Source organism: Urocitellus parryii, chromosome 7 (assembly GCF_045843805.1).
Source record: "Urocitellus parryii isolate mUroPar1 chromosome 7, mUroPar1.hap1, whole genome shotgun sequence".
Classification (NCBI taxonomy): Eukaryota; Metazoa; Chordata; class Mammalia; order Rodentia; family Sciuridae; genus Urocitellus; species Urocitellus parryii.
In genome coordinates this window covers 75,120,018-75,226,733 of record NC_135537.1, presented here as the reverse complement: position 1 = coordinate 75,226,733, position 106,716 = coordinate 75,120,018, and the positions used below count along the sequence as shown (strand labels likewise).

Genomic DNA, 106,716 nt, shown 5'->3' with positions numbered 1-106,716 from the left:
TGAAGTTTTCATCTCTAAAATTTTGATTTGAGACATTTTTTAAATCTTCCGTGTCTCTACTTCACATTCACATTTTCCCTTAGTTTCTTGAACTGGTGCAATATAGTTATAATAATTTTAATGTCCCTGATTACTAATTCAAATATCTGTGTCATTTCAGGGTTAGTTTCCACTGTTTGGCTTATTTCCTCTTCATAGGGCATATATTTCTGCTTCTTTGCATGTGTGGAAATTGTTTAGTAGATGATGAATTTTACCTCACTGGCTGCTGGGATTGTTTTTATTCCTATAAATCTTGACATTTGTTCTGGATCACACTTGTTACTCACAGTTTGATCCTTCAGGGTTTTGTTTTAGGCTTCATTAGGCAGGACCAGAGCCATTTGTGGTTTATGTTTAATTTTCCCAAATACTGAGTCAAAACTTTTCTGAGTTCAAAATACCCAATGCCTGGTGAATTTTAAGTGATTCCTTTCTGGTGTTTAAAAGGGGCACTATTCTCTGCCCTTCATGAGCTCCAAGGATGGTTTCCTCTGCTGCCTGGTGGTTCTTTTCCTGGCCTTGGCTCATCTCCTCACAGCAATGCACTGATCATGCTCAGCTGGTTCTCTTGAGGACCCTCACCAGTCTATCACTCTGTGCAATTTTCCTCTTCAATACTCTGTCCTGGGAACTCTAGTTGTCTTGGCTTCTCTAGACTCCTGCTCCTTCTCCTCACCTCCAGGATAGCACTAGTCTCCCTGTGGGTCCCTCTCCCTGAGCCAGAGTTTAGAAACTTTCACTAAGCAGGAAACTAGAGTATCCATGGAGCTCACTTCATTTGGTTTTGGCCATTTGGAGATCATTGCCCTTTACTGATAATGCCCAATGAGCTAGGTGCCGTTTTTTTTTTCTTCAAATTATTAGTCAATGATTTTTTGCTGCTTAAGTTGAATAAATTAAGCCACATCATTCTCTCTTGAACAGAAGAGGAAATCTGAGTTTGTTTTGAAAGTAAGTCTAGCCAGCCATGGTAACACAAATCTGTAATCCTAGCAACTTTGTAGGCTGAGGCAGGAGTATTCCAGGTTTGAGATCAGCCTCAACAATTGAGACCCTATCTCAAAACAAAAAAAAGGGGGGGGGGGGTCTAGGGTTGTAGCCCAGTGATAAAATTTCTCTGAGTTCAGTTCCTAATACAAGAAGAGATGGAAGGATGGGAGGGAGGGAGGAAGCGAGCGAGCAAGCGAGCATCCAGTCCATCAGTCTAAGGAATAAAGTTTATGTTTTGAGAAATAGAAACAGAGAAAAATGGTTAGGTACCAATAAACTCCAATAAATAAAATAAATAAAAATAACTTTGTTATTTTTCAAATCAACACAATATTTCCTGCTTTACTTCCAGCCCAAGAAGCAAATGGCAAGTTAAGCTTTCATCTAAATGTATTCACGTTCTTTGTTCTCGGAATGACCCTTCTTTGGTCCTCCTTCAGTGTCCAACATTTTCCCATGTCATCATTATTTTTAGCTCACACTTATAAGGAAACTAGTTTCTACTAATGATATATAAAATATATATCTCGGTGCCTCTGACAATGGAAGTCCTACTTTTGTAGTTCATGTCATGATGGAAGCCTTGAAGATAAAGAATAGATGCAGAATTCTGGGATTTATAGAGTATAATATTATAAATCACGAGATGTCAAGTCAGGCACAGTGGCACACACCTGTAATCCCAGCAGCTCAGGAGGCTAAGGAAGGAGTATTGTGAGCTCAAAGCCAGCCTCAGCAACTTATCAAGGCCCCAAGCAACTGAGTGAGACCCTGTCTCTAAATAAAACACAGAAAAAGGGCTGGGATGTGGCTCAGTGGTTAAATACCCCTGAGTTCAATCACAGGTACCAAAATAAATAAATAAATAGATAAACCAAGAGATGTAAGAATTTCTGAGAAAAGGATGAAGATATGAACCAAATGCCTGAAAAAACAAATATTAAAATCTTCCCTTCTTCCCACATTTTATTAATTACTTATTAGTTATAGGACATGGATTAAATATGAATGAAGCTGAAATAAGATTGGAATATATATTATAATATGCCCAGAGGCTCGTCAATAATAACCATGGGAGTCTCTTCCTGTAACAAGTCAATGTGAAAGTAGGACACAGTCTATTATATGAATGCCATATTGTATATAGCATTATATAAATATGTTTACATATTGTGCATAACATTATATAAATATATTTGAGCCAAACCAATCTCCGTTTTCTGAAGATTTGCCTAGGAGCCTAAATAAAAAGGACCTCTTGTGAGAGTAAACACCAAGTGAAGATGGAAGGAATCAGTTAAATCAATCTTCCTAGAGAGTTTAGAATGAGCCCATGGATTGGAGACAATTTGACTATCATCAGTGTCAAAAAATAAACCTTGAGAATGGTCACAGTTAGCCAGATCAGTAGAAATGGAACAGTGCTGAAGCCATGATCCTGGGGGATGCACCATGTGTGAGCAGGAAGAGGAAAAAGAATGAAAAGGGCCCCTTGGATAGGCAGGAAAAAAATCTTACAGGAGATTGACAACACTAAAGAGAGTGTTTCAAAACAGAGGGAATGGCTCACTACATCAGATACTGCACCCATGTCAAGTCAAAGGTGAAGGGAAAAAGGTCCCAAGTATTCTGTTAATATTCAGTCACTCCTGGTTTTGGTGGCAGAATTTCCAGTGCTGTACTGTAGACAGAGAACAGTTTTATGGAAGGTTTTTTAAAGACAGAGGTTAGCGGTGATCTTTCTGCTTTACTTCTAGTCCAAGAGGTAACTGACAAGTTACATGATTAAAACAATAGTCTTTATATATGATTAAAGAGCTATTTATTTAACCTCCTTAGTATGACTTTAAATTTCCAAAACCAATCTTTTAACTTCCTTTTTTATATTTTTAAGAAACTAATATCTGTCCTGTTACCACCCTAAAACTTTATGACAGGATAACTTGTCACTACCATCAATTAAAATTATTTATTCATAGGCCAGGTTTCAGAGAATCTAGAAATGTGTTCCTTTATTCATGCAGAATTTTTTCCTGAGGCATCTGGTAACAGGGGCTTTCACCCACCATCCACCCCCAACACATGCAGTTCCTCCAATTGCCCAGTTAGCTCTGATGGTTGAAAGGGCCCTGGGTCCAGACCCCAGTGTGTACCTTCACGTCAAAGTACTATTTAAATACAGCACTCTTAAGATACCATAAAAATGAATTTTTATGCCATTTAAGTAAGGGAAGTCTGGTGTTGTTGGTAGACAGAGGAGTAATTCAGACTGCTGCATCTTGTATGTGTATATTATTGCTTTGAGAAGAGAAAATTATAATCTGGAAGGGGCAAAAGTAATTTTCATATTTGATGAATTAACCAAAAATGAAACTTGATAAAAATCAAATAATTCAACATCAAGTATTTTGATGATAATAAGATAGCATTGAATGACATTTACAAACAAAGGAGACATGCTGTCATTTAAACAGTTCCATTCATTTGTTGAATTTTAAGACTGAGAGGAGGTAGTAAGAAAAAATATTCTATCATAAATTTCTTGTAAATTGAATCTAAAAGTGACTAAGTGACAGTATCAATGTGTCAAGAGTAAGATGCTGAAAGGAAATTAAAAAGAGAATTTTAATTTATTGTAAATCTGGGGAAAATTCATTTAAACATCAGAAATAAAAACAGGTTCAACCAGTGTTATAAAAATTGGTATAAAATTTACATAGATAGGTGTTTTATGGGCAGAACTGTTCCCCTCACTCCCCATCTACTCCCAAAATCTCATAAAGTCCTTGCCTGCTAAAATGCAGAAAATAACTAAACTTGGAGGCAGAGTGTTGAAAGATGTAATTTGCTTTAAAAGACATCATTGCACTGGGTCCTGATCCAAGATGTCTGGTGTCTTTATAAAAAGAGAAGATTAGGACACAGACACTGCTGGAAATGTATGGTGCCTCCCTGTTGCCTGCAGAACAAAATCCAGACTCCCTGGTCCATCTGTCAATGTCCTCTACAGTGTATGCCCAACAGCCTACAAAGCTGGTGGCCCACTGCCTCCCTGGTGCTCCAGACCAGCTGTCCCCTCATGTTCTGCTGGGGCTGATGGGCTTTGGGATGTGTCCATCTTTTGCCTACCTCTGTCCAATACCAGGAAGGCCCTTGGGCTCTTCTCTACCCATCACACCTCATCCAGGCCCAGCCCATGAGTTGCTAAATAATCCAAACCTTAAACACCTCTATATTTTTATAGTATACTGCTATCAAAGTTTACATAGGTGCACACATACATTTATTCAACAGACATTTTGGGGGTTTTATATGTGTCAAAATATATTAGGTACTGGGAATGAGATGTCAAATAAGATATGGTCTCAACTCTTACTATTCTTCTTAAATAATTCTTATTGTCAAGAGTGTGCATACTGACATAATAGTTTTTTTTCTCTAAATACACTTTAAAAAATATTATTAGGTCTAAATTTTTATTTATTCAGCCTGCATCGTCAATGCTGCCTTCTCCTTGTCATTTTATCCTTTTAAATTATTTTCTGTACTTACAAACTGAGCATTCTCAAATATTCGGTTAACATTCAGTTACTCCTGGCAGCAAAAAATGGTCCTTGATACGGGGAAATCTTAGGCAATATGAAGGACTGTGTCCCACAGTAGCTCAAGACTATCTGACAAAAATTTATTCCTTGATAATTTGAAGAGAACAAGATGCACAAAACCAAAAAAAAATTATTTCTTAATATTCAACTTCTCTTTAAAAGAGAAATTAAATTCCATATTTAATTTTAGTCTAATGTTTCTCTTTGGGATTGGGGCAACAATAAAGAAAAGGATGAAAACACTGCTTTAGACTCAGGAAAGTCTTTCTAACTATATTAGTTTCCTAGGGTCGCCATAACAAATTCTCACAGATGTGGAGGCTTTGAAAAAAAGAAAAAAAACAGGCTGGGCGCAGTGGCGCACACCTAATCCCAGAGGTTTGGGAAGAGGAGACAGAGGATAAAAGCCAGCCTCAGCAATTTAGCAAGGCACTAAGCAACTCAGTGAGACTCTGTCTCTAAAGAAATACAAAATAGGGCTGGGGATGGGGCTCAGTGGATGAGGGCCCCTGAGCTCATTCCCTAGTACCAAAAAAAAAAAAAGGAAAAGAAATTTATTTTTTCTCAGTTCTGGAAGCAGAAGTCCAAAATCAAGTTTTGAGCAGCATCATGTTCCCTCACAAGATTTTGCAGGAGACTCTGTTTCCTACTTCTTGCAGCTTCTGAACTCTACCAGCATTCCTGAGCTTAAGACTGTTTCACTCTAATCACTGCTTACCCCATGGTCACCTTGCTCCCTCCTTTTCTTTTATGATGTCATTGTCATTGAATTAGGGCCCACATATATAACTCAAAAAGATTTCAAGATCCTTAATTTAATTACACCTGTGTTGAAGTCAGATCTTTTACTACTGTGACCAAAGGACTTAACAAGAACAACTGGAGAGGAGGAAAAGTTTATTTGGGGCTTATGGTTTCAGAGGTCTCAGTCCTTAGGCAGCCAGCTCCATTCTAAGGCAGAACATTATGGTGGAAGAGTGTGATGTGAGAAGCAACTCATATTGTAATCATGAAGCAGAAAGAGAGAGAGACAGACATTTTACTCACCAGATACAAAATATATACCCAAAAGCCACATCCTAACTGTATTCAATAACCACTCAGTTAATAATCCCTATCAGAGTATTAATTCACTGATTGGGTTAAGGCTCTCATAATGCAATCATTTCATCTCTAGACCTTCTTGCATTGTCTCACACATGAGCTTTCAGGGACTACCTGATATCTAAACCATAACAATCTGCAAAGATCATTTTCCAAGTAAGGAAACATTCATAGGTTCCAATTATTTAATGATAACATATCTTTTGGGTCCTCTGTTCAATCACTGCCCTGAAACTACAGATCTTAAAACGAGGCAAAGGGTAGGAAACAAATTATGGTTAAGCCTTGCCTGGGCTGCTGCCTGTCTCTCTGATTTTTGTTAAGAGCTCATATTTCCACCAGGATTGATTCTTAAGAGTTTATAAGTCAATACATTATAGACTGTGTCTCCCCAGCATTCATATGTTGAAGCCCTAATCCTCAATGTGACAGTATTAGGAAATGGGCCTTTCGGAGGTAATTAAGGTTAGATAAGGTCTTAGTCCATTTGCACTTAAGCTAAGTACCACAGACCTGAGGCCTCAATGTTAGGATTTGTGCCCTCATAAAAGAAAGTGAGAAAAATTGTCTGTCTCTTCTCTATCTCTATCTCTCTATCTCTGTCTTTATCTCTATATCTATATCTATCTCTCTCCCCACAAATTTGCACCACAGAAAGGTCATGCCAGGGCATACCAAGAAAGCAGCCATCTTCAACCACAAAGATGGCCCTCACAAGAACCCAATCATGTGGGTACACTGATCTCAGACTTCCAAAACTATAAGAAAATACTTTTTTATTGGTTAAGCCACCCAACCTACTGTATTTTGTAAAGGCATCCCCAGCAGACTAATTACACAATACAAACAAAGTGGTTTGTTTGGGGATTTTTTTGTTTGTTTTGGTACTAGGGATTTAACCCAGGGACGTTTTACCACTGATCCACATCCCCAGCCCTTTTTTTTTTTTTTTTCAGAGAGAGAGAGAGAGAAAGAGAATTTTTTAATATTTATTTTTTATTATTATTATTTTAGTTTTCAGTGGACACAACACCTTTATTTTCTTATTTTTATGTGGTGCTCAGGATCGAACCTAGCGCCCCAAGCATGCCAGGCAAGTGTGCTACCACTTGAGCCACATCCCCAGACCCCTTTTATTTTGAGACAGGTTCTCATTGAGTTGCTTAAGGTCTCACTAAATTTCTGAGGCTGGCTTTGAACTTGCGATCCTCCTGCCTCAATCTCCTGAGCATCTGGGATTACAGGTATGTGCCACCACAACCAGCCAAACAAAGCTTCTTAATCATACCACCAGAACAAAGTACTGTTCAATGTCATTTACAACAGAGGGAGACCAAACTCCCTATAAACGGGGACAACATGCAAGAGCAAGCATGTTTAATCCCTCTCCTTCTCATTTAGTTGGAGATGCATTTATTGAGGGTCCCAAATCCAACTGGCATTTCAATTGCCTTTGGAATTTCTTTAGAATTGCTCAGAATCAAGTTGAGGAGCACAGAGATAATCAGATATTTTCACTCAGTACAATAACAGATGCATCTAAAACTAATCTGTGTGCCTGGAAGAGAAATGCTTTGCTGCTGCCCATGAAGAGTGGTCAGGGGTCCATTAAGGACTGGCATTTGCACTAGTCCTAGACAAGTCAGGCAAATCACAGAATGGGTGAAAGTCATTCTAAGCAAAAAGAGAAAGAAGACTCTCGTATACTGCTGGGATCCCTTCCCACTTTCTAGTTTTAAGTTTACATCATTTACTTCATGGTAAATAAAATCCAGGGAATGTTCTAGCCATGAGGCCTGATCTGTATATCATCCTCCTTTGCTATTCAGCCACAGACTGGTATGATGCACAGGTTTCATGGGGGTTCCGTGAAGCACTCCTCTTTCAGAGAGGCCCAAAGGCATGGAACAAATTTAGATGGGTTCAGTGAACAGATAGAGACTGCTAAACAGCTTCCTTGGGGGTGGTGTTCTCAATATATCTATTGATGATTTTCTTAGTCCATTTTCACTTAAAGCAAAGTACCATAGACCTAGTAGCTTATAAACAACAGAAGTCTATTTTCTCAGTTCTGGAGGCTGAAAGTTCAAGACCAGGGTGCCAGCATATCCCTTAAATCATTTCCTTCCATTTTGACTTAGAATCACATTTGAATAAGGAATACATCCCTACCTACAGGGGCAGTCATAACATACCTGGACATTCACACTAAAAGGCTCTACCTGGAATAGAACAGTAAGATCTGTGGATAAGCTCCTGATCCACAAAACATAATCCTTTTACTTTGGTCAGTATAACTTTCCAGGGAGGATTCCAGTGGACTCAGAGACAGCCCAGCATGAGCCAAAAGAAGAGAAATAGGATTCTGCAGTAGTATTGGTACAGCCAGGCTACAGGATTCATGTGGGGCCTTTGCTGTCAAAACATGTCCAGGCTTTCCCAAGATAACCAAGAGTGCCTCCAGGAATATTTTTCCAGGCCATCAATGTGGCCACAATTTCTGCCCCTGTCCAGGGTGGAGAGATATAGTACAAACACTTACCAAACCACAGAAAGTGAAGAGGACCTCCGGGCTGTGCCCAATGTCAAGGTAAGATGACCTCCACAATATTGACAATACTTTCTTGACAAGGGAAAGGATCATCCAGAAAGAAGATAAAGCCAGTAAGCTTTAGTGTCATTGCTCGTAGTGTCTTCAAGATTTATGGAAAAAAATTTTGAATCAACTCCAAGGAAAAAATAGAGCCTTCATGACAATCACCTGATTTGTCCAGTTTTTGCAACCTGAACAGCTTCCCTTTACCATTATTTTTGTTTGTAAATTTGTTTTGTTTGGATTTCATTTTTATTTTTGTTTTGTTTTATTTTGTTAATGCCTGGGCTAAAACCCAGGGCCTCAGCATGCTAAGCACATGCTCTAGTACTGATCTACCCACCTAGCTGACTTTCTATTCATTTTAGGCTATCTCATTTTAAAAAGCAGAAAACCTAGACATAGATTTTTATGGATATTGATATTAGCCCTTTGAGGTTTTTCTTGAATATAAGTACTATATTTCATGTAATAATATAAGGAAAATTATAGACTGATTTCTATAAAAATTGCTACAGAAAAAACTTGATAAGCTAATATAGAAACATAAAAACATTGAGGAGTTAAGGAGTGCTGACTCTAAATGCATAATTTCCTAAGGCAAATTTCCTGAGTATTCATTTCTACTAGTGGGTAACTTCATTTTCCCAAAGAGTGACATTTTCTTGTTCAGTGTTGTGTGTATCTTTGCAGAAACCACAGTGTAAGGCTGTAAATCCTCTTAATTATTAATAGAATCATATCTTAAGAGGTTATTTGGTGTGGAGGGGGATGGGTATATGTTAGTGTCTAAGAAATCATGGGCAGAACTCAGAATGAAATGCTACAAAATCACCACATCAAACCAATCCAGATACTTCAACACTAGAAAATTATGTCATGATTTGCACCCTGATAACAATTATTATGTATTTGCAGACTATCTATTTAAGTCTCTAGGTCATTCCACTAACGTTATTTTTTAATACTTTTTTTTTCGGTATGGAAATCATACCTGTATTTTATTTATTTATTTTTATGTAGTACTGAGACAACAAGCTAGGCAAGTGCTCTACCACTGAGTACAACTCCAGCCCCAACTAATGTTATTTTAACCAATTGACACAAGCAGAAGAAAAGTTTTAAAAACAGTGATTAGGAAGCCTTTCCTAAAGAAGCTTTTGAGCTTTCAGACATTCATGAACAAATAACACATCAATTTCCACATACCCCTATTATCAACTTAATTCTGGGTCTTTGGTAACCAAAATGAAATGACCATAGTGTTCAGGAATAATTAATGAATGGGCATCTAAAAGTAGATAACACATACAAAAGATATTTCTAAAAGGTAGAACTTGGAGCTACTGTGACGAAACAGCAAGAAAAATAGCAATTACAAATACACAAAAATATATGGTTTCTAAAATGATTTTTCTAAGTATTAGTTTCTACCACTAGGTGGAAATATATAAATATTTTGTATGTGTATACTGTATATAGGCATGTGTGTTTTATATGTAAATGCATTTGTGTAGATATGTTGCTGTATGTTGTGTGTGTGTGTGTGTGTGTGTGTGATTTCAAAGTTCTAACTATTGGGGAGCAGGCTATGCTTTAAGTGGAATCAGAACCAAATGAAATGGAAAGATATTACAAATCAGCAGTAGGCTTGGGAGGTCTCTCAGTGGTAGAGTGCTTTTCTAGCATGCACAGGCCCCAGGTTCAATACCAGCACCAAATAATAATAATCATCATCATCATCATCAACATCATCAGTACACCTTCCACAGTGTCCTGGAATTCACCACATACACTGGCACTGAGTAGTCCAAGCTGCCATCCTGATTTTGTCAACCCACCTAAATAGGTTCCAGCCTACATAGGTACAGGTGAAAGTTACAGGGAGCCACCCAATTAGGATGTTACTATCCCTTTCACTCAGTTTTACCTTTTAAAAAAATCTTTTTATATTGCATCTAAACACAGAAAGAGGAGACATGTCCCTCCTTTAGTAAATATATATGTGGTATAGAATCAATTCATTTTGATTTCATTCTATTCAATTCATTGAATCCTTACTACCTGCAAAGCTTTGGGGCTAGGTGCTACAAGGAATAAAGAGAAAAAAAAAAGACATGCTCCCTCCTCTCTGTAGACTAACAATATATTGGGAATAACAACCATACTGACATATTATCAGCATAATTCAAGTCAATAATAAAGGATACCTATGTAATTACATTCTTTCAATAAATATAGCAGCAAAAATTCAACGATGTCATATAATTGATACTGTGCAAAATGACTGCAAAAGTCCTAATGAAAGAGTGAAAGGAGTGAAATTTAAGGTAAACATGAAATAATGTCTAAAAACATAGAAAAGTAAAAAATGGGAACACAAGCATACATATGCCTGGGTGTTCAGGTATCAGTAATAATAAATAAATAAATAAATAAATAAATAAATACCTCCCCAAATTCTCAAACTCAGGTGTGAACCGGATATAAAAATTAACCCAAAATGGATCATGGGCTCAAATGTATAACTATACATAGAATTAGAAAAAATTTAGGGAAATGTTTAAACTAGAGCTAGGGAAAGAGTACTCAGACATCAAAAGCATGACCCACAAAAGAATAAAAAGCAGTATTTTGAGCCTCAACTAAATTTCAAAAATTTTTCTTTACCAAAGACCCTATTGAGAGGACGGATGACAAGCTAATAGTTTTGTAAGAAAATATTTACAAATTCCATACCTACCAAAGCCCTTGAGCCTTCGATAAAGAATTCTCCATACTCAAGAGCAAAAAAACCAATCCAATTAGAATATGTGAAAAATATATGAAGAGATATTTTATCTAAGAGTATATACAGATGGTTAAAAGTACACAGAAAAGATATCCAATAACGTTAGCTACCAGGGAAAGGCAAATTAAAACCACAGTGAAATCTAACAACTACATACCTAGCAGAATGGCTAAAATGGAAAAAAAAATCACAACTATAAAATTAACTAGAATAGCCTAAATGGTGACAATAACAAATGCTGGCAGCTGTGTGGAGAAACCAATCATTCATATATAATTGGTAAGGATGTAAAGTGGTACAGACAATCTGGAAAACAATTTGCAGTTTCTTACAAAACTAAACATGCATCTTCCATATGGCCTGGCAATTTCACTATTGGACAATTATTTAATATAAATGAAAACTCATGTTCACATAAACCTCATACAACAATGTCCACAATAGCTAAAACCCAGAAACAACACAAAAGGCCTTCATGGGATGACTGTCTAAACAAACCGTGGTACATCCACACCATGAAATACTATGAAGTAACCAGAAGGAATGAATTTATTGATGCAAAACAACTTGCATAGATCTCAAGGAAACGATGGAGGGAAAGCCAATCCCAAAAAAGAACACATACTGTATAATCCCATATATATGCCATCGTTGAAATAAAATTAGAATTTTAAAACATATTAGTGGTTTCCAAAGATTAGGAATGAAGTGAAGATAGTAGACATAGCTAAAGAGGATAGTACTTTAGAGGGAGCTGTGTGATAATGGAACAATTCTGTATCTTGATGGTAGTGGAGGTTGTACAAATCTACATGTGTGATAAAATTGATATAATGAGATATATATGTGTATATATATAATGTGTGTGTGTGTGTATATATATATATATACACACACATAAGTGCATGTAATAATAAGCTCTGTGAATTGTACCAAGGTCAATAGGTCAATTTCCTGAGTTTTTTATTTGTTCTTTTTAGTTATACATGACAGTAGAATGTATTTTGACATAGTACACATACATACATAGAGTACAACCTCCCATTCTTCTGGTTGTATATGAGCATAGGAAAGTAATGAGTTTCCTGGTTTTGATATTGTACTGTAGTTATGCAGTCTCCATTGGGGAAAACTGAGTAAAGAGTACAAAAGTTGAATATGTGGATGCTAACACACAACAAGGGGGGAGGGGAAGAATAGAAGTTCAGTAGATTAGACAAAGGGGAATGAAGGGAAGGGAGGGGGACAGAAATAGGAAAGACAGTGGAATGATTCTGACATAAGTTTCCTATGTACATACATAAATACACCACCGTGAATCTCTACACCATATACAACTACAAGACTGGGATACTAGTTAGAATAAGATATACTACAAGTTTGTATAAATAAATTAAATTATACTCTACTTTCATATATAACTAAAGAGAACAAAAAATAAATAAAATTTTAAAAATAGAATTTGAGGGCCTACATGTGCATGTGTAAGCAGCCTCTATAATGGGCCTGGTGACCCCCCACCTTCTAGTATGCCCTACAGTAACTATTTCACTTTAAATGTGGACTGAACTTATTGAGTTCTTCTAATGAATATAATACAGCATGATGAGATTTCACTAAGGAGATTAGTTTATAAAAAGACTCTGGATTACATCTTTGGAACGTTCTGTGGTTCTCTCTTATATCACTGACTCTGAAGGAAGCCAGTTGTCAGTCATTGTGAAGCCCATGTGAATTTGGAAATGTGTTTCCTGAGGTCTGGGTATAACTGTGTGAATGAACTTAGACAAAAGTTTTTCCCTGTGGAGCCTTAAGATGACAGCATCTTTGCTCAATACCTAATTGAGTCAGAACCAACTACTTAAGCTATTCTCAGATTCCTGACCCAAGGAAGCCATAAGATAATAAATGTTAATTTTTTTAGCTGTCATATCTAGAGGAATTCATCACACAGCAATAGATAACTAATATCAAGCATATCAAGCCCAGAAGTTGGGAGAGACACGCTAAACAAAGTCCATCAATCCATCCTTCATTTGGTATGTCTGTCATTACCTTGACAACACAATGATAAGCTAAAAATATGTTTCTCGTGTACTGTATATCTTGAACTCCTAATAAACCATTTATCAATGATTTTTTAAATGCATGGAACCACCCTGTACATTTATTTTTGGTAACTTCCTCTGAATCTATAATTATTGCAAAAAAATGAAAAGTCAAAAAAAAAACCTCCAGAGGCAAATTAGATCAATGTTACCAACACACTGATTATTTACATTTGTTGTGGTGGTTGTTCTGGTTGTTCTTCTCATTTGGATCCTTAACCAACTTCATTAAGTAGCACTGATGTCATCAGACCTGTTTTAGAGGTGAGAAAACAAGTCTGGAAATACTGTGGGTTACATATGTGAAGTCAGCTGAGTGGAGATGTGAACCTAGTTGTTCTAATTTCAATGCTGGTATATAGACTCTGAAATTGATTTAGAAAGTAGACAATAATTGGCGATGTGGGGGGAGCATGGGAGGAATCAAGGAACTTTAGATAGGGCAAAGGGGAGGGAGGGGAAAGGAAGGGGATAGGGAGTAGGAATGATGGTGGAATGAGTTACACATCATTACCCTAAGTACATGAAGACATGAATGGTACTTTGTGTATAATCAGTGACTTGAAAAATTGTGCTGTATATGTGTAAAATGAAATGAATTGCATTCTGCCATTGTTTATAACAAATTAGAATGAATAAATAATTTTTTAAAAAAAAGAAAGTAGACAATAATTTGTGGGCTTAAATCTAGGCTTCTTAATGTATCTTTTTTCTCTTATGTATTTTGTCCCAAATATTCCAACATGGACTACTAAGTTACTATAAAATAAACTGATAACCCGCAACAAACATACATGAACACAAGCATGCACACACACTCATGCTCCTGTCTTTATTAAATTTTTTTCTCCATAAGAATTTTTGTTTCCTTTTGGGCAGAGAGTGAAAATGGGAAACAGGATGTATCCTGGGCCAGCAGTCTTCCTAGGTAGCAGATAGGAGAAAAAAAGGAGTTGTTACAGCCACCCTGGTAAGAAGTCCAGTCTCTATCTATTGATTCATATATATGTGCATGTGTTAACATTCTTTCTCAGTAATAAATGTCGTCAGAGCTTAAACAAGATTATTTTTCAGCTCATGCCAACATTGATGCCCTTATAACTGTCACCAAGTTGCCTTAGTGGTTCATAGGGTTCTCCTGTTCCAAACACATGAATCCTTGAGAGCTTATCAAAGCACTTATTTTGAGACTTTATATAGTAAAAAGAAAAGATAAAAATTTCAAGGCCCTAAAAGGCAACTACAAAAACAATAGTACCTTGTGTGATGAAACAGAGAAGAAAGGTAAAATATCTTAGTAGGAAAGTGATGGCCCTTGTGATAGCCAATACCTTAACATTAATGATTTCGGAGAAGAAAACTTTTCCATTCTGCCTCCATTTGAGAAAGGTGGAGTCCACTGAGCAGAATACAGTTGTTTCTTATCTTTCTTGAAGGTTCTCCATAGTAATTAATTCAGCACTTGAGATGTTCACAGACCTGTTTCCAAAAAGCTCATTTGGAAGCCCTGTCTTGATTCTATCCACCATAGTTGTCATGCACATGCTCATTGGCAATCTTCCAGTACCTATCCTAGGGTCTTTCCAAATGAGGCAAAGGCAGTTAGCTCAATACCCTTCAGACCCGGGGCCTTGAGTTCTCAATGACCGGTATTTATGTTGTTTTCCTTAACTGAGGACCATAAAGACAACCTTGGGAAAAGTGAGAAATGCTCTTCAGTTATTCAGTCTGTCGCTCAAATAACCTAAAACAGCCCATGTGACATGAAGAACAAAACAAGGACGTAGGAGAGAGATTGATCAAAGGGTCCAAAGTTTCAGTTAGGAGAAACAAGTTTTGCTGATCTATTGCACAGCATATTGCCTATAGTTAATAATAATGCATTGTTTACTTCAAACTTTCTGGAAGAATTTTAAACATTCTCAACATAAACATACGGTAACTAGGTGAGATGATAGATGCATATGTTAATTATCTTGATTTAATCTTTCTACTATAAGTTAATATATCACAACATTACATTGTATCTCATAAATATATATAATAATGATTGATCAATTTAAAAATAGAAAAGAGATTTTAAAAGAACAAAACCAAATAAAGAAATGCAAAGTTGAGCAATGTTTCAACGTGTCAGAAAAAACACTTGTCATCAACCCAGAGACTTTTGTAATGTAGCTAATTTAGTCAAACCCTTAACTTGATGAAGCATGTAAGATTCCAGCTAATGCCTTTCAAAATAATAAATGAAATGATGATCAATTTAAAAGTGGATAACAGGAACTGGGGATATAGCTCAGTTGGTAGAGTGCATTATCTCAAATGCAGAAGGCCCTGGGTTCAATCCCCAGCATCACAAAAACAAAAGTGAATGGCAAAAGGCAATCTCCACAATCTCTCATATTTTTTTCATAAGATTTAAGAAATGAATGTATTTTCATGAATAACAAATTCATGGGTTATATTTTACCTTGCCTGACAAAAACAGCACATAACAAATATTAAAACCTCAATGTAGGTAGTTGCAATGCTTTGGGTGTGTTCTAAAATTCATGCTTGGAAGCTTGATTCCCAGTGGTGAGAGGTGGGGCCTAATGGGAAACTATTGGATCATGAGGGTGTTGTCCTCATAGATTTGAATGATTTAGTTCATCTCCAGAGAGGGTTGAAATAAAAGCAGCCCACGTTCGCCTCCACCCTCTTGTTGGCTTCCTCCTCACCCTTTCACCCTTCCACTATGAAATGACACAGACCTCCAGGTGGCAGTGCTGTGCCTTTGGACTCCTTAGGCTCCAGAATCCTAAATCAAATAAACTTACTTTCTTCATAAATTAGCCAGTGTGTGGTCCTCTATTGTAGAAAATGGACTAAGACAGTTGCCCAGCTCAGACAATCTGTCTGATCATCTATCATGTAAGCTAGAGTACACTGGAGTAACAAAAAGCACCTAAGATATCACCAGGAGGTGAATCCTCTTGCTTATCCTCACCTTCACACTTTGAGCAGAACCAGGTCCTGAGCCAATCTAATTTCAAAGTGGTTGGGAAATGTAGAGAAACCCAAGTACCAGAAAACATTCATAGACTCCATCACACCATCTCCGCAACTCCAATTTGAACACCTATAAATTCAGTTTAAAATTCTAATTGGAACCCTGACCAAGAAAAATAGAAAGCTGTTGTGTCAATAAAGTAGTAGTATCTTATTGTGGAAAAACCCTGCTGGAAAAGTTATTAATGGACAACTCAAATGCCTACCAAAAAAGTTTAATAGTCCCTTCTTATTTGCAGAAGATACATTCTGATATCCCCAGTAGATGCCTGAAACCACAGATAGCACCAAACTGTTTCAATACTATGTTTTTTCCTTTACATGCATAACTATAGTGAAATGCAATTTATAATAAGCACAGTGATTAATAATAATAACAAATACTAAAATAATTATATCGATATATTATAATGAAAGTTGTGTGAATGTGGTCTCTTTCTCTCTTAAAATTTTGAGTCAAGATAAAAATTAATGTTTTCAGACTAGAGTTGACCATAGTACCTGAAACTACTGTAGCAAAAATTGCAGATAAGGGGGGACTACCATAAGGCATATCTCATACATCAGAAAAGAATGTGTGTATGTGTTACATCTTTTTTAAAGGTATGTATGTATATGCCTACATAAAAGAATGTATATCTGTGCTTTTCAGATATACACTTAATTGAAAAAAAAAACAGTGGAATGGCATGGATAATATCACAAGATGCCAGAGGACACAGTGTTAAGGAAGGAGAAGGGAGAAGGGATAGCAAGTGATGGCTGGGAAAACTTGCATGCAAGCACATGGACACTTCTAGACACATAGAGACTTCTAGAAAGCAATGAGAAGACTCCAAGTTAGGAATAGGAAGAATAGTTTTAGCAATCAGCTGGAGCAAGCTCAAAATATTATTTACTACTATTAGTATGACCTCTTTTTTTTATTTTTTTGCAACTTATGGATGAAGGAGATCTGAAAGTCATGTTTGGTGCCTCTCTGTCTAAAGAATATCTGGCTGACATGGGACCGTGGTTATGCTTTTAAAAGGCGGAGGGGAGAGTATCAAAGGAACTGGGAATTTAGGAGGTGTTTTTAAAATAATTGATATGTGATCTGCAACTTGCTATAAAATAGTCCATGGGAAGCCTGGCATGGTAACACACACCTCTAACCCCAGCATCTTGGGAGCCTGAGGCAGGAGGATCATGAGTTCAAAGCCAGCCTCAGCAACTTAGCAAGGCCCTAAGCAACTAAGAAAGACCTTTTTGCTTAGAGCCTTTTTAAGCAACTTAAAAAGGTCTGGGGATGTGGCTCAGTGGTTAAATGTCCCTGGATTCAATCTCTGGTACAAAAAAAAAAGAAAAAAGAAAAAAAAATCCAGGGGAGAAGAGTGAGAGAGGAGAAAGAAATAAGCAGAAATGATAATGTTATTAATTATTAAAACTGGATGATGGATATGAGAGTTCATGAGCTTAGTCATTGTGCTTTTTTATTTTGAAAATTAACATAATAATAAGATTTTTTTAAGAAACCCAAAGACTAGAACTATAATTTACCCTTTAAAATTAAATAACCAATAAACACAACTTCCCATTTTCTCTGTGTATATCACTTTGGGAGCTATCAGTGAATGTTTCTAAGCAAGCATTCTAAGGATATAGCACAATTCACCTTGACCTTTCAGAAGAATCTTTTAAAATGGGCAAAAGATTCTGTATGGAAGTTAAAAAAATATATAATGTATATTTTCATAGCAATGTTCATTTTTTTCCAAATAAATATCATTATTATTTGCAGGGGGTGGGGCGTGGGAGGAGCCACATACTGCTAAACCCTGGTCAGCCTGGGTGTTGTGGGTCTTTCTCTCTCTTTCTTTCTATAAATTTTACAACTCTCAAATTTTGAACTAATGGTTAGCAAAAAAAAAAAAAAAAAATGTATCTAAGTCTCATTTCCACCCTCCAAAATATCCCATAAAAATCATGTTGACTTCTCTGCCAAAATCAAGACAGACTTCACAAAGCCCTAATTTACTGCAAACATCTCAGAAGTTGAAAGTCTTGCCTTCTTGAAACATACAGATGTAGATTAAATTTACAGGGAACCAGAGGGTCTAAATTTGTTGTTTCAGGAGCCATCTACGACCATTCTGAATTCATGAACACAATTCAGATCAATCTCATGTTATTTAAGAGTCTATTTTAGTAACTTCTCCAGAATTGTTTTAGGACTACTGCATTTAAAATGATTGAAAAGTGGATTTTTAAGATGAATATGATATGTTGAAAGGAAAATAGTTTATGCAGTGACAATTGGAATATATTCAAATATCAACAAATGAAACCCAGATCACAGACTATCTAAGTAATTTGTTTGACATCAATTATGTCACAAATATGTTTTTCCATAAAAATATATATTGCTTATATGACTCTGAGTTCTCAACACGAAAAATTGTCAGGATTAATTTTCAAGACATAGACGATTCTAAAGACATTTATTCAAAATAAGATTGAAAGCGAACTAAGATATATAAAAATAGTCTCAACATATTTTTGTAACATCTGTTCAAATTGTTTATAACTAAAAGATAAAAAGAAACAATAGGGGCTGGAGTTGTAGCTCAGTGGTAGAGTGCTTGCCTAGCATCAGTGAGGTGCTGGGTTCATACCTAGAGATAAACCCACCCATCTTCCCCCTTTTATTCATTGTTCCTACTGCCTTATTTGGCAAAGTATTTGTAAATGGGTCCCCCCATCAACTAAAGTCTGGGGGACATGAGTGGACTGTAAAGTTTTTATGTGACCCTCTGCTCTCTTAAGTCAGGCCAGATGGACCCAGAGTGGATCATCTCATACCCAATTATGCTGTATGTGGATATTTTTCCCAATAAGTTTTCAATAAAGTATAGATATCCGTGTAAAGTTGTATAAAAAAATTGACCAAAATATGACCAAACAAAATGAAAAAGCTTGCTGGATAGAAATGCTTAAAGCATTTAATATTATCAATTGCATACAACATTTCTGCATTCTGTAATAAGTCTGCTCTTTCTCTGCTTCTGCAAGATAAATTTGAGACTTTCATCTATGATCATTTGCCCAAAAACTTGCATGTACTGAAAGATGAATTTTTGAAGTTTTCAGGTGAAGATTTTTATTACCCTCAGCACCATGCAAGAAGGACATGATCCTAATTCTATAGACACATTTGTTGCAAGACAAGTTTGTAGGACACAAAAATAAAAGCATATGGGGGCTGGGGTTGTGGCTCAGAGGTGGTGCGCTTGCCTAGCATGCGTGAGGCACTGGGTTCAATCTCAGCACCGCGTTAAAATAAAATGAAGGTATTGTGTCCACTTCCAACTAAAACATAAATATTTTAAAAATAAATAAGTAAAAGCATATGGTCAGCAAATAAAAGCAAGGTATTAATGCTTCCTTTATTCTGTTCTTGCTTGTCTTGAAAATACCTTCAAACTGACAATTTTTAACAATGTATTAGTGTCATTGTGGTCTGCAAGCTTCCTCTTTTCCAAAGCTGCAGTTTTGTACAAGAAAGTCAAGCTTCATCATTTTTTGGCCCTAGGAAGTCTAGGGCTTGGTAGCTGGTCAACACTTGAGATAAACGTGTGTAAATAAGGAAGGTGTGGAGGGTCAGAAATACCAAGTCTTTTATCTTGAATGAAACAGGGAGATAAGAAAAATTTGCCTCTCTGACTCTTTCACTTAGCCTTTACCTGAGACCCTCTCCCAACATCCTCAGACATGCCCTAGGCACCTCATTTTCTGGTCTGGTTTCTCCATTTACATTTAAAAAAAAAAAAGTTCAAATGCATATTTGGTTAGATGAAAATGAGTTAATAAATTGCTCCTACTCATTAAATCTACAGGGAATGCTCATAATGGATCCACAGCAATAAACTCCAAGTGATGTGATTTGGATCATAGGAAATCCCAGCAGGAGAGAGACTCCGGGTTTGGGGTTATTTCCAGCCCCTCCTCAGAAGTCATACTCTATCCTAGTCCAAATCCCAGCTAAGTCTGGCACTGGCTTCTTTGACAGAAGCATAGCGTTCCTGAGTCCTCTCTTAACTTCAAAATGTCCTCTTTTTCTATCCCACCAGGCTAAAGGCCAGGTTATAACTGCACGGCTCATCCATCAGCAATGTGCCATTGTGTAGATAAACGGAATCACAGGGGAAGATAAAAGAAGCTAATGCTTTTGGGATTTTGTACATTGGGGAACCAGAGAGTTTACTATGTTGTCAAATTCCTTCTGCCTGAGTCAAGATCCGGAACTCCCGCTGTTTCTTTCTTGGCATTCAGCCCACTACCTCACACCCAGAAGCAATGAACATTCCCAGTAGCCCAAGAGAAGCTGGGCTCTTCTCTCATACAGTGCGTTTTTAAAGCAGGGAGTAAAAGAATGGCGAACAGTGACACCTGGTGGAAGTGCAAGCACTGCAGGACTTCCAGCTGGTGATTACTGAAAAAACCCTTTTTACCAACTAAAGAAATTCAGTAATGTGCATCCTTTTCGTACAAACTGGCTCCAGGCAGTATGATGACATAAAGAGTAATGTCTTAGAAATCACAAGAACTGTCTTTTTTCTTTTTAATTCAAGTCAGTTGGATTTCATTTTCTGGTCTGGTTTCTCCCTTTAGGGGGAAAAAACAAGTTCAAATTCATATTAGGATAGATGAAAATGTCTATAGAAAGTCTTTATAAAATCAAGACAATATACCTCTCACACTGAATCATTGTGTTCAAAACTGGTTGTTTGAAAAATATCAGATGATGGGCTGTGAGACCCTGAGTTTGGTCCTCAACACCACATAAAAATAAATAAACAAAGATATTTTGTCTATGTATAACTAAAACAATATATATAAATTAAAAAAAGAAAAAAGAAAAACATCAGATGAGATAACATGTTTAAAAATTGTGGTAAATTCTAAGAAGGGCTCTTTTTAAAATTAGATAGGTTACTCTTTTTAATGTTTTAATTTATTATATATTTATTTATGGCAATAGTGGGGATTGAATCCAGGGCACTTTAGCAGAGCTGCATCCTCAGCCCTTGGGGGGGGGTTATTTTTGAGACAGTATCTTACTAAGTTGCTGAGGCTGGCCTCAAACCTACAATCTCCCTCGCTCAGCCCCCTAAATACCTGAGATTTGAGGCATGGGCCACTGCACCCAGTTACTTTAGTTTCTTTTTCAAATGCCTGCATTCATGAGTCCAGGATCCCATTTAGTCCTGTGCTGCCGTCCTAGGAGGTCCCTGGAACCCAATGTTCTTGGTTTGTATACAGTTTCTCTCTAATAGTTGCTAACCTAGTTATCTCTCTCCAGGAGTGGGCTTTTACTTACTGAACACTTAGTAAACCCCAGTCAATATTGATTATTCAATCAATTAGTAGATAGAAATGCATTATTTTCCTACTTCATTTCCATAGTGTGGTTGTAAAACCTTAATCAGCAATATTATTTTGTGACCCCTTCAAATTAAAATTGCTAAACTTTTCCTTCAGACAAATGCCTCATGTGTCCTGAAAGAAATTGCTAGTTATAAATCTTGAATGGTCCCCCCAAATTTGTAATCTCATGGCAGTGCCAAACTCCAGCTTCCCCCAAGAAAAACATTCCTTTTAAAACGCCAGGCAAAGCAGTCCAATTTCAGTAGCTTCCAACTCAAAGAAATCAATGACTGCTTACAAGTTCTCCTGGCAGCCAGGCCAGCAGAGAGAGACAACCAGAAAGCAAGAGGGCCCTGGATGGCCTGAGTGAGGCTTGCACAAAGCCTGGTTTATGAAGAACCACTGGAAAAGCTACAAAGCCCAGACGGCCTTCCTGAGCCCTGACACAAATTGTCCACTTTGAACAGAACAATATCTTCCTTGTTCTTGCCGTCTTGTTTGTTGATTTTTGGACTCCATCAGTGTGAAACTGGGAGATCCGGCCTGGGGACCATGGGGGAAAATGGGGTGTCCCCTTTTTCATCAAGCCTTCTCTGAGGACTATTTTAATAAACCTCTTATCTGTGAAGATTACTTGTGCCTCTGGCAGCTTCTATCCCAGTCTCCTGTCTATGGCAATTGAAGATAACATATAATGTTTAGAAAACACATCTATTAAATATCCTTTCATCATCAGAAATGTCAGACATATATAAGTTGAGAAAAACATCATGATAAAAATGCTCTGTGCCCATTACCTTGATTCAACAATTATTCGTTCCAGATCACGTCATTCCTAAGTTCTTTCATTTAACAAATATTCATTGAATAGACATTATGTCCCAGTACCGCTTAGGGTTTTGAGACACAGCTCTGAATAAGGCAAAGTCCTAATGCTCTCAGAGCTTCATTTCCAATGGAAAAAAAACAGACCATCACAATACAGAGTAGTAAGTGCTATGATTCTAGAAATCCAAGAAACAGTTTATCCCATTTAGGAAAGCTTCCCTGAGGACAGAGCATCTGAGAGGAGACTTGAAAGATGAATCAGAAGAGCAGGCTGGGCAAGGGGAGTGATCCAGCAGGGGGAATCATTGACACAAAGTTCCAGGAATGAGGATGAACAAGATATTTAGGGATCAAAGGAACATTAATACAACTGGAGCTTTGAGTACAAAGGAACAGTGAAATAAAGATGGATCAACAGTACACATCAACAGATCCCAAAAGGTCTTCCATGCAACAGGAACGAACTTGACCTTTATCTTACAGAGAAATGAGGACCCACTGAATGGCTAAAAGGAGGGAAGTAACACAATCACATTTGCCTTTCGAAGGCTCATCCATCCCCCAAACAGCGAGAGGACACAGGTGCTGTGTAAGCTTAGAGGAAGGAACTGATTAGGAAGACACCTTAATTTAATTAAAAGAACTGGGAAGTCGCAGTGGGGATGTTCATAAGTGCAGGCGTGGGGAGGCAGGTTGGCTCCAGAGCTCTCTCTCTCTCTGGGGATTCTGCTTGGCTTCTGCTGTAAGCTAAGGCCACAGTTTGGGGCTGAGGCGTGTTTGTCCCAAGAGAGGGCACTGGGGACTGATGATGTACCAGAGGGCCATGATGAACCCGAAAGTGAGTTGGTTAGAAGCCTAAAGAGCATCTTCACTAAGTTCCTCACTGTATGGATGAGAAATCCAAGATATTCAAAGTCATAAGGGAAGTTTGCGGAAGGGCTTCTGACTCTGTGCCCCTTCCTCTACTTGGAACTTTTCTGCTGTTGTGCTTTTGATAACCCTCTCTGCATTTCACTAACACCCCAGGAAAGCAGCAGAGCCTGAGAAAACTTAGGACTTAGCTGACAGAAGTATTGGGGGAAAAACACACACACACACACACACACACACACACACACACACACAGCTCAGAAAAGAGAAGACTTTTTTTTTTTTTAAGTAGCTCTATGCCTTGCATTTTCATGCTTACATTTGCTTCTACCAGCTCTTAGCATTTAATGAAAGTATTTTTCATTTCTCATAGTAATAGCAGTCTTTGAGAAGTCTTAGAATGAAATATTACATAATGAACCCTTGCTGACCTGCTTCATATTTTCCCAAGGAAAACTATATGTGAAGTAAAACAATAAATGTATGATTTACAGTCATATTAGACTAAAACTATCAAGAATTTTGTAAAGCTTTGCTATGCTAAGATTAGAATCATTCTTGCAAAAATGAATAATTAAATAGAAAATCAGGAAGTAACACAGAATTTCAACTATATTGCATTTCAGTTCAGAATAACAATGTTCTGCACTTCATGATTTTAATTTACCAAAGGTGTCTGGTGTTATATGAAGGCTCCCAGGATCTCGAATGTCGTTGGTATCTAAAATAATCTTCCCTAGTTTTAGGTAAATCTGGCTATTATAAAAGCTGTGCTATTCGTTTTAGGATCTCAGAGATCTAATCAATTTACTAAGGAAATTGGAGCATTAGCAGCTATGTGTCTAAGAGACCTAGTACTCATGGAATTGAAGTCAGCAATTAAGTCTCCAATGTTGATTTGTAAGCATAACTAGCATGGAATTTCCGTAATTTGCTGAGGGTACAAAGAATGAAAACTTGAAGTTTTGATTCAAGAGAATAAATGTCATCAAAGATATTTAATTAGACTTAGTAATGATCATAGGCATTGAGAGAATATAAATCAACAATATCATAGTCGTTGGTCATTGTCATACCACTGATCACTGTCAAACCAGGCTATATTTGATCTTTTTTTTTCTTTTGTTTTGTTTTTCTATGTAATGAACTAACAAATAAGGAAAATGAGGAAACCCGGGTAGACCTTGAAATCTTAGAACTTTGGCACATGAACCTTTCATATTCTTCCCATTTTCATGTTCTTCCCATTTAATTCATGTTTTGGATTAGAATATTCAGAATTAGAATAGCATGGTCTCACAATAGGCATAAATAATAATGACTCTGTTGGACTGTGGAATGTAGTTCAGAGGTAGAGTACTTGCCTATCATGCTCAAGACTCTGGGTTCAAACTCCAGTACTGCAAATAATAATAATATTAATAATAATGATGACTGTCTCCTAGATGTGACGTCAAGAGCCAACAATCAGGAAGCAGAAGTTGGAACCCAGCTCTGTGCCTTACTTGTCCAAACAAATCATTTAACCTTACTGGTCCATGCCTCAGCCTCCTGAGTTGCTGTGATTATAGCATCATCACACCCAGCTTCAAAATTGAATAAAATTTAAAAACTAAATTATGTATGCAAAATATAGTAAGGGGTTTTTTTGTTTTGTTTCATTTTTCCCAGAAATAGCTTGCTTGGTAGAAATATAGAGAAGTATAGATATGCTTACCATATTATCTAAACTATAAACTATACTAAAAGAAAATATTGTCATTTGGAAATAGCTTGCTTGGTAGAAATATAGAGAAGTATAGATATGCTTACCATATTATCTAAACTATAAACTATACTAAAAGAAAATATTGTCATTTGGAAATAGCTTGCTTGGTAGAAATATAGAGAAGTATAGATATGCTTACCAAATTATCTAAACTGTAAACTATACTGAAATAAAATATTGTCATTTGGACAAATGCAAATATTTTTGTGAAAAATACAATTTTTATAGAGCTAGAGATCCCAGGAAAATATCACTAAAGTTCATAAACAAGATCCTAATTTTTATTTTCAATTTTCTGATATTGTATGTAAATAATTTCCTTCCTAACTCTCTGCAGATATAGACTATTAGAAAAGCAAAGAAAAAAACCAGGCTATATTTGATCTTTTTTAAAATTTTTTTTATTTTGTTTTATTTTTCTTTTTAATGAACTAACAAATAAGGAAAATGGGGAAATCCAGGTAGACCTTGAAATCTTAGAACTTTGGCACATGAACCTTTCATATTGTTCCCGTTTAAAATGTTTTTTAGTTATTTCATATTCTGGATTCAAATATTCAGAATTAGAATAGCACAGACTTACAATAGGAAACCAATATCATGTGTGGTTCCACCACACAGGCAGGCTGGACCCCAAATTTTGTTGGTTTGTCAATTCATAAGAGTCCACACACATGAAGAGACCCTTGGAGGAGAGTGGGGCAACATTCCAAGCAAGTCCAAAAATGACTTGAAAGGGCAGAGAGAGGAATGGTCCTGGAGTTTCATGATGGGGCTGTCTTTCTTTGCAAGGAACAGGACTTGCATAGTTCGAACTTCTGGAAGGTGCTGCCAAAGGGTCTGTGCACCTGGGCTTGGATTTTCCTATGAGTTTGTCCAGATGTGGGCATCAGATGTAGGAGAGTGGTGGAGACTGCCATCACTGTCAAACATGGAAGGAGGAAAAAAACAAAAGATTCTATTACAATATGAAGAATAAAATTGTACACGATATGTGAAGTTTCCCTCCCACCCACTGCCAACCACAATCTCCCACCAGGGCAACCACTCTTCACTTTCTCAGGTGCTAGTGTCTTTCCAGAGGTAGTTTATTTATACACAAATATGTAAGTATACACACACACACACACACACACACACACACACACACACACCTCATTCCTTTTTACTAAAGATGGAAGTATAAAGGGTTAGAAACCAGATAGAACTAGATTTACTTAAATTCCTTCAAATCTGCTTTGCTATTTTCTAGATATGTTTTCTTGGTCAAGTTATTTCACCTTTCTGGGACTCTGAAATCATTACAATCTTCTATTAAATGGATAAACCTGCTTGCAGGGTTATTAAAAAAATAGATGGCAGGGCTAGGGTTGTGGCTCAGTGGCAGAGCACTTGCCTCACACAAGTGAGGCACTGGGTTCAGTCCTCAGCACCACATAAGATAAATAAATAAATAAACAAAATAAAGATATTTTTAAAAAATAGATGGCATATTATATGAATAGTGTCTGACACATAATACAGGGTTGTCCCTTTTTATTTTGTTTTCCTTCTGTTTCTTTAGCTGTTTTTTTTTGTCAGCCACATTTACAAATTTCTTCTTTTTTGACTGAAATATTGGAACTACTCTGTAGGTTTTCATGCTTGGTCTTTTCTTCCTCTCACTTGACTCATTCTCCCTGGCTAATCTTAACTATGACTGTGGCTTTGAGACAGCCTTATGAACTGTTGACTTCACTCAGTTTTAACTCATGCTATCCACACTTAAATATGCCAAGGTCTACTAAACATCTATCTAGATTTACATATATAACAGACTCTTTGAAACCAGCATCTATCTCAGTAAATAGTATCATTATCCACATGACTTTGAACTGGAAACTTGGGGGCACAATTCTTGATCTGGTTCTTGTCCTCATTTTACACTTCTGCTCAATCCCCAAATTTTCTCCACATTATTCAAAATTATCTCTTGATCTCTTCTCTTAGCTCCATTCAATTTAACACTTTTCCTAGATCAGTCATGATCATTTCTCCAAACAAACAAAAAATTGCAAAGCCTCCACTCTGGTCCCCTCTTTCCAGTCAGAATTGCTTCTAAGTAATACCAGAGGACAGAGAGATCTTTCTAAAATACAAGAATGATTGTGTTAGCTTTTTGATTAAATTTTGTCAGTGGATACCCATTTCCACCTGAATATCATTCAAGCTCTGTAATTGATACAGTTCTCTCTCTCTCTTTCTTCCCCTCCTCTCCTCCTCAGGCTGTGCTCAACCTCAAGAATTTCACCCAATTCCAATAGCTTTAAATGCCACTTTATGCTAATAGGTCCCACATTTACCTCTCCTAGACTCCTACCCAGACCTCTACCGGGAGCTCCAGGCTCTTAGAGCAGCTACTTGACATCTCCATTTGAATGACTCATATGCATCTCAAATATCTGTCTTTACCAAGATTCTTGATTTCCCAACCTCTGCCTTCCTTATTTCAGCTCAAACCAAAAAATAGAGAAATTATCTCTGACTCCATTTCTCTCAGCCTGGTCATTCAATCCACCTAAATTTCTGTTGATTCTATCTCTAAATCTAAATGTAAATCTATCAAATCAATGTCCTTATATTTTTATCCCCACCACCTGTCCAAGTCATCTTCTCTCGTCTCTCACAGTGCAAAGCCTCCTGTTTCACTATTCTTACCTTCCCCCAACCCCCTCAATTCACTCCAATTCACAGAAGCCAGAAAAGTTATAAAAAATATATATGAATGTGGTGGATAACCCTAGCAGCCTGGAGGATGAGGCAGGAGGATCACAAGTTCAAAGTCAGCTTTAGCAACTTAGCAAGGCACTAAGGAACTTAGCAGAGACTCTGTCCCTAAATAAAATACAAAAAGGGGGAAAAGGGGTGGGGATGAAACTCAGTAGTTAAGTGCCTCTGAATTCAATTCCAATTTTTATAATTTGGAGTGAACATACTTTATATACAGAGTTATGAAAAATGGTGTTGTGAATGGATAATTATGATTGTAATGCATTCCACTATTGTCGTATATGTAAGAAAGTTTTAAAAAGAATATATATATATATATATATATATATATATATATCCAATCATATCCAATCTCATACCAGTGAGACTAGGCAATGCCTAGCTTATAAACACTTTTGAGGGGTGGCAACAGAAATCAAAGCAACAGAACCCTAAAATATAGGTGTGTTGGGGCTGGGGATGTGGCTCAAGCGGTGGCGCGCTCGCCTGGCATGCGTGCGGCCCGGGTTCGATCCTCAGCACCACATACAAAAAAACAAAGATGTTGTGTCCGCCCAAAACTAAGTAATAAATTCTCTCTCTCTCTCTCTCTCTCTCTCTCTCTCTCTCTCTCTCTCTTTAAAAAAAAAAAATATATATATATATATAGGTGTGAACTCAATGACAGAATGACTAACTCAGTGTTCGTCCTCCCTGGACTTCCAGAGTCTCCTCTCAGCTTACCTCTTAAAGAGTTTGTTATTATTTGGTTGGCTGGTTGGTTGGTTTTGGTGCTGGAGAACTGAACCCAGGCCCTGTATATGCTAGACAAATCACCTTACTGCTGAGATACACTCCCAGCCCTTTATCAAGAGTTTTGAAGGAGGGCTGGGGTTGTGGCTCAGTGGTAGAGAGCACTTGCCTAGCATGTGTGAGGCACTGGGTTTGATTCTCAGCACCACGTATATATAAATAAAATAAAAGTCCATCAATAACTAATAAAAATACTTTTTAAAAAGAGTTTTGAAGGATTGTCATCATTTTAAACAGTGGCATTAATTCATTCATACTGTCCTGTACCCACCACCTCTATTTACTTATCTACTCCCAGAAAATTTTTTTAAATCTCTCAAACAGAAATTTTGTATCCATCAAGTAAAAATTTCTCAGCCCCAAGTAACCTTTATTCTAATTTCTGTTTCTATAAATCCACTTCCCAGGCCCAAGTAACCTCTAGTCTACTTTCAATTTCTATAAATTTGTCTATTCTTGTTACCTCATGTAAATGATATCTTACAATATTTGTCCTTCTGCATTTGGATTCTTACACTTAGCATAATGTTCAAGGCCCACCACCCATGTTGTAGCATGAGCCAGAATTCCATTCTTTTTTTCTTTTTTTTTTTGATTCCTTTTATTAATACATAACATTAGGATTCATTCTGAAATTATTATAAAAACATGGATTATGGTTTGCTCTAATTCATTCTTCCATTCCCTTTTACGACTGAATAGTTGAGCTTATTTTTAGTTCATTTGTCCACCAAGTTTATAGAGCATTTAGTTAAGGGTCAAGCACTGTTTGGGGTACTACCAAGATAATAATGAACAAAAGAGACAAAATTACTGCTTATTTCTTACAAATAAACATGTGAATATATAGTATGTTTGACAGTGACGTGTGCTAGGGAGAAAAACAATACGGCAAGTACAGCTGCATAGGAAGAGGAGATCTTAGAAGCAGGTGGGACCATTCATGTAGTGCCTTGTGGGCTAATGTAAGAGGTTTTACTCTGAGAGGAGAAGCCATTCAAAGTCTGCAGCTGCAGGGTGACATAATCTGACCTATGTTTTAAAAATAACCATGTTTTCAGTATTGAAACTAGACTATGAGGGGAAATAGGGCAAAGGGGAAGTAGAAAGATCAGTTAGAAACATCCCCAGAGAAATAAAACCACTTGGCTGGGAGGGGGAGTACTGGGGAGATTTTAAGGTATTGGCTCATGCATTCGTGGAAGCCGGCGAGTCCAAAATCTGTGGAACAAGTCAGCAGGTTGAAAATTCAAGTAAGAGTTGAGGTTGTAGTCTTGAATGTGAAATCTGCAGAACAGGAAACAGAATCTGTAAACTCAGGCAGGGTTTGCTTGTTGTGATCTTTTTTTTCTTTTTCTTTCTTTGTTCTTGTACCCCTGAGATAAGGTCTTACTAAATTACTGAAGGTTTCACTAATTTGCTGAGGCTGACCTCAAACTTGCAATCCTCCCATCTCAGCCTACAGTCATTGGGATTATAGGCATGCATTCCCAAGCCCTGTTCTTTGCTATAGTCTTCAGACTAAGTTCCTTTTGAGGGAGAATCTGTTCCATGCCTCTTCTTTGTGTCTGGTGCTTTGCTAACAATCGTTGGTATTCCCTGACACCTTAGGCCCAGCACCCTGATTTCTGCCTTCATGTTTATGTGTTCTCCCTATGTGTGGGAGTGTGTCTATATTTCCCCTTTCTATAAGAATACCAGTCATAGTGGAGTAAGGCCATCCTACTCTGGCATGACCTCCTTTTAACCAATTACATCTGCAACAACCCTGTTTTCCAGATAAGGTCATATTCAGAGGCACAAGGCAGTTAACATTTCAACATATAGGTTAGGAGAAGGTGCAAGTCAACTTACAACATAGGATGATAGCTGTGACTATGAGAAGACATTAGACTTGACTAATAAGTGTGAGAGTGAGTCAGGGATATACAAACATGAAGACTGTAGGAACAGAGGTTTGGGGAGGAAATCAAGGGTTTAGTTTTGAATATTGTCTTAGTCCATTTTCTGTCTCTATAACAAAAGTATCTGAGACCAGGTAATTTATAACATAAAGAATAGAGGTTTATTTAGCTCACAGTTCTGGAGGCTAAGAAGTCCAAGAATGTGGTGTGAATATCTACTTGGCATCTGGCAAAGGTCTTCTTGCTGCAGAGATCACCACATGGCAAGATAGAGCAAGTAATCCTGAGAGAGCTCACTTCTATAACACAGTCAGCCCAGAGATAACCCATCAAACCATTAATCCATAAATGAAGACAGAAGGCAAACATGGTGGTGCCTATAATCCCAATGGCTCCAGAGGCTGAGGCAGGAGGATCACAGGTTCAAAGCTAGCCTCAGCAACTTAGGGAGGCCCTAAGCAACTTATAACCTTTCTAAAAATAAAATATAAAAAGGGCTGGGGATGTGGCTTAGGGTTAAATGCCCCCCGGGGTTCAATCTCCTGTATAATAATAATAATAATAATAATAATATAATAATAAACCAAAAATGAAGACAGAAATTTCATGATCCAGTCACTTCCCAAAAGTCCTGTCTCTGAACACTGTTGCACTGGGGACCAGGTTTCTAACGTGAAATTTTGGGTCACATATTTAAACTATAGTAAATATACAAAATATTCACATAAAGCCTGATATCTTATCTTAAGCCTTCACTTGATTAGTGATGTTGATGGGGAATGCAGAGGGCCCAATTACCTCTGCAAGAACAGAGCAGAGCCTTCTGTTGCCTCTACTCAGGCTTACATGTCACCTAAGTAGCTCTCATGTCTAGTCCACTCCACTCTGGTCCCAGCCCCTCCTTCCTCATTGTGATTGCTTCCATTTTATAACATCTCTATGACCTCTCCACATAAACCTTAAGCATAAATACATTTTAAAAGTTATTAAAAGAATAGATGAAGTAAAAACTAATCATGAGCTGCAGAGATACTCTTTTTTACAGTTGTACTTTCACTAGGAACATTGAGATTATAAGTGAACCTTAATAGAAATATTTTATTAATAGTTTTGTTGTTCTCAAATTAGTAATTACTTGTGACTCTAATAACCATGTTCCATTTAGTTTATTTATTGCCACCTTCCAATCTGCATGATTTATGGTCACAACAGGCAAAGATTTGTTTTTGTAGTCTTCTATCACTGTCAGCTTGATTCTTAGATCCTGGTGAGAGAACTATGTCTCCAAATAACAGAAAATAAAAATATGCAATATAGCTAGATGACAGCAAGGGAGAAAATAGGTCATTCTATAGAATTAAATCTAATTTCAAATTCTGTCCTGATTTTTTAGCTCTAAAGGTGATCAGAACATTTTTATAAAGAAGTAGTTTGATTCTGCTGTGGGTGTTTACCTTGTGAAACGGTAGTATTCTGGTGTGAATGAAAATCTCCAATTTGCCTGTGAGAGAGGTGAGACATTTTTTATGTTAATTGGGGGGTGTCATGATTTTCTAGTTTGTACAAAGGCATTCTGGTGGCTCTTGAATCAGAGTACAATATTCCCTTAATCTTCTGGATTCCTATAGACCAATGCATTCAGGAGCACGATTTTCATGATTCCACTTTGTGGTTAATGTTACTGAAGCCCTCAGCCTGTCACTTAGAATATAGCCCCCAAAGCAGACAGAGCCAGCCCTTTGCAATGCAGTAAAGGGGAGACTGAAGGTCTTTCCTAGGATAATTTTCCTCAGATCAAATTTTGTGGTTACATTGTCACTTTGTGGCTCTATCTTTGCCAGAAGAGTCCAAGGAAGTGGATAGATTCCAGTACCCTACACCCATCATGCTTTACACCACCTCCAGTTAGAGAAGACTCCTGGCTCCACACCAGGTTTCCAGAGTTACCAGGCTGAGAGCCAGAATTGGCGGGAAGACCAGTCTAGGGAAGGGCAAATGATGCATGTCTCCAGAGAAGCTAAGGAGCCCAAACTTTATTTTTGTGGGGATCATTGAGACATTTATTCTGCCTGAACATTTCCACCACTTTCCTCACAAGGGTCTCTGTCTTAAAGCACAGGACCAAGCAAAATGCTTAATGAAGCATACAGGAGGAAGGGGCGTGCAAGTGACTTGGGAAGAAGGGTTGGGGCCAAGGAGAAAAGAGAAGGGTCAGGTTACAAGTTTTCACAAAGTCTTTTGAAAACATGCTCTGGAGACGGCCAAATTCTGGGACTCATGGAAGGCCCTTGAAGTTTTTCGGGCAATCTGATTTGGGTACCAGTTGTGGAATGTGCTGTCATCTTCTTTCAAGCTTTACCACAAGGGTTTGTTAGGAAGGTCGTAGGTTGGCAGGTCAGGCTGTAGTTCGCCAGGGACCTAAGCAGTACCCTCAATTTAACGTAGAGCTCTTTGGCCCAAGTGCCCGAAGCCGATAAGGCTCCAGAACTCAGCGAAGGGAAGACCCTGTGACTCTGGAGGTAGGAGCAGGTGCAGTGCTGACCCTCAGTCCCCAGAAGGTGCGGGTGGGGTGAGATTGCCGTCCACTTAGAATCAGCAGCCTGACATAGCCAAACGCGCTGGGCGCAGGTTAATCCCCCCACAACAATCCTCAATGGGGGGGGGGGTCTCTGACTTCCCCCGGGGCCAGATGACTCCCAGCAGCATTGTTCCTGGGCGCCAATGCGGCTCTCTGAGTTTTCCAAATCACCCATTTGCCTCTCTCAAGTGAGCTGTTGGCACTCCTCCAGAAGCCTCCCCAGCTCCCAGCTCCAGCTCCTGCCAGAAAGAGCGGGGGAGGGGAGCATGTGAATCGGGAGAATGAAAATTCTAAAAGAACGATTCCATTCTCCAGGAAAAGGTAGCGAGGGGAAGCCAAACAGTGTGAACTTAGTCGGAAATGCAAACCGAGCTCCACTGTCCCGGGCGCATACAAACGACCGAAAGACAAGTCAGCCAACGCATTCGGCGGCTTCCCAGAAAGGGCCTCATGAATGAGAATGGGTTGCTAGGTTTCCTCCCTCCCGACAATGCTTCCCACAAGACTTTCACCGCCAAAAGAAAACAGGCTGGGCCCGGTGACTGCACAGCGGGGGGGGGGGGGGGGGGGGGAACCGCGCGCCAAGCCCACGAGGCCGCCCGAGGCTGCTCCCGCCTTCAGGACCCTGGAGAGCGCCCGCCGCGCCCCTGGGACCCGAGCCCAGCAGTGCGCAGCGAGCTCCCCTACTACACTGTCACTTTTATTCGCTGCTTTCCGCCTCCACCTTCATTCTTCTTGGCAACCACCCCTCCTGGTTTTCACAGATTCAATTGTGGGGTTTTGTTGTTTTGCTTGCGGGAGGTGTTTGGATTGGCTGAGTTTGGTTCCGGTTTGTAAATACACTGAATGTTAGCACACCAAGATGCACTGAAAACGTCTCAAAGATGGGAGCCTGAATGAGGCAAGTGGTCTTCAATAAGCTCAGTTTCTTTACTTTATAAATGAAGTAGACGAACTCAAAGAATAAAGAATCATTCCCAGGGTTAGCCTTCAAGGCTGAGTCTAGAACCCTAGGCTCCTGACTTCTAAACTAATGATTTCCAAGAATCACTTTTTTTTTTTTTCACTTTCCAAGAGAGAAATAATGCTTTTTAACTTTATCGATTAGGTTTCCTAATCAACAAGTGGAAAATGTGTGTGTGTGTGGGGGGTGGAATCTGTGTTCCTGAGAATAAAATTAACAGAGTTGGGAAAGGGGGCCTATAGAGTGTGCATTTGCAGTAATACACCAACCTTGAATCTTGACTTACTCTATTATACTCAGCACATCCAAAGACAAATCAGCCAGTCCTTTCCCCACACAGCCTGAAGTAGACCTGGGATTCTGCAGCTCCTATCCAAGTATCCTCTAAACAACTATCCCAATGGAACCTGGTAGTCAAATCCAACTCTGTGCCTCTGGCAGATAGAATTCCAGTGAAAAAGGACAGTGGGACCTTCTACACATCACAGAACCACATTAAATGTGAACTCCTTGGGAATGTTAACATGAAGATTCTGATACTGTGGTTGGAATGAGGCCAGAGATTGTGCGTTTCTAAGGAGCTCATAGGTGTTGCCAACTTAGCTGGTCTACAGACCAGTGTCTTAAGTTACAAAGTTGAGGTTAGGGGGGCTAACTTGGGCCTTTCCTTTTTCTTTCATCGACTTTCTCTTGCACCCCCAAAGTACCCCCAAAGTATCCCACTGAGTGGCTGGACACAACAATAATAGTGTACTGGTGTTTTGTTTTGTTTTTCTCTCTCCCATTCCCGTCCCCTTCCCTTCCCACCACCGGTCCTGCACAGGTCTCAGACTCGCCCACTGCTCCGAAGCTGTTCAGCCTTCTTTCTAGCCCGTTCTTCAGCTTCGCGCGACTCTTCTCTCACCTTCTGCGGCGACCCCCTCCTGAGGGTCCCAGATGGCTTCCGGACTTCTTCCCTCCTCTTCCTGCCCTGCCGGCAGCCGGACCCTCACAGGGTCATCAGGAGCTGCCCTGGCGGCTCTTGCTCCTGCTTGGGGCATTGCTAGCATTGTCTGGCCGGCCCTCGGGAAGTCCCCAGCTGAAACTGACCTGCGGCAGTCTGGCTGGGCACAAAAAACCAAGCCGCCACAAAGCCTTGTAGGTTCAAACAGCAACTCTTTATTCCCCACCTCTCACCGGCACTGCACACACACTACTTGGGAACCCACTCCTTCCACCGGGCTCCGCCCTCCCCCTCTCCCCGAACCCCTGGGAGAACTGCAAGGAACTCCAAAGTAGGGAGCGCCTGGAGCCGCTCTATTCCCGGAGCTGGGTCCATATACAACTCAATCAATCCAGCATCACAGCAGTTATATACAGCTTAACTCAAAATCATCATCTCAATGGTTGGTTGGCATCACCTTTCAACCATTTCCTCTGGTAATATGCCAGGCGTCATTCTGACTCGGCTGTGGCTCTCAACACTGACCCACCACGTGTAGAAGCCCAAAGAGGACACCGGAGCCAGAGTTCACCCTTGCCGGTGAGTACTGTGGTCTACACCATACCCAATCTCCAAGCCTCACACGAGACTCCAGCCTCTCCCACTTTTCCTAACCTGGACTGACCCCCTCCACCCGGGACCAGCAGTGGAAGGATGCAAAGTCCCGGCAGTGCTGGACACTTTGGAGGAAAGGGCGCCCGCGAATCCCTGACTGTCCCCACCTTTTTCCAAGCCATTCATTTCATTTCCCCCTTAGAAGGGGGAGGGAGTCCTCGCCCTCTTTGGAAGCTGCTTTTCAAACTCTCAGCTTTAAGCTCTCCTCCCCCTCCTAGGAGCCTCCCGCAGACACGCCTCCGCTCGCTCCCCGCGCTCACTCTCCCACTCCCCTGCCCTCTCTGCAGGCAAGGGAGGAAATGACGTGATGTTATTTTTGTGTCAGGTCAGTTTCCAGCTTCAATGTAGCCCTCCAAGCTCCGGCTCGCGGGAGCACTGACCGAGCGGCTCGGTGGCGGCCCATTCCCGGGGATACACTGTGGGCTGCAAGGACACCCTGCGCTCGGCGCCCCCAGAGCTGGGTCCCCACTCCCCACGAACCCCGTAGTCCCTGGAGAGGGGAGTACGTAGGGGGGCTGCTGGCCGAGGGATTCAGCCAAATTCTGGGCCTGGGATTCGTTCTCCCTTTACTCCACCCTGCCGTGGGTCACCAAGTGCGGCCTCCAGGTCCTGGCTGGGTATGACAGGCCCCCCGTTTCTAGTGCGGGAGAACCGGACTCAGAGACTCTTCAGGGATGGGGCGGGGGCCAGGCTCTGAAGCACGGGGAAGCCGGGAGAAGGTAGGGGGCTGCCCTGCTGTGGCGGGGCAGTCCACCAGGGTGACTCTGGAGACGGAGCACTCCCTCGCCGGCGGCGCCGTCTCCCGGGCCAGCGCGCTCCTCCCTCTTCTCCACTTCATTCACCAGGTCACAGCACGCAGTCCCGCTCACTGGAGTCTCTCGCTCGGCCCCCGCACGCGGAGAGGAGGGCGTAAGAGGGGACATTTTGCAGACGCCCTCTACACTCGTCTAGCGTTTTCCCCACACTCTCAGTGTTTCCCAACCTGGGGCTGGAGGAAGGGAACTGAGGCCCGATCACGGGTCCCGCCCTGGTAGAGCCTGGAGTGGTGTCCCCAGCCCCCGTGGCGGGGAGGACGCCGCCGCCAGAGGGAGGCGTGACCTGGGATTGCCCAGCCGGGGGAGGAGGCGTGAGGGGGCGGGGAAGAGGCATTGCAGTGGAAGGAAGAGGGAGGGAGAAGAGGGCGCGCAGAGACCCGGAGCTGCAGGAAGGGGAAAGCGGAGGAAAGCCTTCGCGGGCGTAGTAAAGACAGCAGTCGGCTTTGTAATAAAGATCAGGAACACGCCGGACGCATGCGCACGGCCAAGGGAGGCGAGTCGCCGGGTGCTTCCCCTCCAACAACTCTGGTGGACGGTGGGATCGTGAGTACCCGGCTTCCTTCACCGTTTCCTTTTTCCTCTCACACTCGCCCGGAGGCCTGGGGCTGGGAAGTGGCAGAGGCCGGGCGGGGCGCGCACGCTCGGCGGGACCTGGGGCTCTTGTCGCCACGGTGGCGCGGGAGCTCGTGGGGATCGGTCCACACTTCCCAGGATCCAGCCTCCTTCGTTAGCCGGTGCCTGTGGCGGGTGGGGGGACTGGCTGAGGAGGTGTCGCTGTCTCAAGGGGGTTCACAGGCCACCACTATCAATATCTATTCGATCATTCGGAGCGTCGCGCGGTTTCATCTCTGTGGCCCCGGCTCTGCGACTGGGTGGGGGACGCGGGAGTCTGGCTCTTAAAGTCTAAAATGCATATTGACCATCCCAAGCACATTTGAGAAACTCCGGACCAGTAGAGAGGTCGGCATTCCGACTGGATGGGGAGACGGCTGTGGAGGGGGCCGGGCGCCCGAGGCGGGCAATTCGAGCGCAGGTGGGAAGGGAAAGGAGACACTCCCAGAATCTCAGTACCTTTCTTCGGAGAAATGCCATCTAGACAGCGGCGGGGAGCAGGGCCGGAAAGTGGGCGTCCGGCACCAGCACCCTGGAGGGGCCGGCTTGGTACCGGCTTTTACCGGGAGACTCTATTCACGCCCTAGAATACTTAAGGGGCAGAAGTGTCGTTTAAGGTGCGGGCGCCGCGGGGAATTTCTTTAAACAAACCCAGGTGGTTGATCTTCCGTACTCAGAGCTGCTCTAGGTAAGTTGGAACGAGTCTGGGCACCCTGGCTGCGGGAGAGGCTGGCTGCTAAGTGGGGAGGGGAGGTGGGCGGTGCAGAGGAGGGTCTGTGGCACAGCTGCCTTCCAGCGTTGAGGGACGGGGGTGGAACTGAGGCCTTAGGAAAGGGGGTCACAATGTGGGATGGCCCTTTTGGGGATCTATGAGCGCAGTGATTTCCCCACCCACTCCTACCCGGGAATGGGTAAGGGAGGGACCTTGGGAGAGGCGGCGCGCGGAGGTAGGAGTGGGCGTTTTAGGGAAGAGGTTTTTGTGCTCTAAGACTTTCCGCCAGGGGGAGGAGTAGGCGAGAGAAGGTGGGCGTTGGGAAGGGGTTGTCCACGATCTTTGCAACCTACCCACCCCACTTGCGCATTTAGAAGGGGCCTTGGGCGAAGAGGTGCGCAGGCACGGGGATAGGTCGTGAGCTTCCCGGGTTCGCCAGCATCCAAGGAAAGCCCAAGCGGCGGTCAGGGCCAGCAAGCGACACCAGCTGCAGGCAGGACGTGGCTGTGAAGAGTGTCTGGGGCCAGGCTAGGGGGATCCCGAAGGAAGCATCTGCTGCCCTCGCAGAGGACAGCATAGAGAAGTGAATGTAGTAGTACAGGTTTTCTGTCCTTAAGGAGGAGAAAGCTAGAGGGAAAAAAATCTCTTTCCTGTTCAGAATTTGGCACAGGCCAATCACTCCACGTGAATTCCCCATGCCATACCACCCTAGACGTTCGGCTGGGGTTCATGAGTTGTGGTAACTGCAGTCAGTGCCCTTAGTGCTGGAGCGACCCTCTAGACCAAAGGCTAGCAAAAGCAGTCCATTGTTTACCAGGTGCTCTGAATCGCCTTGGTAAAGTGTGGGGCGCTGGAAGCTCATCAATCAGCATCAATCAGCATCAATCACCAGTCACCCTCCTTTGGTCAGTGTCCATCCTCCTGGGCACAGGAGGCAGGGCCCTGGCTTGTCTTCATTTTACTTTTGGTGGTTCCAGACCATGGAGTTAACCAAAAAAATGTCCAAGTTAACCCAGGAGTCTGACTTCCTTCCCAGACTTGGCAGGGACATTTGTAACGGAATGACTCAGTCTGTAAGTTCTTTGACACAATCATAATTTGCAGTTTACTAGTTTTTTATTTTTTTAATAAAAAATTATTACTTAATTTTTTTGCACAAAATCTAAATTTCTATTGGGTCCCATCTTGTTTATCTTCTATTTATGAAGCAGTATCTTTTGTATTGGGTATCAGTAACACATAATACAGGGATTATTGCCTAATAGGTAATATTGCCTGGAATCTATAAACCACGGCTAAAATCCCAACCTAGATTTGTGACCTTAGACACACATCTAGACACAACCTCTCTGTGCTTTAGTTTTATCATCTGTAAAATGTGGATAAGTAAAAATCCTATCTCATGGGGTAATTGCTTCACTCAGTTAAGCTCTTAAGCCTGGCACATACAAAGTGGGATTTCTTATTACAATTAAATTGGTGCTAAATGGGCTAAGTGGACTTCAAAATATAAAAATATCAGAAGAAAAATTCATTTTTTGTATGCTGTAAAGAGTACACAATAATATAGGCATCCATCATTAAAATCAGGAAAACAGTAAATGTGTGATATCAATCTCAATATGAATATGATGCAGTTTCATATCATCTGGATCCTTTAATTTCAAATAATTATGAGGTATTTACATTCAACTTTCAAACAGCATTCTAAGAAAATTCTTTCTAACCCTCAAAAGAGTTCACTTTGTAAGACATTCATTTTTAAAAAAACACATCATCAGGATATTTACAGAAAATCCAGTATCTTCATTGAATTACTTCAATGAGTTTATTTTATTTCAAAATAAAAAACTTCATTGAGTTTTTTTTATTTTATTTTAATATTTTGGTACCAGGGACACTAAACCACTGAGCCACAGCCCTTTTTCTTTTTTATTTGGAGACAGAGTCTTGCTAAGTTGATTAGGGCCTTGCTAAGTTGCTGGGGCTGGCCTTGAACTTATGACCCTCAAGTTGCTGAGTCCATTTTATTTAAGAGATTCTAGAAACTTACTTAGAAATTAGAAGGGCTAACTTCTCTGAGATCACTGTAAACATTCTACCCACAATACGCATATCAAAAATTTAGAATGATGACATCAGATTACGTTTTTTCCCCCCTACCTCTTTTATTGTACAGATGAGGAAACATCCAGAAGGGTTATAAGGCTATTTAGGGGCCGAAACAGAATTATATCCAACTCCCTTCCCAAGGCTCTTATACACCACACTGATGATTTCTTGTATATCACAGATTCGTGAAACTATCACAAATAGGAAACCAGAAAGTTTACCTAAGGAAAACAATGTGCAAGCATGTGTTACCTCCAACACCATGAAAGACCACCAGTGATGGCATGGCTACTGTTGTCCCAAGGCTTTGTCAGGGTCGTTCCTATTGTAAGACGAGACCACATGACTTCCCTCCAGTAAGCTAACATCATTGATCAAGCTAGAGGTGGAGCCAGCTTTAGATTTTAAGGCTCCACCTTAAAAGGGTATACATTCAGGGGCATATTCTTTTCATCCCTTGAAGCAGTTTTATTTTGAAAATCATTTTTGAATTTTTCTCAAATTCTTAAAATCTCCTTTCTGACAGCTTTGAAGATATTGTCTCTCTACTTTTTAGGAGAAGATGTCAAAATTATTCAAGAGATTTTATTCTTCCAGATTTTGTGGACTAGCAAGAGAAAATGAGGGGAATTTTTTTTTTTTTTTGTCATTTGTTTGTTTAATGGTAATGGGGATTGGACCTAGGAGTGCTTAATCACTGAGCCACATCCCTAGCCTCCCCCCTTTTTTAAAAATTTTATCTTTTATTTTGAGACAGGTTCTCACTAAGTTGCTTAGGGCCTTGCTCAGTTGCTGAGGCTGGCTTTGAACTTGGGATCCTCCTGCCTCAGCCTCCTAAGTTGCTGGTACTACAGGTATCTGTTGCCGTCCCCTGCAGAGCTGTCTTGTTTTAATGCAATAGCCCAGTTAGTGGTTTTAGTTCAGGTACCTGAATATAAATTTCTAAAATCCCATTGTTCATTCATTTCTGCCTGGAACAGTCTAATGACATCCACCTTCCTTGTACTATGTAGACAGTGATTTAAAGGTCTAGCTCTTGCATAACTGGTTTAGGGATTCTATGGCAGAATCTTTCAGGTGAGCAGCTTGTCTTATATAATATTAGGAATAGTTCATTTTCCAGGGAAGGTACTTCTAGGAATGGTGCTTATGTCCTTGAGGAAGGAAACCATAGTTCTCTCCAATGTGTGAATTGAATATCTTACCCTTGACTTTATGTCTCAGTATAACTACCACATGTTCTTCTTAGACAGAAATGCAGTGCATTAAGCAGGGAGTGACTTTCTAGCATGCTCCCAAGCCAGTTCAGCAGAACTGAGTTTTGAAATCACATGTGTCAATCAGGTCCCAATATGATTATAATATGAATCACTGTCCAAATGGGAATATTTCAGATTGGTTTTCAGTGCACCACCAGGTGACTCATAATGTGAGCTTCTATTCAAATAAGTAGAGTGTCAGTCAGCAACTAATAGGGTTCACTCTGAGTCACAGCTTAGCATTCAGTACAATAAGTGTGAGTGAGTCACTGACTACCACAAGCACCATCTGAGATAGTCCCTGAATGCTACCTTGAGCTGCTAGGAGCTTAAGAGTTTAGATGATGCTGCGGGGCGTGAGTCAGTTCGTAGTACAATCTGATGGGCTCTTGTAAAGGCCATTCACAATAAAGTTTGATGCAACTGAGTGCTGAAGATATTATTACATGATTAGGAATTCAGAGAATAGATTACCTTGATTCTAATATGGCTATTTGCATGGGGGAATCATTTGTAAAAAATGAATACTATGCTCAATTGCCCAGCAGTTATATTTCACATGAATTATTTCCAGAGTTATTAAATCCAGTTGACCTTTATGGTTTCTAGTTATTAGTTTCACTCTATTGTAAAATCCAATTTGAGTCTATTTGCCCACAAGTTTGTGCTGCAGCTCTAAGGCTAGTAGTACTTGGCACTGCTTCTTCATCTTCTTCTCCTCCTCCTATGTGTGTTTGTGAGTTTTCTAACTCTGAGTTACATCCTCGGGCCTTTTAGATTTCTTAATATTTGTAAAAGTCTCATTAATAATTAGGGTGGCACACACTTGTAATTCCAGCAACTCAGGAGGCTGAGGCAGGAAGCTTGCAAGTTCAAGGCCAACCTTAGCAACTTAGTGAGGACCTATGCAAATTAATGAAACCCTGTCTCAAAAGAAAAAAGAAAAAGAACTGGGGATGTAACTCAGTGGTAAAGTACCCCTGGGCTAAATCCTCAGTACCCCCCCCCCAAAAAAAAGTAATAAGTCCCTTTTAAACTATACTTAAAAGTAAAATAAATGCTGTATCAAAAATATGATTTAAAAAAGAAGTTATTATTCTTGGAAACAAGATTGGACTGCTGTTCGAAGGTACATGTATATTTTTCTCTATTCATCTTCCTATGGTTCCAAGAGAATCCCAGATGTATTGGTTCTGACATATACTCTTATTGTATTTTTAAAAATATTTTTTTCTAGAGATAACTTGAATACTAATTCGTATATCTCTTGCTCTGTAGAAAAGTAGAGATACTTTGCATTTAATTGAAACTTTCATAAAGTCCTTCTGACTTATTGTAATTCTTGGCAAGTTCAGGTTATTAGGACACATTGATAAATTAGACTTTTTTTTTTTTGTACCAGGGATTGAACCCAGGGATACTTAACCACTGAGCCAGATCTCCAGCCTTTTAAAAATATTTTATTTAGAGACAGGGTCTTACTGAGTTGCTTAGGGCATCACTAAATTGCTGAGGCTGGCTTTGAACTCGTGATCCCCTGCCTCAGCCTCCTGAGCTGCCAGAATTATCGGCACATGCCACCGTGCCCAGCAATAAATTAGACTTTTTAAAATTGAAGCAAAGTTTCTATAAAAGTGTTATATTTCACTGAGGAACCATGAGGTACTTTGGTGAGATTCATTGCTTTGGATTGTATTTACTTGCGTTATAAATAATGTGTAGACATCATTTTTGTTCGTTTGTTTGTTTGGCATCAGGGATTGAACCTAAGGGTGCTAACAATTGAGCCACATCCCTAGCCCTTTTTATTTTCTGTTTTGAGACAGGGTCTCACTAGGTTGCTTACAGCCTCATTAGGTTACTGAGACTGGCTTCAAACCTGTGATCCTCCTGCCTCAGCCTCCTACGCCACTGGGAAGGTGTCCACATCTTAAGAATACATCTTAATAAACTTTACATGAGTGTACTGCCATCTGAGCACCATGGAGTTCAGGGTTCTCGACACCAGCATTATTGATATATCAGGTTAATTAACTCTTTTTGTGAGAGTCTGATCCACATGTTGCAGGATGTTTAGCAGACTCCTGATCTCCTACTGGGTGCCAGTAGTACCCCTCCCTAAATGGCAATCAAAAAAATATATCTAGAGATTGCCAGCTGTTTCCCAGGGGCAATTATTCCTCATAACTGATCTAGATCGAGATACAGAATATTTCAGCCTCCTTCACTCTAGGAGACCCCACCTTGCTTCCTCCCAGTCATTACCCCCACACGTGACCACTTTTATAACCTCTCTTATCATATATCAGTCATACCTGGTTTTGAACTGCATATGTATTATATAGTACAGAATCTTTGTATCTGGTATATGGCTCAGCAGTATATTCTCAAGATTCATCCACTCTTGTTGCCCATATTGTTATTTTTCAATGCTGTGCAGTGCTCCTTTTGTAAATAAAACCCAGTGCATTCCATTACTGTAGGACACTTGAGTTATTTCTGGTTTGGGGCTATTATGAGTAACATTTCCATCCTTGTCTTTTAATGAACTTAGGTCCTTTGGATATAATTGCAGGAGTAAAATTGCTGGGTGGTAGGTCCAATATATGTTTGGTTTACTAGAGTCTGTCAGACTGTTTTTATACTCCAAATCAATTTACAATCCTACCATCAAAGCATGTATTGCTTCAAATCTTCACCAGTACTTAATATTGTTCACCTATTCAATTTTCATCATTCTGGAGCTTTGAAATGGTATATTGTTGTGATTTTAATTTTTATTTTCCTGATTACTAATGATGTTGAACACCTTTTTGTATTCTTTTTGGCTATTTGTACAACTCCTTTTTTAAAAAGGTTTTGGTATCAGGGATTGAACCCAGAAGCTCTTATCCACTGAGCCACATCCCCAACCCTTTTTAAAAATTTTTTTGGAGACAGGGTCTCACTGAGTTGCTTAGGACCTCACTAAGTTGCTGAGGCTGACTTTGAACTCACACTCTTCCTGCCTCAGCCTCTTGGAGCTGCTGGGATTAGAAGTGTGAGCCACCATACCCAATTATTTGTGTAATTTCTATTGAAAAAATTGCTCCTTTAAGTCTTTGGCCCATTTTTCTATTGTATTGTCAGATGTTGATGATGGTGATGATGATGAAGAATTTGTAGGAGTTCTTTATATATTCTGAATACAGGTTTTCTGTCAAAAATGAATGTGTGTGTTTCAAATGTCTTCTCCAAGCCTGTGGCTTACCTTTAAACTCTCATTTTTAGGGCCAGGCATGTGGCTCAGAGGTAGAGTTCTTCCCTAGCATGCATAAGAGCCTGGGTTTCATACCTGGCACTGCACACAAACACACACACACACACACACACACACACACACAGAAAAGAAAAAAAGAACTCTTATTCTGTTATCTCTTGACTTCATAGTTGGAAAGTCATATTTCTTTGAATATAATTTCTTTTTTTTCTGGCTAATATAAAGTTTTTCTTTTTGCTTTTGGCTTACCAAAGTGAACATAATGTGCCTGGCTATGATTTTCTTTGTACTTCTTGTGTGTTAGATTCACTGAGCTTTTTTTTATATTTTTTTAGTTGTATTCAGACACATTTTTATTTTATTCATTTACTTTTATGTGGTGCTGAGGATCAAACCCAGCACTTCACATGTGCTAGGCGAGTGCTTCACTGCTGAGCCACAATCCCAGCCCTTCACTGAGCTTTTTGTATCTGTAGGATGATGTCTTTCATCAGCTCTGCAAAAATTTCACTAAATATCTCTTTAAATGTTGTTTTTGTCCTGTTTTTTCTTTCTCTTTTTGCTTTCAGGATTCAAATCATGGATATGTTAGACTCTTTTCCTTTTTCCTCTCATGTCTTTTATTCTTTTATTGTCTCTTACATTCACTTCTTTTTTTTTTAATCTCTCCTTCAGTTTGAATACTTTCTATTGCTCTGTGTCTCAGTTTAGCCTGTTTTCTGATGTGCATTGTTCATTGCAGAATGAGTGAATTGTTCTAAATGACTGTCCATTTGATTCTTTAAATAAATTTAATTTCTGTGATGAAATCCCTTATCTTTTCATCACTTTTGGCTATCTAATTTTTGTCTACTAAATCCAATATTGAGATTGTCCATGCTCCTGTATCTGTTATTTGTGGGTTTTAAAATGTTCAGTAATTCTTATTAAATGTAGATAGTGTGTATAACTGAACTATGTAGGTTCAGATAATATCTTCCTTCAGTAAGGAAGCTCCCTCAGAGGGACATTTCAGGCCTAACATATTGAACCAGGCTGGTACTACTTGCAGTACAAGAAGCCGTGACTTACCTCTGTTCATACCTGTTGCTTGGGAATTTTCTCCTGGGCTTTGGATGCAGATCCTGAGGTTTTTTAGCTAATTAATCTTGGAAGAGTGGGAGGTTGTCAAATTTGCTCTTTGCTCCCACCTTCCACATGGCTTCCATGTTTGGTAAATGTCTTAAGGAGGTCAGCCATATGCTTGAGGAAGGTCTTGGTACTGAAGGGGACTTGTTCTCCCACATGACATCAATGACATATTAGTTTCTTTATATCCTTAGCCCATGCTAAGAATCAGCAAGGCCCCTGAGGAAGAAAACTGTTGGTGGCAGACTACTCACCTTAAAAGTGGCATCCTTCTCAAAAATGTTAGTTGATTTAACCTTCTTTGCTTCCACAATTCTCTGATGTCTTTAGAAATGTAATTTGAGCTATTTATCTGGCTTTTTAAGTTGTTGTGCAGGAATGGTAATGTGCCTTGACCAATCAACATTTTTTTTTTTTAGTCAAGTTTCTTTCCTTCTATCCTTGGATGACATTTTTTATCTTCATATTTTATCATTTGTTTGCAATGGAACTCAGAAAATTGAACATTAACTTTTCCCTTTTGTATGTGTAAATGTACATCTTGTGAGTTTAAAAATGTTGGAAGGAAAAACATATTTATAATTCTTGCAACTCTTTATGCTTCAAATTGCAACTTGTAATTTGAAATGAAATAAAAGTGGGCTCAAATTTTGACTAAATCACTACTTTTGTGAGCTTCTGAATCTGAATGTGTATAACTGCATTAATAATACTAAATTCATAGTAGTAAGGGAAGTTTAAGAGAGTCTTTAGTGAAGAGTGCCTATTATCATTATTCTTCTAATATTTATTCATCATTATTTAAAGCCCCTGACCATGGATTATTTGACTTTAACATTTACTTTTTATATAGTTATATTTGTTATAGATTCTAAAAATTTTACCATTTGAACAAGGTTCTGAATAAAACTTTTTAATATAAACCTGTACCACCTAACATTGAGGAAAATTCTACTTCTGATTATTTAAAATTCATATTTGGCCAAATCTTTGTAATTTATAGATTTTTTTTAAAAGTGGCTCCCTGAAATTTGAAGAATTTAGATAAAATTTAATTGATGAAAGAATTATGTTCAGAATGGTCATTCTCAGTAAAACCTACATCTACTTTGTGTTATATCCAGTAGAGGTCATTATAAGATATTGGCAATAAGAAAACAGTATTAAGAAATGTTAAGAAAAGGCTAACAGTATTTTCTGGAAAGGACAGCTGGTTGACCTTTGCCGAGGAGAGTCTGGGTGGGGGCTGTAATTTTAACATTGTGTCCACGGGTGATTTAAATATTAATTTTCATATTAAATTTCCTGTTACTGAGCTGCTCTTTTATGTCAACTTTGGCATTTATTTTTAAAAAACACTGAGTCAACATATGGAAACAACTAGATTCCACTCTCATTCTGAGATGAAAATAGCAATCATGGAGGCAGCTCTCCTGACTGGGCAAAGAAAACCGGAATTTCTGTTTGTATTCCTGAAACTGGGGACATAGCTCACTCAGTCTTTAGTTCTTCAGTGCTAGGATTGCTAGCTTTGCTGCTCTAACCTCCACGTTTTGAGAAGAACTTGGGGGCAGATTTAAGTCAAGGCATAAGATTTATTTATATACCAAACCAAACTGTAATTTATCAAATTCTCACTAGGCTAAGTTATTGCTAAGGCAAAATAAGTAAATAATTTCTAGCCCTTTGAATGACTTGTTAGGCAATGCTATTCTTTTGGAAAATAAAGTATTTGTTATCAAAAAACACCAGAACATTGTAACTCAACCATGAGTATAGATTTGGCTTAAAGGATAAAAGAGTACTAAAGAGTATGAAAAAGGTAAACTTGTGCAAAATAAGTGAAAAATTCCCCTTGGGCACATTAAATAAAAGTAATAACTATATAAAAGCCTCTGTTTCTTTCCCTTACCTTCTAGTGACCCGTTTTCAAAATTGTGAAGGCATGAAAACTATAGATACTGATTTATAGAATAAATTTGATGAATTATATCAAATATGTTCTGAAAACCAAGAAGCAACATATAGATTATATACATACCTCAATTATATACTTCCCTCAATGGACCTAAGGATCTCTTCCTGGGTACCACCTCTTAAAAATGCCATTACTTCCCAATACCACTATCCAGGGTCTAAGCTACAAACTTATATATGGTTGTCTTCTATGGGCTATTTTACCTATACTTAGTGTGTGTGTTTGTGCAGGGTGGGATCTCCAGGGTTCTCTATACCTAACTGATTTAAGTTGTATCACAAAAATAGTTACAAATTGCTATGGTTCCCTACAAAAAGTCCAAAATGCACAATCATTAAACATTGCAATTCTTTGAAAATTTCTTTAATTTTAGATCTGTTTGTCCAACCTATATGTCTAGTTGACACTTTAGGCCAAAGATAATGGTGATATAAAATTCAGTAGATATTTTGGTGTGAATTATGGAAAACCAAACCTTGAGGAAAAGAGATTCTCTCACACATTCCCTAGGAACAGAAAATTAAAACATTCCGTCAGCTCAGCCTGCAGAGAACCTCTTGGGATTGCTGAGGCTGTATGGGATAAGGTAGTGCACTGGGGTTTCTATTAGCCAATTCTAATCAACAGCAGACTGCTGGAAAAAGGACTCCAGAGGCACTCACGGATGGGCATCCATAAATAATCCAAATCTATCTGATTGGGGCCCATGCACACCTGAGGTATGAGGAGCAAAGCTCTGGGGGTGATGAGATGGTCCCAGATCTCTCAGGCTGAAAGATTAAAGTTTGAAATCTGTTTGGGGCCTGACTTGGATATATCAGACATACTTGGATAGGTCAAACTCAGACACACCTGTGAGTCTGAGTTTGCTCACTAATAAATTTCATGTAAGTAAGGTGTGATACACTTGCTTGTGTAGACATGGGGGGAAATTGTGCTTTCATTGGAAATTGTTAGTGGAGAGACCACACTCTCATAAAAAGTTTAGATTTGTTCTAGTGTCATGGATTGTCACAGAAAGTCACAGGAGATTATCATAATCTGAGCTTTATTTTAAAACAGTAAAATATTGGGTTTTGTAGACCATATCTTTTGCATTAATCTGTTTTATGTTGCTATAATGAAATAAGTGAAGCAGGATAACTTTCTGAAGAAAAGAGGTTTAGTTAGCTCACAATTTCACAGGCTCAAAGGCATAGCACTGTCATAATCTCAGGTCTGATGAGGGCCGTCTTGGCTGTGTCACATCATGGTAAAAGCACCTATGTGGAAGAGATCACATATTGAAATAGGAAGCCAGAGAGAGCCTGGCATCCCATAGTCTCTTCCAGAGAACTACCCTCAATGACCTAAGGATCTCTCACTAGGTACCACCTCTTAAAGATCCAATTATTTCCCAATACCACTTTCCAGGGCCTAAATCACAAGAGGAGATTATCATAATCTGGGCTTTATTTTAAAACAATAAAATATTGGGTTTTGCAGACACTTGAACCTTAGGGGACAAACCACATGCAAACTATAGCAGCACTCTGTGGTAACTGCTGAACTCTGGCACAGTAACAGGAAAACCATGGAGAAGAGAAGAAAGGGGAGTGAACTGGGTCTTATTGGAACAGTCCAGGCAAGAGAAAGGTCGCACCTGAACAGCATAGACGAGGTACAGAGGCCTGATGTACATCTGGAGATAGAACCAGCTTGCTTATGAGTGAATCAGAGACCATAATGAGGAAGGAATCAGAATAATTCCTTGGAGATGAGTGGTTGGCAACTCTCTCTAGGGCCATGTATAAAACCAGAAAGTCTCCCTGGACAGGGAGACTCAGGAGTCCATTTAGAACCTAAAGTCTAGGATATCAATCAGAGTTCTGATTTTGGTGTCAAGTAGGCCAGACCTCTGTACTCATTGCAGATTTTATACCAAAGGCTTTTGCAAAAACTCGGATGTGAACATTATGTGATGCTTTTTTAATTGTGCTGGTATTGCACAGAATACTCACAAATATATTTAAAACTGAATAGTCCAAATCAGTGCACATCATTTCTTGACAACAGTGTAGCAAACATTTTTCCCATCTGAAAAAAAAGGGTTAACACCTTTAGTTATAATTGATCTGTACATTATAGTTGAAATATTACACTTGAGAAAGTTTACTACAGTGTTGTGAATATGAATTTACAAAATTTAATCTTGTGTCTGAAGATTCTGCACCCCTGTCATTGGTTTTATCATCAGGTGCACGTTCCTCAGTGCCACTCATGTAAGATGTGTTTACCATTAGTACTGCAATGCTTTAAACAAACCCCAGTATCTGCACTGAAAAATCTAGGCTCCTGGTTTGCAATGCATGAGAAGATAAATGTGTAGTCATATGATGTTAGTGAATACGGTGCTGCTCTGTTCACCTTTTAAACAAAGTGGTAAACATATACCATGCAATGATTTTGCTGTTAAAGGTTATAAGCCAAGTTTTAGGCTGGAAAAAAAAAAGAAACCAGAGTGTGATGATTATGCAGTGGCAAGGACTATGTGGTTAAATATAGCATGCGTTTAGCAGTCAGGAGAATGCCTGGGCTTGAAGGAATAATGTAAATTTGTTATGCTGTTCATGATATGTGACTGACCTTTATTGTGGTACTCTACATTATCATGAGGTTATGGTGAAGACTTCTTGAGCATAATCAATAGGATGTTATTACTCTAGAATCTGTACTTTTCCCAATTATCTGTAAACTATCTCTTGAGAGTTTCTGTTTATTTATAACAGGTGTCAGTAAATTCAGGCACATGGGCCAGATCCATTCCAATTCCTTTGTATGGCATGAATACTAAAAATAATTTTTATATTTGTAAATTGTTGAGGGGGATCAAAAGAAGAATAGTATTTTGTGACACATAAAAATTTTATAAAATTCAAATTTTATTATCCATAAATAAGTTTTTACTGGAACCCAGTTAAACTCACTTGTTTATATGGTATCTGTGGCTGTTTTCGTGCAGCAGATACAGAGCTGAGTAATTTCGATAGAAAACATACAGACCTCAAAGCCTATATTTACTCTCCCGTCCTTCCCAGTAAACACTATCTCTGATCAATAACATAAGTTTTAGTGTGGAATATTACTATGTTCTTGTAGAAAATAGTTTATATGAGAGTAAATATGAAGTTTAACTGGTAACAATGTTCTTTCTTACAGAAATAGTTTATTCTCAGAATATTTTTTTTCAGAAAAACAGATCAAAAATCCCATTAAGGTAATCTCCTATAAGAAATAAAATCAAAGGACCCAACTTAAGATTCCTTTGCAGATCCACCATTTTAACATTCAGCATCTTCATATTAACTGAAAAACTTAATAGCAATTAACAAGCCCCAGGAATACTAATGAAGAAGGACCACAGGGATATAATATGCAGAAAGGTTTTCTATATAAGAGAGCTCAGATGACTTTGAGAGAATCAAATTACTTACAGCTGTAAAGCCTTAAAAAGGATGGAAGCTCACTATTTCATATCATTTACGACAGGATTATCATCCCAGGACGAATTGTGGACCCAGGCAAACTCTGAGGAATCAATGCTGTTATCTACAAGAGATAATAGAGAATTTATCATGGGGAAAAGGAGACCATGAAAAAAAGAAAGGTAGAGGGAATTTTTGCCCAGAGAGACCTATCAGGAGCTGGAAACACTAGTTACATATGAACATACCTTTTTGTACATTTTTCTTGTCCTTAATTTGCAAATACACTAACATGTTTCACAAACCATCTGCTGTGATTGATGGAGAAGATACACACACACACACACACACACACACAAACATATACATATTTATCTTCCATGTGTATATTCAGCATGTAGTCATCCCAGCTTAGTGTCTGTAAGATTAGTGCCCAGCACACACAGAATGAACTAAAGAAGCCCCCCAAAGAGAACCAGACTGGAGGGTGTCTTTCTGCAGCCTGGAAAGAGATCCTATCCTCACTTGTGATCAGACAAAGATGCTTTGTCCATAAGTTTCCTTAGTTCCAGCTATAATTCGGGGCAGTGATGCAAGTGTCATTACAGATGTCATTCCTCAAAGACAGTTAAAATAAAAATGAATGCCCCTTTTAAAAAACACCGTAACCTTATGATAAACACATTTTAAAATATAATGTCCATGTAACAACTGTAATACTTCTATTGTACCCAGAATTAATAATTAGTGTAGTCTACGGGCTGGGGTTATGGCTCAGTGGTAGAGCAGTTGCCTGGCACGTGTGAGGCACTGGGTTGGATTCTCAAAAGTACATAAAAATAAATAAATAGGGGGCTGGAGATATAGCTCAGTTAGTAGAGTGCTTTCCTAGCATGCACAAAGCCCTCAGTTCAATCCCCAGCACCACCAAAAAAATAATAATTAAAATAAGTAAAGGTATTGTGTCCATATACAATTAGGAAAAATAAATAAATAAATAAATAGTGAAATCTAATACCTAACCATAATCACATTCTTTTGCATTAGATTTATTAATCTTGCCTTACCCCCATATTTTTCATGCACCAATTTGCAGAAGAAACTGGATCTTTAACCCCCTCCCCAGCATGGTCCCACCTCCTGAATTTGCTGCTTCCTCATGGTGCTCTTTTCTCAATTCCCTGAATTCCTGCAAACTAGATCTTAGATCCAAGGACTTGAATGCATTTGGCTTCCACAGTTCGGCAAGAAATCTTGCTCTATAGCACTTGGTCTTCCCACTACCTCACATCAGAGGGACACAATGTCTGCATGATTGGATCAGCTCACTTTTAGTGAGTTTATTTCTGAGAGCTCAGTGGATTAGTTCAACATGTATAGAATGGCTGATAGGTCTGAAGTGTGTCTGTGAGCATGCTGTGAAAATCTTGACAGTGTCTACTACAGGCCAGCTCTTGGATGCTCTGTCCTTCAGCAGGGCTGGAATGCTTCCTTGGTGCTAGTAGAAGAACTGAATCCCAGGCTCTCCTCTTGTACCTCCAGGAGCTACCCCTCCTTCTTCCTCTGCTGACCCAGGAATCAATGAGGATTATAATGACAATGAAATTGATGATGTTGCATTTTCCCTCTGCACTGCTGATTTGGAGAATGTTCTAGGTAAAGGAAACTGCAACACCTTCAGAAATGCATCTAAGAATATCCGAAGTTGCCTAGCCTCTTGCCCTGGTACTGAGGTACTCAGACTGTACTTGGAAACATGTTGCAATTGGGGAGCACGGAAGGGGCTTTATCCTTTTTATCCTGGGAGGCTGTTCCTTGTATCAGTCCTGAACCAAAGAAGAAATGCTGCCTTCTTGGGCTCCCTGCTTTCATCATTAGTCCAGGCACTTTAATAGAACTACGGATTTGTAGAGGATTTAAATTCACATCAAATTTCAATTCACATTCTTTGGGCTATATCAAAGCATGCATAATACATGATACCCTGTGGGCTCTAGATTTACTTAGATTTCAAAACCAGAGATAGAAATGAAATATGTACAAGATTGAGCACAGTAAGGGCTTATGTGGCATTAATTGCACATATTCATGATCTTCTCTATTAAATAAAACCTGAAATGTAATTAGTTAATCTTTGTGCATTGCTGTTTCTCCAGATGCACTGTGGAAACTCACTTCTCCACCAGTGGACGTAGGAAAGATTATAAAAACAATCATTGTCTACGCCAATGAGCTCTTTAAATGCATTTCACCAAGGAAAGAACCTGCATTTCTTATCTCTGTACTGAGTTATATCTATAAAAGAAAATGCTGAAATCTTGTGTAACATGACTGTCATTTTCATCTGCATTTCCCATGGTAGCACAATGTTCAGGGAAACTATTTCCATGGCATATTAGTTTCAAATGCCCACATTAAAATGTCTGCTAAATATTAGGAATTATACATTGTTTTGAGCTTGGTGTAGCATTTACTCTGGGGGTCAGCCTGCTCCCCACCCCCACACTGAGTGTCCTGTATGATGCTGCATGTTGATGTGGTGTGATGCTCCCTTGTCCATTCTCTTGTGTCAACTGCCTGCATGTGTCACTTACATCTGTCAGAGTTCCCACCCCACTAGCCCACTGAATCTGCTATATTCCTCTTCTGTGGGCTTTTTTTCCTCCTTTCCTTTTTTGGATATGTCTAAGTTTTAAGCCACAGAATCATAAATTTATGGAATAGGAAGAAAGAATGGCTGAGCCAACACAAGCCCAAAGCAGGCAGATGACTTATGTAAGGTCACCAAGTTGGTGACAGAACTAAACTCCCATTCTGTGCTCCTGTTCTTATGGGTATTCATCCCAACTGCCTTTAAACTAAATTAAAATACCAGCATTTTAAAACTATTTTATTGACTTATAATTCACATACTATTCAATGCACCCATTTAAAGGATATATATCTCCACAGCTTTTAGTATATTCACAGAGCTGTATAACCATCCCACAGTTCATTTTAAATCATTTTCTTTGCCCTGAGAAGAAACCCCACACTCAACTAGCCATCACCCAGCAGGCCCTGGTGACGACTGAGCTACTTTCTGTTTCTGTAGTGATTTAGGGTTCTCTAGAGGAACAGAATCAATAGGAAGTATAATTATCAAAGGAGGACTTATTAGATTGGCTTATGTGACCAGAAGCTGGAGAGTCCACAATGGCTGTCTGCAGGCTGGAGAGCTGGAAGAACCAGTAACTGCGCACTTCTGAAGCCTCAGGACAAAAGGGATCAACAGTGCTACCCTAGTCCAAGACCAAAGGCTTCTGGAGAATCTGCTTTGGAAGATGAAAAGCAAGAGTCCGATATCCTCAGACAAACGCAGCAACAATCAAGAACTTGCTGGAGAAGAATCAAGCTTACATCTGCTGCTACTTCCTTGTTCTTCCAATTTTTATCCCATCCAAGCCATCATTCTATTGGTCGGTGCTGCCCATGCTTAGAGACGATCTCCATTTCAGTTGGCTATCCCACATGCCAATCATTCCTAGACACACCCTCCTTGACAGACCTATAAACCTCTTAATTCTTGGCATCTCCATCCAATCAAGTGGACAATTCAAATTAACTATTATATGCAGATTTGCCTTTTCTGGACATTTCTTATGGATGGATCCAAATGACATGTGGCTTTTATTAACTGACTTCCTTCACTCAGCAAAATGCTTGCACCGTTCAACCATGGGGTGGTAGCATGTACTGAAAGAATTTAAACGAGAAGGAAAACTTTCTCATTTGCAAATGAGAAAACTGGGGCTGAGGGAGATGGCCTCACTGCTAAGGTCACAAAGCCTGACAGTGGAAGAGAGATGACATCCTCCGTTGCTCACCCCACCCCATGGGTTTCCTCGAGCTCTCAGGGTACAGAAGTGCCCTGCTTGGAAAACTGGCAAATTTACATCCCTCTTCTTTAGCCTTTCCTTTCTCAGCTTTGCAGCACTATTTTTGTCGCTGCTTGCATGCACTCAAAGGCATTTGAGTTTACTTCCAGGTTTGTGAATGGTTGAGATGCCAGATGTCTTAGGATGAATAAGAGGGGGTCCCTGCTATTCACTCTGTGCTGAATTTAGACACTAAGGTACAGGACCAATTTGTTTGTGTTCTTAAAGCACAATCAATACAAGTTGAGTCATTCTTATTGGAAATACTAGGAACTAAAGGTGTTTAGAATTTTACGTCTTTGGAGTGTTGTTTTTTTTTTTAAATTTTGGAGTATTTTCATATATGTAATGAGGTATCTTAGAGATTGGGCCCAAGTTGAAAAATGGAATTCATTTGTTTCCTATAAACTTTAGACACACAGTGCATCCGCTTTTTTTTTTTTTTTAACTGCAACCCATCGCATAAGGTCTGTGTGGAATTTTCCACTTGTGTTATGTCAGAGCTCAAAAAATTTCAGATATTGGAGCATTCCAAATTTTGGATTTTTTGGATTAGGGATGCTCAACCTGTATAGGATCTTTTCCTAACCGTCTATCTTTCACATTAAATATCAGAAAGTACTTATTTAAAATAATAATAATGGCCCTGGAGTAGCTCTTAGTTTTCAGTGACCTTTCATATACACGCTCATTGAATACTTCCAGTGAATCTCAAGGTAGCTTATATTCCACAAATGAGGAGGTGGAGACTTAGAAAGGTAAAGTCATTTGGTCCAGATCTCACAAGCCGAAGAGGCCGGGATGGAGAGGCAGTTCTGACAGGCCATGCTCTTTTCCGTATACCACAGGCTGCTCACCTGGATTTCCGGACATGCTTTGGCAATGGCTCATTGTTTTCCAGTGATTCTTCTTTAGGAACCAGCTGGGGTGGAAGACCAGCCCAAGATGACACGAATCTTGCAAATATACCCTGTTTTCCCACTCAAGCCCCTCTAGCCCCAGTCACTGCAGGGATCCTGTATGACTCCAAGAGACGCACCCCCGGGGTCCTCTCGTGGCTTCCCACACTGCTGTCTAGAACTTTCAGTAGCCACAGAGCCCTCCATGGTTTCTTAGTGTCCGTCCTCTTTCATTTCTTCAGAATCTGGCTAGTCTTCAAGGACTCTCCATGGCCCTGATCATTGGAGACATTTTCCACTGAAATTCCTGCATTTGGGGCTGAGAGGTAAAGACAGTTGTCCTTTTGCTCTCCATGGCCACTTCTAAAACATTTCTTCTCTGGGAGATCCCACTCTTAAATTCTGATGCATGTTTACATGATGGACAGACCTTCAGGACTTTATGCTGGGTGAAATAAGACAGGCATAAAAAAGCAAAAACTGCATGATCCCACTTATCTGAGGTAGCTAGAGTAATTGAATTTATGGAGACAGAAAGCAGGGCAGTCATTGACAGGGGCTGGGGAAGGTGGGGAGTTACTGTTAATGGGTACACAGTTGAGTTCTGGAGGTGGCTCGTGGTAATGGTTGCACTTAATGCCACTAAACTGTGAGTGTAAACATGGTTAAAATGATAAATTTCATGTTGTGTATATTTTGTGGCAATTGTTTAAAAACACCTCTTGTGAATGAATGTCTATGGATCGAACCTCTGTAGTGTCGTTCCTTTTAGTCACGAGCTGCCCTCAGGTCCCTCCCTACCCCTTATGTAGAAAACTCCAGCACACAGGCCACCATTTCCCCTGCAGCGCTGTTCCTGATTCCTTCAGTGTCCTTGTCAATACTCTGAGCAACACCTTCCTTGACCTCTCAGGAATCTATTCTGTCACATCTCCGCGTTCACTTACATGCTCACCCCTGGGGTTGGGCATTACCAACGGAACCTTCTTAGAAACCTCATCCTCCAACCCCCTGCCCATGATTATGCCTTTCCCTTCCCTCTCATTCACTCTCATCCTTTATCTGCGAGTTTGTGTGGCTGAGGCCTCCAGCCCACTCACTCTCACATATCCGCGCAGCCCAACATCTCTTCCTCCTTCACCACACATCAAGAATGTCTGGAACATTCCAATCCCATGTGTACTTGCAGTTCCTTCTTCTCAGAAGCCTCATCTCAATGTTTTTCTATCCCTGCCTCTGCATCCTTAGCTGTCACTTTGCAGAGCCCCTGATGGCCGCCAGTTGTAATGGGAATCTACCCTCTTCTCAGGCATCAAGTTCTCTTAACAAGGTTTTAATGGCTTGGGTCTGTTTCTCTCACTGTGACGTCAGTCCCAGGCAGAGATTGTCTAGCTCACCTCGTAGGCAAGCCCAGAGCCTGTGACACTGACTGATGTGAGTGGTGCTCCATACCTGACTGTGACCAGTAAAACAGGAAGACCCTTTGAAGACAAAAGTCATATTTTGAATCTTTTTACCCTAGATGTATAATCAAGTCGTGTTTGACCTGGTCCTGTTAAGTCATCAAAATCTCAGCACGTTTTCAGCATTTAAAAAACTGAAAGAAAGCAGCTAGGAAGGATGTTAAGGATGGATCCCTCTATCATTTCTCATAGTGTGCTGGTGACAATATCCCAGGACCCTGGAGCATATCAAAGTCTTTTGCAAAGGCATGATTTAGCTTCTTTGGATTCCAGATTTATGCAAAGACTTCTGTTGGATTTCTGCATGAAACAGATGCTCTCTCAGCCAGGATCATAATTTAAAAAAAAAAAATCTTCCTCCATCATATTTTCTTCTTCTTTGACCTAAGGATCAAAAACATTAAAAGGACAAGGTAAATAACTTCTAGAGGAGTAAAATCACAGAGTGACATTGAAATACAGAAAAGAAGGCAAGCAAGCAACTGGAATCTGGTGAACAGGCTGTCACAGCTAGAAGTGGCTCCCAGGGCCTGCCTCATTGACCTTGTGAGGCTCACAGAAGTCAAATGACCTGGCACGCTGCAAACATCCTGAAAATTGTGAAGCCTCTGCTCAACCCTTCCCCCATTATCATGTCTCCTTCTGGCCTGCCTGTTTTCATGTGAGCTTTTAAAAATATATATTTATAACACACAAAGAGAATGCACATAAGGCTTGGTAAATTGTTACAAACTGAACACATCTGTGTAAACAGCACACATACCAAGCTCCCAAAAGCCCCCTCAATAAGGCAAACACCATTTCGACTCTTGATATTACAGAAGAGATTTTTGCAAGGTTTTGTGTTTTCTTTTCATAGAATTGCTCAGTATATGCTCTGCGGATTGAATCTAGGGTATCACTCAGGCTTAAGCATGTACTCTGTAACAGCCACAACTCCAGCCCCCTGTTTGCATCTTGTTTCACTCAACATTATTGGTAAGATTCATCCACATGTCGAAGTCATTGTAGATTACCCTCATTGATGCATATCCTGTTGTAGGGATATATCACAATTCACTTAACCATTCTACAGCTGGTGAGCATGTGAGTTATTACAGGCTACCTATTCAGTAGATCAGGAGCATACACACACACACACACACACACACACATATATTTTTTTTTTTGCAGCTATTCTGAGGAGTACATAGCGAGGACTGGAATGGCTAGGTCAGAGGCTGTGCACATGATCAGTTGTAGTAGATTCTGAGTGTGTTCCAAAACATACCAATTTACATACCAATTTACGATGAAAGAAAATGCTGGTTGTACCACAACTTTGTGATCATTGGTGTTTTTTTCATCATTTTAATCTGGTGTGTGTAGGTGTGGATGTGGGGTACGTGTGTATGTGCATGCTGTTTCCTCTATATGAAGAGGTTCAATATTTTGCACTCGATCATCGTAGTCATTATTAGGTTATGGACGCTTATACAAATGAAGGAAAACATAAATATAAAAGCAAAATGACTGATATTAATATTTTTGATTAGGGGACAAATGGATCAGTTTATGTACTGACAATTAATTTTCTGTAACCAAAATGGATAGGTTAATGTATTCAGAAGGCATGTTATCTATATTGTGCATGTATATAGCCATATATGTTTATATAGATACATATATTCATATCAGTAAATATATATTCAGCTGACACTTTTTTGTTGGTTTTTTTTTTAGTACTGGGAATTGCTTTACCAATGAGCCACATCCCTAGCCTATTTATATTTGATTTTCAAATAGGGTCTCACTAAGTTGTCTAGGCTAGCCTCAAACTTGCAATCCTCCTGTCTCAGCCTCCATGCCACTGAGATTATAGGCTTGTGCCACTGAACCCTAGGTACTATTCTACCACCATGAAAGAAAGCACTGATCCAATGTTTTACTGTAAGTTTCTTTTAAAAATATTCTGGCTGGGCATGGTGGTACACGCCTATAATCCCAGCAACTCTGGAGACTGAGACAAAAGGATCATGAGTTCAAGGCCAGCTTCAGCAACTGAGAGGCTCTAAGCAACAGATGTGTTCAGTTTGTAACAATTTATCAAGCCATATGTGCAACAGCCATATAAACAAAAGTGTAAAGATTTCCATTTATTTAGAGACTCTAAATAAAATACAAAATGGGGCTGGGGATATGGCTCAGTGGTTGAGTGCCCCTGAGTTCCATCCCCAGTACAAATATATATATATAATACGTATACATATTATATATATATACATGTATATATATATAATATATAACATATTATATATGTTATATATCATACGCTATACATATATACGATATGTATGTTATACATATATGTATTCTATTTTTACACATGTATTACATGTTATACACATGTATTACATATATGTTATACATGTGTATTATATGTTATATATATGTATTATACATATATATTAATGTATGTGTGTGTGTATATATATATATTCTGAATACAGTGAACAATTGTTACAAGAAAAGAAATATCTATTTAGAGAAATTTATCAGTTTGACTAATCTGAGATGCCAATTACACAGTCCCAGAATTAACTTCAATCTTATCATGGTTACATCTCCACTCCCGTTGGTTGCCTTCCACAGCAGTTAGGTCCTAGAGGGACAACACACAAGAAAGTAAAGAAAGCAAACCTGACTGGTTTCTGTTGACCACCTTTGCCAGTTCTCTAACCCTGGGGACCTATGTGAGACCACCCAGAAGCCTTATGCTTCTTCGCGCAGTTCAGAATCTAAGCAGAGCAGCGTCTGGCAGCACGTCCTTCCCGTTGGCAGGATCTTCTCACCTTTCCACAATGAAACGTGCTTCCCAAGCCATGCACACTCCCCACGAAGCCAGCTCCCTCCCTGTCAAGTCTCACCACTAAATATTGCTGCAAAAGGAGCAGCAAAGGAGACCACAGAGCTAGGAGGGACATCTGATGCTCTCATAGCTCCAACCAGAATTTTAATTTTCTAAATTTAAATTTCCATTCCCCCCCCCCTAATTACATAAAGCAAGAATGAAGGCAGAGTGCATGATCAGGAGAGTTCTGTCAAAAGCCAAGCCTTAGACGTTGAGTGGGGGGACACAGGAAAAACCTTCTGGGAGATGTAGACTTCATTTGGTTTTGCTATTAGCGAGAAGTGGGAGAAGTTGGGAAGGACTCTGCCTGTCTTGAACAACTGGACAGAGAGTAACTAACACTGCTTACTGAAGGTTAAAAAAAAAAAAAAAAAGAAGATGATAAGTTTGATTTTAGACTTCCATTTCTCCATGTTGTAACTATTTTGCCCTGGTTTTTTTTTTTTAATAGTTTGCAATGATTGCTCTGAAATTCTCATCAGGGAGCCTTTCTCTCGCTGGGAACCGCTAAAATGCTGGCAGACGTTTTCATGCAAACCATTAATGACTGCCCAGCACGGACTTCAGCAATTTGAAAGGCCCTAAAAGCAACCCCACAAAGATTTTAATAAGTGTTTTATACTCTTCGAGGTGCTGTGGGTTAAGCCGTCACTGGGGAGGCATCTCACCTGCAGTATCTTTGAATAATCCCGTTGTTTCCTGGGATACAGAAAGCCCATGTTGAAGATTTCGGTCGGTACTTACAAAATGCTCCTTGGTCGTGGGTTGCTATTAAGAAAAGACAAGTAAAAACATGCATGATTTATTAATTTCCCTCAGATCATACTCATTACTTCTGGTATTTCCCAATAGGCGACTGTAAAAGTTGAATTATACTATATTCACTTAGTAACAACAGAAGAGAAAGACACTATTATTATAGCCTCAAAGTCTTCAGTGGCTTAAAACCTCCAGTGGCTTACAAATTTGGCAACAGCCATATAAACAAAAGTGTAAAGATTTCCATTGTAAGTCACTGCAAAACAGATGGTAACATGCTTAAGCAGGTTTTTGTTTTTGTTTTTGTTTTTAAAGATGAGAACATGTGTAAGTATCCATCTGGAAATAATTACAATTCAAAACAGTCTTTTGTTACTATTAAGCTTTCAGTTGTCTTCTACTAAAACAACAATGAGCAAACTTTTTCTTCAAACAGCCCTCAAATTATTCAGGCAATAATGCCAATATGGTTCCTCCCCCCTTGCCCTCCCCCCAGCAATGGAGATCTTTACCACTGAGCTATATCCCCAGTCTTTTTTAGTTCTCATATTAGGACAGTCTTGCTAAATTGCCCAGGCTAGCCTTGAACTTGCAATCCTCCAGCCTCAGCCTCCCAAGTCACTGGGATTTACGGGGGCGCATCATCACACCGACAAAAGACAGCCGTTTTTGGAAACTCATAGTTTAGCACAGAGGCAGAGTTTAAAACTGCCTCTAAAACCCTCTAGCTACTAAATGCAGTCCAGCTTTCTGTATCACATGTAGAGGGAGACACAGGTTTGATTCAATTTTTTGGTCTCTGTGTTGAAGTCTTGTGTAATTCCAGGTCTTCACTCATGGTTCATGCATGATCTGGAGCGAGTTGGGCTTTTACCTGATGTTGGCCATACCACAAGATCAGGTACCAGCATTCTCTCTGACTTAAAACTGGCTCACTCTGAGCATCTTACTAAGCAAAACAGAAACACCATGGTGGACCAGGAGTCAGCTTATTTCCCAGCAGCCAATAATAACAGGTGGCAGCCTTAGGCGGGCAGAGGGCTTGTTTGTGATTTAATTAGCATCAGGTGATCTGGTGTTATGCTGGGAGGATGTGATTCAGAGAAAGCTGCATTCACCTGTTGCTATTTTCAGAATAAAGCAACTAAACCCGGGGAGAGCTTAGCCTGCAGTGGGCCCTGTTGGTTTACCGGGCCTGTTTTCTAACCTCATTGTGGAGATTCTTGAATAAGAGAAAATTAGCAGCCCACAAAAGGCTTCCTGTGGCCTAATCAGCCTCAAACCCAAACATCTTCAGACACTTTCCCCTTTAGGCTCTAGAAGCCTAATGGTCTTTTATGAGATTTGTGTCTCCCTCCGGCACACTTTAGTCTCCAACAACAGCTGGTTCATTTTTACTTCCCTTTTCCTCCTCCTGATTCATTTGATTTCTTTCCATTTCTACATGACGTAAGAGGCATGGGCGGAGGAGAGGGAACCCAGATAGTGGGTTCCTCCTTCTCCACCCACCGTTCAGCATCTAGTTTTAGGAAACTGCATGCAATTCACACCTAGCCCCTCTGCCACTTGGCTACTGGGTGCACCCTGCATGTGCTATCCAATGTGATATCTATAGAAAAGCACCCTGCATCCAGGGCAAAATAATATTAGAAAAAGCTTTCCCAGTGGTAAGGGAAACCTAGAAGGCAGGAAGACCAAGAGGAGGGTAAAATCAAGAGCAAATTGGAACATATTGTGCTAAATACTCAGAAACATGACTGCGGAGAACAAGGAAATCAGAGAATCTCTTGAGACCACACTACGGAGAATATTCCTGGAATATTCTCTGTGCTTTTCACGAACTGAGGTACCACAGTCTCTAGGAGCTCAGGAAGCAGTGAAATTAATACAAATGGAATTCATGAGGAAAGCAGCTTTGTTCTAAATATGGAGCCGTAACAAAGACATGATCCTTTGAACAGACTCAAAATAAGGGCACAACTGAGGAAGGAAGATTAAATTAGAGCATCTTGGTATAAGGACGGGGGAATTCTGACGACCTTATGAGTTAGGAGGAAGATGGCTTGTTTGTAGTTAAGCTGGTATAGCTGGTGTGTTGGGAATTACTAAAGCTGTGAAATACCCAGAAATAGCTCTCTATTTTCACCTCTGTCATTAGTAACTTCTTCAATGTGAGAATAGAAAAGAAGCCAAATCTCACATCAATTAATTTTGCAACAGACCTGTAACAAAAGTCTGGTAGGAATGATTGAGTGGCTTGGCAGGAAGGATGGGTTCAATGAGATGTCTTCTCTGCATTCCTATCTTCATTATCTCAGATAAGGGAGCTATATTACCATTCCTCATGTTTATGCATCACACTTCATGTGAAGAGTTGATGCTCTCTCTCTTGACAGCATTCTTATATCTATTGAGACTGAAAGAACCTTCCAAAAAATAGTTAGAGATTAAGAGAGACAGTCCAATGCAGGTAAGGGTGCTACTGGGAGACAAGTGGCTAATAGGCTCTTGCATCTCATGACAGTTTAGGCATCTAATGCCATCCCAGAAAAGTAGATGCAACTTTATGCTTTGCATTTAGAAGTGGGCAAAATGAGGAGCCAAAATACGTATCTAAATATAGATGGAGTTAAAAGTAATTATCTAGTAATGCCATGATGTCTCACTCTTATACTCTAGGAAGGATTTGATCCAGTAGGATCATTGGGGACATTAAAATGAGAATTTGGGTGACCCATAAGAAGCCATTTTTAATATTCATCACTCAAAGGTTGGCAGACCTAAAATGCTCAGGGGTGCTTTAGGACTGAGGTAAGTCCCCAGCCCTTTTTAATTTTTAATTTGAGACAAGGTCTTACTAAGTTGCTTAGGACCTCACTAAATTACTGAGACTGGCCTCAAAGTCTTCCTACCTCGGCCTCCCAAGGTGCTGGGATTAGAGGTGTGTGCTACTGCTCCTGGCAGTGGATATCTGAAAATTATCAAGGGAGTTTTTGAAATCCCAGGTACCACCTACAGTTACTACCATCAAAATCCCGGAGGACCCAAAGTGAAGACAAAACTTGATCCTGACCCGTCCAGCCAAGACTGGATTTCCCAGAACAGGACTAGAGTCCAGCAAGCAGAGGGTGAGCCCTGCACCCACCTCAGGCTTTGCTTTGTCTGGGGAAATTTCTCTCTAGGTTTCAGCATATGGATTTTTAATTATGGATTACATTGCAATTGCAGCATAAGGAGGAAATGTCTAATCTCCCTTGAATTCTAAATAGCACTTCCTATGCTGTCATAGTTAAATAAATGGAAGATAGCAAGCCCAGCAATAATAAAAATAAAAAAGAGATTTCTCTACTATACCTTGCCAACTATTTCTAAGAGTGAAGAGTGGGATTCCTGAGCCCTTGGGTCATTGTGAAGCCATCAGAAGCAGGAGATTTCTCTCACACGGATTCAATATTGACGATGTTGGCCCAGAGGAAACCCATGTGGAAGTGTGTTCTGTTGTGTAGAACTTTGAGTTTAATGAAGTTACAGAGGCTGTTGGTCACAGCTCACTGAGAGCATTCAAGATGCTTGATAGGGCCAGGAACAGTGGCACACACCTCTAATCCCAGAACCTTGGGAGGCCAAGGTAGGAAGACTTTGAGGCCAGCCTCAGCAATTTAGTGAGGTCCTAAGCAACTTAGTAAGACCTTGTCTCAAATTAAAAAAATAAAAAGGGCTGGGGACTTAGCTCAGTACTAAAGGACCCCTGGGCTTAAAAAAAAATGCTGGATAGGGAGCTGTCACTCTAGAGTGAGATGCTACCTGCACAGCATGTACCAAAAATGTGTATAGAGAGAAATGCAAGGAAACTGTGCATCCATGTAGAAAGTTGTTTATGTTATAATGCTAAGTGAAAGACAAGCAGCATTCAAATTTCTGTGTATGTGTGTGTGTGGGGGTGCATGCGCACTGGGGATTGAATCCAGGGTCTTGCACATTCTACACGTGCATTATACCACTGAACTACATCCTTGGGCCCATGTTATTCTTTTTAAAAACCAGAATTATTGACCATTTAATAATTTCAGCAATATGCTAGGGTTTTCACATATACAGTTAGTGCTCCATATCTGTGTATTCTGCTTCCAAGTACACAGACAAATGCAGATCAAAAATATTTGCAAAAAAAACACATTGCATTTGTACTGAACACATATGGACCTTCTTCCTTATCATTATTCTTGAAACAATACAGTACAACATCTATTTGCATAGTGTTTGCATTGTATTAGGTATTATTATATGTAATCTAGGGATGACTTAAAGAATAAGGGAGAAACCAGGCTTGGTGGCACCTGCCTGATGGGGGACAGGTTTGCTGAGGCAGGAGGATGGAAAATCCCAGGTCAGAGGATGGAAGGCTTTCTAAGAAGGAAAGTCTTTTTTTTTTTTTTTTTTTTTTTTTTTTTTTGTACTAGGGATTGAACTCAGGGGCACTTGACAACTGAGCCACATCCCCAGCCCTATTTTGTATTTTATTTGGAGATAAGTTCTCACTGAGTTGCTTAGCGCCTTGCTGGTTGCTGGGGTTGGCTTTGAACTCGTGATCCTCCTGTCTCAGTCTCTCGAGCTGCTGGGATTACAACCATGTGCCAGGCCCCCTTGACCTCTCTGTGTGGTTCTTCAAATCGAGAGAATAATAGTATTTAGCTCATGGGATTGTTAGGAGGAACAAATATGATAATATAGTTATTTTTAGGTATCCTCCAGGGATTAGTTCCAGGATCCCTCACGGATACCAAAATCCAAGGAAAGTCGGGTCCCTTATATAATATGGTGCAGTATTTGCATAGGACATCCTTCCTTATTCTGTTCTTTATCTCTTTCTCTCTCTCTTTTGTACTAGGGATTGAATCCAGGAGTGATTTACCACTGACCCATATCCCCAGCCCTTTTTATTTTTTGATTTTTGAGACAAGGTCTCATTAAGTTGCTCAGGCTGGACTGGAGCTTTCCATTCTTGGGCCTATAATATTTAATGCAAAATATATAACATGTCTTACTTTTTATTTTTTATTTACTTTTGTTTATTTGTTCTGATTAGTTACACATGACAGTAAAATTCGTTCTGACACATCATACATAAATGGAGTATAACTTCTCATTCTTCTGCTTATACATGATCACACCACTCAAGAAGTCATTTATGACACAGGATATTAATGTCTGGTTCATTCCACTATTCTTCCTACCCCCGTACCTCTAATCCAGAGTATGTCTATTCTTCCCCAGCCCCTCCTACTTATTGTGAATTATCATGTGCACATCGGAGAAAACATTTAGCCTTTGGTTTTGGGGGATTGGCTTATTTCAGTTGGCATGATATTCTCCAGCTTGATCCATTTACTGGTAAATGCCATAATTTCATTCTTTCTTAAGGCTTAGTAATATTCCATTGTATATGTGTGTCTGTGTGTGTATGTGTGTGTATATATATATATATATATATATATATATATATAGAGAGAGAGAGAGAGAGAGAGAGAGAGAGAGAGAGACACCACATTTTCTTTACCCATTCATCTGTTGAAAGGCATCTAGTTTGATAGTTTAGCTATTGTGAGTTGAACTGCCATAAATGTTGATGTGGCTGTGTCACTGTAGTAGGTTTTATTTTGAGACAGGTTCTCGGTAAGATCTTTAAATGCATGTTTATAAAGGAATTGTGTAAATAATGTGAACAATTTCTAAAAATGAATTTTCTTATATGTTTTTTTCACTGGTGTGGAAGGACAGAGTTGCTGAGAAACTTGGCAATTAGAAATTTGGTAATTAGTCTGGTGCATGTATGTTTTCAGTCTTACCACTCAGAACCCTTTGTATCTAGAATATTTGAGGTAGGGGAAATGGAAATGATCCATGGCTAACTGAAGAAGATTGGAAGAAATGCCTTCCTGGTGTGGGTCAATACATCCCAGTAAAGTCCCAGTTATGTTATTCAACAAAAGGGGTTAATATTCAGAGTCCTGAGGAGAAACACTGAGTTTTCTAATCATTCACCAAATATTAATTACTTCAATGAAAAACAGAACTGAGCAACACGTTGTAAGGAACATAAAGAAATTTGCCTGTGAAAGTATCTATGAAGAATAGACAGCTGGTATTTGAAAAAGCTCGTGCTTCAGGCTGTGGGTCAAAAAGATTTTATCAAAACCGTTTATCATCCCAGCAGCTCAGGAGGCTGAGGCAGGAGGTTTGCAAGTTCAAAGCCTCAGCTGCTGAGTGAAGCCCTATCTCAAAATAAAAATAAAAATGGCTGGAGCTGTAGCTCGGTGAATAAGTGCTCCTGGGTTCAATCCCTGCTACAAAAAAAAAAAAAAAAGACGTTTTTAAGAAGATATATGCATCGAATATAAACACATGAAAAGATGTTAAACATCATAAGTCAAAAGGAAAATACAAACTAAACCCATAAGCTACCACTTAACCACATTAGAAGGGCTGAAAAAAAAATTAAACCTGACAACATCAACTGCTGACAGGGATGCAGAGGAACTGAAACTGAAATTCTCATCCCTTACTTGTGGGAATGGAAAAAAGATAGAGCCACTTTGAAAGACAGCTTGGCATTTTTAATAAAACCAACAAGCACATGCTTACTATATGACCCAATGAGTATTTAAACAAGAGAATTAAAACATTCACCTACCCAAAAGTCTCTGCACAAATGTTTATAGAAACTTTGTTCATAATCACAGAAAGAGAAAAGAACCCAATTGTCCATTAACATGTGTCTGAATAAACAGTTATGAACATCTAAATGAATACTACTCAGCTACAAAAAGAGATGAAGCACTGATATACACAGCAACATGAGTGAATCTCAAAGCATTATGCAGAGTGAAAGAAGCCAGACTAAAATGCCTGTGTGTTGTATGCTTTCATTTATACAACATTCTGCAGAAGGTGAAGCTATCAAATTAGACACTTTTTTTTTTTTTTTTTTGGTACAGGGGATTGAACTCAGGGGCACTCAACCACTGAGCCACATCCCCAGCCCTATTTCAAATTTTATTTAGAGACAGGGCCTCACTGAGTTTCTAAGTGCCTTGCTATGTTGCTGAGGCTGGCTTTGAACTCATGATCCTCCTGTTTCAGCCTCCAGAGCCACTGGGATGACAGGCGTGCACCACCACACCCAGCTATAAGACACCATTTTGACCAAGCTATTCCTCTCCTTGATTTATACCCAAAGGACTTAAAACCAGCATATTACAGTGATGCAGCCACATCAATGTTTATAGCAGCTCAATTCACAATAGCTAAACTATGGAACCAACCTAGGTGTCCTTCAATAGAAGAATGGATAAAGAAATGTGATATATATACACAATGGAATATTACTCAGCTTTAAAGAAGAATGAAATTATGGCATTTTTAGGTAAATTGATGGAACTGGAGAATATCATGCTAAACAAAATAAGCCAATCCAAAAAAAAAAGAAAATCAAAGCCCAAATGTTTTCTCTGATATGTGGATTCGAATTCACAATAAGTATGGGGGCTAGGGAAGAACAGAGGTACTTTGGATTAAGTAAAGAGGAGGGAAGGGGGTAGGTAGTAGGAAGGGCAGAGAATGAATCAGACATTATTACCTGGTGTACACATGACTATATGACCAGTGTGATTCTACATCATGTACAACCAAAAGAATGAGAAGTTATACTCCATTTATGTATGATGTGTCAGAATGTATTATACTGTCATGTGTAATTAATTAGAACAATTTTTTAAAAACTTTTTTAAAAGCTAAGGAAAATATCTGCTATTAATAATAATAATATAATAATAATCGGACACTGACTATATTTAACAACTATAAACAAAACAAAACAAAATGAATAGATCATGTGATTTCTCTAGCAAAGAAATAAATATTGCAAAGTTTCTATGCTCAAAAAAAAAAAAAGACTATAGAGAAATCTCAGTATATTCAGAAATGTTCTGATCATGGAGGCCACATTTTCCAGTACGATGGAAAAAAATATGAACTACTCAGGTTAATCAACAAATGAAAAATAAACTGCTAAAAAAACCCTTGGATTAAAAAAAGAAATCTTATTTATCAGTTTTCAAAATCATTTCTATAAATTATCAATGATTTTCTTTTAGCATCATTATAAATTTATGGATTTATAAATACTTGATGTGTTTCAATGCATTGTAGTTAATATTCTTATTTATACTTAAATTTACACGTTCTTGGCCAGGGGCAGCCTTTTTTTTAATATTATTTCTTATGGTTCAGGAGTTTAGCAGATTTATATAATCACATCTGTCAATCTTCCATGGTCTCTGGGGAATGATAAATGATATATTTACTATTAGTTTTATTATTGTTACTGTTATTATTATTACTGTTTGGATCAAAGTATCTAAACTATAAGCTTCTATCCTAGTAATTAATTGAATGAGATAGAGCAACCCAAAAAAGATTTGAGTCATTTTTTAAAGTAAAAGATATCATCAGGCATATAGTCAAATGCCCTTTAGGTAAACATACTGAAATTTCATACTAAAGCTACTTATATGTTTTTTAATTCATCAAAACAGTTCTGGAAAGATTCACATTAAAATCCTAATGTTGTTTACTACTGGGGAAGGGAGAAGCTTTGGAAAGAACAGAGGGGCTGTAATTTCTCTTTGCATCTCTGTGATCTGGGCAGAAGCATGATTGAATGTTCACCAGCATGGAATCCATATTTAATTTGGGATATCATTCTTTATTTAAAATTAGTTTTCTTAAGCTGAGTGTCATGGTACATGCCTATGGTACCAGCTACTTGGGCAGGTGAGACAGAAGGATAGCTTGAGTGAGGAGTTTCGGGCTAGCCTGGGCAAAGTAGCAAGACATGTCTTGGAAAAAAAATGAATTAATTTTCCTATTTTCAAGTTCAGATTTAAAGTAATACCCTGCCTTTGATTACATCTTACATTAATCAATTTCATTTGCAAACGGTTTCTGCATTTGAGCCAAGAGATGTTAAAAATTTGGTTGAAATGTCCAAAGATCTAAGAACATGTCAATATTTATAAAAATATGTATAATTTCATGGGAAACGGCCTGTAGTTTTAGAAAAAGTGACAATATATATGGGGAACAGGGGTATTAGTAGTTTGTAGGATTCTAGCCTTCAATATCTTACCAACTCGTGTATGACCGTGGACAAATCAGATTTCCTTGACCTAAAAAATAAATATTAGAAACTGTTAACACGAAAGTAAACATAACTGGAAATATTATCACATCAGAGAATTTCAAATGCATGTCTACATTGAGCTGTGACATTTCTAAAGAGCTATTTGCACTAATGGACTGATAAGTAAAAATAGCTTTGGCTTGGCACTTTGGTGACCTGGGTTGCAGGCCTCCTCTGTCACCTCCAGAAGATGAATTAAACACCTTTGGTCTTTGGTTTCTTTCCCTGAAAAGTAGAAATAACCACTGTACTTGGTTCACAGAGTCATAGGAAGATGAAGTGAGGTAATACACTGTAATTAAAAGTCTTGTTGTCTATAAAAATATAAAGTATAAAAATCTAAAGCATTGTTTTTCTTAATTGGTCTTGAAAGCCTCCAGATATGATATGAATGGAACTATTTTTCCACATGTGGTAAAGCAAAAAGACTAGGGGAAAAACAACCTCTTTTTAATTTTTTTAATACACAACAGCAGTGGAAAGCATTAAAATTCTTATTACACATATAGGGCACAATTTTTCATATCTGTATATAAAGTATGTTCACGCCGATTTATGCCTTTATACATACATGTACTTTGTTGGTTTTTTTGCATTACAATTCTTAATACACATATATACCACAATTTTTCATATCTTGGTTTATATATAAAGTATGTTGACACCCAATTCAAGTCTTCATACATGTACTTTGGATAATGATGTCCATCACATTCCACCATCCTTGCTAATCCCCTGCCCCTCCCTTTCCCTCCCACCCCTCTTCCCTATCTGGAATTCATCTATTCCTCCCATGCTCTCCCTCCCTACCCCACTATGAGTCAACCTCCTTATATCAAAGAAAACATTCGGGCATTTGTTTTTTGGGGGGATTGGCTAATTTCACTTAGCACTATCTTCTCCAATGCCATCCATTTACCTGAAATGCCATGATTTTGTTCTTTTTTAATGCCAAGTAAAATTCCATTATGTATATGTGCCATATTTTTTTTATCCATTCATCCACTGAAGGGCATCTAGGTTGGCTCCACAGTTTAGCTATTGTGAATTGTGCGCTATAAACATTGATGTGACTGTGTCCCTGTAGTGTGCTGTTTTTAAGTTCTTTGGGTATAGTCCAAGGAGAGGAATAGCTGGGTCAAATGGTGGTTCCATTCCCAGCTTTCCAAGGAATATCCATACTGCTTTCCATATTGGCTGCACCAATTTGCAATCCCACCAACAATGTATGAGTGTACCTTTTTCCCCACATCCTTGCCAACACTTATTGTTGTTTGTCTTCATAACAGCTGCCGTTCTGACTGGAGTAAAATGATGTCTTAGAGTAGTTTTGATTTGTATTTCTCTGATTGCTAGAGATGATGAGCATTTTTTCATATATTTGTTGATTGATTGTATATCCTCTTCTGAAAAGTGTCTGTTCAGGTCCTTGGCCCATTTGTTGATTGGGTTATTTGTTTTTTTCAGTGTTTAGCTTTTTTAGTGCTCTATCTGATGTGTGAGGGGTAAAAATTTGCTCCCAGGATGTAGACTCTCTGTTCACCTCACAGATAGTTTCTTTTGCTGAGAAGAAACTTTTTAGTTTGATTCCATCCCATTCATGATTCTTGGCTTTAATTCTTGCACTATAGGAATCCTATTAAGGAAGTTGGGACCTAATCCCACATGATGAAGATTAGGACCTACTTTTTCTTCTATTAGATGCAGAGTCTCTGATTTAATTCCTAGGTCCTTGATCCACTTTGAGTTAAGTTTTTTGCATAGTGAGAGATGGGGGTTTAATTTCATTTTGTTGCATATGGATTTCCAGTTTCCCCAGCACCATTTGTTGAAGATACTATCTTTTCTCTAGTGCATGTTTTTGGCAACTTTGTCTAATATAAGATACTTGTAATTTTGTGGTTTAGCTTGTGTGTCCTCTATTCTGTACCATTGGTTTATCAGCCTGTTTTGGTGCCAATACCATGCTGTTTTTGTTACTATTGCTCTGTAGTATAGTTTTAAGGTCTGGTATAGTGATTTCACCTGCTTCACTCTTCCTGCTTAGGATTGCTTTAGCTATTCTGGGTCTCTTATTTTTCCAGATGAATTTCATGATTGCTTTTCCTGTTTCTATGAGGAATGCCACTGGGATTTTTATTGGAATTGCATTAAATCTGTATAGTGCTTTTGGTAGTATGGTCATTTTGATAATATTAATTCTGCCTATCCAAGAGTAATGTAGATCCTTCCATCTTCTAAGGTCTTCTTTGATTTCTTTATTTAAGGTTCTGTAGTTTTCATTGTATAGATCTTTCACCTCTTTTGTTAAGTTGATTGCCAAGTATCTTTTTTTTTTTTTTGAGGTTATTGTAAATGGGGTAGTTTTCCTCATTTTCTTCTTAGAGGATTGTCACTGACATACAGAAATGTCTTTGATTTATGGGTGTTGATTTTATATCCTGCTACTCTGTTGAATTTATTTACTAGTTCTAGAAGTTTTCTGGTGGAGATTTTTGAGTCTTCTAGGTATAGAATCATATCATCAGCAAATAGAGCTAATTTAAGTTCTTCTTTTCCTATACATATCCCTTTAATTTCTTTCGTCTGTCTAATTGCTCTGGCCAGTGTTTTAAGAACTATGTCGAATAGAAGTGTCTTGTTCCAGATTTTAGAGGGAATCTAAAACGGAGAAAAACTGTTTTCTCCGTTTAGAATGATGTTGGCCTGAGGCTTAGAGTAGATAGCCTTTACGATGTGGAAATATGTTCCTGTTATCCCCAGTTTTTCTAGTGTTTTGAACATAAAGGGGTGCTGTACTTTGTCTAATGCTTTTTCTGCATCTATCAAGATTATCATATGATTCTTATCTTCAAGTCTATTGATGTGATGAATTACATTTATCGATTTCCTTATGTTGAACCAACCTTGCATCCCTGGGATGAATCCCACTTGATCATGGTGCACAATATTTTTGATATGTTTTGGTATTTGATAAAAATACCTCTTTAGTGTAGTAAAAAAATAATCATTATATCTGATGTGATGAGAAAACAAAACATCACTTTTGTTTTAATGTTCATTCACCTAACAGACATTATCTTGGCTCCTGTCTCCTAAGCACAGAAGTTCTGACCCTCACTATTTTTAGCTTTGGAATGATAACTGATACTATCTGTAAAAGAAATGAAAAAGCTCCTTGACATGCTATTGGACTCTTCATAGATTTGTCTACTTTCTTACATGTGTTCTTAAATATTAAGTAAATGGATGAAGGACTGACCTTGATAAACTCAAACACTAGATAAGCAAATCATTATTACAGAAGCAAAGCATTTTGGCTGTGCTATTGTCGTTTCTGAGATAGTAAGCAATATTGAGACTGTTGTAAGTTGTGGGGGTCGGGGGTGGGAGACCCTGATTCTGTATAGGCAGTAGATGTGTATGCACTAATGTAGAAAGATTGTCAAGATTCTTTGTCAGGCAAAAAAAAAAAAAAAAAAGAGAGAGACACAGAGCAATGGTATACCATGCGCCCATTTTCTTACAAATGTATATATGTGTAGATATCTGGGGAATAGGCTGAAAAACAGATGATGCCATCTTCCTCTAGGAAACAGCTTTCATTGTAAATCTTTTAGTATTGTATGGATTTCCCTACAGTGTGATGTGTGTTATCGTCACTTTTTAAATGACTTTTAAACTTTTAAAGTGAGTCAACTCCACTCCAGATTAAAGTAAAGCGAATTCAGATGATAGTTCTAGACAGAAGCATTCAAGTAGCTACATGGGAGCCCATCACTCCATATCAGACATTGTTATGGGTTGAGTTATATCCGCCATAAATGGAAGTCCCCCCTTATTTGCATTCTCTTCAACTTATCCATGGTCAATCACAATAAAAAAACTAAATTAAAACTTCCAGAAATAAACAATTTATAAGGTTTTATATTATACACCATTCTGAGTTGTGTAACAGAATCTCCCACCACCCCACTTTTTTCTATCCAAGACACAAATGTCCATTGTATCCACACTGTATGTGCTACCCTTCCATTAGTGACTTCATTACTATCTCTATTATCAGATCAATTATCATAGTTGACAAAGAGAGAAACCACATTCACATAAGTTTATTATGGTGTATTATTTTATAATTAGTTATTGTTAATGTCTCACCAAGCCTAACTTACAAATTAAACTTTATGTGTTTAATTTATATATAAGAAAAACATACTACATATAGGATTCAGTACTCTCTACAGTTTCAGGCATCCACTAGAGGTCTTGAAATGTATCCCACCACTTTATACACTGGTACCTGTGAATGTCATCTTATTTGGAAATAAGTCTACAGGTCTAAGCAAGTACAGTGTGAGTTGAGGCCATAGTGGTATCCTTGTAAAATACCAACAAAATTAAAAACTCCTGTCCTTGTAAGGTGAGAGAGCTTGGAAGAGACAGACAGACATGGAGGAAAGAAGCCACACAAAGGAGGCAGAGATTGGGCTCATTGTACCTTAAGCAACAAATGCCAGCTATTACTGGCAACCACCAGAAGCTAGACGGATCAAGAAAGACTTCTTCCCTAGAATCAACAAGAGGCAGCATGGTCCTGCCAACACCTTGATCTTGGACTTTTAGCCTCCAGAACTGTAAGAGGGTACTGAGCTGGTGGTAATTGTTATAGCAGCCCCAGGAAACTGATCTGGATATTACAGTTTATCTCATGTGGAAGCTGAGGCCATCGTCTGGTTTCTACAGAAAGCTGCATGAACACGCTGTCGTCCTCACCAGCTGTGCCCTGGCACCGTGACTTCCTGGCTTCTGCTTTCTCGCCCTTCTTAGTTCTCTGATATCAACCGAATTTTGTGTTCTTAGCCTTGATGCTTTAGATGCACTTTGGATTCCCCTATTCTGTTCTTTTCCTGCTGTGATTCCTTCTTCCTAATTTTGATCTTACCTCTTATTGATCTCTCTTAAGGTCTCTGTCCTCAGAGTATAATTTGTGACAATTCTTGACCATTGCCTCTCACCCATTCCTTTTTTTTTTTTTTTCTTTTTTTGGGGAGAGGGGAGACCAGGTATTGAACCTAGGGGCACTCTACCACTGAGCTACATCTTCAGTCCTTTTTAATTTCTTCTACATTTTTTAAACTGATACATTATAGTTGTCTTTTATTATCATTATTTTTTAAATTTTGTGACAGTGCCTTGCTAAATTGCTGAGGCTGCCCTGAACTTGTGATCCTCCTGCCTCAGCCTCCTGAGTCGCTGAGATTCCAGGCATGCACCACTGTACCAATGTCTGACCCACTCTGCCTGCTAGAGAGTCTCATATTTCTTCATGTACTTCACTAAGTGTAAATAGGCAGTGAACTTATTCCCCTACCACCTCTTTCAAACACTATTGGATCTCTCTCCCTCTCTCCTCGATTCTGTCTTGGGCAGATCTCACAGCTTTCCAGGTCGATGACAGCATTAGGACAGTCCCATTTTTAGGCATTAAAAAGTCCCTTCTGTCTAAATCAAACTTAGCCTCATGCATTTCATTAGGACAGTCCCATTTTTAGGCATTAAAAGTCCCTTCCTGTCTAAATCAGACTTAGCCTCATGCATTTCATTTTCCCCTCACCTCTCATTAGGTATCTCCAAAGACTGGTGCGATCCACAGCAGGAAAGAAGGGAAGGATGCCTCTTCTCTTACCTATTTGCTCTGCTGCCTGGGCTGCAAGGTCAAACACAGAGGTGACATCATGGGAGTGCAGGCCAACCCTCTGTATGATTTTAACATTTCTGAATATATTGAGATTGCTCTGTAGTCTTACTTGATAGTTTTTGCCTTTTACAGAATTTCATAGAAATGAAATCATATACTATGTAGCCTTTTCAGTCAAGTTCCTTCCCTTTAGCATGATGTTTTTAAGATTCACCCATCTTGCTGCATGTTCATTTCTTTTTATTGCTGAGAAGAACTCAATTGTACGGTTACAGCTGTTTATCCAGGTATCTGTTGATGGACATTTAAGTTACTTTCCATTTGGGATTATTATGAACAAAGCTTCTGTAAACATTCATGTAGAAATTTCTGTAGAGGTGTATATGTTCATTTGTCTTAAGTAAATACTAGGTCATAAAGTAAATGCGTGCTTATTATTCGTTTTATAAGAAGATGCCAAAGAATCCCAAAGTGGTTATATCTCTTTTGATTCCCACAACAAGGAATAAGAATTCATGTCCCCCAGGGGTACCCCCTCCTCCCACCTGACCTCTTCTACCTCCCATCGGTTGTCCCAGTGGTACATCTTTAGGGCCTTCTTTCCCAACCCAGCCCTTCTGAGTCTCCTCTGCCAAGGAGACTCATTTGGCCACTTTCTATGACATGCATTTGTCTCATGGGAAAACACTCATCCATGCAACTTGGGGGAAAAAGTTGTCAGCCTACAATTTTATACCTAGCAATTAGGGAGAAAAATCTAATATAAAAAGGTTATTTTCTAAAATACAAAGCCTTATCTATAATAATAGAGCTTATCTATTACAGATTCTTTCAAACTGTTAATGTATTCCAGCAAGCAAAGTGTACCTCAAAGGGAGTGTAAAACACAGGAAACAATCCTGGGGAGCCTAGAATTTTGATTCAATGTGTCAGTAAATTTAATTAAGGGCTGCCTGTAAAAATGGGTCTGAATGTAAAAATCTTTATAAAGTGATTAGAAAAGTTAGATGAACGTCATGTAGCCAAGAAGGAGACAGGGCTTTTAAAACAGGATACTAAATGGAATGTTGCCTGTCATGTGAGGGTTTCCCAAATCTCCCGAGTCTCCAAAGGTAGGGGAGTGATGCATACCCACACATCCAAAGAAAACTTCTGACACGTCCCTGCAAAATTGACTTGGCATTAAAAAAAAAAAAAAAGTCATATACTGCTAGTCTTGAGAGAGTGTGTGTGTGGTTTTGTTTTGGTACCAGGGATTAAACACAGGAGCACTTAACCACTGAGCCACATTCCCAGGCCTTTTTCATTTTTTATTTTGAGACTGGGTCTCTTACTAAAGGGACCTTGATCCACCATGGCTTAGGCCTTGCTAAATTACTGAGGATGGCCTTGAATTTACAGTCCTCCTGTCTTGGCCTCCCGAGCCACTGGGATTACAGATATGTGCCACCATGCTTGGTTAATCTTGAGAATATTTTAAGAGGAAAAAAGAGGTTTCACTGAAGGAAATTTGTAGAGGTAGAGTGCCTGGTAACATTTCTGCTCCATTTTCTTTAGTCACCTGTTGTGGGTAGAAGAGACTAGAGGATCTTGCCAGAGAGGATTCTATGGAAGTCCTTCAATGGATATTTGCTGAGTCTTAGAAACAGGTGCGAGCCCCATCCTGTAACTTACATGCAGTGGAAGAGTTTTGAGGAGAACTTGGAAGATGCTAAGGGGTGTAGAGAAAAGAAATCCCATACTTGTAAGCATTCACTCTTCATTCTCCCTACCCCACCCCTAGTAACTATTTATCTATTTTCATTCTCTGTGGATTTGCCTCATCTAAACATTTCTTGTAAATGGCATTCATAAGAAGCATGTAAAAAGGCATCTTTTGTGCCTGTGTTTATTCTCTTGGCATATTTTCAGGGTACACCTATATTGGAGCATGATCCAATATTTTATTTTTTCTTTATAGCTGAGTAACACCAATTGTGTATATATATATTTTGTTTGTCCAGTCATCAACCAATGCTACTTTTTGAACATTATAAATAATGCTATGAACATTTGTGCACACGTTTTTGGGTGAACATATGTTTTTGGTGGATCATTTAGAAACTCTGTTTAACACTTTGAGGATCTACCAAACTGTTTTCCAGAGTAGTTAAACCATTTTATGCTCTTGACTGTAGTGTATGAGGATTCCCATTTCTTCATATTCTCATCTACAATAAGTATTGCCTGTCTTTTTTATTGTACTCATCCTAGTAGGAATGGAATGGTATTTCACTAGGGTTTGGACTTCATTTCCATAATAACTAATGATGTTGATACTTTTTCCATGTGTGTTGGCCTTTGAATATATTCTTTGGAGAAATATCTAGTCTAATTCATTCTCCACCTTAAATTTTTTTATTGTGTTTTATTAAGAGTTCTTTATTCTTACCATCTCACTCCAGTAAGAATGGCAGACATTATGAAGTCAAACAACAATAAGTGCTGTCGAGGATGCGGGGAAAAAGGTACACTCATACATTGCTGGTGGGACTGCAAATTGGTGCAGCCAATTTGGAGAGCAGTATGGAGATTCCTTGGAAAGCTGGGAATGGAACCACCATTTGACCCAGCTATTCCCCTTCTTGAACTATACCCAAAAGACCAAAAAAGAGCATACTATAGGGACACAGCCACATCAATGTTTATAGCAGCACAATTCAAATAGCTAGAATGTGGAACCAACCTAGATGCCCTTCAATAGATGAATGGATTAAAAATGTGGCATTTATACACAATGGAATATTACTCAGCACTAAAAAAAAATAACAAGATCATGGCATTTGCAGGCAAATGGATGGCATTAGAGCAGATTATGCTAAGTGAAGTTAGCCAATCCCTTAAAAACAAATGCCGGATGTCTTCTCTGATATAAGGGGGGTGACTCAAAATGGGATAGGGAAGAAGAGCATGAGAAGACTACCACTAAATAGGAAAGAGAGGTGGGAGGGAAAAAGAGGGAGAAGGGGAGTTGCATGGAAGATGGAAGGAGAACCTCATTGTTATACAGAATACATATATGATGTTGTGATAAGAAAAAGAAAAAAAAGTGTGTCACATTAGATTGGATAGAAAGAAAGGATGGGAGAGGAAGGGAGGAGTAGGGAGGATAGGAAGGGCAGCAGAATAGAATAGACATTATGATTGATGTATGTACATTCCATGTATGTATTATGTCAAAATTCATTCTGCTGTCATGTATGACTAAATAAAGAAAGAAAGAATTTTTTAAAAAGAAAAAAAGTTCTTTATTCTGAATCAAATCCCTTACCTGATATGTATGACTTCCATGTATTTTCTCCCTCCCTGCAGGTTACTCTTTCACTTTCTTGAATGGCATTCAAAGCCTAAGGATTTTGTTTTGCTTTTGCTTATTTTTGTTTGTATTAGGGATTTAACCTGTGGGTACTTAACCATTGAGCTATATCCACAGCCCTTTTTAATTTTACCGCTTGAGCCACATCCCCAGCCCTGTCTCAGTCTTTTTGTCAAATATCAATTAACTGTAAATATCAGAATTATGTCTGGATTTGCAAATGATTGGTGTGTGTATTACCACACTGTCTTAATTACAGTCGCTTTGTAGAAAATTTTGAAATCAGGAAGTGGTATTCCCCAGCTTTGCCATTTTTCTCCCCAAAATTTTGGCTTTTGGGGTCCCATTCATTTCCATATGAATTTTAGGACCAGCTTGGCAATTCCTCAAAAAAATGGTAGCTGGGTTTCAATGCAGATGAACTTGTGGAATATTGCCATCTTAATATATAGTCTTCTGATTTATGAACATAGAATATCTTCCCATTTATTTAGATATTCTTTACTTTCAACAATGCTTTGTGGTTTTCAGTATATAAATCTTGCACTTCTTTTGTTAATTTTATTCAAATTGCCTTATTCTTTCTTAAAACAATTGAGATTATTTCTTAATATTTTTTCCAGAATGTTCATTCCTAGTGTGTGGACATACATTTGATTTTTGTATTTGATCTTGCAAATTTACTGAACTCTTTAATTTTTAGTGGAATCCTCAATTTTCTCTGTATGATCATGTTATTTGCAACTAGGAATAATATTTTTGTGATTCTGAATTGATGATCTGTGATTTTTTAAGGCAATTCTTTGGTACAAATAATGAATGACAGCTTCAAGACACGTTGAAACCCCTGCAGAACATTTGTCATCAGTCCCCTCAGCTGTGACTGCACATAGATATTTCTATTATTCCAACAGGTCACATAACCTCTATATATACTGAGACCAGCAAATGGCATTTGTTATCACTCCTTTTCCATTTTTTTGGAAGAGTTTTTTTTTTTTTTTTGAAGAACTGGTATGTATTCTTTGCTAAATATTTGGTAAAATTCTCCAGCAAAACCATCCTTTTTTGAAATTTTTATTGACACACAATTCATATATTGTACAATTCGCTCATTTGAAATGTACTGTTCAATTAGTTTTTAGCATATTTATAGTTGTACTGTGGTACATAATCTTAATTTTACACTGGATAGGACAAAATATTGCTGAAAAGAAATTTTAAGTGAGGCCATCTTGATCTGATTTTGTGGATTAAAAAGAAAAGAACTAATCTCTTTTTCTTAAAGTTCTATTCTGATTTTTTTTCTTCCTAAGTCATTTTGCTAGTGTTAGTTTCTAGGAATTTCTGTTTCATCTAAGTTTTCTAACATTTGGTATAGGGTTGTTCATAGTACGCCCTTAGAATGCTTTTCATGTCTGTTATATTGGTTATAATGTCCCATCTTTGATTCCTGATTTTAATTGAGTCCCCTCTTTTTTTTTCCATGGTCAGTCTAGTTAAGATTTATCAGTTTTGTTGATCTTTTCAAATGAACAGCTTTCCTTTTAATGGATTTCCTGTATTGTTTTTCTATTCTCTCTTTTGCTAATTTCCACTCAGTCAGTTCAGTCCTTCTGTATTTAGTTGTACTTTGCTCTTCATAGTTGCCTAAGGTGAAAATTTAGATTATTGTTTTAAGATGTTTCTTCTTTTTTAAGGTAGACTTTTACATCTATACAAGCTTAGCTTCATTTAGCTGCATCTGGTAATTTTTGGCATGTTGTGTTTTCATGTTTGTGTTTTCAAGTCAAAGTATTTCTAATTTTCTTTGTGATTTCTTCTTTAGCCCATCTGTTCTTTGGGAACATATTTAATTTTCACATATTTTGGATTTCTCAAATATCTTTCAGTTGTTGATTTCTAAAAGTATTCCATTACCAGCTGTTTTATACCATATGATTTATTCTGGAGAATTTTCACATGGACCTGCAAGAATGCGTTTTCACTGATGTGGGTGGAATGCTCTACATGCTACAGTGTTATCTCATGTTGTCTGCAGGTCTTCTGTGGGCTTACTGATAGTCTGTCTAGTTGTTCCATCCACTGTTAAAAGAGTGGCATTGACTTTTATTGTTGAATTGTCTACTTTAATTCTGTATTTTTCTACTTTATGTATTTTGTGGTTCTGTGTATATATATATATATATATATATATAACATATTATATTTATGATATATATGTAATTTTTTAATAGGTTCAATTAAGTCCCTTCATTTTTCCCTTATAAAAACCCTACTGGTGGACTGGGGATGTGACTCAGTGGTAGAGCACTGGTTTGGCATGCTGACACCTGAACTCTAAGCATAGCACTGATGGTGGAGATAGGGGTGGCCACAGATAGAACCTGAGTGCTAAGCAGGTGGACTCTGACGTGGGTTTTTATTATGGTAGGTAAATCCTGATAGGCATAGTGAACACAAGAGGAAAAGGGTAAGATAGCTGTAGGTCTTGGATTTGGCTAGGTGTAGCAATGGTCAACACTGGTCAGCAGCAGCATGGCTACAGGGCAGATATAATGCCAGTGTCTCTGGGAGTGGGGATGAGGCACAAGGGATGCAGGGCTGCAGTGCCCTGGCCCCTTGCAAGGGGTGATATAGGGCTGGCTGATCTTGTTCCTGAGCTTGGCCAGGATAATGGCCCCTCTTCTGGTAATAACTACTTCCCTGAAGCATGGTAATACCCAGACAATAATGGCCATCATAGTCTCTGATAGCAGTAAATGCCTTGAACCTGGTCTGCTGGCCAGCTTGGGTCTGCTTCCACGCCAGCACAATATTCAAAGGATCATCCTTGAAGTGTGCCCCCACAAAGAAGTCAGCAATCTCAGATTCCTTGATGCACAGGGAGTGGGAATAGATCTCCTTCAGGGATGTGATGTGCATGTCCTTGACCAGGAGACCCAGCTCCTTGACTGGGATGGACATGCATCTCACCTGCAGGAGCTCAGCAGACTCTGCTGGGTGCCCCACAGCCTTGGCTGGGTCCTGATCATGTCCCCAGCCCATGAGAAACCACTGTCTCCCACTGGAAGCCACCATGGTCTCCTATTGGGACCTCCCCATGTGACAGAGTCATCTGCCATTTAATATTTCCTCTAAGAAGATGCTGTTTATAATTATTATATCTTCCTGGGGAATTGACCCTTTTATCATGTAAAATGTCTTTCTTAATCTCTAATAAGGTTTTATATGAAAAGTGGCGGCTGGGGATATAGCTCCATGGTAGAAGCTTGCCTAGCAAGGCTCTAGGTGCTAGTTTTAATAGAAAGCACCTACAAAAAAAAAAAAGAAAAAAACCAGTATATTTTGTTAGCTATTAGCATAGACGCCTTATTTCTATTGTGTTTGCTATTGGCTAAATCTATCTGCCTCATCTTTTACTTTCAATCTATTTGTATTATTTTAATTTCTCTATAATAACATTCAATGTAATTGGTCTCAACTCTCCAATTAAAAGATACAGGCTAGCAAAATGGATTAAAAAATAAGAGCCAACTATATGTTGTTTGCAAGAGAACATGCAAAGGCAGCCACAGGCTGAAAGGGAAAGGATGGGAATTGATCTACCACACAAATTGAGCCTGAAATAAGCAGGAGTGGCTACTCCCAATCTACTTGTATTTTTAATTCTAAAATGTCTTTAGTAGTCAACGTATCACTGTGTCATGTTTTTATTCATTCTGACAATCTCTACCCTTTGATTAGATGGTTCAATCCACCTATTTTTCATGTTGTATTGATAGGGTTGGATTAACCTTTGCATTTTCCTCTTTTTAAAAAAATATTTTATGCCTACTTCTTCTTTTCACTAATTTCCTTTGCCCTAAGCTGATGTTTTCTATCACACCATTTTAATTTTTTTAGTGACTTTTTCCCACTATATGTATTTTTGGTCCTAATTTCTCAGTGGCCTCTATAGGGCCTATATCTTAATGTAACAGAATGAACTTTCAATGTATACTCACTTAGAAACTTTAGAAATTTTACTCCTTTATAACTTTCTTCCTTCCCTGCCTTTTTTTTGAGGGATGGGCCCTATTATCCCTGTACATATTAAGTATTACAAATCCTGTACTCCAATGTTGTAATTATCATTTTATGTAATACTATGCCTTTTTAAAAAGCTAAGAAAAGAAATAAGAGTAGAAACATATAGTTTCTGGTTTGCTCCCCCTTTTTCTTTTCCTGTGGATCTGCATTCCCTTCTGCTGCCGCATCCTATTGCAATATACTTTTATTCATACCTCCATCTTCTCTGTTGTTCATGCCAAATATATCACCTTTTTATGTTATCAGTCTCAAAATAGAAATTTATAGATACTGTTTTATGAAATTTTTTTTTAATCAAGCAAGAGAATAAAGAAAAACATATAACCCTACTGTCCTTTATTTTTGCCTAGATAACCACTTTTACTGGGGCTAGCATGGGTTTGGTGGGTGGGCATGTGGTCATGTGGGCATGTGCTTATGTGTGATTTATTGCCTAGAGTCACTTACTTTGAAGAACTTCCTTCAATGTTTAAGACAGATCTGCTTGCTACAAATTCTGTTTTTGCTTACTGGGGAAAGTCTTTATTGTGTCCTCATCTTTTAGAAATGGCTTGGCTGAACAGAGGATTCTTAGTTGACAGTTTTTATCTTTTAGCACTTTGAATATGTTGTCCCACAGTTTCTTGATCTCTTCTTTGTGGCAAGAAGTCAGCTGTTAATCTTGTTGTGATTCACTTGTTTGTGATGAGTCATTTTTCTTTTCTACTTTAAGATTTCCTTTTTATCTTTTCCTCTCAACATTTAGACTATGATATGTCTGAGTATGGACCTGTTTGTTTTTATCCTAATTGGAGTTGAGTGTACCTGTCGGTTACATAGATGAGTGGTTTTCATCAAATTTGGGAAATTTACAGCCATCATTTTTCTGTTCCAGTGTTGAACATAATTAACATAGCAAGTATTAGACTGCTATCCTTAGAATCTTTCTATTCCTGTTTTCAATATTGGCTGTTGGTTTGCATCTGGGGACTTGTCTTTTAGAGTGTGTTCAGTCAATAGTTAAGTGACAACAGTAGTTCCCTATAGCTAGAGTGTTATTAAAAAAAAAATATGATGTATGCTAAACATCTACTTTCCTTTTGGGAGTCTTGAATTTTGGATGTGCTAGCCAGAAAGCCTATGTGACCACCCTTCAACAAAAAAGTTTTGGGTGCTGAGTTTCTACTGACCTTCACGGGCAAGGACAGCACACGCTACTGCATTTTTGTTGCTAGGGAAGTGTGTGCTGTGCATGATTCCTCATGAGAGGGAGAGTGCCTAGGGAAGCCTGCACATGGATTCCTGCAGACTCCACCCGTGTGTTTTTCCCTTGTTGATTCTATTGTATATGGCCTGATCTGCCTTTTACTTGTATCATGAACTTCCTAGTGTTCTCTTAATTGATTGCTATTAAAATCTCCAGTGATATTTCCCTCCATATCATACAGCCTGCTTCTCCCTTACAGCTATACCCCTACTCTGGGGATAGGTTCTGGAGTGGGGTGGGATAGCAGCCCTAGGTCTTCTCAGCAGATCTTCCCTCTGTAGAATCTTTGCCTCTCAGCAAGCTACAGCTTCTACCCTATAAGAGAGGAGCAAGGAGGAAGTTCCAGTGGTCTTGGTCACAGTCAGCTAGAGTAAAGATCCTGCAACAGTGAGCCAGTGAGGGAGGAGAGATGCTTGTGGCCTCATCCTCCTGGGGTAGAACCAATGCCCTGCTTTGGAAGCTGAAAGGAGAGAGCACCTGTCTTCTTGGCTATACCAGCCTGGAGTACAGCTTTTATCATACAGAACTGGGTGTGGGAGGGTAGTAGCAGGTCTTGGCTCAAATGCTACAACTCTGATTCTCACTCTTCCTAAACATTGAGTGATTTTATTTTTTTTCTTTTCTTTTTTTTAAAAAAATTATTATTTAGGGGCTCGGATTGTGGCTCAGTGATAGAGCACTCGCCTAGCATGTGCAAGGCACTGGGTTCGATCCTCAGCACCACATAAAATAAATAAAGAAAGAAAATAAAGGTATTGTGTCCAACCTCAACTTAAAATTTTTTTAAAAATATTTATTTGATTATTTTAATTTTTTGCAGTGCTGGGAATTGAATCCAGGGCTTCACACATTCCAGGCAAGGCTCTACTACTGAGCCATATCCCCAGCCCAATTTTCTTGAATAATTATTTCTCCTATTTACTTCATGTAAATTTACCTACATTGGATGTATGCCAACTTTCAGAGACTTTAAGTGATTGGTTTTAAATAACTTCACAGTTAATGTTTTGGGGTTGTTGTTGTTTTGGCCAGGGAGAGAGCTGAGTACATCACGTGGCTATTCTGGAGGTCTCATCCTCTCCCCCCACCCCACCCCCTTTTTTTTTTTTAATTCCTGGAGTCTTTCTGTACAAGATTCTAAAGTAGTCCTTCAGTGCTCTTTTCTAATGTCTTTGAAACTTTCTACTTGGTTCTGTTTTCTATCTAACTGTTTTTATTTCATCTCTGTCTATTGGTTTCCTATTTTTGACATTTTAAATGAGAATGATTTCTGCATTGTCTTTGAGCATCCTAACTTTAATCTTTCATGATCTTTTTTTAATAAATATACTGGGCTGGGGATGTGGCTCAAGCGGTAGCACGCTCGCCTGGCATGCGTGCGGCCTGGGTTCGATCCTCAGCACCGCATACAAACAAAGATGTTGTGTCTGCTGAAAATTTAAAAATAAATATTAAAAATTTTAAAAATAAATAAATATACTTTTAGTTGTAGATGGACACATACCTTTCATTTATTCATTTTTATGTGGTGCTGAGAATTAAACCCAGGGCCTCACACATGCAAGGCAAGCACCTTACCACTGAGCCACAACCCCAGCCCTCAGTCTTTCACATTCATTCCAGTGGGTTACTTTAATGACTATCCTTCTTTTTTTTTTTTTTTTTAAAGAGAGAGTGAGAGAGGAAAGAGAGAGAGAGAGAGAATTTTTAATATTTATTTTCTAGTTCTCGGCAGGCGAGCGTGCTACCGCTTGAGCCACATCCCCAGCCCATGACTATCCTTCTTAGCATTGTATTTTTTTCATGTGACTTGTAATTTTGGTCTGCAAGTTTATTTTAAACAAATCATCTTTCTTCCTTCCATTTTTGTCATTTTGATTGTTTTCTCTCTTTCTTAGTTTTTACTTATTTCTACCTAAAAACATTAAAATGTCCAGGCTGAGGTTGTGGCTTAGCATAAAGTGCTTGCCTAGCATGTGCGAGGCTCCAGGTTCGATCCTCAGCACCACATAAAAATAAATAAATAAAATAAAGGTATTGTGTCCAACTATAATTAAAAATATATATATATTTTAAAAAATAAAGTTTCCTCCACAGGACACATGGGCTTCTCACTGACAGCCAGATGCTGTAACTCACAATTTCTATCCGTGTGATATTGAGAATGTGGCAGATTTTGTCTCAGAACTAGCAGCTTCATGTATAACCTTCTACCTTTGCCCACATAGACACACAGAGATCAGCCAGGGCTGTTCAGATTAGCTTCTTTGGTACAGAAGACAGGGTCCCTCTTTTCTTTTAAAGAAAAGTGAGTGCACCTCTCGTCCTCCACTTAGCCTGGACTAATTTCACCTGCTGACATTCACTGACATTCACTGCCTGCTACTTGGACTGAAAGCCAAGGAGGACTGGTGCTTCCATTCTACCCATTAATTGACATTTCCATTGCATTTCTGGTTTTGGGATATTCCTGTGTTGTTTTTTGTTTCAGCCAAATTCTTTTAAGAATTTTTTTTTTTTAATCACTCATTGACTTTGCTTGGAACAAAATGGTGACTCAAAGTGAAAACTTATTACCCCAATTTGACCAGAGTCTCCAACCCACCTTGAATTTGAATTCAAGATACTTTTGATTTTTAGTTTTTAGTGTCTCTGTAGCATTTTAAAATAGCTTCCTTTATAGAAAGTGGAAGGTGAAATGTATCAACAAGACATAGGCGCCAGAAGTGAAAAACAAAACAGAAACAAGAGTTTGGGTAGAATACTGGTGAAGCCTGTGGTAGCAGGCACAGTGGAGTAAGAAACTGGATCATAAGCTGAGTCTGTGCAAGATAACAAAATTAGAAGTTAAAACTAGGTAAGCTACGTCAAAAGCCCAAATTACAACAAATTTAGTTTGAAATCTTAATTGGCTTATATCTGCGGTTCTAAAATTGGGCAACACCTCATTCTGGGAAACAGAATTATTGTTTCCATGAACTGAGCAGAGGAGGCTTGCTTTAGAGACACAGAAGGGCTGAGAAAAACAGAAACATGAAACCAAAACGAGTTGGTTATTTCGATTTACTTTCCTTATACAAGTTAAAGCAGAGGGAACTTCTTATGCTGACTAAAACTGACTTTGGGGGGGATTTGATTACTGTTTCTCTTTCTCCTGATTTCTTAGACAAGTTAGATAAATAATTTTGTTTCGTCTTAGTGGTGAGGAACTTTCACATGAGTGACTCCATTTTGGTTTGGTTTGTTGGGCCTGGTACAGGAGCTCAGTCCAAACCAAATGGCCTCCTACAAATTGCACTTAACAGACATCGAAAGTCAATAACAGAGAGCACTGAGGGGTTCTTTGCTCTGACATAAATTTATCTGAGGCCCTATTAAGCATCCAGGATCTACTTAGCAGTACTTCGCCAAGAGAAATACTTCAAGAGTCAAGGTGTGTTCAGTCAAAAATAACTCAAGAGACTATATAAATGGATTTGGGATTTTGGTCTCTTCCAGGATAATTCGTCCTCTCAAATTTCCTTATATTCTGATATTTTTCAGAACTCTAAACTGTTCCCTGATAGTAGGATCCTGTGTCTAAGGGTCTCTGAGGAGGGTTTTAAATGTATCTCTTTTCAAGTTCTTGGGATCCTTCATTGGGATCTCATCTGTGATTCTATATCCTCATGGAACAAAAACTTGTGTGTTAGGTCTTAAGATTTTTTTTCCATATAATACTTGCTGTTTCATCATGTATATTCCCACTGTGCAATTCAATAGTGGCTATGTTCAGAATGGGGATACCATAATCAAAAAAACAGTCCCTTATGGAATCCAGCTATCAAGTTTCAAAGCACCAGGAAATAAGAAATAACTCTTCTGAGCTAATTACAGTTAGGTCATATATTTTTTGTAACTAGTTAGTGCTTTCAATTGCAAATTACTAAAAGATTATGATCAAGATTAAGAGTTTGTGATGGCTTTTAGTTGAACTTTCAAAGAGTCCTCTTAAATGTCATGTTCCTAAGAATCTGGAAAAACTATGTTTAGATAAGATTTATCTCAATTGAAATCAGAAATATTTAATAAGATACTAACCTGTACCATTCCCATTTCCTCAGACTGCTTTTGAAATGCCATGAATTATAAAATAAAGCATCTGTAATGGCCAGCGCTGATTTTGCATTCATCTAACTTCTAGCCTCAGGATGATCAAGCAAAAGCAGCCCATAGCTGAGGGACACTGCGTATGTCATGCCTGAGTCACCCCAGAGGACAATGAAATGATGCCTAGCAATGCTTTGCCAGACACACACCGAAAGAGAGTCAGAATAGCAATGTTAAGTAGCATTGCTTCCATTGTATTTTAGAAGGAACAAATGGAAATAGGATGTGTAGAGTCCTCCCACAGACAAGATAGGAGCAGAGTAAGGATGTAAGAACCTCACTTGGCCAATCACTGTCTGGATTAACATATACACCAATAGCATATTTTTTAAATCTTGCAAATATGTAGAATTCATTTAATAATTATTGTTAAACTTCATATTAATTTTCTGTTACACTAAAAAACATTTATTTTCTACTAATATTAGTAACTAAATAGGTTACCCTTCTATAAACAATTATGTATTTGTCTCTAAAATAAATATACACTAACTTAAAGCATCTTATTCTGCCAATTGTGACTAATAATAAGTTCTAATAAATTTGAAATCCATATCAAATGTACGGTTTCTTTTTTCAAGAAAGAAAAAATGTCATATTGATTCAAAAAGAGGAAGAATCTATGAAAGAACAGAAATCAAAGTTGAAGATAGAGTCAACAGGTCACTCCTAAAAGATTCTAATAATTTTATAGGCACATTCTACAAAATGTTCAGGGAAACAATAATTCCTTTATGAGGATGATAGGTAGGTAGGTAGGTAGGTAAGTAGGAGGGTATGTAGATAGAATTTTGAAAATCCATATAAAATACCACCAAATCAATTTAAGTAGCATAATAGGAAAACAGTTATCATTTAGACCTAAGAAGAGATTGCTTATGAAAATAAGGTTGACTCAACATTAAGAAATGCATTAATGTAACTTAGTTCATAATAACTACTCAAAGGAGGAAATTCATATGCTCATCTTAGTAGATTTTTAAAAATCTAAGAGATTCAACATTTTTTAAACTTTAAGGAAATTTTAAAATATACATAAATGTAGAGACAGTTATAACAGATCCTATGCGTGAATCCCACAATATACAACAACTTCAACAATGATCAATATTTGCTTTTTTAAAAAAATTGTTTTTTAATGTCACACTGGGATTGAACCCAGGACCTCAAGCATGTTAGGAAAGTGCTCTACCACTGAACTACATCCCTAACTCTTTTTATTTTTAAATTTTACTTTGAGACAGAGCCTCACTAACTTGCCTAGGCTGGCCTTAAACTTACTGTCCTCCTGCCTCGGACCCCTGAAACCCTGGGATTACTGGCATGCACCACCACGCCCAACTCTCAACAGGCATTAGAGGAGGTTAGAACTCTTTCTGCCTTTTTTAAAAATATTTGTTCTAATTAGTTACACATGACACTACAATGACCTTGACATATCATACAACTCAGATCCAAGTGGAGCCCATATAACATGATGGGGAGTTTGGCAAATGTTTCTGCCTCTGTCTTTTGCCCAAGGTGCTGCTGGTACCAGCTCAGGAACCCTGAACTGCTCAGCCTAGGCTCGGGTGCTGTGGACAGTGTCTGGGTGTTAGGAGCATTGTTTTCACTGTGGATGAAGGGACATAAAAACTTTTTGATGGATCTCTCTTGCTGTCCTGAAACTCTCATGAGAAACTCAGATATCATTCCTCATTAATAAATCTGTACAGTCTATGGAGCTCTAATCAAAATGCCAATATGATTATTTTTGTACTGTCACAAGCTGATTTCAAAATTCACCTGGGAAAATACCAAACAATTAACAATAAAAACAGATCAAGAACAGCTCTCTGACTCCAAAAAAATCCACCACAACAAACGTTTAAGTGAAGAGAACTTTTTTTTATCCTACCCAGAATAAAAGTTTAAAAACTCCATATAGAACATGTCAGGCATAGTGATTTATGCCTTTAGTCCAGCTATTTGGGAGGCCAAGGCAGAAGGATCACTTGAGTACAGTAGTTCAGGGCCAGCCTGGGTAACACAGCAAGACCCTGTGTCTTAAAATAAAAATAAAGGAAGATTAAAATAACTAAAAGTCTAATAGCATATAGGATTAAGTCATAGTCAATAGAAATAGACAAATCTAATGCTTGAATAGAATAATATATCTAAAATTTAATTCTGAAGTCTTATTTAAAGTTCTTTAATGTATCTTTGATATTAGCTTGCAATTAGCTCCATCAAGAATTCAATGGTAATATCAAAAGCAAAAATGAGTTTAGCAGCTTCTTTTCTTAGGTTGATTGGGTGCCTTGATCCTTCACACTTGCTTGTAGTCCTCAACAAAACACAGAAGCTGAAGGCATAGATCTTTTGTGTCTGGTGGCTTGGCCTCCATGGAAGTGGGAAAGAGGAACCAACCATTCCTAAGATAATGGAGTGGGTCTGGGCAGGCTGTCTGGCCCTGCATTTCACTTCCTGGGAATAATTGAGCAGTTACTATGTACCAGGCAGTGTTCTAAGCATTTTTCATGTAAGAACTTGGATTGGGTACCTTCTTCAAGGCCATGCAACTAGTAAAGATGTGAATATCACGGTTTTGTTCTCAGACCTACAGCCTCCCAGTACCAACTCCTCTTCTGACGTTTGCTCAAACTGCTGTCCTGGCACGAATGATCTTTTTGGTGTGGCTTGCTCCTTTCTCTGTGCTCAACCTCATGGGCCACTGTAATTAAGCTGCCACCTGTAACTGCTTGCCCTTTGATTCAGTCCTGAGGGAACCTAGAGCTGGAAAACGCCCTATTGGAGCAACTTATTAGTGTCTGCTGCATATTTATCTGTCTCCTTTACTAAACTGTGAGTGCCTAAGGGCAAGACTCTCTGTTCACCATTTTATTCCTGGAATTTACCATGTTTGGCAGATGCTGGCCATTAAATAAGTGTTGGATAAATTAATGGATATTAAGAATCTAAGCACCAGGATTTACCAGAATTAGAAAAAGAAAATGACCTGGATATAGTCATGTGGCATCTTCACAGTGAGACAAACAACTGAATCCCTGGGCTGTCTTCATAACTCCACACCCCTTCCTACTCTCTTTTTCCTTGCCCTATTGCAGGTTATGGGATCTGAAAGAATGGAGATGCGGAAGCGGCAGATGACAGCTGCCCAGGAGCCACCAGGCTCAGTCCCCGGCCAGCATGGAGCAGGGAATCGGGGCTCCAATGCTTGCTGCTTCTGCTGGTGCTGCTGTTGTAGCTGTTCATGGTAAGTTTGGGGGCTTTTAAATTTTCAAAATTAATGTGCTGTTGATTGGGAATTGTTACCCTTGAATAGAGCCAGCTTAATTCAACTTAACTAATTCAGTGTTTTTTAAGCAATTAATACATGCCTGTTAAAGACATACAGTTTTTTTAAAAAAAATAATAGCTATGTCTGTTTAGTTCTCAAGAAACCTATATTCAAATACTTGAAATCAGGCTAGCTAGCATTGGTTAGACAACAAAAGAACAATGGAATGCAGTTCTGATCATACCTTAACATATGGACAGAAACGTCACTTAGGTGATTAGAAAGACTCACCTTTGGCATAAAGACTTTGTTCAGGATTTAGTATTTAAGATTACCTTAAAGGTTAGGATTATGAAACCTGGATTTTTATCTTCTGCTAGTTTCCTTTTATTATTATTTTTCCTTAAGGTCCTGGGGATTGAACACAGAACCTCAAGCATGCTAGGCAATTTTGTTTTTTTAATAAAGAAAATTGTCAAAATATGTGCTTAAAATGGCAAGAAAGACGAGTGCCATGGCACACACCTATAATCCTAGCACTCTGGAGGCTGAGACAGGAGGATCACAAATTCAAGGCCAGCCTCAGCAACTTAGCAAAGCTCTAAGCCACTTAGTGAGACCCTGTCTCAAAAAACAAAAAGGGAAGGCCGGGGTTGTGGCTCAATGGTAGAGTGCTTGCCTAGCATGCATGAAGCACTGGGTTCGATCCCTGGCACCACATAAAAATAATAATAATAATAAATAACAAATAAAATAAAGGTATTGTGTCCATCTACAACTTAAAAAAAAATATTTTTTAAAAAAGGCTAGAGATGTAACTCAGTGGTAAAGTGCCCCTAGATTAAATCCCCAATACCCACCCCGCCCCCAAAAAAATGGAGAAAGAAATCTGAAAATACAAACTACCTTACTGGGTAGAGGAAGATACAGTTATTGCTTTAAAAATAAAATAGGGGCTGGGGTTGTGGCTTAGTGGTACAGCGCTTGCTTAGCACGTGTGAGGCACTGGGTTCAATCCTCAGCACTACATCTTAAAAAATTAGTTAATTAAATAAATAAAGGTATTGTGTCCACCTACAACAAAAAAAAATTTTAAATGTAAAAAATAAAGAGAGCGATAAATGAATTACATGTAAAACACTGTGACTGTTTGAATCACAAGGTCTGGAGAAATGGATGTACTTTGCATCTAGGAATCATATTCATGTTAGGTTGCATCTTTGAAATTTTGAATATGACAAGTGCTAGCACCAGCTAAACTTGTACATCACTTTCAGCAATTAAATAATTGTAACTTTATGTAGGCTTTGCTATAAGATAGATCCAGACCTCACTATCCAGTGGAGAAGAAGAAAAACTGATATTGGGACTGATTAAGAAGAGTGATATAGGCAGGCACAGTGGCATACACTGTAATCCCAGCTACTCAGGAAGCTGAGGTAGGAAGATTGCAAGTTTAGGATCAGCCTTTTGGCGACCTAGTCTCAAAATAAAATTTTATAAGGGTTGGAGATGTTCTTGCCTAGCATGGGTTCAACCCCAGCATTATAAAACAAGGAGAAAAAAAAAGAATGGTGATACAGAACTATTAGAACTGGATCCTGGGGAGGAAGTTGGAGGTAGGCTGTGAAACATCCAGGAAAGTTTAGTGGGCTCATCCTGCTTGACTTGGGCCAGTGTGGACTTGTAAGAAGTTCCAGTCTGGTGGATGGAGCCTAGCAATAGAACATGGCCAAGACCCATGAGATCACGAGGCAGTCAGGACAGATACCAGACGGCAGGTGGGCATGTGGGGAGATGGGGTGGACAACAGCTAAGCAGTGTGCTGCTCAGGTGAGACTTCAGATGCCTACACAGAAATCTAAACAACTTGGAAGTAAGCTGGAGAAGAGACACAGAGAAAACTTGTCCAGGGCCTTCCCTACACAGGGAAGATACCCATCTATGTGAGAGCCTACATTCAGGGCCCTTCTCCACTTTTCATTCTGCCAATAGATCTCAGTGTGAACAGAGATGATCATCTGAGAGGTATACAAGGATAAAAAGGGTGTTCAGTGAGACTCTAGCTAATGTTTAAGCTGTCCTTCCTTCCCTTGGACAGGGCAAGGAGGCTGAGATCATGGCCTTGGTAACATATCATCCTGATAATGTAAGGGTAGCAGGTGGGAATGGATCCCAGAGTAGGGTACTATTAGAAGACTAGTACCAAATAGAGTGAATAAAATTACAATCTATTCCTGGATGACATCAACATCATCCATCATCATCAGCATCATCACCAGCATTTATGTAACACTTATCATGTATGTATATAAAATGCAACAGAGCTGCATCTTCAAAGTACTGGAGAAAAGTAACTAAAAACTCTCAAAACCCAAACTATGGGACTGGGATTGTGGCTCAGCGGGAGAGCGCTTGCCTAGCATGTGCGGGGCCCTGTGTTCAATCCTCAGCAGCACATAAAAGTAAATGAATGGAATATGTCCAACTGTAACTAAAAAATAAAATATTAAAAAAAGCCAAACTGTTATTCAGGAATGTGGATAAAATAAGACATTTTCAGACATACAAAGGCCAAGAGAATTTATACCCACAGGCCCTCCCTAAAAAATAGTAAGAAATGTTCTTAGAACTTCAGGGGGAGGAAAGTGAACCCAAAGGGAAGCCATGGAAGACAAGTGACAAGAGTAGACACAAAAGGAATCAAATGGAATATGTGTCATTTAATTTGGGCTTCAAAAGTATAAAACCCAGTGGTAAACAAATAATCTCATGTCAACAATTGACAAATCAAATTATTTCAGACTTAAAAAATTATAAGAAAAAATTTATAAATAGTGCAAAAATACAACATGTAGTTCCCACATCAATGGAAGACAATAAAAGAAATCTAGAAAACCTTTTCAACATATGACAGAGGTGGCATCAGTGAAGGAGAATATGTCTGAATTCATAGTATTTGGGTAACCAACTCATCACAGTTCCCTGGGACTTTCTCATTTTAGCATTGAAAAGTCCCATGAAAGCCTGAGTCCCCAGCAAACCAGGAAGGTTGATCACCTGCCTGGTATCTAAGTCTATTAAAACAGACATAGTCCATAATTGAACCACATTAAAAATTCAATCCCCATCTTCCAAAAAAAAAAAAAAAACGAAATCAATTCCAGATGACTTAAAGGTCAAGTATAAAATATAGGATTATATCTGTGTTGGGAAGAGTTACTTTGAAAAATAAAAAATTCTCTAAAAGATTCATAAATTTTGCCACACTAAAATATAAAAATGTGGCTGTGTGTGGTGGCGCACATCTGTATTCCAGCAGTTCAGGAGGCTGAGGCAGGAGCATCTCAATTTGAGACCAGCCTCAGCAATTTAGTGAGATCTTAAGTAACTTAGCGAGACCCTGTCTCCAAAAGTAAAAAGAGCTGAGGAATCTGCCTCAGTGGTAGAATGTCCCTGAATTAAACCCAGGACTCGAAACAAACATCAAACAAACAAAAAAAACAAATTTAGGTTGATGGTTATCTCTAGGGCAGAAAGAGAGGGGAACAGGATAAGGGCAAAAACATACAGCAAACTTCAACTATTTTGAGAAGAAATTTTTCTTTCACAATGAATGGCATTCATAATTAGCCCCCAAATATAATATATAGTTGTCACATCAGTGGAAGATGATCCTTGATTCTTTTCTCAACATTCTTTTGAGATGTATTTGGGTTGAAATACATAGTAGAGTTAACTTTCAAGGAAAGTAAATGGCAATATGTTTTCTAAGCCCTTGTGATGTGGCTCTCAGAATTTCCTCCTATGGCCTCTTGGTATTTGTTATAAAGGAAACACGCAGATTATTCTTCTCTTGAAAATAAACTTTAAAAATTCTAGAAGGTTGACGGATTTTTCCTCCTTTATAATTCAAAATGTATCTAACCATGGATCATCTTTACTAACCATTTCTAAAACATGGTGAACAACCACCTTGGCTTCTGTCCACACCTTGTTCTGCTTAATGATCCCAGTGAAGCCCAGTAAACAAAACTTGACTAAAAAATATATGCTTCACTTTTTCTAGAACAGCTTGTCTCCTTAAAAATTCAACTTTGTAAAATGAGGTGGAAGAAATGTCAAAGCTTAAATAAATTTTGCATTATTTAGTTCAGAGTTTAGCTTCCAGTTCTCTTAGGAATTTTGTGTCATATTCATAATTCCCTTTTCTCTTTGCTTTTTCATACCCACTGTGCAGTAATGTGCTCTGCTTACAAAAGAAGCCTAGGCGGTCAGGCAGTATTCATGCCCATGCAGAGAGGATACCACCCAATGCCTCTCAGTCTTCTTTGTTTTGTTTTGTTTCATTTTAAATAAACCATTATTTATTGAAACTTTTTAGCCCTGGCATCATAAAAGAAACAAGCCAAAAGGGTTCCTGCATGTTTAATGACTTTGCCTTTAAAGAAAAATAGAGCTGTACACAGACACATACACTATTGAAAATTCATAAAGTGCATGTGCTGAAAGGCTGACATACTTACAAAGTGGAGTAAGGAGTATTAAGAAAAGACATAATAAAAGGAAGAGAAACATTAATGCAGTAGCAATAACAAGATAAAACTCAAATCATCAATGATAAAAAGCCATTTTGAGGGCTAGCAGTATAACTCTATGATTAAAGCACAGGTTTAACATGCACAAGGCCCTGGGTTCATTCCCTAGCAACCCCCGAAAAAAAAATCCATTTTTTTTTTCGGGTTAAAGTCAAGATCAGGGCATGTGTGTCCACAATCTCGACCACTCTTAGACATTGTTTTAGGTATTAGCCAATGCAATTTAACAAGAAGAAACAATTAAAGGCCTTAAAAAAATGGGAAGAGGTAGCCAGGTACAGTGGCTCACACCTGTAATCCCAGCAGTTTGGGAGGCTAAGACAGAAAGATAACAAGTTTAAGGCTAGCCTCAGCAACTTAGACCCTGTCTCGAAATAAAAAGGGTTTGGCATGTAGCTCAGTAGTTACATGCCCCTGGGTTCAATTTCCAGTCCAAAACAAACAAACAAAAAGTTGGAAGAGGTAGAATATCTCCCTCTCTCCAGACAATGAGATGAGAGTCTACCTGAAAACTCCAAGAGAATTATGTATAAAACTGATACAAACAGAAGAATTCAGTAAAGAAAACTAGAATGTGCAAGGCCCTGGTTGGATCCTCAACATCCAAAAACAAATCAATTAATAAAATAAAAATGATCTGGTTGTGGTAGCACACACCTGTAATCCTAGTGACTTAGAAGGCTGAGGCAGGAGGATGGCAAGTTCTATGCCAGTCTCAGCAACTTAGTGAAGCCCTATCTCAAAATAAAAAGTCCTAAGGATGCTGCTCAGTGGTAAGGTGTCCTTTGGTTCAATTCCTAGTACTAAATAAATATAAAAATGGCCAAAGAAAATAAATAGATCCAAAGACGATGTACAATAGCTAGTAATTGCATGAAAAAGTCCTCAATATCACTGGTCAGTTGGAAAGTACAAATCAAAGTGATAGTGACATATCCTTTCACACCCATGTTAGGTGCAAATAAAGGAAACTAGAATGAAAAAGAAAACAGTCACTTTTGGCAAGGATATGGAGAAATTAGATTCTTCAAGATTGCTCAGGGGAGTATAAACTGCACAGCTGCTTTAGAAAGCAGTTTGGGAATTCCTCAAAATGTTAAAAATAGAGTTATCATATGCATCAGCAATTCCACTCAAGAAAAAATGAAAATCTACCCAAGATAAATGAAAGTGTATGGTCATACAAACTTGCACGCGAATGTGCAACCCAAAAGTAGAAATAAGGTGAATGTCCATCCACCGTTGAATGGATAATAAATATTACATATTCATATGATGTAATATTATTCAGTCAGAAAAAGGAATGAAGTACTGATGTAAGCTATGCACAACATGGATAAACCATGAAAACATTATGCCAAGTGAAAGATGCCAGCCACAGAAGATCACATATTGCATGATTCAGAATAAGCAAAAAGGGATAGATAGGAAGCAGTAACTTATTAGTGTGTTTCTAGAGCTGCTGGAGAAGGGAGATACAGGTAATAAGGAGAGACTGCTAACAGCTGTGGGATTTCTTTTGGGGGGCATGAAAATGTTCTGGATAGTAATGATGATTGTGCAACCTTGTAGGTATATTACTAAAAAGCTATGAATTGTACACTTTTTCTTTGGTACCAGGGATTGAACCCAGGAGTGTTTAAAAAGTGAGCCACATCCCCAACGCTTTTTTATATTTTATTTAGAGAAAGGGTCTCAATTAGTTGCTTTTAGGACCTTGCTAAATTACTGAGGCTGCCTTTGAACTCACAATCCTCCTGCCTCAGTCTCCCAAGCCATTGGGATTATAGGCAGGTACCACCTCACCCAGCTGAATTGTACACTTTTAAGCATATCAATTTTATGGCATATAAATGACAACATATACTAATAGTCCTCATGTGTACAAACAATAACTAGAAGGTAAGACAGAAGTAAAATTCCACTTATAATAATAACAAAATTATTTGGAATAAATTTAGAGAGATATGTACAAATTGTGTATAAGGAAACAAGCTCTCAAGCCTGATACAAAATAAATTTTGATTGGTTTTCTCTCATATTTGTACATGTGCCCTACAAATAAATAAACCCTTCATTTTGACTAGAAACAAAGCAGACTGTTTTTTTTTTTGCTGCACTGGGGTAGAACTCAGGGGTGCTCTACCACTGAGCTACATCCGTACCCCTTTTTAACTTTTATTTTGAAACAGGGTCTCACTAAATTGCTAAGGCTAGCCTCTCGAACTTGTAAACCTCCTGCCTCTGCATCTGGAGTTGGATTATAGGCATGCTCTATCATGCCCGGCCAATATATACCTTTTTTAATGTGCAGAAAAGGAAATGAAAACTGAAAACATTTCTGACAACCTTACTATTTTTTTTTACTCTTTTCTAATGAACAAGTTTTATATGAAAAGTTATTCTAAATGTAATTGAGCATGATAATTTCTCTTTCTTGATTAGTATAGACTACAGTGGTATAAATAAATATAATTTATTTTTCTAATACTGCTAATAGTTTAGATCTTGAATGTTATCCAGAGGCCCAATGTTAAAGGCTTGGTTCCCAGGGAGGCACTACTGGAAAATGATGGAACCCTTGAGAGGTGGGGCCTAGTGGGAAGTCCTTAGGTCACTGGGGTGTGTACCCTTTAAGCAGATAGTAGGATCTCAGCCTCTCCCTCTTCCTGTTTGATCCCTGGCTTATGCTGTCAGCCATTTTGCTATATCATGTACTCCCACCATGATGTGCACCCTTGCCACAGGCCCAAAATAAAAGGGCTAACCACTCATGGATTCAACCTTCAAAATTGTGAGCCAAAATAAAACTTTGCTCTCTGTAAGTGAATTATCTCTGGTATTTTGTTATAGTTGTGGAAATCTAATACACACAAATGTCTTTTTGTCATCCTTTTGATTTTCTGAAGAAAGCAATCATGGCCATTTTGTTTTTCAAGGAAAGAAAATTCTACTTGAGAATCTGAAATTCTCATTAAAATATTTGTTGGGAAAAAAAAAAACAAACTTTTCTTTGGTGCAAATTGACCTCAATTAACATGTGACTGACTGTCCTGTTTCTTGCAGCCTCACTGTTAGAAACCAAGAAGACCAGAGACTCACAAGAGCTTCCCATGAGCTCAGAACAGAACTTCCAACCTGCGAAGAAAGGTAGAATCTCACATTTTTTTACTCACTAAACTCAGAAATACCAACCTTTTTCTTTTTCTTTTTGATCAAACAGAATACACACAATTTCTCTAACAATTTATTAACACCAAATCTCAAAGTGACATATTTTTTCCCAGAAGAACTCCTTTAAATTTACTGTGCCAATCACAAAAATAAAGGTATGCTTCTATACAAACTTTAAGGATGCAACTTTATTTTTATAAAATAAAAGACCATAACAAAACAACATACTTGATTTTCAGAAGAGTCAGTCTATTTTTTCTTAATTATAAATTTATAGTAAATGGCCAAATAACTTTTAAAATTTAAGTATTTTGAAAATTGAAAAAATAATACACATCAACTGTTACCAAATTTATTTTTTTCTTTCTATATTATAAATTGATTTCCTTTCCCCATAATTATTTTTATACTTAAGTCTTAATCTTATGCCTTTATAATTACAGACATTAGGCAAATATTCTAAAAAGCATTGTTCAAATAGGTTTTATATTAAATTGCTTATTTTTGAGGGGGTAAAACCTTAGTAGTAGTTACTATTTTTTTCATTCTTTATCTTATTTGTTCTGTCCCAGAATTTTCAAAGTCTGGGAGACAATCTTAAGATCTTCCACAAAGTATGAGTCTGTTAAAAACAGCTGATGTCCTAGATCTCAGTGTATTGTGTTCCATGCCAAGCTTTGGGAACATTCACATCTGGAATAGGAATGCCTGCATCTGGTTCTGGCTCTGACTGTCCTGCCTGTGTGACCTTGGCACTTGACTTAAAAGCTACTATTTTTTTTTTTTTTTCTTTTTTGGTGCTAGGGATCGAACCTACGGCCATTTTACTACTGAGCTACATCCTAGCACTTTTTATTTTTTGAGACAGCGTCTTGCTAAGTTGCTTAAGGCCTCATCAATTTGCTGAGGCTGGTTTTGAAGTGCAATCCTCCTGTCATATCATATTACAGGTGTGTGCCACTGTTTCCAACTTAGAAGCCACATTCTGCCTCGGTTTCCTTATATGTGTAATGGGGATAATAATGTTTTTTGTTTTTTTTTTTTTTGTAGCTAAGCCAATAAAGGGTTCTTGTGAATGTTGAATAAAACAAGAACAGAGCCTGGCAAGAAACGAGCACTCAGTGCACATTGGCTTTCCTTTATTCATAGCCAGTGAATAACATAAAGTGGCTCCTTGTCCATTTAATACCTTTTGCTTCTAGTTCCACTTAGACATTAGTATTATACTTACTTGCCTTTGCCCCACATATCTTGCCTATTGACTTGTTTTTAGCTTTTTGGTAAAAATAACATTATATCAAATTTGGCTTTTTTGGCCCAGTTTGCTTTTAGGGATTTGAATCCAATATCACGGTCAATTATTTTGATCTTTACTAATATGTTTAGTCTTTCAGCCCGTTCTGTGGTTGGCTTCTTGTGAAACCTCCTCATTGGTTCCTTTATTTTTTCTCCTTTTGCTATTTGAACTGCATTTTCTTTGCTTTTAAGTTCTTCATTGGTGGTGGGGGGAGGCTAAATAAGAATGAAGAAACTTTGGATTGTGCAGAGGGAAATAAGGAGAGGGGAGGGGCTGTGGGGATGGGAAGGACAGTGGAAGGAGACTGATACTATTGCTATATTATACATGTATGATTAGTACTGTTATGACTCACCATGTACAGCCAGAGGAATGAGAAGTTGTGCTCCATTTGTATACAGTGGGTCAAAATCTATTCTACTGTCATGTATAACTAATTAGAACAAATTAAAAAATTAAAAATAAATAAATAAAATTATGAGGAAAAACAGTTCTTCACTAGTATGGGACATATAATGGTCTCTCGTTCTTTAAAACAATTCTACTATAAACTATATTTAACTTTTTCAAAATCATGTATTTCTTAAATTGACAAAAGAAAGATGTCTTGAATTCATATGCTTAAGGAACATAAGTAGCATACTTTAAACTTCTATAATGTAATAATTCTTCATAAAAATAATCCAGAATTTGTGTGTAGTTTACTTAGTTAAAACTGTTATTTTAAAATTATGTCTTTTCTTTCAAAAGAAAACTTTTCCAGAGGTATTATCATTATTGTTCTTCATATATCTAGTACTTTTTCATTTTGAAGAATTCATATGACTGTCATAAAAACAAAGTCCAAACAATAAGATTTTTACCAGGTACAGTGGCATATGCCTATATTCCAGTGACCCAAGAGGTGGAGGTAGAAATATTACAAATTAGAGGCCAGCCTGGGCAATTTAGTGAGACGTGTTCTCAAAATGAAACATTTTTTTTTTTAAGGATTAATGATGTAGCTCAATAGTAGAGCGCCCCTGAGTTCAATCTCCAGTATCATAAAAGAAAAAAAAAAGTTTTACAATAAAACATCAAATTTGTTTGGGGGTATAGCTCAGCAGTAGAGCACTTATCTAGTCTGTGGGAGGTTCAATTCCCAGTGACTAAATAAAGAAAGAAAGAAAAAGAAAATAGCTCACATCTGGGTGCAATGGTGCCACACAGGTGATCCAAGCAACTTGGGAGGCTAAGGCAGAAGAATTCCAAATTCAAAGCCAGCCTCAGCAACTTAGTGAGACCCTGTCTCAAAATAAGAAAGAAAAAAGACTAGGGATATGGCTCAGTGGTGAAGCTCTCCTGGGTTCAATCCTTGGTACCCCCCGCCCCCGCCATATAGCAGTTTCCTCCAGGATGGAGTGGGGAAAATAAGCACTCAGGGTAACAAATGTAACTTTTTGAACAATATTTCAATTCTTAAGGTAAATGGTGACATTCCTTCCTTCCTTCCTTACATTTATATATACATATATATACACATATTTTTTCTTCTTCTTCTTCTGGTACTAGGAATTGAACCCAGGGCACTTTACCACTGAGTTATATCCCCTGCCATTTTTTTTTTTAGTTTTTTTATTTTGAGACAGAGTCTCACTAAATTATCCAGGTTGGCCTAGGGCTTGTGATCCACCTGTTTCTATCTCCAGTGTTGCTGGGATCATAGGTGTGTCCCTCTGTACCTAGCTGTTTCGCATATATTCTATTTTCTTTCTCACATATTACATAAAAAAACCCAAAACACTATGAAGTAGATACTGCCCCATTGTTGTTCTGAAGATTAAGACTTAGTTCTCTTATAGAAGATAAGGAAGTTTGGGGTCAGGTGGTGATAGATTTTTCTTTGCTTCTATAATTTAAAAACATTACCAGCTGTAAACAAATATAGTCTTAGTAGTTATTCTAGCAACTTGGTTTACAAGCACTTTGGCAGCAGCCATGCAATCCAGCTAGACATTATCAAAGCATTGTACTCGTGTTTTTGCCAAAGGCTTAAGGAAGTGAGAACATCATTTCCCCTTCCTGAAAGTGCCAAAATTTACACACTTTCCATCATCAGAGAGGGAAAGAGGTTTCCAGTGATGAAATTTGAACTTACTACCAATAACAGCTCCCTTTCCACCTTTCTTTTGGCTTCCTCTAAGCCCAACTCCTACTCTGGAAGAAGTCAATGCCTGGGCTCAGTCATTCGACAACTTAATGGTCACTCCAGCAGGAAGAAATGCTTTCCGTGAATTTCTCCGAACAGAATTCAGTGAAGAAAATATGCTTTTCTGGATGGCTTGTGAGGAACTGAAAAAGGAAGCTAATAAAAACATTATCGAAGAGAAAGCAAGGATAATATATGAAGACTACATTTCTATTCTTTCTCCTAAAGAGGTTTGTACCCACAGAAAGGTCTTCTCGAAAGAGCCCTTGGTAAAATAAACCCCTTCCATATTGGGTCATGTTCGGTCATGCTCACCTTTGCACCGGATGGCTACTCCAATACACAGAAAACTACTCTGCCTCTGTTCATAGCATTTAAGTCCATTTGACTATGGTCCCACAGATGGGTGCCAAGTGCTCCCTGAAATCTGTGAAATATTTTGTGGTGAGTGTGTTTCAAGCTTAGGAGACATGTGGAAAACAAGGGAGAGAATTGTCTCTCCACTGGGTGGTTGGTGAAGTCCTGTCTTGTAGGGAATGATGTTTAAACCAAGATCTGAAGGATAAGTGGTCTTCATTGGATAGGGAGAAGGGTTATCCCAGACAGAAGGAACAAAAACAAGATAATTCTAGCTCCTTCCTTCTTTAAATCCCAAGTGGTTCAGAACAGATTTTGAAGAAAATAGTGAAATGGAGCTGGGAATTAGTGGAAGCATAGCATCATGGTCCTCAGAAGCTTAACCTTGGAAATGGTAACATTTGAACCTGGTCTTGAGCACACCAACAAGCCAGTGCACGGTAGAAAGCTGGAGTGTCAGGATGGAAGTTGCACTTCAGAAACAGCTTCTTGGTCAAACCACTGGGCGTGGTTTGGAGAAGCACTGCATTAGCACCAGGTGACCATTCAGGAGGCTGCTACAGAAATCCAGCAGCAAATAGTGAATGACCTTCACAAGGGTTATGTCAGAGAGAGAAGAGGTAGACAGATTTGAGTGTTAAAGAAGTAGGGGGCTGGGGATGTGGCTCAGTGGTAGAACACAGGCCTAGCATGTAGGTGACGCTGGGTTTGATCCTCAGCACCACATATAAATAAATAAAATAAAGGTATTGTGTTCAACTATAACTAAAAAAAATTTAAAAAAAAGAAGTAGGATCAGCAGGACTTTGTGACTGACACAGAGCCGGGAGGGAACTTGAAAGATAATCAGGACTCTGAATTGGTTTGGGGGCAGTTCCATTCCCTCACTAGCCACACAAGGAGATCTAGAAGCTTTGGGAGTTGGCATTGAACATGTGGGGTTTGAGGTACCACTGGGGGTAGGCAAGAGGTGCTTACTAGGAGAAAGACGGTCATGTGCATATGGAAAGATGGGTCACTGGAGTCAAAACTGAAATGCACAGTTTAGCTAATCACATTTTCAATTTTATACTAATCACATACATTAATAAATATACGTTGCTAGTGCAGAGATGATCCAGCTGAGGTTCTTTCCTTAGAAGATATGGGAGTTAACTGTCACAAATTTTGGCTTAAGCTCTTATTTTTGTGGTGTCCTATAGGAAGTCTGAACCCAGTGGTTTGCCCTGGTTTAGGACACAGTCTTGTCCAGCATGAGCAAAACATTATAGCATAATAGCTATCCTCTCCCAGAGGCTTAGTGGATTCCAAGCACTTTAAGTAAATTCTCATTAAATCCTCAGCAAAAATCTAGAAACTACCATCATCATTTCACTGAATGAGGAACTTAATATGGACACAATGGAGTTCACCTTGCCCAAGGCCCCACAATTCATCAGTGAAACCCCAAGCATAATTGGCCCTTAGGCCTTGTGATTTTAGCACGCGCCTAATAATTGTTCCCAGAAATCTGTGATAGTGTTTTAGCTGGGGAAAAGGCTAAAGCATGCAGATGTTAGCCTTCATGTTATGGGAAATTAGCAAGGGCTACGTCTGTGCTTGCTACCTTTCCTACTACTTCCACAAAGGACACTGTACTCTCACTTACAATGTGAAGTAATACAATGTTGTGGTTTTTGAAAGCAGTATGATCCCCTCCAGCATTAGAGCTTATGAGAAATAAAAAGTTCTGGCTCTTACCCAGTTCTACTGAGTCAGAAACCCTGGGGGTGGCACACAGCAAACTACTTAATAAGCCCTCTAGGGGCTGCTAATGTTGCTGAAAAGTTAAAAACTCTCCTTCTTTGGGCTTTTAGGTTTTCTTTCAGCAGTTTGGATTTTTAGATGACTTTGTTTGGTTTGAAAGGGGCTTGGGGTTTTATTTTTCTCTGCAGGGGATTGGACCCAAGGGCAACTCTACCATTATGCTAGATCCCCAGCCCTTTTTATTTTGAGACAGGGTCTCACTAAGTTGCCCGGGCTAGCCTTGAACTTTCAATCCTCCTGCTTCAGCCTAATGAGTCTCTGGGATTACAGACATGTGCCACCACACCTGACTGGTTTGGGACTTTCAAAAGACAAAATGAGCTATGTGAATTGGGGGCAGATTTATAAAGAAATGTATCTAATACAAATGTTATTTGTTTCTATTGACAGGTCAGCTTGGACTCTCGAGTAAGAGAAGTAATCAACAGAAATATGGTAGAGCCATCCCAACATATATTTGATGATGCTCAACTTCAGATTTACACCCTAATGCACAGAGACTCTTATCCTCGATTCATGAACTCTACTGTCTATAAGGATTTGCTTCAGTCCTTATCTGAGAAAACAGCTGAAGCATAGGAATTTTCAAATATATTTATTATAAAAAAATAAAGAAGTTCTGGACTACATCTAGCACAGGGAAGTAAGAGGTAGTAATGTCTTCAGCTGGGGTAATACTTGGGCTCATTTAATAACAGCTGCTTCTTCCCTCTGGCAGATGGTTATATTCACAATGTAAAGTACAGCCACCTTTAGAGATACTTTTGAGGAAAAAAATGGAATATGGCTGTTTTAGAAAGATAGTATATTTACATTTACAATAACAGCAGCATGTTCCCAGTGGCAAAGGATTTGCTAAAAGATGCCATACTTCCTGGAGCATGTACATCCATCCATAGGAGCAAATTTTTGTTTTGCATGAGTTCAGTAGTAACCGATTACCCACAAAAGACATTCCAGTTGTTACTCAGATACCCTTTCCTTCCATCAAGCTTGGTCTGAATACTTCACTTACCAGTACCGTGATAGACCCAAATTCACATTTTATAAAGATGTAACCACTACCTGTAAAACTGATAATCCATTTTATATCTTAGAGTATGTATGTATGTGGATACATATATGTGCATGTGTATCTATACATGAGTAATGTCAAAGCACTGTGCTTTTAATTGGATGAGTCCCAAATGTTTGGTAAAAGAAGCCGT

At 38.7% G+C, this 106,716-nt stretch overlaps 1 protein-coding gene across 2 annotated transcripts; it reads left to right on the top strand.

The window, feature by feature from the left end:
* Nucleotides 1-8,166: 8,166 nt before the first annotated feature.
* Rgs20 (regulator of G protein signaling 20) lies at nt 8,167-106,087 on the top strand. 2 transcript variants are annotated; one of them, XM_077801090.1, is made up of 10 exons: nt 8,167-8,336; nt 34,974-35,233; nt 36,755-36,779; nt 65,400-65,429; nt 76,011-76,026; nt 77,623-77,631; nt 91,916-92,064; nt 99,753-99,836; nt 103,341-103,575; nt 105,899-106,087. In XM_077801090.1, exons 1-10 carry the CDS (start codon nt 8,167-8,169, stop codon nt 106,085-106,087), a joined length of 1,167 nt encoding a protein of 388 aa, XP_077657216.1. The 2 variants fall into 2 exon arrangements, with proteins under 2 accessions (XP_077657216.1, XP_026250205.1); XM_026394420.1 differs by lacking the exons at nt 34,974-35,233; nt 36,755-36,779; nt 65,400-65,429; nt 76,011-76,026; nt 77,623-77,631 and having other exon boundaries at nt 8,167-8,331.
* Nucleotides 106,088-106,716: the final 629 nt, after the last annotated feature.

What these genes read in the sequence shown, in the direction of transcription:
- Rgs20 (XM_077801090.1), top strand. Translation starts at nt 8,167, where the DNA reads ATGTCCAGGCTTTCCCAAGATAACCAAGAGTGCCTCCAGGAATATTTT. An exon ending in GTCTGGCCGGCCCTCGGGAA is followed by an intron (nt 35,234 to 36,754) that starts GTCCCCAGCTGA and finishes CTGGGGCTGGAG; the next exon opens with GAAGGGAACTGAGGCCCGAT. An exon ending in CTATTCTTTCTCCTAAAGAG is followed by an intron (nt 103,576 to 105,898) that starts GTTTGTACCCAC and finishes TTCTATTGACAG; the next exon opens with GTCAGCTTGGACTCTCGAGT.